Source organism: Caloenas nicobarica, chromosome 1, assembly GCF_036013445.1.
Source record: "Caloenas nicobarica isolate bCalNic1 chromosome 1, bCalNic1.hap1, whole genome shotgun sequence".
Taxonomy (NCBI): Eukaryota; Metazoa; Chordata; class Aves; order Columbiformes; family Columbidae; genus Caloenas; species Caloenas nicobarica.
This window is the reverse complement of record NC_088245.1, coordinates 212,028,608-212,150,503: the sequence shown is the minus strand read 5'-3', so window position 1 is coordinate 212,150,503 and position 121,896 is coordinate 212,028,608. Positions and strand designations below refer to the sequence as shown.

Genomic DNA, 121,896 nt, shown 5'->3' with positions numbered 1-121,896 from the left:
ATGGAGTAAATCGGCATCAGTCTCTTTGCTAGGTTAATCCTTGGGTAACTTTCTAGGACTCAGTTTACAAAATATTAATTGCATAAGCAACGTCCAATCCCGTCACCAGGGTGCAGGCATTAATCTGGAGGTATTAGAGGATTGTCTCTTACTGTCTGGAATTAATATTATGAAAGCGTTGGAAGTTTAAGTGCTCCTAGTCCTCTTCCACACCGAGGGGCTGCATCTGTCCCTTTAGGGTTGGGACAGTCCCTGAGCTGTGGTCTCTGAGGCGGGGTGTCAGTTCATTAATTACTGATTTATTTTGTTTTAGGTCCATTCCTGGTGATTGCTGATGTGTTTATACAGGAACCATGGTCATTCTACGACAGGTAAATGAAGCATTTGTTTCTTCAGCATTTCTAATTTTACTCCATCGCTTCAAGGACTAATAAAAGTCTATTTTGGGGGGGAAGGGTCAAGTCAGGCTATTATTATCCTATTCTTTTTCCCTAAAAGGACTGTTAGACTGTTACAAGATACAGAGATACTCATTAGCCTTAATCCTTGATTAGCTTAGAGGAAATCATTGCTCTGTGTGTGTAGTCCAGATTAACCTCGTGCAATGTTCCACTTCTATTTTCTCATCTGGGATGGCCCAGGAGCTGCACGTGAGCCCTGAATATACAGAAGAATAAAACAGTTTATTGCCTGCCTTGGACAATGATCTAGTCAAGAAATTATTTTCAACTTCCAGGAACAGTGCTGCTTTGGTTGTGTAAAAATGGAGTCCTGTTGCACATTTGAAAATAAATCGAAGAGGATTTAAATTGTATGGCAGGTCTCATGTAGATTATGAAATAATTTAGGGCTTCAAATTGTAGAGTTTTCCCTGGGCCTAGGCATAATGTGTCTCTCACTCTGAGCTTCTGGGTTGTCTCATTGCCGTGTCTCACCTGGGCAGGACTGAACGTACTGCCACATGTCCCAGGTCTGGGCTACAGATTGAGACTTAAACATGTCAACATGGTCAAGCATGGAGGTGATGAACCAAATCTTTGGTTCAAATCTGTGTCTGTCTTGGCAAATAAGGTTTTGGCTGCAACTGAACAGAAAGCTCTTGGCCTTTGAAGTTGCATGCAGGAACTCACATGGTACCTGTTCATACCAGTGATAAGAACAGCTGAGGATAGCTTTAGAGGTGGAAGGAATGGTAAATCATAGAATAGTTTGGGTGGGAAGGGACCTCCAAAGCTCACCCAGTGCCCCCCCTGCCATGAGCAGGGACATCTGCACCAGCTCAGGTTGCTCAGAGCCCCGTCCAGCCTGGCCTGGGATGTCTCCAGGGATGGTTCATCCACCGCCTCTCTGGCCAACCTGGGACAGGCTCTCACCACCCTCAGGGGCAACACTTTCTTCCTCATCTCTGGCCTGAATCTCCCTCCTTTAGTTTAAAACCATCACCCCTTGTCCTGTCGTAACAGGTTCTGCTCAAAAGCCCGTCCCCATCTTTCTTACAGGCCCCTTTTAAGTACGGAAAGGCCACAATAAGGTCTCCCCAGAGCCTTCTCTTCTTCAGGCTGAACAGCCCCACTCAACTGAAATGCTTTTTACAGTGCTGCCCTGACCTTTCAGGAGCTGTGGCCCAACAAAACCAGTCTGCATTTCACTAGGGGAGATAAGGAGGTCGGTCCTCCTTCCAAAAGACTCAGAGGTGTTGGCCCCATATCACAAACTCTGACTGATGCAGTTTGTGATGCCGAGGAAAATGGGTATGGAAATTAAAATTAAGTAAGTTTATGTGCTAATTTGAAAGCTCAGAATAGCAGTTGTGGCTCTAAGAAGTATGCTAACCCTGTCTAGGAAGGCGTTGCTCCAGGCTGCCTGTAACCTCTCTCTGCTGGAGGTTACCCCACTGTGGTTCAGATACTAGCTCATAGTCTTCTGTATTGGCTTGAATTTGCCATTTTCAGTGTGTTAATCAAATAATCCATCATCCTAATTACCTAAAACCAAAGTGTCTTGTCTAGCCAGGGAAGCAGGGTGTTTCTGAAGTCACTTCCTTCCCACCCGTCCTAGGGTAGGATGAATCTCCTTTCTGGAGATGTCTCTCTCCCTTGTCTACCAACTGCAAGACTAGCTTAAGTGCTTGACATTTAGATAGACCCAGCTCTGAATGGAGATCTGAGGTGCAGGGACATAATTCTTTTCTTCTGTCACCTCTGCTTTCTGAGCAACTTACAGCAAAGGGGAGAAGCAGATGGCATTAATAGCTCCAAGAACATAATCAAGGCACTTTACGCCATGCAGTCTTTGTGGCCTCTGCTCTGGGCACTAGTTAGTCAGTCTCAGGATCTTGTCTGGGATTTGGGTCCATAGGAAAATCTCAGGATGTGGTTAGTCTGGTTGGAAAATGGGGCTGAATTCTTGGGCTTTTACCTCTCAAGTCTGTAGTGTTACAACCATAAAGTTGGAGCAGAGCAGGAGTGATGCTGCCCTTACTTAATGGGTGAAGGTTATTTCTAGGATGTTACAGTGGAAGGGAAAACGTAGTGGTATTTCTGTATTGAAAGCTGGATGCTAGAGAATAAACATGGAGTCATTTGTGAATTATGTGTTTGTATCACCCAAGTGTTCAAAGCCCATCACCTCCTGGCAGGTATTACAGGAACTCTTAATAGCGAAGCCAATGTGCATGTTCAGTTTCCTATAGGCTTTTTTAGAGAAGATATTCAGTTTTTTTCTATACAAACATCTTTTAGTTCATAAGGACTGGATGCCAAAAGCGTATGAAGTCCAAGTGGACTCCCAGAAGTTATCAACAATATTTGATACATTACTTTGGGATTAAAGCTTCTTACTATTAAACAAGAAAAACTCTAGCCCCCTAAAACAGCCTGCAGTTTTCAAAAGGCTCTTCCATTTCTTGCTGTTCTCAATAGTTTTGAGACTAACTCTCCCTGTGGGTTCAGATGCTGAGTGGGTACTGACAAATATCAGGGAAATAGTTTTCTGCAGAACTTGTTGCTTACTGCAAATATCTCTCTGCAGCATGGATAAGGTGAGCAAGGACCCCACCGCAAAGAAATAAGGTTGCCCAGTTGTTAGCAGATACAGGCTCTTTCTCAGGTCACTTTATACCAGTCTACCCCATCTAAAGGTCCAATCTGAGTCACACTTGAAACATGCTGTTCTCTGGGGTCCAGAGCTGCTGTTCACAGTGGTGCTTAGTTGCAAGTAGCAGCAAATATATGTATTTTGTCTCCTTCACTTTTGCTGTAAGATTTTTAGAAATACATCTGTGCTCTTCCTGATCAATGTGACTTTCCAGGGAGCTTTCCCTCTGCCTTTTGGGTTCTTTTGTTTGTTTGTTTGTTTGTCCCGCCCCATTTCCCCTGAAAACTTTCTCCAACAAGATCAAACAGAGGACCAAATCGTTGCCTGGGATAGATGAGTGCAGAGCTTTTGGCCCCTAGAACTCGGTTTTCCCATCTTTACCCAACTATAAATCCAGGAATTTTGAAGATGAGCCTGTGACATTGCATCTCTTTCACTTTCCCAGGAAAACAGTTTCCACTAGGATCTCCCTTAGAGGCTGGCTCTGGGATAGCGGAGCATGGAGTACAGTGCATGGCTCCGAGCAAGGGGAAGAAAAAGCACAGAGCTCTGCCCTGTGTCTTCCACCCAGTAATTCAGAAGAAAAGCCAATATTGTTCCCCCGGCAGGGGCCTGCAGGGAGCCAAACTTATCAGCTTTAGTCACTGGCAAATTACTCATGGCAAGTCCATTTCCACTCACAAAGAAAGGGAAGAAGAAAAAGGAGGGCTTCCGAAACTCCTGCCTTGGCAGCATGACAGGTTCATTTGGATCCACAGCACAGCGGTGGTTTATTCCCTCATGTTGGGACTTTTATTTAAAGCAGAGTTGTTTCTAGAGCTGGAGTGGAGACCAGGAGGGTGCGGTGGCCCTGGCCGCAGATGACCACACAGCCTGGCAAGGGGCACATCGCTGTTCTATGGAGAGGGCTTTGCTGACCCCACCGCTGTCCTGGTGGCAAAGAGTGAATGTTTGCTGCTTGCCACATGGCTGGTTTTGGCAGCTCCCATCTTCTCACTCATGTAGGCAACCCTCATACAACCAAATTTTAAAGCCAAGTTTTCCCAGTGCTGCAAATTTCATAGACTCATAGAATCACAGAATAGTTTGGGTTGGAAGGGACATTCAAAGCTCATCCAGTGCCCCCCCTGCCATGAGGAGGGACATCTGCACCAGCTCAGGTTGCTCAGAGCCCCGTCCAGCCTGGCCTGGGATGTCTCCAGGGATGGGGCATCCACCACCTCTCTGGCCAACCTGGGACAGGCTCTCACCACCCTCATTGTAAAGAATTTTTCTCCATGTCTGGCCTAAATTTCCCCTCCTTTAGTTTAAAGCCATCACCCCTTGTCCTATCATAATTTCCTGCTGCTGGGCCAGACTGACAGAAACCAAAACCACTTATCTGCTGGGGAATAAAGCATGCTCGCAAAATTTAAGAATTTCATTTAGGACCAAGTTCAGCATCCCACAAAGTTCATCCGCTAAATTAGACTTGGCAGAAGATTGTACCTGTAATACTCTGGTCTCCTGACCACGTCCAGATCATGTGAGGAGCATTGATGTTGTTATGGGTTTCTCTCAGTCTCAGTGGCCTCCCAACCTGCTCCATGGGTTGTAGGGAGAGAAGTAGATATAAGAGTGAAAAGAAACAGCAGAGACCTAAGCTAAGCAGATAAAGAAGACCAAAGCTCAGCCAGCAATGAAGGTGCTGAGGGATCAAGTACTCTGGGTGCCTCAAGCTGTAAAGCTCTTTTTAGTTTGACATCAGGGCAAGGAAGGTGCCTAGTTTGAAGCTTTGCAGGAGCCAAGGCTCGGTCAGAGACCTCAGCTTTGCTCTCCTGGCTCAGCAGTGCTCCTGGTGGTGTGACTCTTGGGGGCAACGCAAAACTTCACCGTTTCTCTACAACCATCCATTCTGAAAAGTCTGTGCCACCTCTGGCATTCCTCTGAGCACAAAAGCTCCAATACTACTTCAGCTTTAAACCCCACAAAATGAGTCCTACACAAACAAAACCGTCCTTGATACGTTCATGTCTCTGTTTTCTAAGGGTGTTTGTGTCTTGCTGTTATTGTCCTGGGACTCGCTTTTAGCTAAAATTGCCCTTTCCCCTTCTTGCTGTTTCTCAGGTGTTTGTATAGAGAGCAATCACTTTCCTTCCTAGCCTCGGAATTGACCAAAATCCTGCAAAATCCTTTTTTTCCCCTTGCAAAACAAGCTGTGCAACCCTCTTGTGACGGTAGCAGCCCTTTCTGAACCTCCTCCAGCTTAATTTCTTCTTGCTAAGATCAGAATTGCACATTGCACTGCAGGTGAAAGGGGTTTGTGCAGTTAATTAATAAGCAGGAATAGATTTTGTGACCACCGGCATTTACAGAGACTCAGTTTGATGATGCAGAGATGTTTTCCCTTAGTGGGAGAAAGAATAGCAGAGACTGGATTTTTAAATCTTTCAGTCCTTTCACAGATATCTCCCAGCTGAGTTCTGTGAGCACCGGGTTTACCTGGAGCTGACATAAACTATTTCGGTTGTTATTGGATAATATGCATTCAGCTTTGCTAAGTGATTCATTGTGCTATATATTTTGTTAGCAAGAAGAAAGGGGTGGGGGAGAAAATCAGCGTTATTGTAGCTCTTCTCAGGGCTGATTCGTAATCATGTTGTTATAAAAAAGCAAAGCGTAAGTCCAGTGTTTGGATTCTCTTCCTCATAAACACTGAATAATTTAAGTCTTCTCCCATTTATGCCTTGTATCTGTCTGATCTATGAGTCTGAGGCTTCCCTGGATAGCTGTAATGCAGCAATGAAAAGTCCAGCACAAGCCAACCAAAGGGCACATTTGCATATAGATTGAAACGTGAATCGTTGGGAGCCATTCATTAGTTGCAGTGCTCAAGATATTTGGCATTTTAACAGCTCCCTGCATCAAATCCTTTCCATCAAATTTATGGGACAATTAAAGTGCTGGGGTAGCTGTGTGCAGAAAATGAAGCTGCAGGCTAGGGAGATGTTCTTGCAGTGCTATAGCTGCAGAATATAAATTGCATGATGTCAAATAAAGGTAAGGTGAGCAATCTCAGCCCTGCCTCTTAGAAACCCTGTCTGAAACGCACTCATTCCTGCTTTTTGATACCTTAGAGAAGCTCTCAGGATCCATCTTCCCCAAAGTATATGCACTGAAACCTTAATCTATTTGATCTCAAGATAGAGAAGGCTTGGAGTGAGAGTTATTATATGTGTGGGTGAGTTTAGTTCTTCTTTTTTAAGAGGCAGTAGCAAAATACCCAGTCAATGGGACATGCGTTTGAGAGTACAGGAAACTTCAAAGGACTTGATAACGAAATTTACTTTGAATTAACCTTGGAACGTTAGGTTTCCCCAGGGAAAATCTGCATCCTCAGGACAGCTCTTGCACAGCAACTCACATATCATCTTGTCTTCTTGACGGTAAATTCTCTGTGTCTGTCAGAGTCCTTAAAGATGGGATTTAACTTGCTGAGACCTGAAGTGTGGAGGAAGAAGAGAGAAATTCAGCCCCTCAAACTGCCTCTTTCCCTTAAGCCCTCCAACTCATCATGGCCACAAGTTACACCAGGGGACGTTTAGATTGGATATTAGGAAAAATTTCTTCCCGGAAAGGGTTGTCAGGCATTGAAACAGGCTGCCCAAGGAAGTGGTGGCGTCGCCATCCCTGGAGATGTCTAAAAGATGCATAGATGAGGTTCTTAGGGACATGGTTTACAGGTGGACATGGTTTAGAGGTGGATTTGGCAGTGTTGGGTTAATGGTTGGACTTGATGGTCTTAAGGGTCCTTTCCAACCTGAACAATTCTATGATTCTATAACCTGACTCTGAAGAAGCCTCACTGTTTGGGTATGATTTCTGTAAAGAAAAAGCCTGTAACGAATCTTGAACCTTGTATGGCCATTGTGCACCAGTGGGTGGAGCTGGTGGCTGCTGGCCCTCCCAGCAACTCCTTTGTAAGAGTGAGGTTCGGAGTGGGAGGTCAGAAATCCTTCATTCCCACCCACCTCATCCCACCCACATCTTATCTTGCTACTAGGGATCAACACAAGGGTTGATTTCCCTTGGTCCTCACTCTAGTCATTGAGCCTCTGACTACTGTTCATAAGAAGAGGAATCATCTTCATCCCAGCTGTGCAAACAGAATAGAGCAAAGGATCTCCCATCCCATCCCATCCCATCCCATCCCATCCATCTCCATCCCTGCATACCCACCTCCCTCTGTCTGCCCTCCACCTCCTCCCAGATGTGTGATACAGCTATTGGCTGGATCACATTGTCCATAGTTTCACCAAAATCATATGACTTACAAGTACTTCAAAAAACCTTGAGCATAATTTATTATTTCTTACTTATTGCTGTTATTTTTACACAGATCAGTTCTCAGATGGGATATAAGGAGTGACAGTTGGAGGGATTTGGGTAACAGTTAGACATTTAAGCCAACATGGCTGCTGTAAGAAATGTTTGTGACATGACATCCTTAACGGAGTGTGGGACCATGATTTGAACCTGCTTCTTGTACGAATGGCTGTGCAGCAGATAGGCAGCTCTCCCTGTTTGACGTGACCTTCCTTTTTATCAAATTCCTCTTGTGAAATTGGAAAACAACAGCAAGATATTAAAAAGGAAGCCCTCAACATTTCATGGATTTGGGGTCACAGGCACATCTGTGGAATCACCCTGACATACACTAGTGAAAGATTTGGCCTTATGGTGTAAAATTCATTCCTTTTTTCAAGCCACAGCCTCATTTCTAGCACAGTGTAGATTTGATAGCTATTCTACTAAAAAAAAAAAAAAAAACAAAACAACAAAACAACTCAGCTCTGGCTTTCTGCAATCAAGTTCAAGAAGCTGTGTGCAGATCCTGGGGCCCAGGGGAAGGAAAGCAATAACAGACCTTTTCAAAAGCATGAATTGAAAAATGGCATTTCTTTCTCAGGAGAAAGTTCAGCTGGGAGTACAGAGAATATCTGCTGAGATGTCATTGCCTGGTCAAGAAATAAAATAATTTTATTGGAATTAAAAGCTGACCTTGAAGACAGAATTCCAATGAGAATGTCAAAAAGATAGTCTTCTTTACTCAAACTCAAGAGTTTTCATTACAAGTTGTGTTTATATGATTTTCCTGTTGTATTTGAGGTTTTAGTGAAATCCCATTCTCTAGGGAAGATTTCCAGTAAGAATTTTGAAGGAGTAAATCTATTTTTAGTTGTTTCATAAATGTGACCAAAACAGAAGGATTTAGATGTTCGTTAGAATACACATAAGGAGACTGTTCTGAAAAAAAAAAAATCTGATTAAGAACAGAGAAAATTGAATGCTGTGAGTGAAATAGCCCAGGACACGCTGGTAAGCCAGCTGGCACTTTGGATATCTCTACTGGGGCTTTCAGCAGTGGGGAAATGAGATGAATAACTCTGAACTGGGACTTGGGAATTTGTTTGCTGATGCTTTTGCATTTCCATTTTGCCACTCCTGGTATATTTACAGATATTGGTCTAGTGGTCAGCAGTACCGACTGGTGCAGGGGTTGTGCATTAGACTGTTGCGATTTGAGGGAATTGCCTTTTGACCACCTCTATGGGGGTCTGAGTTTTGCAAATAACTCTCCTCTGGCGAGACCCCCCTGCAGTGCTGGGCCAGCTCTGGGTCCTCAGCACAGGACACACATGGACCTGCTGGAGAGGGGCCAGAGGAGCCCCAGCAATGATGCGAGGCTGGAACACCTCTGCTGGGAGGACAGGCTGAGAGAGCTGGGCTGTTCAGCTGGAGAAGAGAAGCTCCGGGGAGACCTTAGTGTGGCCTTTCTGGATTTAAAAGGGGCCGATAAGAAAGATGGGGACAGACTTTTGAGCAGGGCCTGTTGTGATAGGACAAGGGATGGTGGGTTTAAACTAAAGGAGGGAGATTCAGGCCAGACATGAGGAAGAAATTGTTGCCCCTGAGGGTGGCGAGAGCCTGTCCCGGGTTGGCCAGAGAGGTGGTGGATGAACCATCCCTGGAGACATCCCAGGCCAGGCTGGACGGGGCTCTGAGCAACCTGAGCTGGTGCAGATGTCCCTGCTCATGGCAGAGGTGGCGCTGGATGAGCTTCCAACCCAAGGTCCCTTCCAACCCAAACCCTTCTGTGGTTCTATGATTCCCCTTCCCACACCACCCTCCTGCTCTGTGCGCAGGCAGGTGGCATTGGCTGAGGAGTGCAGATGCTTTCTTGCACTGAGGAAAGGTCAATATTAAGTCTACAAAGATTTCATCCTTCATTAGGCACTTCTGTGAAAGAAGAAAACGTCGCCAACTATAAATGATGATGACTTCTGTTCCAGAACAGAAATTATGATAAAATTTTGAACAGAGCTACAGTGTGCTGTAGTTGGGAATTTATATAAAATAATTAACCACATTTGTTCAGACCTAGATCTGTCCTATTTGGTGTTCTGTACCCAAACCGACTGTTGGTGAACACCAAGGGACAAATAAGCATACAGTGTAATTCTCTCACAATATTTTCGTGTTCTTCAGATAATTTCCTGGCTTCCACGTATGAGCTTTCAGCTCCAGGTTTTCCCAAGTCTGATGTTATTTATTTGGTTAGTGGTCCTTAATGCATCTCCCTTCCAAGCACTCATTCATCTTCCTAACTTCTCCAGGTGTCCTTTCTACCTCCATTGCTTTTTGCTGAACCTAGTCCCTACTGACTTTGGTGGGTATCTCCTTATTTTTGGACTGAAACAGCATTTTAAAGAACTATCTCTACAGAACCCAGGAGAAAAAATAAGTTGGATTATTTTGCATGCTGAAGAAGAAAGAGCCAGATTCAGTTTGTTTTTAAGATTGGGGAAAATTGCCTGTCTGGGACACAGCCTTGCCAGTGATTTGCACACTACAACTCGTAAGCCTTTTGTGCAGCTGATGTGAATGCAATGTGAGCAATTTATGTGCATCTCCTACCACCCGGCCAAGCGTTTTATTGCCAGCACCGTTGCTGGCAAATGGCTCTTAAGGTCACACACTGCATTTTCATGATCTGCAAATCACTTTATAAAGTCATTTTGCTGCCCTTTAACCCCATAAAACTGCTAGATTCAGTGCAAGGCAGACAGGCAGCCCTTTCTCATTAAGTAGATGCTTGAAGTTTAACAACATTTGCATCCAGCAAAATGCAATATGGGCATTAACCATATTTCCATGTTGATACTCTGTCAGCCCATTTCTTACAGAAACATTCACATAATTACTGTATCTACGTGATAATACACTTGCAGTTTCAAAATCAAGGCTGTGTGGCAATTACTGAGTTTCTCAAAACAAGTGTAAAATTGACGAGCATTCTTCACAAGAATTAATTTCCGTTTACGTGATTTAGGTTTTCACATGAGCACCAACCAGCTGCCTGTTGCTGGACTGGGATCTCTGCCACACTGGACACCTTGCAAACCCACAACGAAAATAAAAGTTTGGTTCCAGGAGTAACATTTAACAAAACCCATTTGTAATGTAACCCTTTTCATCGTAAAGCAGAGAAAATGTGAGACAAAAACACTTTGGAGGCCACATGCCCCTGCTTACACTGTGCAGCATATGCAGAAGGGACTGTTAATGTAATAAAATACCTATGAGGAAGCTAAGAAGAACCAAGAATACAGGAATTAGTTGCTGCCCCAAAAGCATGCAGAGCTTATTTCTTTTATGTTTTTATTCTTCTAGCTACCACCGTTCAGGATGTCCACATGAAAGTCTAATCCCACTGGCAATCTTACCAGCTGCCATTCCTTGAAAATTTCATGAACGACATAGGTCCAACTTGCTTTTTCAAGCTGTGGCTACTGCTTTGTTTTTAACAGCTGGTGATTATTTGGTGGGACTTAGATTTTGAAGCAGGTTTGTGTGTTTGTGTGTTCATTGAGGGTGATAAAACACTGGCCCAGGTTGGCCAGAGAGGTGGTAGATGCCCCATCCCTGGAGACATCTCAGGCCAGGCTGGACGGGGCTCTGAGCAACCTGAGCTGGTGCAGATGTCCCTGCTCATGGCAGGGGGGGCACTGGATGAACTTGGAAGGTCCCTTGCAACCCAAATTATTCCATGATTATATGATACAGGACTGATGTTCAAGGTCTGGCTTTTGATTTCTCTCTGAAATCCAAGTCTCTTCAATATGTGCCCAATGCGCTGTAAACCATTAACTGTAAAACTGTCCCAAGCTTACGGTTTGAAGGCATCCACAGTGCACATCTGTACCTGCCCTGATCCAACAAGGCAACCATCTTGGATCTGCCACCTACAACTGTGATTTGAATAGTGATGATTGTCCCTATCTCTATCATCTTGTGCCAGGCTAAAAACTCCACTCTGTTAGTTTGCAGCCTCTAGGTTAGGGTTTGTCTAGCTGGACTTGCTGACTTCAGACCCTTAATCAACCCCGTTGTCCTCTGGAGTCGCCACCTTCTTCCAGAGCCTTCTGGAATTTCACGCCTTCAGCAGCCCAGTTGTGATGAAGTGAAATTTGGGATTAAAATGCACATTCTGTCATTCCTCGTTCTGCTTAGGGTACTATTAGCATGAAAATTTAATTAAAACCCGTGGAGAAATAATCAGAAAGAAACCTCCTGATGCACTTGGTAATTCCAGAGAGTTACAGCAGATGGGGCTGGTTTTGTGTTGCTGGGAGTCCATGGCGCAGCTCTGCGACTGGTCCAACTCCTCCCTCAGAGGGACCCATCACCAACAATTTGGGAAGTTTTCCAACCACGATAGGCAAGAGGGGCTTGAAGAATCCAGGCAAGTGGCTGTGATTACCAGCCTGTTCTGCATTTCCATCTCAAGGATGGTCTTGCATGGAGCCAACCCTGGAATCTCCAAACCTATGAAGCAAGCAACGAAATATGGATGATTTTGCCCTATTTCAGTAAATACTAGTAGGACTGGTTTTTTTAATCTGTTTCCTGATGACAAAAAAGTCCAGGTGCTTTGCCTCTTCAAGATTTTCTTGACATCTAGGAGTATCTTTTCTCCTTTTGGAAGGACACAGCTTGTATCTCAGCATCTTTGCATCCTTGTGGCTGGCACCTAAGGAGCAAAAACCACTATCAAGACATTTTAGATTGCATCACCAGCACTTCCAGCACAATTTTTTTTCATTTGTTTGCTATTTTGCTTTCTCCTGCCATTCGTTCTTCTCAGGAACTGGCTTTTCAAACACACCCTTGGAGCAGTCCAGTTCTCCCTTAAGCAGTTGTGTCACAAACTCCCTCAAAATGCCATTGACTGAGCTGCAAACTAACCTTCCTCCAGACCCCCTCACCCTCCTCAGTAACCAAGACAACCCTCACAGGTAATCAAAGGGAGTGTGTAAAAAGGGCAATGCTTTTTGTTTCAACATCTCTTCCATCTACATGGTGTTTTTAGCCAAAATGATTTATCAGTTTGTCTCAACCTTAGGGGGAATGTATCTATTTCAGTAAATCTGCTGTGCGCTGAAGTAACTGTTCTGTTCAACATGCTCTTCAGCTGCCATTTCCAGTTCAAGAGGAGCTGGTGCTCTGGTGTCCCCCAACCAGCAGGCAGGACACAAAGGCACATGCAATAGAAGGTGGAGAGTTAGAAGAAATGGTTTCTCCATTCATTAATTTTTTAAGGAAAAGTAGAGCAGGAGAACTCCCAAAAGAGAAACAAAGCTGAAATCTTCGCACCTCGTTTTATTTTCAAAAGAAGCAACTCACTGTAGATGCACTCCCCTCATTCACCTACTGACACAAAACTACATTAGTCATCGCATAAATGGCTACGGCATTTAAATCATTAGCCAACAACATTATTATATTATTCACCTGTCTATGCTGATCCCATGTATTGCATTAGGAGAAGGGTGGGTGAGTTTTGTTTGTTTGGGGGGGTTGGTTGGTTGGTTTGTTTGGGTTTTTTCTGGGTTTTAGGTTGTGCTTGGTTTTGGTTTGTGTTTTGTTTGTCAGATCCAGCATGGCAGTGAAGGAAAAGCAACATTACTCCCTTTTCGTTCAATATTTCCAAAGATGAGACACGATATTTTAAACAGTAGGGTTTGTCTAGACATGTCAATGCCACTTTGGCTAGTGCAGAGCCTTTGCACAGACATGTTTCTGCTGGGAAAACTGCATTTACATGAGTATAGATTACTCCTATATGGGAAAATAATACATTTTTACTAGGATTAAGCATATCTTTGCACTTTGTCTACATTTCTGTTTATACAGGAATAGCTGTGCAGATTACGATAGTACCACGTCTATTCAGTACACAGGAACGAATTGCAGACTAGATCTCAGTGAGGCTGAGAAAAGGCAGGGAGGAGGGAAGGAGGAGCCTTAAGAACACAGAGCATGAAAGGTGAAACTCTGAAAGAGAATTTGACAGGTTGTATATGAAAAGTAAAAGAGATTTTTGTCTCAGATGGTGGAAAAATCCTGCTTTGTTTCCCCAGGAATAAAATCAGGTAAAACAATTGAATTAATGTCATTTCTTTCTGGCTTCTTTGAACAGGCTTTTTGAGCCAGGATGAAAAACATCCCTTCCAATTTGCATTTCTCTGTGTGATCTTATTTTTTTTTATTTTTCCCCTTTATCAGGGGAATTCAAACTGTGTCCTTTTTGTGAATCATTGTGATCTTGAAAATGCTGTATGCCTCAGAGGCAGAAAAATGTTGGGTGGAAGTGTTAATACCTCATTAGCTCCCTCAGTTGCATAGTTCTGCAGATCTCGTGCTCATCAACTGGGACTCTTCTTTCATGAATCAAATCAAACAGCTCTTTGCCTTCACCTGGGAAATAAAGCTCATCCATGAGCAAGGCAGAGCCTCCAACAATGCTACTTGATGATGCCACAGCAGATAGAATCACAGAATACTTTGGGTTGGAAGGGACCTTCAAAGTTCATCCAGTGCCACCCCTGCCATGAGCAGGGACATCTGCACCAGCTCAGGTTGCTCAGAGCCCCGTCCAGCCTGGCCTGGGATGTCTCCAGGGATGGGGCATCCACCACCTCTCTGGGCAACCTGAGACAGGCTCTCACCACCCTCAGATACTGGCACAGGCAGCATCTCCACTCCCTTGGCCATGCACATTCCTGCTGCTCTCCCTGCTCCTTCACTGGGGCTTTGCTGATTGCCTGATGAGCCAGTTCAGGGACTAAACCAGCAAAACGCTTTGCAAAAATACATGAAAATGTTGCTGCTGTGTTTACTCCCTGAGCCAGTTCACCAAGAGATCAAATCAAAGAAAGGGATGGAAAAGCACAGCTGTATTGTCCAGCCATAGGGACCTGCTGGAACCAGCATCCCTCCCAAACTGTGCTCACTGAAGATGGCATTCCCTTAATCCCTTCTTCCTAAAGCTTGACATACAGAACAATATGCCTTTAAAGGAAAATCTCCAAAATATTTGCTTCTGGGTGGCTAAAGGCAAGTGGTTTCCATTGTGCCTCCTATTGCAAACTAGGGAGCTCTTAGCTGTACCCTCAGTTGTCTGGGGGACAGGGGTGACTGTTGTTGGCAGATTTAGAACAGATCTGAGAGCTCCCAATGTGGAACCAGTGCAACATTTTCTCAGTTTAACAGTACTAACTTATGTGCTCTTACCCCCTATGATTCTGCCTGGTTTTATTTTACCCCTCTCCGGTTTTCCAGATTTGTACATTTTATGATTGCTCTGTTGTCTGCCTTTGGATTTCTTCTATTTGCATTTAGGACAGGACCCAGACATGGGGCTAAAGGGCTCAGTCTTCATTTCCTGTTCCACTTCTGTGTCTTAGCAAATTTTTTTCGATTGCATCCCAAGCAGTGGCCATCAGGCTTTTTTGTGTGAGACCTGATACGTGGGGCTCTGGCACGGTGTTTGGGTGGGTGACGCCCGGGGCCAGCCTAATCTGCTTGCAACGTCAATGGATTGAGGGATTCTCCACTTCTCCTGTGACACTAATGCCGTAGGAATCACGGATTAAATCTTCTATCTCCGTGTTTGTCCGCATGCTTAAAACCTGCTCCTGAGCCAAAAGGTCCCAAACAAGTCAACAACAAGCTCCTTGCCAAAAGCCAAGGACGAGGTCAAACATCGCTTGGAGCTGAGCTTTGTTGCACCACACTGTATTGCGCCCCTGCAAACCTGATTAAATCCATCATTTTTGCTCCAGGCATCTTTAACTATCCCTCAGCACTAAATGGGAAGATGTTGGGATGGGTGCCATGTTTGTGGTGGGTTTTTTTTCCCCCCTGTCAGTATCAAAGTTACAGGATGAGTGAGTGGTGCACTGGTTATTGAATTATTTAACAATTCCTCTTGCATCTCTCCCTCTGCTTCAGAAAGCTTTTGTGTGTAGCACATTACCTTGGCTGACAGCTGGTGCCTGATGTGCTACAAGAAATTGGGAAGACGATCTTATTTATTTATGAAACAGAAAAATTGTTAAGGTTACTGACTACCAGCATGTGTTTTTTCTTGCACTACGGTTTGCTGTTAAATAGAAATTCAAGCTTTTTCTTTCTTTCCCACCTTTTCTTGAGGCTGGTGGCATTTGCACAGCTAAAGATGAGTGCAAAGAATAGAGGTGAGCTGTCCTAATTCTTCTCTGGGTTGGGCAGCGGTGGATCCAGGAGAAGCTCCATTAAACTGAGTAGGGTATACCCGTGTAATCGAGAGCTCGGCTGAATCAGATAGGTGATATCTAGAGGTGATATGTGGTTTTAGTAGAGCGCAGACATCGTACTGCCCAAGGTATTCAGGTGGCTGTTGGAAGTCTGCACTGGCATAACATGCTGTGATGCACCAATGCATTTAGATTTCAGTCTGCTCTCCAAATGACATTGTAATTTGGAGCTGGGGGAAGGCCTGTGTTTGCGCTTGTGCCTGTGTGCACTAAGGATGTTCTGCCTCAGAGACGAGCAGTAAGGAAGTAAAGCACTCAGCTCAGCTCTAGCTCTCTGGAGGCCTGGGTATGTGATTATGCCTGTTTAAAAAACCAACTAACCAACCCACACACACACACAAAAAAAAGCTGCATAAACAGGTTGTTTTATGTCAATTGTCAGAGATATGGCCCATAGAGATCACATTTGGCCCACACGGTGCATTGATGCATCAACAGCCATTCTGGAGGGTATCAATCTTTTTGTTTTAGAAAAGTAAGTTTAATGAGCAGGGACTAATTGTTGGAGCACTGCTGAATTCACGGACAACCACTGATAACCAGTCGTTTTCCGTATCCTTCAGCAATTTACCTGAATACCAGCCCTTAGGTCGCCCCATGCTAGAGGTAGGAGCCAGATTTGTGCACCTGTACTGTAGATTTCCACTCAAAAATTGTCCTCTTCACACATTCCTTTAGGTCAGTATCATCTGAGCTAGTTTAAATAGCTGCTTTGTGCAGAGATGACCATAGAAGTGCCTCTTTCTTTCCCTTGAATGTGGAATGGAATGGAATGGAATGGAATGGAATGGAATGGAATGGAATGGAATGGAATAGAATAGAATAGAATAGAATAGAATAGAATAGAATAGAATAGAATAGAATAGAATAGAATAGAATTAGAATTGAATAGAGTAGAGTAGAGTAGGATAGGATAGGATAGCATAGGGTAGAATAGGATAGGATAGGATAGGATAGCATAGCATAGCATAGCATAGCATGGAATGGAATGGAATGGAATGGAATAGAATAGAATAGAATAGAATAGAATAGAATAGAATAGAATAGAATAGAATAGAATAGAATAGAATAGAATAGAATAGAATAGAATAGAATAGGTATTTCAGTTGGAAGGGACCTACAGTGACCATCTAGCAAAGGTCTGGATGTCTTGCTCAGACACATGCACTGGGTTAGTTGAGCCCCACCTGAGCTGTTGCACTAAATAACTCAACTTTTCAGGGACAGCTGCAAAATAACCAGCCCAAGAACACCTCCTCAGCCCTGGCAGTGTCTGCTGCATCTTCTTTGGGTCTGAAAAATCAGGATGGGAGAAAGAAACTCAGGCTTTCATTAAATTGGGTGTTTCAGCTGCTGTGAGGGTGGTTCCTGCAGGTTGTATTTCCCTTTTTTCTCCAGCAGTGAGGTCCACACCAGCACGGTAGCATTTAACGGGAGCTCAGGTCTCAGCAGCAGCATAAACCGATTGCCTGGGTCACATCAGTTCCTTAGGATAAGCATTTTCCCCTCACTGCTATGCATGTGCACAAAGTGTATCACATCAGAACCTTGATCCCAGCTGTGCTTGCTGCTGCAGAGGTGCAGTAAATCGTCAGATCAGGGTCCAGCATGGCTCTCCGGGCTCCTACTTCTGTCTCTGCAGTGAAGAGTCTAATGTTACCCCGGGGAGCTGTAATCTGAACCGGATGGCATTGCTGACGGGCTGCCAGCCAGCTAAAGGTTTGTTTTCCCCCATCATGTCCCTCCTCTCATTGTCCTAAGTGTGTTTATTTGTTTCCCACATAAGGCATAGCGTGCTCCCTTAGAAAAAGTGTGCTGATAGGTGGCTTAATGCTGTTGCTCTGCCCCTTGATGCATACAGAAGGGAGACTGATTTCCAAGCCAGGTCATCCCTTCGGAGGGATGGGATTTCCCATTTCCAGGAGGCAGCAGACAGCCCTGCTAACACCAAATGCCTCTGGCTGACACACATGACACCCTCTAATGAGTCCTTGCAAAAATCTCCTGCTAGCAAAGGAGCAAGGCAAAAAATATGCAATGGAAATGTGTGAAATGACAGACCTTCAGCAGCCTCAGTGTCAGGGAAAAAGTAAGCAAATTTGTGTAATAGGACTACAGAGACGGGATATAGCCCTCTGGACTTCCATCATTACTTTGCTCCAAGGATAAACCTAGGGCGAATCATTCCGCTCCTCTGCTCCGTAGTTTACTCTTTGGCAGCACATGGAGATACACAGCCTCAGGAATACGGTACAGGGTGTAGCCGAGCAATGATCTTAATGTTTGCTCCAGTGCAAAGTGAGATAAATACATTGGCTGCTCTTTCTCAGATCTGCTGCTCCCACACTGCTCCAGTTACCGTGGTATGGCAGTGAGGAAAGTTGTGCTGATGAGCAAAGAGCATCTGCAGGACCCAGCTCAAATCCATAGAACCCGTCCTATAGGCCCGTTGACATGTATTTATCCAGTCCTTCCTTCTACATGCATCCTCTTGTTGGTTATTAGCTTTAATTGGACATTTATCTTGTACTTTCTAGGGGAGAAAAAAATGCAGCCATTTACAGCATCGTATGTTCAGGTCACGCTGGAGGTAGACATCTCCCATGAGATGGCTACATTTGATCTATGTCCTCTTCTCCCTACCTTACTGTTGCATTTCATGTACATTTTTTCTTGCTCCTTTGGTGGACTGTAGACATCCATCTTATTCATCTCTAACCTGCCTTCTTATCCATGAGACTCCATCTCTTCCTTAAATCATCTGCACAGCTACAAGAAATAGACACTCAGGGCTTTGTAATATGGTTTAAGCCTACAAAATTATTAATCCATTATCTGCCCCCTAGGGAAGGATTGCCTCACTATTCTCACTGCTGTTCACTGATGAGCAGAAGTAGCTTGGTATGTTGGATGTACCCATCATCTATGGTTGTCCGTGGTGACTGTGTCCCATCAAGGGGACCTATAAAGCCTTTATTCCTCTAGATAACTTTCTACCAAGAATATATCCTCTGCATCATGGATGAACAGATTCAAAACCCCATGGAATTAAGGCATCAGTAGAGTTTTGCATTAAAATAGTGATGAGAATGGTGTGGGAAGCTTAGCAGCTGCATCATTATTTAGTCATGCATTGCTCTAGTTTGTATAAATGGCACCAATTTAGATCCAACATTTACATGGAAGAGACTGAAGCCCAGGTAGAGTAGTCTTAAATTCTCTAAATGAGCAGAATAGCCTTTCCTAGATGAAAATGAGAAATCTCAAGTGCATCTAAGGTAGGACAGGAAAAAGCAAATCTGGGGTGACTGTAAAATTTCTCGTGCTCTTCTGTTTGGGCCAGCAGCCCTGATTAGTCCTTATAAGAACAGTTGTCTCTGCATAGAAGGAGAGATTGCAGAAGTGGGTCTGTAGAGCAGCTAGGTGCAAAGTCAGTGCGACCTCATTATCTCCATGGTCCTCACATTCAGCACATCTTCATCCACAGCCCCGGTGCTCCTCTCACCTATAGGCACAGAGGCTGTGCTGCTCTGAACACCCTTCCACTCAATTATTTAAAATTCAGTTGCTATGGATCTACTCAAGGTGATCAGTTTAAAGAAAATGCAGATGGCCTCTGGTTTTGAGTTCCCGCTGCGCTTTGGTTAATTTGGTATGTAAAGGTATTAGGTTAATTAAATGCCATGTGTTGCATGGGGACTGACTGCATTTGTCGATTAATAAGTACTCGAGTGTGTTCTGCGCTGAAAGTCCTCAAGCTGGCAGATGGTTATTTCACTAAGAAAGGAAGGTAACGGAAAGAAGTCACAGGGAAATGAAGAGTTTTCCTGTTAATCCGGCAGTCATTTTTCCAGAACAAGGGGTTGCGGTCTCCTTCAGGTCTCCGACCAAGTACCACCCCTTACTGGAGAGACTAGAAGAATTTAAGTGAAGAGAAGCAAAGTAGTTCAGTTTGTTTTGAGACTCCTGCAGAACCTGTTTTATGGAGCAAGCATGATAGCTGGCCAGTGGAGGACCATGGTTAGCGTGTGGAAATTTTTCTGCTAGGAGAAGACCTTTGCCAAGAGGCACTTTGTGAATCAGGTCAGAGGGGTGTCCTGCAAGCAGCAGGCATGGTCACACTGGAGGTCTAAAGCCAACCAGCCACAGCACTCGGGCATTCATGGTGGAATATATGTAGAAAGCAGAGAGGGGGACAAAGACCACTGCAAGATTTTGGAGATGCTGAAGAGGAAGAAAGTTGTTTTCGTGCAGCCATGCCCTGAGGTGGTGGAAGATCAGGAGAGAGACCAGGGCAAATGGACACTACTCCGCAACGTCAACCAGGCCCTGAAGCCCACGACAATTTTAGCGGTAAGATAGGGGGTCCCAAGCTCTGAGCATGGCTAGAAACTTTCAGACTACTTTGAAATCAGTCTCACTGTTTAGTGGGATCCTCACACTGCTTGTGCCAGCTTCTCTCACCTCCTTCTGAGTCTTCATTCTCCCCCAAGCACCATAGCTCCCCTATGGTGCAACCTTCTTGCTCTTTCCATTGAGAAGCTCCTACTAAAGATCTTCTTCATCAGTTGTGTTGATCTGCGTGTTCACACATCATGGTGTTTCCTCCTCTTGCATGGGTGGTTGATTGTCACTGCCCATAGCTGGTGAGGTCCTGAGGGTCTGACCCAGAAGGACACTTGCACCCAGCAGCAGCATTGAGGAGGAAGAGTTGGACCACGTTGATGCTGTAAAGTGACTGATGGCATTCTCACTTCTCCAGTACTCTGTCTTGTGTGTTGGAAAATGAACTGCATCAGTCCAGGCATGAGGCAGGTTATGCAACTGATAAGCCGGTCTACCCGAGCTGGTAAATGCATGAATCACCCCGATTTGCCCTGAAATCCCCAATATATCTGCTGCTTTTGGGGCTGATCTGAAGGTGATTGCATCAGCGGCAGGAGTGTAACAGACTTCCATGGGGTTTATATCAAATTCATTAAAGTCAGGGAAGGAAATAAGTCGGCAGTCTTAATAAGCGATGTTATTTTTGAACGCCCCAAACCTTTCTGAGCTGACCAGCTTAGCCCATCCCATAAGACTCAGGGTTGGGTTTTTTTTATCAGCATTAAGAAGAGCACTTTAATGTGTTTAGAAAGAGTATTTTGAGGGGACGAGCACTCTGTGCATTAGGCAGGCGAAGTGCAGGGTTTGTCTTAGTGGTAGTAGAGTATCAATTCACCTTGGGGAAAGCAGGCTGCCTTTTAAACTCAGCTGTGTGGTAACAGAACATATGAAGCAGGCTGCTTTTACAGTTATTCAAAATTAGAGATTAAAAAAAAAATACAATTCTTGTTTTCTTGATTGAGACCAATTTTTACGCAGCTGCTGAGGTGTCAGAAGGATTTTCTGCTGAGCAGGGACTGAGGAACCTGGCTCTTCTCTTGCTGACATCTTGATCAAGTTACCCACACTTTGCATGAATTTGCCCAACTATGCAGGGAGGATAACAGTGCTGAACACTCTGAAATGCTTTGAGAGTCTTGGATCAAAGGAGCTAAGAAATAAATATTAATATAAGTGGATTTATAATATATCTGTGTATGACTTGCTGCGTACATTAGCTTTGTGTTTTGTTTTGTTTTGTTTTTTCTTTTTAACTGAGTTATGGGATGTCAGGGTAAGGCAGTTAAGGAGAAAAAGATCTGAATATTATATTTTTATGAAATGTGTAAAGATCCTTATAACAATGCTGTAGCACAACCCTCTGAGGAACAGAAAACCCAAATTAAAGGCTGGATCCTCATCTCCACATAGGCAGGATGACTTTGTTGATATTCTAGATAAAACCTAGCAAGAATTGCCAAGGATGGAGTCTATCACAAATGGGCTGGGGACGCCTTGTGTGTAGTGTTTCTCCATGTGTGGGTCCCCGGGTATTGCTTTGCATCCCTGTGGCACTCACAGGTTAGTATCTCTCAGAAGTCCTGGTGAGCGATGACTTGGATGGTGAACATTTCACCATGTCATGTTTGATATTGCTGGATGTCTCCAGTTCCCACTGCCCAGAGTGGAGCTGAAGTTTGTTCACCATCCCATTGGGTGAAACCCAATCTGTAAATACTCTGTCTACAGAAATGGTCGATAGTGGATGCTCAGGAAAGGGTTCTATCAGAGCATGTGCTAAGTGATTCCCCCTATTTTTCACTTTTCCTTCTCCCAGTATTTTTTCAGGACTTCAGAAGGTAGATTTTGCATTTGCATTGTGCTTACTAGGCACAAGTGGGCCCAGGAATGTGTCATTAGGTGGGGCTACAAGTTCACAATATTAAAATCAGATGCGTGAAAAAGTACATTTGTTTGCTCGATGTAAACATGCCTGACAAAAATTTAACCAGGTGGCTCCAACTTTTATCAGCTCTTCACATTGAGATCAGGGGTGGGAAATAATTCTGCCTTGTTTCAAGGAGTGTGAGTCCCACTTGGGAGTTTAGCTTTGGGTTATTTGGGGATTTGCTTTTTGTATTGAGGAAGACAAATTCTTTAAAAGCCTTTTTGTATTCCAGTAATTTAATATCCATGGAGTTAATGAGCAGATAGTCCCTGCCCAGCAGGCCTGACAAGAGGTCTGTGGGATCACCAGTGACATGGAGTGAGTGGACAGGGGTCAATTGTTTGCTGTGCCTTCCAAAAGGAAAACAAAGAGGTCTCAAACAGAAGAGGTGACACATTTTAAACAAGAACAAGGCCACAGCTTTTAGCTGAACTCTTCATTTGACATTATGGATGCTAAAGCTTAGCACAGCTTCATGAAGCAACCGGACATGCTCACAGTAGATAAAATCCACTGAGAAATGTTAAATGCAAAGAGACCACCTACAAATTGCTGTAGCTGGGAGTCTTCCTGAAGAATCGTACATATATATGTCTCTGGTATGTTCTTAAAGCTTCTTTAGTAGTCCGCTTTCACCAGTCTCCAAGGTAGGGGAATGTATGTTTGACAGTGGTTATCTGCAAGGAAAACATGTGCAAGTCTGTGATGGACAGCCACTCATGAGCTCATGAAATGGAGACGCAATACAGTGGATGTACGGTTTGTGGAGCATGTCCTGCTACTATTACCTTGCAGGGGGTTTCCTGAGCATCTGTGAAACAGGGATGGTTTGTGGTTTACAAAGAAGTAATTTGATTTGTACCAGTGATTTGGGTCCAAAACATCAGCATCTGGTATGCCAGGGGATGCTGAACCTTCTGAGGCTCTGGGTGTAACTGTCTTCTCTTTGGTTCCAGGGGGATTATGTATGGATGGACCTCAAAACTGGACGGGAATTCGATGTCCCCATTGGAGCGGTGGTTAAACTGTGTGACTCTGGACAGATCCAGGTTGTGGATGATGAAGGCAATGTACGTACCAAAGGTTGTGCTGATGCTTCTTCAGCTCTATAGGCCTGGCTAGGGCAGGGGTCATGGGATCATGATGACTTTGTCACAGGCTTTTCATATACTCTTGGGAATCAACTGTGCCTTAGTGTTCTACCTGTAAGGACAAGAAAATGTTGCGTCCCTACTTTTGTGACAGTACTGGGAGTGAGAAGTTGAAAAGCTTCTTGAATACCGTGATAACAGAGGTCACCAAAACTCGTGTAGATAGTGGTTTGAGCAAAACCACCTCGACCTGATGTTCCTCTGCTGTTAAGCAGTCCCTCTTGACCTCCTACCAACACAGGATGTGCCCAAACACTGGTTGTCCTTCAGTCCTACTTCTGTGCAGTGGCGGCTGGTTTGGAGGAATGTCTATAACACAAGCAGAGGGTGACCAAAGGAGGTTCTCTGTCCTTTATAATTTTTTTTTCCAACCTGAGATAGCTGTGAATGTTCTGATTCCCTTCAGAAAGAGATTTGGTTCAGCAGGGTCCTTGTGTCCAATTTGTAGTGGCTTTTGAAGCCCTCCAGAAGTGATCAGTCTAAATGACATTCTGAGAATAAAAGTGTGATTTTACCACCCCTGTGCATCCCTCTCTCCTCTTCTAAATCATCTTTTCTCTGCTCAACAGTATTTTGTGGCAGAGGGTTAAGCAGTGATGTGAAAATGTAGCTTTGTGAAAGGAACAAACCTGCTATTTGTTAAAAACACCCCTCATGTGCTGGATGTCCATGCTGCCCTGGATGATGCTTCTTCCAGGATGGCTCGCATCTCATGTCTCTTACTGCTTCAGTAAACCAAAAGCTATTTTCTTTCTTCTGCTAGGAATATGTCAAATCAGTCACTGACATGTCCAATAATAGAAGCTGTGGCCTGCGTGCTAATGCTCTCTCATGTATGTTCTTCCATCTGGTCCTTCTGTCTGGGTTGGGCTGTTTCTGTCTCTCATCCCAGCGTTATCTAATTTTGTTCATCTTTCTCGGCCCTCGCTCTCTTCCCAGGAGCACTGGATCTCCCCGCAGAATGCCAGCCACATCAAACCCATGCACCCTACCTCCATCCATGGAGTAGAGGACATGATCCGCCTGGGGGACCTGAACGAGGCAGGAATCCTCAGGAACCTGCTGATCCGCTATCGGGAGCACCTCATCTATGTGAGTGTCCTCCTCACCCCTACCTCTTGCTCTGCACCCCCGTTCTCCTTAGCTCTAGGGAACCCACATGTGGGAAATCCTGATTGAACTGGGCATCTGGGTTTCTACCTTCACCTGGACCCAACTGGTGGAGGGATTCTGCATTTTAGAGGACACATTGAAGAGTTTATGGATGCCCCAGTGGATGATCCCATGTCTTAAGTAACGAGCAAAGTCTGTGTCACCTCCTTGCATAGCCCCTGTAGAAGCTTTGGGGACATGCATTAATGTTCTGCACACACAATGAGCAGCTCAACACAGGCCATCTGCATGCTGTAGTAATCCTAAAGCAAAAACCTTTGGCAGCTGTATACTGGATGTGGCCCTTCTGCCTTCTTCCCCTGAACCATCAACTCATTCAGCCCAAGTGGGTGAAGACAAGATTTGCTGGAGGTTCAAGGGGTGGAGGAAGGAGGACAAGGTGCGTGTATGAAATAACTGGGAACAGTGAAGGGAGCAACTCCCAGAACAGCTCTAAAGCATCTCCCCCATCTGTGCCTATGACTTATAAGCTCTGTCTTGCCTGGGATCCTGACAGCTGATGTCTCGAGACAGCGGAGTCCTTCCTTAGGTCAGCTCGGTCGTGTCATGCTCAGTGGACCCAGTGCAGCCTTGTCAAGCCAACCAGACATTCAGATAGTCAGGCTTTTACAGAAAGCCAGCCAGAATGGTAACTCTTTTCTGCAACAGCATCTCGAAGGCCACCTCCCGGCAGGACAAGAGTCAGGACTCAAGTCTCTGTGCTGGTTTTATCAGTGCGCTATCTGCTGTGTAGTCTGGTGCACGTTCTTGGGCCAGAAGTGAAGACTCTGTGTGTGTGTGTTTGCCACTAGCTGGTGTCCTCAAAGAGCCTATGCAAATATGGAAAATTTGGTATTGCTTTTAAATCCTACAGTTTTCAGACACTCAAGTAACCACCTGCTGTGCCTTTGAAGGCCTTTTCAAAGCCACCTGAGAACCTAATTTTCAAAAGGCTCTAGAGACTACTAGATTTTCAGGCCAGAGGGAACTGCAGCACAGTCCAGCTTCGCAGAGAGCATCAGCTAGCAGACCATATCCAGGATTTTATCTATCAAATCTGCTTGTTCTGCTTGGTGTTCAGGGCCTTTAATAAAAGATGGTTTTGGATTAGAGCTGGGCGGCAACAGAGAGCACACCACTCTGTTACCTAGGCTGTTCATATAGTTGACAGCCCCTTGCCCCCAACTCTGGAAGATCATAGAATCATAGAATAATAGAAGAATCACAGAATCATAGAATAATAGAACGTTGGAAGGGACCTTCAAAGGTCATCTAGTCCAACCCTCCTGCAATAAGCAGGGACATCTTCAACTAGATGGTGGAGTCACCGTTCCTGGAGGTGTTTAAAAGACCTGTAGATGAGGTTCTTAGGGACATGGTTTAGTGCCAGTGTTAGGCTGACAGTTGGACTTGATGATCTTGAGGGTCTCTTCCAATCAACTGATTCTATGATTCTACAGAGTGACTCAGTAACCGTGTGGTTTCTCTACACGTTCCTTGGGTCTGATGGTGACAGTGCCGTGTGTCCTACAGAGCTACTGCGTAAGGGATGGCTACATCCCACAAAGGGATTTGCATCACAGAGGTTCTAGGTATCTTAATTGCTCCACACCACTAATGGCTTTGGAGTGTCAGCCCACAATCCTGGGCACAACATAGCAATTAGTGCAATCTCAAAATTAGAATGACACTCTCAAAATTACATAGGGCACATAGCCTGATAGAGTGGCACATAAACCACCTCTGCCTACACACGTTGTTGAAGGCTCAGAAACCCACCTTTAGATCTCATCTTTTAAGAGTGGTGGCACTAGAAGGAGTAGATTCGTGTTGCATGTGGTAAATATTGATTGGTGGTTTTGCAAAGCCAAGGTACTGTACGGATGCCTAGTGGGTAGGGCAGGGGTGTCAAACTCGTTTTCACCAGGGGCCACATCAGCCTTCTGGTTGCCTTCAAAGGGCCGAATGTCATTTTAGGACTGTATAAACGTAATTGATCCTACAACTATACAGTCCTAAAATGACATTTGGCCCTTTGAAGGCAACTGCGAGGCTGATGTGGCCCCTATCAAAAACGAGTTTGTCACCCCTGAGGTATGGGATACCCAGTCCCCTGAGGTGTTTTTTTCTGGGATATAATTTGCTCTCTTTTAAAGACAGTGAAGCTCAGTGTGACTTCACCTTCCCTGCTTAAAAGGATTTCTGAGCCTGCTGAGTCCAATGGGACTCCAGTCTCCCTTGTTTCCTCATCTCCTTAGCTTTGTGGAGAGTGTAATTCTGTTCTAATAAAATATAATTTTCCTTTTTCTTCTCCCTCACATTTTACTCATAAGACAAACTGCGGCGGAAGGGTAAGTATGACTTGGAGCTGTTGTTTGCGGTCGCTGTCATGCCTTCCACCGGATCACTTGTTTCTGTTCACCATTGTGCCGTTCTCATTTATTTTGCACCACCACCATTGCTGTTGCTTCACAGATGCACTGAGAGCATCATTACCCTTGCTGCAGAGCTTGAGTCAAGAGCATGGTCAAGTTGTGACACCTCCACCTCCCTAGAGCTGGAAAGTCCCCTACCTGTGAATGTGGTTAAAGCTGTAAGTGCTTCTCAGCAACCTCAACATGAAGGAAAGAAACTTCTGCAGCAAAATGAGAAAAATTTCAACAAGGGCTTGCTGCCCATGCTTTGCTTTGCATGCACTAAGAGAAACTATGCTGAATAGCAAGAGCATCTGGTGGGGAGTTTGGACTTGTGAGGTTAAATCTCCTTATCTGGAGAAGAAACCAATGATTGGTGCTTCTCTCGAAGTGTTGGCAAAATGCAGTAATGTTTGGTAGAGCTTTAACCCCATAAAATTCCAGATGAAGTCAGCCACAGTGTTCTGGGTAGTAAGGGAAGCAGGCTCAGAAAGGATTTGTTTGGGGCTAATTAAAATGTAGGTCATGCAGGCAGTAATTAATTTGCTCTGAGATGTGGTTCCTGTGGCCAGCTATGGCAGAGCCCCTGCCTACCGGTAAAGTTTTATTTTCCCAAGACAGGAGGGCTTTTTCTTCACCCAGCAATAGGAACCAGAGAGAGAATATTTCCTTGGAGGTGCCCTTTGTCCCCTCATCAGCAAAGGGGACAAAGTTTTGCATTCGTCAACTGTGAGAATTGGGTAAATTGTGAGTATTTATCAACTAGGAATGGCCTACAAGTACAAGCAACAGTACAAGAGTTCATGCTGACAAAGTGTTTTGTGGATCACGAGAGAAGGGTCAGTGAGAGCACCCAGAAAGCATTCCTGCAAGTAATGGTTAACTCCTTTGAAAGTCTCACTGGCTGAATTTGGGGCACATCAGTGTGACTGAAATGCAGGCATTTCAGAGACTTTTGCCAAGAGTCAGGTTTTTTTTGAAAAGAGGGTCAAAGAAGATTAGAAATGTCCCTAAAATTAACCTTGTAGTAAACTATGAAGAAGAAAACAGTCTTCCAAGCATCTCACCCAGGAGTGGAAGGAGTCTTGGGGTTCCTTTGGGATCTTGGTGGCATGATCCCATTCAGAAATTGAGCTCACTCCTTCTCTAAGCACTAAACTTACCTGCTCTGTCCCTGCGGAAGGCTACTCTGGGACTTCTCTGCTGCCTTATTTCAATGCCTTCTTCTTCTAACATCCAGTCTACATGATTTCACAGCCAATTTCTACCCTTTGGCTTTGTGATAACTTTGTTCTTGAGCTTAAAGAGCCTTTTTCCTTTACTGGCACGTAACACCGTATTACAGGGAAGACTATCATATCTTTTCTCAGTTACCACAGTGAATTCAAACCTCACCTGGGACTGACCAGAAAGTTGCTCTCTCGTGTTGGCAATGAGGCTGGAAAATGATGAGTCCCTAAGGGCTTTCAGCATCCCTACTATAGGACACAATTGCCACCTACTGGCTGCCTTGCGGGAAGCCCGAGCTGGTGGGAGTTGTTGTTTAGATGGTGACAAACAAATTGTCATCTCACTGCACTCAAGACCTTTCCATTGTGACTGAGGGATACTGGGCTTGATGGGAGAAACTCAACCCGGGGCTTGTATCTACAAGTCTCTCTGTCCACTCCTCTCCCTCTTGTAACTTTATTTTCCAAAAGTTAACCTAGAGAAGGTGACTTGGCTCCTTTGAAGTCATGGAGTGAAAGTAGCTTTCATCTCATGTCCCTTGGCTAGCCCAAGATGGAGCCCCATTGACTTGCTTGCCCTAGACACTAACTTTTAGAAGTAGGGGAAGGAGATCCTTATTCTCTGCCTTGAACCTGGGATGTGGCCAAGCCTCTGAACCTCAGAGCTGCACCTGAGCAAGATGACAAAGGTCATGAGTCCTTTGGTGAGAGGTTTGAGAGAAACAGCTCCTGGAAGGGCAGAAATGAAAGAGCAAGACACCACAAAAGGGTTTGCAGCCCAAAGTCCAGGACAGCTTTGCTCATTCGAGTGCCACAGAGCGCATGGGATGGACAAAAAGCCATTTTCAAAAATTACTCAGAAATATCTGAGAAGGGGTATGTCAGGACCTTGTGGGCCATATTCATGTGGACAGGACAAGGTTTAAATTGCAGTATGGCGAGGCTTGGTTAGACAGAAATGGTAGAGGAGAACATATTGCATAGGCAGGCTTAGCAGGACTGTTGTGGATTATTAAAAACAGGTTAGACAGGTATCTGTCAGGAATAGTTTGGACCCAGCTGGTCCTGCTTTGAGATAGGGCAATGGCCTCCAGGTCCCTTTCTTCTGTAGTTTCTCATAATTTGTTCAATGCAATAAATATGTATGGGTACATGCTGGCTCTGGTGATATTTTTGCAAATATGAGCTTCACTTGAAACTCTGAAACTTAACTGAGGAGCATCCAAAATATGAATTAAGGCTTGAATCCATGGTGTGCATGAGCAAGGCTGAGTATGAACTGATCTAGACAGTTTGAGACTTATGTTCCAGTTTTGCTCCAGGCTCCACCCTGCAAGCATCTTTTACTTGAACATCATCTTTCATCCAGCTTTTGAAAAGCCTTGATTTTTCTGGCCTCTGCACTCCATCCCAGCTGCCAAAACCTCTCAGCCACATCTCACTGTCCCCATAAACCTTCATGTGTTTCTCCTCCAGACATACACTGGTTCGATTCTGGTGGCAGTAAACCCCTACCAGCTCCTACCCATCTACTCACCTGAGCAGATACGCCTGTACACCAACAAAAAGATTGGTGAGATGCCACCACACATCTTCGCAATTGCTGACAACTGCTACTTCAACATGCAGCGCAACAATAAGGACCAGTGTTGTATCATAAGGTGAGTCGGTGAATTTGTAAATATCCTGAAAACGGATGCTGAGCATGTGCAATGTGACAGGGAACAGCTTATCAAACAGAATCAGAAATCTGGAAGACCTGTTAGGTCTTCCATCCACATATTCCCAGTGTAGAAGTGGTCTCTGTTTGCAGTCACTGTTCCTAGTAAAGACACTTTATTGATCTTTTTGGTACTTACACTACAACTCAATAGATCTCATATTCATCCTTAACCTCCCTTTTTAAATTTAAACTCAGTCCTCCTACAGACATCACAGATGCAGAAATCTATGCATTCTGTACAAGGAAGGGCCATGGACAAGCTTGAGCATGGGACTTGTGGTTGTTCACACTGGTGTCTCCCTGCATGGCTCTGCTCTGCTCTGGTCAGCCTTGGGCACCAAGAAATGTCTGGTCACAGTTATGGTGATAGTTCAGTGTCTGTCCCAAAAGGTGGTATGAACCAAATTTTCTTCCCTCAGTCCTATTTTGAACCCTCAAACAATCTTTGTGCTTTCAGAGAACCACATCCCTCCAAGGCATGTCTACGCTAAGTTTTGTTTCATAAAAACATAATTCTGGAGCACCCTGTGCACAACGTTTGAGACATGTGGGACTGAAAAGGCCATGCAGTAATGACTATTTTGCAGGGCTAAAAAGGCATCATATAGGGCCCAGAGGAGAGTCGAGGCCAGGCATGAGGCAATTCAGGCCAGGGCTGGTTACTAACACCAGGAAGGTCCATTTCAATCACCTATTTTGGCTCTCCCATATAACAGATGGGCCATAGACTGAATCCAAGGAATTTCTATCCAGTCCTTCCTCTTGTACCATCAGAACAGGCTGAGAGAGTTGGGGGTGTTCAGCCTGGAGAACAGAAGGCTCCAGGGAGAGCTTATTGTGGCCTTTCAGTACTTAAAAGGGGCCAATAAGAAAGATGGAGACAGACTTTTGAGCAGAGCCTGTTGTGATAGGACAAGGAGTGATGGTTTTAAAATAAAGGAGGAGAGATTCAGGCCAGACATGGGGAAGAAATGTTTTCCAATGAGGGTGGTGAGAGCCTGTCCCAGGTTGGCCAGAGAGGTGGTGGATGAACCATCCCTGGAGACATCCCAGGCCAGGCTGGACGGGGCTCTGAGCAACCTGAGCTGGTGAAGATGTCCCTGCTCATGGCAGGGGTGGCACTGGATGAGCTTTGAAGGTCCCTTCCAACCCAAACTCTTCTATGATTCTATGATCACAAGATAATGGAAGTTATCCTTCAGTGGAGAGAAAGCTTTGACGACTAGCTCTTGCATCTTGCCCTGCGATCTTCTCCTCTCCTACCTGCCCCTTATCTGTACATGTCTAGGGGGTCTGTGAAAGTGCCTGTCTCTAAAAGTCAGTATTTAACAGTCTGCCTTCTAGTGCATTTTCATCATCAAGACTGATGATGAAGCTGCTCCATGGGACCAGCCATCCCCTGGACCACAGGCTTATGGTCTGGTGGTCATACCTGGAAAAGCATTGTCTGAAAGTGCTTCATGACCTTCTTGAATGATGGTATCTACTGGAGAGACACAAACCCAAGTAAACCACTTGGGCCAAATGGACTGTAAAGCAAATCTGGATCTTGGCTGGAAGCTGTCCAGTACTGTGTCCTACCATTTCTCCTGCAACCAGTCCATGGGATGCTGGAAACCCATCCTTAGTGGCCTCATCCTACTTATGCTAACAGAAGAGGCTGAGAGGCATCAGTTCCTTGAAGAAAGAGAGGGTCATGTTGGCAGGGGTACAGCAAAGCTTTCACCGACCTCAATTCCTGTTGTTTTTGCAGTGGTGAATCTGGAGCAGGGAAGACAGAAAGCACAAAACTGATTCTGCAGTTCCTGGCAGCCATCAGTGGTCAGCACTCCTGGATTGAGCAGCAGGTCCTGGAGGCAAATCCCATCTTGGAAGGTGAGGCCTCAGATGGTGGAGGCATCTTTATTTGCTGGCAAAAAAAATATCAGATTCAAGACACACGAAATATGGCCAAATCTAAGTCACTGTGTTGTATTTTGAGTCTCAAAAAATGAGAGAGTAGTAAACATTTTTTAAACAGCATATTCTGTTTCTTTCCATACGGATTTATTTTTCACAAGACAAATATTCCATGATTTGGACTCTGAATTTTCCATTAATATTTTTGACAACTGTTGTTGAAAATGGCAGATTTCAGCTGACCTGAAAAGTCTTTCAACTCTTTCATTCACTTAAAATTAAAAGATGTTGTTTTCCCACTTAAATCAGTACCTTTTTCCCAAAAAAAATCTCAAAACAGAAGCCTGAATTTTACCTAATTCTCTTTGTAGTCTGAGATTTAAAAAATGCTGATCATCAAATACACAAAGCTCATTTGAATAAAATCTCACTACCTCTTCCAGTGCTGGAATTATAACTGAATGCAGAGCACCAACATCCTGCGAATGCTGCATTCAATTAACTATTTTTTTTATTTTATTTGACCATAGCTGCAAAAATCCTGTTCCTATTATTTGCTGGTTCAGAACATGAGATTAGTTTGTTCAGAGCTTCCCAGACTAAACACCTTGTGCTGGCAATACACAATAGCAAACCCCACCTTCTCCTTCCAAGATCAGCAAATGGCAGCAGAATGCAGAATAAGAAATAAAAGCAGTTCAAGACAGAACCAGATAATGAGAATTTGTGGCCTTAATAGGTACATCGGCAAGCTGTTACTGTGATCAGCCCCATCATTTTAATGTGATGTCTGTAAACTAAATAGGTGATCTGACCCTCTGGCCCCAATGTGATGCCAGATGTAGCTTTTGTACTTATGCAGAAAAGCAGCATTTTCCTTAAAGAATAACATTATTTTTACCCCTCCTACTACTTGTAGAGCGCAGCGGTTTGCTTGGTAAATAACCCCCTAGGAAATAACAGAAATGTGAATTTCCTAACTGCTTTCCATGCATAATGTCAGCAGAGATGACAAGAAAGTCCCTGGCTGAGCTTTCCTTCTCTGTGTTCTGCCAGAGCTTCCTTCAGCCGTGGCACGAAGGTGAAATGAGGGTCTCAGGGCACGGCAGGGCTGCCTGACCACCAGCATTGTAAACCATCATGGTGCATGTTTTTTGAGCAAAAACGTGCACTTCATCACTGCTAGAACTGCGTGGAAGATAGGTTCTGTATTTCAAATGCATCTCCATCACCTGCCAGCAATCCTGGAGCATAAATACCAGAGCATCCTGGCCAAGGTGCTCATGCCAGCCGTCCTCACCCACACAGAGGGTGGATGTGGATACCCTTCTCTGCACACAGTCTGTTTGCAGGCAGAAGTCTCCTGCTGGAATTTGGCTTAATCCTTCTGTATTTCCCCGAAGAACGAGCTCTTTCCTTTCCCTCTCAGTCACCAAATCACTCACCAGCAGTTCTGTCATTTCCCGTTCAGCATCACCGTGCACACTACAGCATCCTCCTGCCAGCACTTCCTCAGCCCTCTTGTATTACATTTCACCGGCTGCTGCCAAAATCCTGCTGTCCTGGCCCTTCTTCCTGGATAAGGTCACCCCATTCCCATGTGTCCTTCTCTGTGCTCCTCTCCATATTTCTAATGACAGTCATTTGTGGTATGTCCTGTTTCCCCATGCTGAGATGAAATTGAGCCAGCCAAACTTAAGGGAAAGGTTTGGGGGCTGCTTTTTACCCTGTCAGCCTCACTCTTTTGGTTACTTTTTTTTGCCCAAGAGATCAGAGCCACGATTGTCCCTGCGTCAGGTCCTCTCTGACCTGCTTGCAATTCTTCCCCACAGCTTTCGGGAACGCAAAGACCATCCGTAATGACAATTCCAGCCGATTTGGGAAGTACATCGACATCCACTTCAACAAAAGGGGAGCCATCGAGGGGGCAAAGATTGAGCAGTACCTGCTGGAGAAGTCCCGGGTCTGCAGGCAGGTAAGGCGATATACCTGCAAGGTGTGGGAGCACTCGGTCAGTCAACCTTATCTCTGGTGACCAGTGATAGGACCCGAGGGAATGGCAGGAAGAGGTGCAAGGGGAGGTTTAGGTCGGACATTAGGAAAAGGTTCTTCCCCCAGAGGGTGCTGGACACTGGAACAGGCTCCCCAGGGAGGTGTCACGGCCCCAGCCTGACAGTGTTCAAGAAGAGACTGGACAACGTCCTCAGACACATGGTGTGAACTGTGGGGTTGTCCTGTGCAGGGACAGGAGTTGGACTCGATGATCCTTGTGGATCCCTTCCAACTCAGGACACTCTATGATTCTATGAAACTTTGCAGTGCTGTTCTCCTCACAGAGCTGACATTTGTTCTTTTACTGCAGGCTCAGGATGAGAGGAATTACCACGTGTTTTATTGCATGCTGAGAGGAATGACGCTGGAGCAGAAGAAGAAGCTGGGTCTTGGGAAAGCCGCAGACTACAACTACCTTGCGATGGTGAGGGCAGTGAGGCAGAGTTTTGGGGAGGTGATGTGGTGAAAGCATATTAGCAAGGGAGAGAAGAGTGAGAGGTGTTTTCTCCGCAGCCCAAGAGTTACTTTGCTGGTTGTGAACTTCTGAGTCTCAGCCATGGGTTTTGTGGGACTTCTTTGTCACATCACTGCGAGCCTCATAGTCTTGGTGAAAACCCTAAACTCCTGTGTGTAGGCCAGGTTATTTCCACTCTTCCTCTGGAGCAGGACATACATTTGAATGGTTTTGATCTTTGGTGCCCACGCCACTTGTCTGGAAATAACCAGGGTGTTAGATACAACGTGATGCTCTTGCAGCAGCGATGGACAGGGAGGAGTGCATGGCTGGATGGTGCATTCTCAGCAGCATACAGTGCTGAGCTGTCTCTGTTCCACAAGTCTGACAGAGCCAGAAATCTACAGCCCCGCTCCCTATATCATAGAATCACATCATAGCTTGGGTGGGAAGGGACCTTCAAAGCTCATCCAGTGCCCCCCCTGCCATGAGCAGGGACATCTGCACCAGCTGAGGTTGCTCAGAGCCCCGTCCAGCCTGGCCTGGGATGTCTCCAGGGATGGGGCATCCACCACCTCTCTGGACAACCTGGGACAGGCTCTCACCACGCTCAGTGTAATAAGTTTCTTCCTCATATCCAGCCTGAATCTCCCCTCCTTTAGTTTAAAACCATCACCCCTCGTCCTATCACAACAGGCTCTGCTAAAAGTCTGTCGCAATCTTTCTTACAGGCCCCTTTTAAGTATGGAAAGGCTGCAATAAGCTCTTCCTGGAGCTTTCAATGTACCGGTGTTGCAATGCAGAGGAGGTGGTAGAAGCATGTGTAATTAAGGTTGGCCCATCGTCAGCAATGGGACCAAGCTTTCTAGCTGGACCAGTGGGAGACTGCAGTATGTTTCTTTTTTGCTCTGTTTCCCCACCTCAGGGAGCTTTTTCTCCTCCTCTGATTTCAGCCAGGCATGGGGTAGCTGGGGACAGTAGGGCAAGTGCAGGTCACAGGCTGAGCACTGAATCAGTGTACACCAAAGGACAGAACCAGATCCACAGGTTCAATGTCATCTTTGGCTTATTCATCCCTTAAAAAAACCAGCTGCTGATTTAGGGGGAAGCCTGGATAGCTTAGGGTTACACACAGATGCTCTTTGCTGAGCAGCGGCTCCATTTGTTCCTGTCTCTGAAGGAGCTGAGATGGAGACGCTGTTTTCTGTTTGTTGCATCATTCATAACATCAGTCGAATCTTTTCCCAGTTATGCTTCAGAAATCATGGTGCAGAGGAGGAGTGGTAAAAGTGCAGAAAACAAATAATCATTAATTGCCAATTAATCTTTTGATGGAGCCCAGGATGTGGCTTGATTTTGGCCTGAGAGTACCTGAGTCTTGGACTCTGAAGTCTTGTGTGTAAAAGCCATGTCAAAAGCCAATGTTTAGAAGTTAGAAAAAATCTAAACAGAAATAGAGCAATACTTGGGTTCAAGTGTGGGGAAATGTAGTTCAAGTCACTTTCTAAGCTATTTCAGTTTCCTTTTATGAAAAATTTGAATCAATATTGGAAGTTCAATAAACACAACTTGATTTCACCACAAATTATTCAGCTGAGTGCAAATTTTACTGGATATGATTGTACAAGAGGTCAGACTAGATGGTCATAATGGTCCCATCTGGCCTTAAACATCTCTGAACCTGTGAATTCTCTGCTACCTCTTTGCCTCCCCAGGGTAACTGCACCACCTGTGATGGCAGAGATGACAGCAAGGAGTACGCCAACATCCGCTCCGCGATGAAGGTCCTTATGTTCACCGACACGGAGAACTGGGAGATCTCCAAGCTGCTGGCTGCCATCCTGCACATGGGGAACCTGCAGTATGAAGGTAAAATGACAAAACATGGGGATATGGTCCAGTGCATCTCTACTCCTTATTCTGCATGGTGAGAGGGAGCCAAGCTTAGGGACGGAGAGCTGTACCCTGACCACCCGCCACGGTGCCATGCCAGCGACTCAGGTGTTTATTGTGCTGTGTAAGGACAAGAACAGAGGAATAAGTCCACCTGCCCACTCTGCAGGGCTGCCAGACTCCAGTATGCTCAGTGACATCCACCTTTCCTGAATTTAGGGACGTTGAATATGGCGACTGACCATTCAATAGGCTCAGGTTTTGCAAGGAGAGATGAATGGAGTGTTTGACAAGTGCTTGTGTGATTAGAAATGCCTTTGTAAAAGCATCAAACTGCCCTGCTGTCAGAAATGACATGGTGATTTTAAAAACCTCTTTGGAAGACAGAAACCTAAAGCACTTGCATGCCAGAAATGTATTTACCCCATCAGTCATTTAGGGTGGCTGGCAGAGCAGAGTACAGGTCCTTTGCAAACATCAGCAGGACTCCAGCAGCCGCGTGAACTTTTCTCTCCCTTCTGATGACCAGATTTTGCCTGGGCATCACACCGAGAGAGAGGAGAAAGACCCTTTCCCTCACCCCATCCAACTTCTGCAGAGCTGTGTCCCTTGCTGATGAGTTTCCCTCTGCCTTTCTTCCCCCAGCTCGGACCTATGACAACCTGGATGCCTGTGAGGTTGTTCAGTCGGCGTCACTAATCACTGCAGCATCATTGCTGGAGGTCAGTGGCTCCGCGGTGCTGCTGTTCCCTTTTTGGCTTGTTCCCATATTCCCAGTGTTGTGGCAAAGCCATGGATGCTCTGGTGGCATGTCATCCTAAAAAGGACATCCAAAATAGCTCAGCCCCTGAAAGAGAGTGTTTCCCTCATTGATATAAAAGGAGTTCATTACAGTAGCCAAGACAGAGATGTCACCTATACTGAAGTGAGGTGAGATGATCCTCACCCAAACCATCCATGCAGTGGCTGGAGCATTCTCCAGTGGCCTCCCCAGCAGGTAACAGGGCTTCCTCAGGGACATTATCTCATCTCCATAGGTGCTGCTGGTCCCAGGGTGTGATCCACAGCTGCCTGTGGGCTGTTTTCATGTACTTTAGGGGGTGGACATTTCCCTGGGTTGATCTCAGAAGTGTAAAAAGGGGCCAAGGGGATGCAGAGCAATATTCATGCTGGTAGGATACAGCTTTGCAGGCTTTGCTTTTTCATCTTCTGTCTCCTCTCCTCATTAACATCTCAAACTAAGTCACAGGAGCACTTTCCATGGCAACACACTGTATAAAAGTATTAATTACTCTCTCTGAGAATGCCTGTGACACCCTTTGAGCTATTTGCCCTGTACAGCTAAGAACAGTCATATCATTCACCTCCAGCCATGGGGGCTACGCAGTTCCTCTTTGGCCATGCACATTCAGGCCAGTAGCCCAGGACATTGCAAGGACTCCTCGTGCTGTAAAGTCAACAGCTGTGTTTGGTGGTATCTTTGCCAGGTCGATCCTCAGGACGTGATGAACTGCCTCACAAGTCGGACTATAATCACCAGGGGTGAAACCGTATCCACCCCTCTCAGCATGGAACAAGCACTGGATGTGAGGGACGCTTTTGTAAAGGTAAATCTTAGGGCATTCCTTTCTGCTCTTGTTGATAAGCTGAAGAAATCTGCCAGCTTTGAGACTGGAGCATCCACTGCACAGGAAAAGTGTCTCACTTGGTGCTCATGTGAGCTCAGATCAGCAGATGGCCTTGAAATTTATGTTCTTAGAGGGATGCACAAAGAGTTGAGATGGAAGGAGTCTAGGTAGCCTGGTCTTCAGGAAGTTTGCAATCTGGATTTGGGACTGTCTATACTCAAAGGTAACATGTTGAAGGGGCCAGCATTCTGAAATTACTTCACCTCAACTTCAGCAAAACATCCCAGCCTGAGCCTCAGGGTTAAATCCTCAGCTGCTATAAATCAGAGCAACTCTATCAACACCTGTAACGCCCACACCCGAATGTCAAGATTTGGGCTTGTCTGCAGCAGTAAATAAAGCTGAACATCCCAGGAATAGGGGTAGAGCAGTTCAGCAGTCACCAGAGTGCTAAGAGAGAGCATCACCCGAGGCTTTGGGTGATGAAGGTTGATGACGTGGGTGTGCATCATTGCTGTGCTGTTTGCAGTCCCATGCATGTTGTAAAACAAGTATTGGTGGCATGCTTTGGCCAACTTGGCTCCTCCGCTTATTGTAGGGAACCGGTAGGTCAAGCTAGCTGGTTCAACACCTAACTAGTCTGCAAATCCAGACAGTGGTGATGGGCCTTTGGATTAGGATCCCCCTCCTGGTGGTAATGCTGTGTCTCACAAGAAAGAAATTAATAACACTGTAAAATATGCAGTTCTAGAACTACTGAAACAGCAATAGCTCCTTCATTCAATCAGCAAACTGTTCAGCCAGTGCTGCAATATTTGAGTCATCTCCTTGTGCAGGTGAGATGTCCTTGGCTTGTCTAACAGTGCAATGTGGCTCTGCCGGTCTGTAAAGACAGATGTTTAGAAAACAAGGAAAGGACTCTCTGGCTTCAGAGCAAGCCCACAGATCCAAAATTTAAAGATTTTGCTTTCAGTTGTCTTTTACATAGGCTTTCAGGTCTGTTTTCCTTCATTTACATAATGGGTCTTGAAGCTTTAAACCATGCTAAGAGTCTGGCATAAATGTTGGTCAGCGTGTCCTCAGGGACTGTCCAACTGCTCATCATGCTTTAGGGGAGCCTGTGCCCTCTGAATGGTGCTGCAGACTAGCAGGGTGAACTGCTAGCTTGTCTCAGTGAACTCCATCTTTGGGATGTTGCAGGGAATTTATGGGCGGCTTTTCGTGTGGATCGTGGAGAAGATCAACGCTGCGATTTATAGACCTCCTTCCCAGGAACTCAAAAGTGTCAGGAGATCCATCGGCCTCCTTGACATCTTTGGCTTTGAGAACTTCACTGTGAACAGGTATGGAGCCTGCAAAAGGAGAACCAGGTCTTAACCCTCCTTCATCACCCCAAGCTCAAGGTCTTGCAGACCTTTCACCTCTTCTGAGATGAACAGGACTGGACTGGTCAAAACCCTTTTCTATGTAAGAGATTATCAGAATTAATCACTTCAATGCTGCAACAGACAACACATTTCCTTTAGTTTTTCAAGTATTTGCCACATAGTAGCCATAGCAGATAACCTCCAACTAATTGGTTTAGGCTGCACACATATGATGTCTATAACACTGTTTTGGGGGAGAAAAACTGATTATCTGAACCTATAAGGAAATCCTCATCCAGCAGCAACCTTACTGAGTGGTTGATGAGGTCTGAGAGTACTGCTTCAAGTATGGAGAGAGATTGAGATATATAGAGCATGATGGATCTAAAGTGGTCTTTCCTTGACCTTTCCTGCGCAGTTTTGAGCAGCTTTGCATCAACTTTGCGAACGAGAACCTGCAGCAGTTCTTCGTGCGTCATGTCTTCAAACTGGAGCAGGAGGAGTACAACCTGGAGAACATCAACTGGCAGCACATAGAGTTCACTGATAACCAGGATGCCTTGGACATGATTGCCATCAAACCCATGAACATCATCTCCCTCATTGATGAGGAGAGCAAGTTCCCCAAGGTGTGTTTTGGGCTCAGCCCTGCTTCCAGTTAATCTCCTGCTTTTACCCCCTTTGCACTTTTCATGCTGGCACCCCTGTGAGAGGGCTGATCAGCCCCAAATATACAGTCACCAGTTTGTTACCTCTTCACAGCTTTATTGCTCTGTCACATTTTCTTCCATGTGTACGACTGTGCCTAAAACAAGTTACCTTTTCTGGTGGAAGAATATACCTTCAAGAGGCTCAAGAATAGTTGTTACAAAGTTTAAGACAAAATAATGTTAAATATATTTCCTTTGGAGCACTATTTTGAATATAGTGCAACATGCCAGGGATATTTAATCCCTTTTTAAAATTTCTGCATTTGCAATATCCCCACTAACACATCTCTTCTCAAAATAAATACACACTGCCACCCAAGACAAAAAAAGAAATGCACTATTGATTGGAAAATTATTTTAATGGGACAAGCCCTGGTTAAACATCAGATCTTTCTCTGTGTGCACAGGGTACAGATGCCACCATGTTACACAAGCTGAACTCGCAGCACAAGCTTAACACCAACTACATTCCCCCGAAAAATAACTATGAAACACAGTTTGGCATTAACCACTTTGCTGGAATCGTTTACTACGAAACAAAAGGTATGGGGCAGTTTTCTGGGGCACTGCAGGTGTGAGGGGATGCTCGGGGGAAGGTGGGCTGCTGCTGCGATGGATCAGAGCAGGATGGTAGCCCATAGTAGTGTCATGTACTCCTTTTCTGGGTGCAATGACTTTGATCCAGTCTCAAGATGTGCCTTTGTCTTCCTTCTCTTGGTCCCCCTTTCTCTGCCCATTCATTACCCCCATGACCTCCCCAAGAACAGCCAGTAGTCCAGCAACCCAGAGGCTGCTTGCAGGGCTCATCCTGGCCATGTTGTACTGTGTCATCTATCTATCTATCTATCTATCTATCTATCTATCTATCTATCTATCTATCTATCTATCTATCTATCTATCTATCTCTCTGTCTATCTACCTATCTATCTACCTACCTACCTACCTACCTACCTACCTTACCTACCTAAGTGTTGTCCCATTATTCCTCTAGGTTTCTTGGAGAAAAATAGGGACACGCTGCATGGAGACATCATTCAGCTGGTGCATTCCTCAAAAAACAAATTCATCAAGCAGATCTTCCAAGCAGATGTGGCAATGGTAATGCAGGCGAGAGAAGATCTTTGTTCACGGGGGTTTTTCCTGGAAGGGGCAGGAGATTTGTGAAGAGTCCTATCGCTCTGATGCTGTTTGGGGTGTTTCCAACCTGTTAGTATGAGCCAACCATTGTGTGGCGTCATGGGTACATCCACGTTCACACCTCCAGGTCACTGCAATCGGTTTGTCAAATACTATTTTGTGCTGTGATTGCTCCTCTCCTAATTGTGTAGGGATGTGAACAATAAGGTTTGTGATTGTAGAAATCTGAGAGAGGAAGATCTAGCCCCTCCAGCTGAGTAGTCCAGATCTGTGTACAATAGAGCGAGAAGTGAAAACCAAATTCTTGTAGGACCAGAGCAGAGCGAAGGGACAATCTGCCTGTCCCTTAAGCACTGCGGCAGGGCTAAGAGGGACCAGCCAACAGTCACATTTTGCTCTTACAGCAGCAGAGAAAAGAGACACCAGGCATGAAACTTGAACTTTAAAGTTCCTCTTTCCAGACACCAGTCCTCCAGGAGGGTTTGTGCTTGCTCCATGCTCAGTGTAGGATAAGACCACGTGCACTGAAGCCTTGGAGAAAGGCACAGTTGCAACCTTGACTCTTCCCACCACATGTGAGCATTTATCACTGGGATACCAGCTTAAATGCTGCAATTAGTGACTATTTCACCATGAATAACACAAATATTTGATGTTTTCTTGACTAAGTTGAACATCTACACCTCCCTACTAAGACATCATCAGCCCCGCTCCCAAAATTAAAGGAGAAACAGTGTTAAAATATCAGCCTTGCAGAACCTGAAGGTCTACACAGATAGATCATTATGGCCAAATCTTCCATGCTTTCCCTAGGTAGAGCCACAGAACTGCAAAGGATTTGAGGATAAAGTTTTCCAAAGCAACCAAGTTTTTCAGAAGTTGGAGTCCTGTTTCCAAATGCCAGCTAGTGCCACTGATGGTCCAAGGGACTTAGGGACTTTCGGCACTGTCAAACAGATTTAAGTGCTGAATTCTTTTCCCTGCTAAGGAAAAGAAATGTTTAAATTCCCAATAAACTACTTTAAATAGGCTACAGACACTTTTGCAAGCCTCTTTCATAACCTTTAGCCATTCAGTTTTGCTCCTGCTGAAATGAGTCATCAACATATTTTTGACTTCATTAGGAACAAAATGTTTATCAGCCCTGATTAAGCTACCAATTGGTGTGACAGTCCTGGTTGGTTCAGAGCTATCCAAAGATGTGAATCCTCCTGCTGAACTAGATGCTAACTCCCTTGGCATCGGTGCTGCCACTTACTTTGCTTTTTATTGCTTGTTCCTCACTGCTTTTTATTTTCAGTGCAAGCTTTGCAGTTCACCTTGGAAATGATTTCTTGCTTCTTTAGGCAGAGCAGAGGTACACTCTGGGGAACTGATGAGTGGGAGCTCTCGGGGTTACACAGTCATATAGACTTCTTCATGGGAACACCTATGAAGCATCTTTGAAAGATGCTGGAAGTATATGACAGCAAAATTGAGATTTTTTCACCTGGGCATTGTCTAGGGCTCAAGAACTGAGAAGTTTTAAAGCATCAGAGCACTTTTTTTGAAATAAAACTTTTATTTTATAGTTCCATTAAACATCTTAAGAATCTGTCCTGAGTTGTGGTTCCTGTGCTTTGATACTTTAATGATCTCTGCTTTCCTTTTTTGAATGAGAGGTTTGTAACTTGACTGGCATGGAACTGAAAGAGGAGCAAACACTGTGTGCCAGCTCCCCTAATCATGCACAATGTTAGTGTGACCTGGGAGAGCACAAGTCTTCTAAACACCACACACAAAATCCTGCTCAGACAAGCGGGATCAAACATGGAGATGAGATTATTTCGCCATTGCTTTCCACCAAAATTCAATAATATTTGCAGTCCCTTTCTTAAAACACATTCCCCAAGAGAAGGAGCAGGTGAGGATGAGTTATGGGAATTGATAGCATAACAAAAAGCTGGGGAAATGCTCATCTTGAAGGTGTGCACACCTTCCCCAAGCATCAGCAAGACAATCCGTGGAGAAACCTTCTAGAGACAGTCAGACCAGGTCAATTAAATCTAACATCTTCCCTTAAAATGAGACAAGTGGCTGCTCTGCTGAGGTCTAAATCAAATAATGAGGCAATTTGCTCAACAGCTTCCAACCTTTGGTCTTCAGGAACTTATTGATGAGTTTGCAGGAATTTGTGAGGCGGTGAAAAGCAAGTCCATCTGCTTTACATTGTCTTTCAAATGACATCCTTATATGCCAGAAACTTGAGGAAGCCGCAGATCAGAGAGGCTTGAAAACTAGTTGAAAGTGTGTGTTTGAATATTGTACTGACTGTTGGGTCCCTGAAAGACCTAATATTTGTAGGCAATGAAACTCGTGTGGTGAACTGGGTATTGCTGGAGCACGTGTGGCTGTGCAGCCCCATTTGTGCATGCCCACCATTGAGGAGGTCTACCTGCATGTGTTTGCGAAATCGGGACATTGCTTTGAGCAGTGCCAGGTGAAATGATGGATTGAGTGGGAATTATACACCATTCCTCTGAGGAATCGGCCGGTACAGTCTGGCAGTGATGGTTGCTCAAGGAACAGGCAGAAGGAGCAGCGAGGGGTAGAAACCAGTGAAGGGGAAAACAAGCTGGGGGCTTTTCCTTTTGCAAAAATTTCAGTTCTGTAGAAACTGATTAAAAGTTGGATTAAAATCAGGGAGGGAGGGATTTATTTAGAAATTTTGTGATTTTTTTTTCCTTGGCATCTTCCCAACCACTACCTATTGAGAGCAACTGGTCACAGGAGAGCAGGAATGTGTGAGGGTCAGAAATGGAGGTGGTTGAAACTGGATGGATAATGAGTGAGATTCAAAGATGTAGAAGAGTTTTCTCTAAGAGGCAAGAGCTGGACGGTGGCAGTTCCCTCACCTTCAAGGATGTGAACATGGAGACAAAGGGGAAAACCAGGAGGGGGACAGACAAAAATCTAGGAACTAATGCATTTTGTTCATGAGATATTTTAACAGCCGGACATCCAAGACTAACAATGTCAGGCTCCCATTTCAGTTATTCCTTCTTTTCACTATTTGCTCTTCTCTGTCTCTGTTTGTTTTTTGTTTTTTTGTTTTTCGCCTGTGCTTCATGTAGTTTCTCTGTGGCTATGCATCCAGCACATTTGGCCAGTCGCCCACACCCACACCAAAGGTAAACGGAATACATGAGTTCCTCTGTTGTATATTCCTTGGCAAGGATTGTGCTTTGCTCTTGTTGGTTTATTCCTCTTCCTGCACTGTCTATAGAGGATGCATTTCAAGTGACCAATGTGATGGAGAGCATTTTTACAGCTTGTTGAATAGACGCAGGTGTATGACTGTGCCATTTATTTCTAGGATTCAACTCAGAAGAGCCATGTAATGTTGGGAGTTTGGTTTTGGGTAAAATCAGAACCAGCCCGAGCCAAAGTTTTGGGATTTTTTTATTATATTTGAATCATTTTAATGAACTTTGGGTGGATCATCTGTGGGACTTGTGTGTCGCTTATCATGGTGCCACCATTGGCTTCAGTGGGACATTATTCTTCCATGCAAATGCAAATGTGGCCCTGTTTTGCCCTTTTTGGAGCAGGAAGATGACAGTTCCTGTGTAAAGAGAGTCTCCTGGATTATATTTCTGGGTTGCTTGGAAATGCCATAATTCTCAGGGGAGGGTATAGGTCTTGTTCAGAGGAGAGCTCAAATCCAAGCCTTCAAAGACACCATTAATATTGGACTTTGCCATGATCATCCAAGCAGGCTCTTGGCACCTTTTTAGGTTTTTTCTGTTGCATCTTATCTCCTGACTGGTTCTGATGGCTTCCCAAACCTTTCTTGCTAGATATTTGGCCACAATGTAGCATATTGTGTGCTAAAGATTTTGTGATGTTAGCTTTGCGGCTCTGCTCACATTTCAATAGCCAGAGGATTATGTTAGAGATGGACCTGACTTTCAAAATTCAGATCTTTGCATGGGGCTGAATTTCAATCTCCCTGCCTCTGCAGTGTCTTGGGGTGTTTGGACTTGGAATTCCAATGAGGGGGGATTTGACCCAAAATGACCCAAAGTCATTCATTACAGAGCTGGAATCCTTGCCCTCCATATCATGACTGCAAATGGTTTGGATTTCAACATCTCATTGGGCACCCTCTAGAGTTGTAGCCAAGCCACATTCCAAAAAAAATAATCCTTCCTGAGTTAGGATATGGTGAGATTAAGCCCAGAAGATACAGGGAAATGGAAGAAATAACACTGATAATTTCTCTGAGTTTTGTTCTTGTCATAGTGGTTCTCATAATATAGCCTCGTGTTTTGTAGGTTTTCTGATTAACAATAATTGATCATATTTGTTAGTCACTGAGGCAAGACTGGAACCGCCAAGCCAAAAAAAAAAAAAAAGATTTTCCAAATATATCAACATCAGTAAGTTTTATAAAATGGGGGTTTAGTTCAAAACAGTGTTGCTCGGCACCATTATGTAGGCTATGCCAACTTTGCATCTGAAGGCACTTTCCAGCCTATAGGACAGAGACTGTCTCCTCACTATATGGCACCACAAAAGATGCCTCAACTTTCAGTGGTCACCTGAGGGCCACCCCAGTGACATTTCATGTAACAAAACAATAAGCAACAAACATCATTTTTCTCAGACTTCAGGAAAAAAAAGTCTGAGAAACAGCATGTCATATTGGCATGGCCCAGTTTAGTGACCTTATAATCCTAAAGAGTTGGGAGGATGGTCCTCTGTCTAGAACCTTTCCTCAAAGTATTGCTGGTGGTACATGCTTCTCCCTCCTTCCCTAACTCACTTTGAGTAATTCAACTTTCTATTCACACATTTCCACTGACGCAGGTTGCCACCTCACTGGCAAACCTAGTGCTGAGCAGGGTGATGGACAAGGTGAGGAGGGACAACAGAAGTAACTCCTACCAGTTCTGGCTCTGTGACATTTCTCCTTGTATTTGCTTTTCTCCTTGCTTCTGTTTCACAGAATCACAGAATCACAGAATGTTAGGGATTGGAAGGGACCTCGAAAAATCATCTAGTCCAATCCTCCTGCCAGGGCAGGAACACCTAGGTGGGGTTACACAGGAAGGCGTCCAGGCGGGTTGGAATGTCTCCAGAGAAGGAGAATCCACAACCCCCCTGGGCAGCCTGTTCCAGTGTTCCGTCACCCTCACTGAGAAGAAGTTTCTTCTCAAATTTAAGTGGAACCTCTTGTGTTCCAGCTTGAACTCATTACCCCTTGTCTTACTGTTGGTTGTCACCGAGAAGAGCCTGGCTCCATCCTCGTGACACCCACCCTTTATATATTTATAAACATTGATGAGGTCACCCCTCAGTCTCCTCTTCTCCAAGCTAAAGAGACCCAGCTCCCTCAGCCTTTCCTCATAAGGGAGATGCTCCACTCCCTTAATCATCTTTGTGGCCCTGCGCTGGACTCTCTCCAGCAGTTCCCTGTCCTTCTTGAACTGAGGGGCCCAGAACTGGACACAATATTCCAGATGAGGTCTCACCAGGGCAGAGTAGAGGGGAAGGAGAACCTCTCTCGACCTACTAACCACCCCCCTTCTAATACACCCCAGGATGCCATTGGCCTTCTTGGCCACAAGGGCACAGTGCTGGCTCATGGTCATCCTGCTGTCCACCAGGACCCCCAGGTCCCTTTCCCCTACACTGCTCTCTAATAGGTCATTCCCCAACCTGTACTGGAACCTGGGGTTGTTCCTGCCCAGATGCAAGACTCTACATTTTCCCTTGTTATATTTCATTAAATTTTTCCCTGCCCAACTCTCTAGCCTGTCCAGATCTCACTGGATGGCAGCACAGCCCTCTGGCGTGTCAGCCACTCCTCCCAGCTTGGTGTCATCAGCAAACTTGCTGATAGTACACTCAATTCCCTCATCCAAGTCATTGATGAATATATTGAATAGTATTGTTCCCAGAACTGACCCTTGAGGCACTCCACTAGATACAGACCTCCAACCAGACTCTGCCCCATTGACCACGACTCTCTGGCTTCTCTCCTTCAGCCAGTTTGCAGTCCACCTCACTACCCGATTGTCCAGCCCACACTTCCTCAGTTTTGCCGTGAGGATGCTGTGGGAGACGGTGTCAAATGCTTTGCTGAAGTCAAGGTAGACCACATCCACTGCTCTGCCATCACCAATCCACCTTGCTACGTCTTCATAAAAGGCTATGAGGTTGGTCAAACACGACTTCCCCTTGGTGAAGCCATGTTGACTGTCCCTGATGACCCTCTTATCCTTGATTACTTTTTTACTTAGTTTGACTGTTAAAAAGAAAAGGAAAACGAACAAACAAACAAACAAAACTGGTGACTGCCCTAGGTGGAACTCTGGGTCTGTATTAAGACCATCCTACCCAACATAACTTTGCATCCACCTTAACTCGCTGAATGCACAGGGTGCAGATAAGCTGAATTGGTTATTGCTTTCTCAGCCCTAGACACATTAGTCCCTAAACATATCCAAAGGAAGGAGTCCGAATAGGTCCCTAGAGATTTACAGCTTTACAGAGATGCTGGAATGTGTGCTGATGCTCCAGCTGTGCCACTTGGGGGGATCTCAGACACCCCTTGTTGGCAGAACATCCCGTTGTGTCCTGATGATGATATTCTGCCTTGACGTGTGTCTTTACAGGCAGGTCTCCGCACCTCTAAAGCTGGACTGGCTTGAGGTGGCAAAAACAGGTGGCATTGAAATATGTTTAAAAATCATACTGGTCTGCAGGTCTTTCTGAACTTCTCCTTGGAGATGGTGCTTCTCTTTAAATTGCGTAATTATCTTCTTTTTGTTATTTATCTCTTCTGCTTTTTTTTTCCCTTTGATGATGGGCACAGGCTCAGTGATTACCCAGTGCCCCAGTCTGGGATACAGCACCTGTGAATCCCGCCCATTCTTCCCCATGACACATAGATCACGTCCTCCTGTGCTAGACTCTGTATGAGCACCAGTGAAGAGACAGTCTGTGTCCCAAAGCTGCTACAGTCTCAGAGTTTGAAAGATAAAACATGTCTGGCTAGGAGAAAAGGAGAATGTATTCAGCTCTTTCTCCTTCAGACTGTGGGGACTGGGTCTGTTTTGAGCTAAAAAATGCAATGAAACCTGTATTTCCAGTGCCTCGCTAGACTGCGTTGGCAGGCCGCTCCACTTATTTTGGGGCCATTTTGTTGGAATAAGGGAAGAGGCGTGATTGTCCCCATGCTGATGCTGAGGTGAGGCAGAAGGGTCTTCAGTGGTGTCACCCTGTCCCTGACAGGAGGAAGATGGTGGAAAATGCTTGCCTGAGGTTTTGTTATGTATCTGAGAGCCCAGGTAGTGCCCATAGGGCTGGTGCCCACCATTGAGAGGGGTCTGTGCACAAGCATCAGGCCCAGGAACAGGGCACTGGACCAGGCTGCCCAGAGAGGTTGTGGAGTCTCCTTCTCTGCAGACATTCAAAACCTGCCTGGATGCATCCCTGTGTGATCTGCTCTGGTGACCCTGCGTTAGCAGGTGGGTTGGACTGGATGATCTCCAGAGGTCCCTTCCAACCCCAACCAGCCTGTGATTCTGTAAATGGATGGGATGGTGCAGTCTTGACAGGAGGAGCTCAGACAGCTCTGACAATTCAGATAGCAAGACAAGCTGCTTTCTGGCTGCCGTCCCTTCCCTCCAGCCCCTTGCAGCAAGAAGATCTCAGGTGTAAGGGTGGAGATGGCTTTGTACCAGAGCTGGATGTATGCAAGCAAGAAATGCAAGGCATCAGCAACCCGGAGAGGCAGTCTTGCTATCGGCAAACAAACTGCTCTTGCATTCCCTTGTAGACCCTTGCACAAAGTCTTGCACCCTTCCTAGCACCACGGCTGAAAAATGACCTCTCCCAGCCAAGCTCAAATTGACAAACCTGGGTAACATGCAGTTGCTTCAGATTTCCAGCCCTTCTCCTGCATCTGTTGCCGCTTCTAACCTCTATGGCATTCCTTTCACACTGCACAGAGGTGACCCCTTGCACATAATTAGCAAAGTGATAAGAAAACATTAATCAAAGCTATCCAAACCAGGTTTCTTGCTGAAACAGCCTATTCCTCATCAAATCTGTGACAGAATGTGAGCACCAGGCTCTACACTGCTCTGCAGGTAGCAGCTGCATCCATTAATTACTCTAGATTTATTCACAGTTTGTCCTTTGGGGGAGAATTTTGCTGGGAGAGATCACTGATAGCCCCTGCCAAGCTCTCCTGGACAAGAAAACCATTTTTTTTCTCATGTGTGCATGAGCTGGGTTTTCTCTTGTTGGAATTCCATGATGACTTTCTGTTTGTGTTCATTCAGTTTGTCTCATCATTTGACCTGAGCTGTTCAAATTCCCTGCCCATGACAGGGGACTTGGACTAGATGATCTTTAAAGTCCCTTCTAACCCAAATCATTCTGTGTTTCTATGAAATTCCCTGGTTTTGGGGGGTGCATCCTGGTACCCAACTCTTCCTCCAACCCACTAGTAGTATTTGCTGCCCCACAAATGCTCCCTGAACAGCAGACCTTATGAGACATATAGCACCACTATGACTGGTGTGTGTTGAGCTCAGGTAATAGTGATTGATGCATAAAATGAGCTGGGGGCTTCATTTAGATTGAAGCTGGTTTAACAAGCTTCTCCCAGGGCAGAGAGAATGGGCTATTAAGGGAAACCTTTCCATTCTGCCTTAGAAATGCCCCAAACTGGAGATTAGATTGTTAATTTAACCAAGGTAGCTAAAGCAAGCAAAATACTCAAAAACTTCCCGTTTCACAATAAATACCCACTTCATTTAGTCTAGTTAATATTCTTTTCCAAACACAACTCAAATCTTCCCTGTAGTACAGGCTGAGGAACATAGACCAGCAGTTTCTGGAGCTGTTGCAGGCTGAAAGTGCCCCTGGCTTGTTTGTCACCCGAAATGGGTCTCTGGTCATATACCCTGGGGAGCAGAGGAGGCTCAGCCTGACATGAGGAACCACGTCAGTAGGGTTGGCATGACCGTGCTGCAATGTATAGGGACAGGGAAGCCCAAGTTGCTCCTGAGGAACATCCCTGGGCAAATGCATCACCCCAAGCTGCAATACAGGGGGTTTTGGTGGCCTGGAAAGGGCTGTTTGTTCTTATGGGCAGATCTTCCTCACAGCTCTGCATATGGCAGTTGGGATCATAGAATAAGAGAGTAGTTTGGGTTGGAAGGGACATTCAAAGCTCCTTCAGTGCCACCCCTGCCATGAGCAGGGACATCTGCACCAGCTCAGGTTGCTCAGAGCCCCGTCCAGCCTGGCCTGGGATGTCTCCAGGGATGGGGCATCCACCACCTCTCTGGGATTGCCAGTCACACAGGGAGGCTCGAGCAGGAGAAATTAAATTACGGCACTTTTCCTCACTGGGTAGAGACGTAGGGAGCAGGTTGCCAGAGCCCGGACATTGCTCACCGGCTCTGCCCTGCCCCTCTCCTGCCTCAATGCTCAACCACCTCTGTCCCTGCTCCCTCCTCCAGCCCTGGTTGTCATGGGAGGTTCCCGGGGACGTGGCCGGAGGGAAAAAGCTCTGTTATCCTTTCATTTCCTGACCTCGCTCTGCTGTGGTTTTGCAGGGAGCGGAGACGAGGAAGCGCTCGCCAACACTCAGCAGCCAGTTCAAGCGGTCCCTGGAGCTGTTGATGAGGACTCTCAGTGTCTGCCAGCCCTTTTTTGTCCGCTGCATCAAGCCCAATGAGTACAAGAAGCCCATGGTAAGTCCTGCTTTTCCCTCCTTGTTGTCTTTTTGTACGGGAATGCCTGTTGGGTGACTCTGCCCTGGATCTAACAGCAAAACCAACCCACACCTGTTCTGCAAGTGACGGAGTCACCAAAGCATTGGCAAAATCAGTCACTTGCCTTGGGATCCAACAGCACCCCAAAAATTTTTGCAGAGGTGAACTCCCACACCCTGCCCTTCTTCCCAAGGACAACCTCAAGAAATTCACCCTGACGACCTTCCTGCTATAGGAAATGTCTCTGAATTTCCATAGGGGGTAGGGACCACCCTGCCAGACACATAGGCTGAACTATATGGCCCTGGTTTCAATCCTATGGCATGGTCCAATGTTTCCTAAAAGGGATCCCCTTTCTGTGGGGTTTTCTACAAAAGTCTTTGCTTCTGAGGGATCTCATTCAGTTTCACCCCCATTAGATCCTTTCAACTGTTTGTTGTTTGTTTTTTTTTCCTCACCAATTGTGAAAGCACTTTTTTTTTAAAAAAAAAATAAAAGAGACAAAATAGCACAGAGGAAAGGTGAAAATCTCTGATTCCCAGATAATTGCTTCAAAAACAACAAACGCTCTGGGGACAAACTTTAAGGAGCAAATGAAAGGGAAGGAGATGGCTGTAAATCCCCCTGACCACAAGCTTCTCATGGAGGGGACTCGGAGTTTTGCAGAGAAAGATGTGTGGTGACCACCCCGATGCCACTGTCAGCACCCTGCAGGACTGGACCCCGGTGCTGTTCGCATTCACTGTCAGCTGCTCACTACTTTTAACAGTGATACTGCATGGAGAGGAATAGCTTTATTTAATAATTTCAGCCATTTGTTTCTGTGAGTCAACTTGCCATTGCCTTTGTGCCTCAGTAGCAGTTAATCCAGCCAGAGCTGGAGTTTTATCTAAAGTCAGTGTCTGTTAGCAAAGCTCAACTGAGTGCAAAGAAGACATAAAATACTGAATTTCAGAGCTTTTACATACAAGCAGTGTTTGTTTGAAACTTATTTTTGCTGTTCAGTGAACCTAATATGATGCGGGGTGAAAGGCTTTGTGGGTCTCTCAGAGTGGTTTACTGTGCACTTATCCCGGTTTTGGTGAGCGTAAAAAAGCACTTAATATCATGTTAGTGGAATACTTTGAATTAATATTTAACAATATGTCTGATCCGATATTATCATCTGAGCTGAGATCAAACCAAGACCTTCCTTAAGAACATGGTTGATGTTGCAAAATAGGTGTACATCCTGAACTGATGTTAACAAGTTATTTTTAATGCCCTGACTTTGAGCTGCTTTTACACCTGGATGTCTGGGAATAGGTCTGGCATTTTGTCCCCTGTGTAAAGAATTAACGTTTCATCAGCCTTTGCAAGCTCTAATCCAGAAGTCTTTGTCCACCCCGTTTATCTACAAAACTTATGGTGGGACATAAAAACAGCTATAAGTTCGAAAGAATCAGAAAAAGATAATTAATCTCCCTGTTAAAGTAATGAGTGGATGAGCTAACACTGAATCAGGGACTGCAGTGCCATAAGATATTAAACGTGATTTCTTGCTAAACTTATTTTTGGCCTTGGTTTAATAATACAAAAGAGGGGGAAAAAATCCCAGATAATGTTACACAGAGCTGTGCAGAGCAACTGCAAAAGAGAACATTTTCTGGGAGTTCATTTTCTGTCCCTGGCTTTGAAGGAAAGTGTTCTGATAGTGATAGGAAATGGGATAGTGGGAAGTGAAAGGTCAGTGGAAAGTCGTGACTGTTTGTTACTTTATGTTATTTTAAAACTTTTGCTTCCTTCTAAACTGTGCTTTGGGGGGAAAAAAAAGTTGTTTGCATCAGGATGCTGGCTGGAGTTCTCTGGGTCTGTACATGGTCCCATGCTGTTGTTTCTGAGCATTGCTCTGTTGTTCTGGTTAGTACAACAGAAATATTAGTATGTGGCATTAATTAGGTAACAAACCATGCAAAGAAAGTCAAAACAGTTTCCAACAGCCTGTGCCTCCTCAGGTACTGATGCAAGGAGAACATAGTTGCCCATATGTGCAATGAAGTAGCCCTACCAGCTCTGGAGGGTTATTTGCAAACCCACAACCGCTCACAGACCCTCCTACTTCATGGCAGCGGGAGACAGAGGAACACACAACTCTTTCCTCTACACCCTTCTTGTCCCCGATACCCACTTTAGATAGATACAGCTTGAGACCAAATCTGGGTGATGCTGCTTTCTGCCTTTTCCTCGCCGATCCGTTGTCCTCTCCTGGGAGAAGGTTCTGTCTCAATTCACTCCAGCCCTTTTGTGGTTACGAGCTAGTCAAAAAGCTCCCTTCAGGGATGGGGAGATGGGTGTATCCGTAGGGCAGATCCTCCTGTCCCAGGAGATGCATCTGAGACACAGGGATGTCTGAGATACTGGTACATGTCCATCTCTCCTCCCTCGCTTTAGGGAGAGCCTGTGTGACTCACATTTTAGGTGCTCACATCTGTACATGCACAGATGCTCACACTTTGGACAGCTGAAGGGGGGCAGATGAATAACACTGTGGCAGTAACTCTTTGGCCCAGGCTGGGATTTACTGTCCTGACTTTCTCTGGTATGTCAGCACCAAGCGACATCTGCCTTTATTTTACACTTGGGTTTGAACACTTTTTGGATGATCCTGGCAGACAATGTCAGGCAGCAAGAGGGTGATATCAGGGTCTCCAGGATCCTCCTCAATCCACTAAAGCACGAAGTTGATGGCAGGGATTTTCCTGAACCTTCTTTCATTTAAGCAGAGGCACCTAAAGCAAGGGAGTGCAGTTGGGTTTATTAACAAACTGCAAGTCTTACGAGGAGCAGATGAAGGATCTGGGGGTATTTAGTCTGGAGAAAAGGAGGCTGAGGGGAGACCTTCTCACTCTCTACAACTACCTGAAAGGAGGTTGAAGCCAGGGGAGTCAGTCTCTTCTCCCAAGTAATAAGTGCAAGGACAAGAGGAAATGGCCTCAGGTTCTGCCAGGGGAGGTTTAGATTGGATATTGGGAAAAATTTCTTCCTGGAAAGGGTTGTTGGGAATTGGAATGGGCTGCCCAGGGCAGTGGTGGAGTCACCATCCTTGGAGGGGTTTAAAAGACACATAGATGAGGTTCTTAGGGACATGATTTAGCACCAGTGTTGGTTTAACTGTTGGACACAATGATCTCAAGGGTCTTTTCCAACCAAAATGATTCTATGATTTTATGACTGGGTTGCCTTCATCTGCTGTCTGGCCTTGAAACTGTCCGTTGCTTGTCCGGAGCAGCCACAAATGCTGGTCTGATATTCGTCCTTTCCCTAAAAGCCTGAGCTGATCTCAGTTCTGGCCCGTTCATTTTAAGCTCCTCAGATGTCCTCCTGGGTACAGGGTGGTTTGATGATAACAGGCTTATTTCAGGACCTTGGCATCTCCAAGGCTGCACTCTTCCTTTGTGTGACTTCAAGGTGTCATCTACCCTAAAAACAACTGGTGCAGGCACCCTAAGACCTTTAAGTATCTGAGCCTTCACTGATATGGTCCTCTGCTTCCTCTGCCTGCAAAACGGTATTGCCCTGCCCGTACAGGAGTGCTCTGATCATGCTGGTAAAGCCCAGAGTGGTGGTCAGAACTTAATGACCATGAATGGTCATTTCAAGGGTCATTGTATGGTTTGACTCTTGTAGATGCAGCATCACTGCCAGTTTTCCCAAGGTGATGTTCACCGTTGCATCATGCTCTCCAGTTCTCCTCAGTCCTTTGTATAATGTGTAGGACACATCCAGTCTTGCAAGCAGGAATTAAAGAAATTGAGCGAGTCAAACACACTCAGCAGTTCACAGGATCAGGCTCATGACAACCAACAGTCCTATGTCCTTGGGTCCACCAAGTGAAGGGTTTGAGTGGATGCCTGACTCGGTAAGCCCACACATCCTCAGAGTCACCACTCTCTTATGGCCAATCCAGGCCAAGATGTGCAGTTAAACCACCATGTCCTGTAACCTCCCTAGCTGTTTGACCGGGAGCTGTGCGTCCGTCAGCTGAGGTACTCAGGGATGATGGAGACCATCCGGATCCGCCGAGCCGGCTACCCAATCCGCTACACATTTGTGGAGTTTGTGGACCGGTACAGGGTGCTCATGCCCGGGGTGAAACCAGCATACAAGCAGGTGAGCATCTTCTTCCACGGATAGCAATTGATCTCTGGTGGGCTCTCCAGAGATATTTGTGGGGTGTGCATCCTCTCCAAAAACAATTATGTAAGATTTGATGCCCAGATGTTACAGTGGTTCTCTGGACTTTCCAAGTGAATGGCTACAGTGCTGACAGAGGCAGGTAGCCATACTCAGCCTGTCCCTCTCACCTTAAATTTAGTGAAAAAAAAAAAAGCCCTGGGAATCCCATTAGCAGAAAACTGCTGGAACTGGGACCAGAAGAGGTCTCCACTGGGCTTGGGAGGTGCAATGGGTGAGGCTGGTCCTGATGAATCTCACCCCCTGTCCTACCAGGGTGACCTGCGTGGGACATGCCAGCGCATTTCTGAAGCGGTGCTCGGGAAGGATGACGACTGGCAGATTGGAAAGACAAAGATATTCCTGAAGGTAGGTGGTTCTCCACATCCCCCCTGCCATGAGACCCTTGCCTGTGAAGTGATCTCCTACCATTCCCTTTCCATCACAAGACGTGATCCTTTCCTGTGGTCTCTGGGCTGGCATGGCAGTGGGTAGAACCTGAGCCAAGGCAGGATATTTGGGGCCAGTTTAGGAAGCAGTGGGCAGGAGGAAGTCCTGAAACTCTACCAGCATGCACACAACCATACGGACACAGAAATGGTCACACACAGCTCACAGCCTTTTCCCTCCTGGGCTGAGCCGCTCAACTACTTCTCCTGCCTTCACCCAAAAAGCACAGCAGCAGGGGGATGTCCATGCAGAGCCCTGCTGAGAGAGGAGAACAACAGGCTTGTTTTGCTTCCAGCACATGCTCATGCAACCGAAGACGTGTCTACAACATCCCTTTCTACATCGCTTCAGCTGACACAGGGCAGCCTAACACTGCAGGTCCCCTGCAGCTCCGTTCACACTCAACTCTCCTTGCAAACCCATTACTGTGTTGCTCTGGGAAGACGAGGCTGAGCTGACCAGAAACCAGTCTGGAAGCAAAGGCTTCTCTCTAGCAAAAATCTCAACAGTAAACCCTGACTGCTTATATCTAAATTCACCCCCAAACTTGTAATCAGCGCGATCACCCCCATCTCTTCCCCAGAAGCTGTTCCTGCTAGTCGCTCTTTCCAGAGCCTGTTATCAAGATCTCACAGCTGTCAGGGCAGGAAACGGAGAAATCTGCCGGCCCCGAGGGGCCACGCGAGGTCAAGCAAAGCAGGAAACGTGTGGAGCTGCCTCTGCTGCACCCAGCGCCGCAGGACTCGACGTGCTGCAACCGGGAGAGAAAACCAAGTTACAAACAGCATGGGAGGAATCAACAGAAAGTTTGGGCTGGTGCATCTAAGAGCTTCAGGGCAACAAAACTCAGTGTTTCAAGGAGCTGTTCTGCCCTTAGGGTATGGAGGTTTTGCAGCCTTGGCTAGAGGGAGCGATGAGACCCAGGCAGCCTGGAGTTTGTTCCCAAACCTCTCCAGTGCTCCCAGGAACTGCTCCCATGGCTGATGGCACTAGCAGGGAGCTCTGCATGGAAGGACAATGCAATCTGGTTGTTTTCAGACTATAAAGTATTTCATATGCCACTTCAGGATGCTCTGGTTCATTTTGGAATAAAGGCAGTAGATAACTAGGGTTTATGTAGTGAGTGGGTGGGGTGATACTTGGGACATAAAATGTCCCAAGAGGTTATTTTGGAGATTTCCTCTCGGAAAGAGCCTCATACCACCTGTCCTGCCACATGTCAGGCAGATGGAGAACTTAAGACATGGGTGCTGTGATGCTTCCTCCCACAGGACCATCATGACATGCTGCTGGAGATTGAGAGAGACAAGGCCATCACGGACAAAGTCATCCTCATCCAGAAGGTGGTCCGTGGGTTTAAAGACAGGTAGGTGAGCTATGTGGCAACTGGTGCTTGGGAGATGCGTCTCTTTCTTGGTGCCCATCTGACCTGGCCTGCAACCAGGGAGAAGGGAGCCCCAATGTGTTGGCACTCAGGTGCAGCAAGTATTGGAGGAAGACAACAGAGGGAACAAGGGGAAAACAGTGTTATCTGCCTCCAGGATGGACCTTCTGTCCCTGTTCAGTGCTCTCTTCAGGGAAACCAATCACAGAACGGTTGGGGTTGGAAGGGACCTCTGGAGATCATCCAGTCCAATCCACCTGCTAAGGCAGGTTCACCAGAGCAGATCACACAGGAATGTGTCCAGGAGGGTTTGAATGTCTCCAGAGAAGGAGATTCCACAACCTCTCTGGGCAGCCTGGTCCAGGCTCTGGCACCTCAAAGGAAAGAAGTTTTACCTCATGTTTAGAAAGAACCTCCTGTGTTTCAGTCTGTGCCTGTTGCCAGTGTTTTCTATGACAATGCAGCCATGGGACTCTGAGTCTGCTGAAGGCAACGCTAAGCCTCCAGCCTATGGGGATCCCCGCAAGACTGTGGTGGGACCACTGGGTCACCCACTGTGACTAACATTGTTTTCCCCAAAGCCCAAGGGGTTCGGGAACCTCCCCTTTGCAGGATAGTTGCTCAATTGGGGAGGAGGGCAGGTAGCCCATGGGGAGCTCATGGCACGGTTGTGGAAGAAGAGGGGAAGCCACAGCCAAGGACAATCTGCACCCACCCACAGAGGAGGGACAGTTCTTGAGGCTTTCTGCTCCTTGACTGTCCAAGCCATGGCTGTGACTTGCATTGTGCCTTGAGTTTTGCAGAAAGGACACACACCAGATAACTCAGTAATCCTTCCCACAGTAATCCTAGCAAGACCTCCAAGCAAGTCCTTCTGACGCAATAGTCCCCAAGGTGTCTACAAGTAGAATCAGAACAGGATAAGAGGGATGGGAGAAGCAGATAGGGATAACGGGGTGGTGTTGCTGAAGTTTGCTGTTGATTATTTGGGTGAGACTGAATCTATTCTCAGGTGCTGGGATGGCAGCAGGGAAGAAATTCCAGATGCAAGAAGAGGGTGCGGGGTGGAGGGAAGGAGGGAAGGAGGGGACTGTTCTCATCACCTTCTACTCTGCATGTTCCCATAACCTGGCAGAACTCTGCCTGCAGAGAGCCCCTACAGATCTTTTTATGAAAACAAGGAGAACTGTGAGAGGAGACTTTTTCAGGCCAAAAATGCAATGTTTACTCTACCTGGGTACTCAGTTTCGAATCTCCAAAGAATGAGGCCCAGGAGATGACGATAACCTGCAGCCAAACCCCAGGGGCAAGTGACTGAAATGCCTTTGCAGGTCCAATTTCCTGAAAGTGAGAAATTCAGTCCTGATGATTCAAAGATACTGGCGTGGACATAACTGCAGGAAGAACTATGGTGCTGTAAGTACAGGGGTGCTTCCTCTCACCTATGCCTTCCTACTTCTTTAATCTGAGACACATATAAGGGTTTCCTGGCTTAAAATATCTCATAGAGTACAGGAAGGGGTGGGGTTGGCTTTTATCAGTTGAAGCAATGAATGGAGATTTGCTCTTTCTGTTTTGGCCTCTCATTTTAGAAGGCACCTGACCACCTTCTAGCTGTCCTTTTGCCTATGAGTTAGATGTTCAGTGCATCAGCTGGTCACCTGGGGTTTTATAAGTCTTCCCCTAGTTTCCAGGTGACTGAAAACTCAAGAGTAGTTCCCTTTGAAATACAGACTCCATCTCCAAGTGGGATTGTATCTGGGTTTCTCCATGGCCCTCTCCCCTCCCTGTCCCACCTGGCTCTGACCTAACAGTGGGTCATTTGGGAAGTGTGTTCTGCCTAAAGTGTCTCAGTATCATCCTTCAAGCCTACAACTTGAAAGAAATAGCCACTTCCAAGCTGGTCATGATGCTGCCTCCTGCCATGAAACAGTCACTTGGCCCTCAGGTAGGAGGTCTGCAGGTGCTGGACCTCGATGGGAACAACCCTCATGCCTTGTGGCTACCTTGAGATGGCCAGCCGTACCTCCTGGGGCTTCTCAAGGTCAGAAAACTCTGTAGGACTCAGTGAGAGAGAAACTGCCTTTATCGTCCCTGTGCTTTGAATCAGTGCCGCAGCCGGAGGGCTTCATTTCTCCACCCTCTTGGAGAACCTCCCTCCTGAAGGTTTGTCCTGGTGGGGGCTGATTTCAGTGGCTCTTATTTACAGCCATGCAAGAAGATTAGCGATGGAAATCTGCTTAGGGTGGGCGAGCCCCTGGGCAGTGGGGTGGTTTTTTCATCCTGGTCCCTCTTGCAGATGCGGATCGGCTTCCTGAGGCTGCAGGCCCTCTACCGATCCCGCAAGCTCCACAAGCAGTACCACATGGCTCGCCGGCGCATCATCGAGTTTCAGGCACGGTGCCGGGGATACCTGGTCCGTCGGGCTTTCCGTCACCGCCTCTGGGCTGTCCTCACCATCCAGGCGTACGCCCGGGGCATGATCGCCCGAAGGCTGTATAAGCGTCTTCGGGGAGAAGTAAGTACCATGGAGGAGGTCATGGGAAACGGAGGTGGGGAGAGGGAAAATAAACAAGTTTCTGCATCACGTGCTCATGGGTTTATTCTTCAAAGAGAAAAAAAAAAAAAAAAAAATCTAGAAAATAAGTCGATGCCTATTAAAAAGGACTCTTGTTGTTATTCCCCCAGTATCATCGACGCCTGGAAGCAGAAAAACTTCGTCTGGCAGAAGAGGAACGACTCCGAAAGGAGATGAGCGCCAAGAAAGCCAAAGAGGAAGCAGAAAAGAAGCACCAAGTATGTGGGGACAGATGTCTTTCTGGGGTCTGCCTTTGTTTTCCAGGGACTGTTTTTACTCCTCTGAGGGGGAATGCCAAAAATATCTAAAGGATTTCTGCCCTGCTTGAGCGGTTTGTATTTAATTCACTGAAGTACTCTGTGCTCTAACTAGCTTGAAGCTGCTCCAGAATTTCTGATCTGCTGCACAGGAATGCCAGAGATTACAGTTATTATTCACTTGCTTTTGCTATTGTGTAAAGGCTGAAGGGTGAACTGGGACACCGTGGGTCTGTGCACATGCGTGGTTACTGTAGAAAACAAAAAAATGAGATTAGCGAGAGTCTCTGTTCATGAATAAGACCCCCTAAACAGGCACTAAGGAAAGAGAAAATGCTATTGCTTTGTCTTTCTGCAATTAGGAAACTGAGGCATGGGCAAGTTACTGATTTGCTCCAAGTCACATTGCTGGATACCCCAAGCACTGGGCAGTCTGCCTCTCAAAAACCAAGCTCTGCAGAATTTAGTGCCAGCTCTTTGAAAGGAGCAGTTCGGTCATTGTACTTGTCCTCTTCCAGGTACGCCTGGCCCAGCTGGCACGGGAAGATGCGGAGAGAGAAGTAAAGGAGAAGGAGGAAGCACGTCGGAAGAAAGAGCTCTTAGAGAAAATGGAGAGAGCTCGCAACGAGCCAGTGAATGACTCAGAAATGGTGGACAAAATGTTTGGATTCCTGGGGACGACCTCCTCCCTGCCTGGCCAGGAAGGACAGGCACCCAATGGCTTCGAGGTACTGGAGGCATACACAAGTCTGGCTATAGCAGGAAAGGCTTTAGCAACACACTAATGAATCATGGGAGAGTGGGACAATCCAAAAGGGGGTCTCTGAAGGCTTCATTCAAGACCGTGCTCTTCTACGTGGCCCAGAGAGTTGGCATGCTGTGGCTGGGGACAGACAGTCTCCAGGCTTTCTCTGGGGATGCTGCATGGAGGGGAGAAGTATCACTATAAGACCACTGGGGACACATGATATTTGAGATCTTCTCCCTTGTGGTTCATCACAGCTCACAGCATTTGGTTCTTGGACACCCTTTCCCCATTCTAGGAGTGAGGCCATGCTTGATGTTTCTCCTATTGCTCTGGGGACATTCCTGGGCACAGCATATCCTTCAACATTCAGGCTTTGCATGGGCTCCAGAGTTATATCTCATGGTTTTCTCTCCAGCCAGCTTTTCCTTTGAGTATGGAAATCAGACAGACAGAAAAGTCAGGCCCAAGGGGAAAGTGTATTTCAGTATCCAAAGTCACTCTGAGCACCTAACATGTCGTTCCTCACCAGGATCTTGAGCGAGCCCAGAAGGAGCTGGAGGAAGAGGACCTAGATGCAGCTTTGCCTCTCCCTGAGGAAGAGGAGGAAGATCTCTCAGAGTACAAATTTGCCAAGTTTGCCGCCACGTATTTCCAGGGCACGACGACACACACCTACATCCGCCGGCCTCTCAAGCAGCCTCTTTTGTACCATGAAGATGAAGGAGACCAGTTGGTGAGGCAGGGGATGAAAACCCTTGAGCAGGGCAGGGTGGGTTGGAGCAAACCTGGGGAACCCTCCAGCTAAAGGACATCAGCAGTTTCCCTTTGGGATATACTGGTGTGCTCGTGGTTTGGTGGACCTCACAGCCCTCATCTGCTGCACGCATGTCAGTAGGCACTGTCCTACCATGCTTTGACCACTGACAAGACAATGTGTGTTTGAGGGATGCGGTGGTGAGTTCCCTTCTGTACCTTGATATTTCATAGAATCATAGTATCATAGAATAGTTTGGGTTGTAAAAGACCATCAAAGCTCATCCAGTGCCACCCCTGCCATGAGCAGGGACATCTGCACCAGCTCAGGTTGCTCAGAGCCCCGTCCAGCCTGGCCTGGGATGTCTCCAGGGATGGGGCATCCACCACCTCTCTGGCCAACCTGGGCCAGGGTCTCACCACCCTCAGTGTAAAAAATTTCTTCTTCATGTCTGGCCTGTATATCCCCTCTTTTAGTTTAAAACCATCACCCTTTGTCTTTCGCAACAGGCCCTGCTAAAAAGTCTGTCCCCATCTTTCTTATAGGCCCATTTTAAGTACTGAAAGGTCCCAATAAGGTCTCCCCAGAGACCTTTGTGTTAGGACAGTTAATTAAGTGCGCTGCACTCAGGGTATGGACAATGCAAATTATTGAGTGAGCACCACTTGTAAAGTTACTACTCAGCAGCTGGAAAAGTTGCTTCTTACCTTAGCAGTGCAGAGCTAGAAGAGGAGAAACACTTGTTCTATAACCAGCTGTACAAGAGTGGAATCATAGTGAACCTGCATGGCTGTAATGAACATTACGTTGGCCATGAACTTGCCTTCAGTGTAGTTGTTCTTCCCTCCGCAGTGGGTTAGGAGCTGCCAGTCACTGCCCCTCTGTAAGGCTGGCATCTCCTAGCCTAGAATCATAGGATGTCCTGAGTTTGAAGGGACCCACAAGGATCGTCAAAGAAGAAAACCTCTTGTAGGGTGCACAAACACATTCATGATGGCATGAACACAGAGCCTGAATTCGTGGTCCCAGCCAGCAGCCTGCCCAGGTTGCTCAGATGGGACGTATGCTGCAGGCAAAACTGTTTCGTATGACACAGGAAAGTGTTTTATTTCCTGCAGATGTACAGAGAGACCACAGTGGTGATCCTGATGGATTCACCATGGCTTCACTATCCCCTCCACTGCCCGGGCATGAGCTAATGAAGTTAAACTTTCCTTTCAAACAGGCAGCACTTGCTGTATGGATCACTATCCTCCGCTTCATGGGAGACCTCCCTGAGCCAAAATATCATACAGCCATGAGTGACGGTGGAGAGAAAATACCAGTGATGACAAAAATCTATGAGACTCTCGGAAAAAAGACCTATAAGAAAGAACTGCAGGCTCTGCAGGGAGAAGGAGAGGTAACTGCTGTGGCTGTGAAAGAAACAGTATTATTAGGTGTTGGATATTGAAATGTGTTGGAAAGAAACAACTTGTGGGGTTTGCTGCAGGCATTCAATTTGTTGATTTTTTTTTTTTGCAATTAAGCTACAAAGGGAGGTTTACCTGTGTGTCAGGTGTTGATCCTGTCCCTTCTTCTTCACAGGGATAACTGTAGGGCAGAAATACATGGGGGGAGTGCAATGTCCTGTGTCATCGGTCTCTCACTTGGGGATTTCTTTTTGATCTGCTCTGGATCAGAGGAGAGTAAATTAAAAATGCGCCCTTAATCTTGGAGCAGGAAGTAAAGTTACCAGGGGATTAAGCTGTGGAAATCGCCCCCAAAAAATCCCTACTGCATCCTCAGTGCTTTCTGGGATGTCAGTGGAGGACTTTGTCTTAGGACCCCTCCCAGATAAGACATTGTTCTGGATAAATTGCTAAGATGCTTTCATCTTTGGCAATTGCTTTATTCAACAGGACAAGATATTACATGGTATTGGGATTTTCTAGATGGTATGGTTGCATTTTCAACAAGTTTTCTGTAGTATCGTTCAGATAAGGCATCAGTTGCAGATGTAAATTTAGAATCTTCCTAGTTTTTAGAGACAATTATATCATTCATCACTTTCAGTGAATTACCTGAGAAAGAGAGTAGCTTCATCTGGATTGTAATTCTGTGAAAAAATGCACCAAGAATAACTTTTCATTCCCTCTACATACCGTTTCTTTCTTGTTTATTACAAAAAGGCATATTTTAGCCAATTGAGACAACAGGTAGTACAGAAGAGAAGGAAAATTTAAGCAGTCGTTAAGCAGAGTGTACAACAGTGCAGAGAGATGTCCAAGCTGACCCTGAGCATGATGATATGGAAATCCTGGTTTACAGCAATAGCTTGGCTTTATAACAGCTATAAACCGTCATAGCTGCAAGACTCAAATTTTTGATCTGGTGTAAAATCTCAATCTTTTCAAGGCTGTTAAATGGGGAGAGATTAACTGGGTCAAAAAGTGAAGTGATTATCCATGCCATTTTAATCTGACAACTAGCATAAAGTTGGTATAAAAGTAGAAAGCCAACAGTAACTTGACAGTACGTAGTCAGTGCCTGGGTCTATCCCACATCAAATTTATTTTTCTGGAAAAATCTGATAGAGCACAGGGCTGGTTAACAGTGATGAAACCGCAATGGGTAACTACTTGTCCATGAATCCCTGCCTAGATGACTTCCAGCTCACAAACCTGCTGTGCAAATGGCTCATCTCAGAGAATGGTCTTGCTCATAGAATCATAGAATTGTTTGGGCTGGAAGGGACCTTCACAGCTCATCCAGTCTCACCCCTGCCATGAGCAGGGACATCTTCACCCAGCTCAGGTTGCTCAGAGCCCCGTCCAGCCTGGCCTGGGATGTCTCCAGGGATTGGGCATCTACCACCTTTCCGTGCAACCTGTTCCAGTATTTGCAATGTAGGAACAAGCCTGAATGTCACACAGCAGAACTGGCTGGACCTAGGTTGACTAGGAGTCAACCATGCATTTAATATAACTTTTTTCTGACATCCCCAATATGTAATTTTGATCTGGGAGAGGCTCATTTATTCGAGAGTATCTACGCAATTCAGAGCCAGACCTGGGTTATGAGGGGGCGTGGGAATATGGATCCAAACTTACGGAAATATCTCACTCTCTGCCAGGATTAATGAGCACAGGGGACAGAGGGAGAGCACGTACTCAGCAGTGCTCTGTGTCTCACCCCATTGCATCCACGCCTCTTGCTTTGCAGAGTACTCACATTGATGGGCACAAGAAGAACAGTGTGCGGCACAAACTGGTCTCCTTAACACTCAAGAAGAAATCCAAACTGACAGAGGAGGTGAGAGGAGACGCTTGGCCGCCTGGCAGCACAAGTGCCGTTGGATTGTCTGCAGCCCTCTCTGACTCTCTTCTGCTTTTCCCTAGACAACATAGAACCAGCCCTCCTCTGGGTTTGGCGCTACCTGTCTCTCTGCCTGAAAGATTTAAGGAGTGTTTAAGGGGAAAGGTTGGCTTCCCGTGTCTCCTTGAGTCATTCTGCACCTCGCGCCGGCCTCCCCACGGCTCCCGTTCTCCATCCATCCAGCATCTTCCCTCCCCTCTTTCACAGCCTTCCATCCAGCTGCTGCTACCTCCCACCACCCTGTGATGGTCTGAATGTTAATCCCTGCTTTTAGTTTCCTGCCCTCTACCATGGTGTAGGTAGCAGAGGTGGGATATCCAAAAGCCCTCACCCATCCTCTGCTCCTCTCTAAGTGCCAGGGTCAAAATTCCCTATGGGAGCAGTTAGCTTAAGCTGAGAGCTTTTGAAAATCCCACTTCAAAAGACTGAGGAACAAGAAATCTTTCTTTTTTATTTTTGGTGGGGAACGAAAGCAGGGCAAAGATGTGGATTCAGTTTTCTTTTACGCACGGCCATGTCCACTTCCAGAGCAGGAACCATCTCTCCTGGCTGTAGATGCTTGAGAGCATGAGGATTGCTCTCTTAGGCAGTCACCCTCCTTCCCTTTAGGGTCAGTGGGGAGAAAGAGGACCCAATCCGGCTTACCCTAAGTTGTCACTCCATAAATGCCTATTTCCAGTGGCTCTAAATGGAGACTGGTTTGACTAGCTAAGACATAGAGCTGGTAGGCGGATGAACATCATCCCTGTTTTTACAAACAGCATCATACTTATATACTTTTGCCTGTATCATTAGCACAGGGAGCAGGTCCATTATGTGAGTGTTTTAATATATTTTTTAATATAACTGAGTTGAAGGAACAGGCACTAAGTTTGGGTTATTCCAAAGATCCTTGGGGGCCCTTACCTGGCTGCAGGACCAGTTCAGAGCTGGGATGTAAGGATGTCGTCATAGAAACCTTGGACAAAGACCAAGCAGGTGGGAGTGTGACTAGACAAGACCATTTTCATCTTCACCCACACGTGATTAAAGCCAACAAAGTCACACCCTCTCATTGCTGATAAAGTGCTAGATTAAAGAACTTCTGAGCCCCCTCCTGGCTGGTGGAGGATTCCTCCTGGGGGAGCACCACACATTTGGGATGGGGGTGGGGGGGGGACATAGTAAATGGTTGTACTGAAAGAGAACAATGTGTCTGGTTGGCAGGTAACAAAGAGACTTCATGATGGCGAGTCCACACTTCAGGGTAATAGCATGCTCGAAGACCGACCCACCTCCAACCTGGAGAAGCTCCATTTCATTATTGGTAATGGAATCCTCAGGCCAGCCTTAAGGTTAGAAATCAAGACAAAGGCATAAACATGCCATTCTTTTCATTTCTTCTTCCTTGAGCTATGCTTGTCCAAATTATTTTGCTACTGTGTGCAGCTTTACAAAGCTCTTGTTATATAATTTTTCTGGTTGTGTTTTATAATATGAGCTGGATCATGTTCTTCAATGTCCATATCTGGCCTGACTGAAAGACCACGCAGAGGGACTCAAATGCTTCTGACAGTGCTAGTGGATACTGGACTGTTTTTTTAAATGCTCACTCTTGTTCACTGTGCTTTGTTTTCTATTTGACCATTTAGATCTCTGTTGCTTGTGGGAATATTTTTAATGGTGTACTAATGAAAAATTCAAACTCACCTCAGTTGCCAAATTAAGCACTCAAAAAATAGAAAGTGCCAAATTAAGGCCAACTGTACATCTTTGGTTTAGCCCATTTATGCGTGTTTGTTATAACACAGTCCTTGTTTATGTATTCTCACACTCTTTTCACTCACAACTATCTGCTTACTGCAGGAACAGGTGGGGCATCCTCATCTGATGACTAGTTTCTCTAATTTTCATTTCATCCTTCCAGATCACCATGAAACCCTTAGTCTTACTTTTCGGCACAAGGTCTGTTCTGAAGGCAGACCTGGTAGTGTCCCATGGGTTTTCCCGTGGGGCTTGTCAGTGTAAGAGATTGGCTAACGAGTCTTTGGTGCCACCATGTAGATGGAGTAATGTTTTCCCTCATTTTGCATGTAGAGAACTAAGGTTAAAGTCAAAAGTAGACATGAATTCCCAAATTGAGATACCTGACAATGTACATACCAGTTTGTATGTAAGAGATGGACAAAGCTTGACCTCCGCTGGAGTCCCCAGCACTTCCAGAAAGTAAGTTCAGATGTCTCAAGAGGAACAGCCAGCACATACAGACTCTAGCTGATGGTCTTTTATGGAAGTTAGTTTAGAAGGGTCCCTTGGTATCACTGGGAAATCTTTGTGATAAACAAGGGTAGACTCCACCATCTAGAGCTGACATTCAGCTGCCTGAACCTTCAGACTCCCCTTTATTTCCCTAGTTTTCTCTAAGCAGCATGATTCAGCTGTGGGAAATCTCTGCTGTAGCACAGAGAAGACTCAGTGGACAATATGGGACTGGCGATGGATTTCAGAGACAATGCAATGATCAGGGTGACCATCATTAGGGCAGTTAAATTAATATCCTTGCAATTCTGAAATGAACTTTTCGCTATCAGTGACATGCAGATGGGATCTGGCTTTGTTTCTGTTCATGTTAACCATCTTGTTAACTCTATTTTTTTTTTTTAATTCCTGTTGCAGGGATGAAATCTATTGTCAAATCTGCAAGCAGCTGACCCAGAATCCATCCAAAAGCAGCCACGCCAGGGGTTGGATCCTGATGTCCCTCTGCGTGGGATGTTTTGCTCCTTCTGAGAAGTTTGTGAAGGTAAATTGTACATGATATTTCTCTCATTAATTATCCGTCAATACATTTTCTTTTCCATGCACAGAACCAGCTTTTATCTTGGGTTTCACAGTAGAGGGAATCCTGGTTTTTATCTTTGCCAGGAATTACAATGACATAAATTTCCTAATCAGAAAGAAAAGTGTGCATGATCCCAGGCTCAATGTGTAAAGTGGATCAGATGGTTTGCTCCTCAGAAGCGTCTCTTTTTCCCGTGACTTTAAAGGGAGTATAGACATCCAGTTCAGATGATGCCTCCTGCACTGTAGATGTGTGAAGATGTGATTAAGTGACCTCTGACAGGAAAATCGATTGTGGAAGGCTGCAAGTGGAATTTGGACACCAGGAATGGTCCACGTTTCTCCCCTATTTCTCACATGCAAAGGTCTGTGCATTCATTCCAGCATCTACTGGCTTTGACAATATGACCTCAGGCATATATCTCTAACAAATTTGGCAAGGAATAGTACTACATAGCTAATTATAAATATAAATTAATACAAATAATTATACATAGAAAGGGAGAGGTTTAACTTACCTGGAAGTATATTTGCATAGTTGCTTTCTGCATGTTACAACTTGCCCCACCACGTGTTATACTGAAAATGTCCAACTCTAAACAGCCACATGAGAGATGACATGTAATGTATCTTCAGAAGTGCTGTGGATCAGCAGGACTGAAGTTAGTGGGAGATGCGAAGTGGCTGACACTCTTGAAAATCAGGTTGTTCTTAAGGATTTTATTTTTTTCCTGGGCAAAGCCTATGTTTTTTTGCCCAGATATGCACAGCCTGCCTTCCAAAGGAGCTACATACCTACAGTTTGACTAACACCGCTGGGCTGCTCATGTTAATCCCATACCTGAGAGTTTGGCTGGCACAGGGCAGAGGACTGAGCATTGTGTCTTTGCTTTGCCATGACATGACAAAACCTCCTTTGTCCCTCTCAGATCTTTGAATGTTGGAGCCTGGACCTGCTCCGAAGCCTGTTGGAGATAAAACCGTTCCATTAAATTCCACAGATATCAGATCAGGTACTTGGTCCTCAGCACTGAAAGAGCTGAAGCCAAGAATAGAAATCCTTCCTTCATCCTCAGGTCTTGCCAGTATGAAATCTAATAAAGCAGATAAATCACTGGCAAAGTGGTGGAAAATTAAATTATGTCTGGAAATGAGATCTGAGAAAGTATGCCACAGGAGGTTGTGTGGGCTTAAATCTTTAATAGCGGAAGATTATTTTAGCTGAGTGAAGCACTTCTCAGAAATAATTTAAGGGTAGCTCTGAAGACTCAGACATAGAATCATAGAATAGTTTGGATAGGAAGAGACCTTTAAAAGCCATCTAGTCTAACCCCTTTGCAAGGAGCAGGGATATCTTCACCCAGCTCAGGTTGCTCAGAGCCCCATCCAGCCTGGCCTGGGATGTCTCCAGGGATGGGGCACCCACCACCCCTCTGGTCAACCCGGGCCAGTGTTTCAACATAGCTCTGCCCAAAGTTATGGTCCATGCTGAAATATGTGGCAAGGATCCTTAGAGAGATCTAGGCTCTACAGAGGCATCTGGGCTGGCTGGATCAATGGGCCAAAGTTCAACAAATTGTCTGAGGTTCAACAGGGCCAAGTGCTGGGTCTTGCACTTGGGTCACACCAACTCCAGCAGCACTACAGGCTCAGGGAAGAGCAGCTGGAAAGTGTCCAGTGGAAAAGGAGCTGGGGGTGTTGGTGACAGGGGCTGAACATGAGCCAGCGTCTGCCCAGGTGGTCAAGAGGCCACCAGCGTCCTGGCTGGTACCAACACTGGTGTGGCCAGCAGGACCAGAGTGTTGACTGTCCTGTGCTGGGCACTGGGGAGGCCAAACCTTGAATTCTGCGGTCAGTTTTGGGCCCCTCATGACAAGAAAGACCTTGAGGTGCTGGAGCGAGTTGAGAGAAGGGAACGGAGCTGGGGAAGGGGCTGGAGCACAAGTGTGATGGGAGCGGCTGAGGGAGCTGGGGGTTCAGCTGGAGAACAGGAGCTGAGGGGAGACCTTCTGATCTCTGACCTGCCTGAAAGGAGCTTGGAGCCAGGGGGGGTCGGGCTCTGCTCCCCAGGAACAAGCGCCAGGACCAGAGGAAACGGCCTCAAGTTGCACCAGGGGAGGTTGAGGTTGGATGTTGGGAACAATTTGTTCACAGGAAGGGTTGCCAGGCATTGGAACAGGCTGCCCAGGGCAGTGATGGAGTCACCATCCCTGGAGCGGTTTAAGAGATGCATAAATGAGGTTCTTAGAGACACGGTTTATTGGTGGACTTGGTAGTGTTGGGTTAACAGTTGGACTCGATGATCTTAAGGGTCTTTTCCAACCTAGACATTTCTGTGATTCTATGAATATTCCAAACAGCACTGGGGAGGGTTTATACTAATTCTGCCCTTATTGATCACCCTTTTGCACCTTGTGATGTTGGAGACAATAGGCAGCTGTGGTGAATGAAGAGCCTCGAGTATGAGTGCAAACACCACTTGCAGCAGCCCATGCGGTTGTTACCTTTCAAGGCTCCAGCCTTGTAAAGAGCAGCACATGGGCAGTGATTTGGGAAATGTCCCAGAGCTCCTCTGAAGCCACTGTAGTTATCCATGGGGACATCGTTGACACCTTTCAGCTTAAAATGTTATGCTTTGAGATAAAGCATTCTCATGACGAAATGTTAACTCTGCCCCCAAACCACATACGTTCCCATTCTTTTGTGAAAAGCAGAAGAATATTCGAAGTTTGTTGAAGTTCACTGAACTCTTCTGTTTTGAAGCTACATTAGCCCAGGTCACCTAGTCCAGTCTGTTCTGGGTTAGGAGACAAACTCCATGTCAGTGCCAGACCTTACTCTCAGACTCTTAATCTATCAGTACCATGTTTTCTAGAGTTAGTAGTCAGCCAAAATCTGATTTACTATGAGTTTACTGACTACTGCTTTAACCACGCAATGTATGAGAGCCACCTGTTGGCTATCAGCCAGTTAGCTAGATGACATTTGTTAACCTCGCGTCTTTTTCAATTGATGCCCTCTTTGCTCATTTAACAGCAATTATTCACCATTTAAATAGAAGGAAGAGTGTATAAGGGCAAATAACTCTTAGCGTATCTTTCCTATACTCTTCCATGCAGCAAATGTTGTGTCAGACCCCCGGTTACTTTTCTCCTGAAACCTCTAGGCTCAATCTTTAGTAGCACCAATATTACGGGGGAAAAAAAAATAAAAGTGAGAAATTTCAGGAAACTGTTGTGCCTGGAAGTTATTCTACAACCTTCAAAAGTGTCAATTAGGACTGAACATTTTGAGATGCATTTATCTGATAATTAGGCAGTGTTTCCTAAGTTTTCCTGCTCCCAAATGTGAAGGTCATGCTTTGGATCCCATTAGACACCTCTATTACATCATATGCTAAGCATGGGTCAAGACACATTAGCGCTTCTGTTCTTTGTACCTTTCAACTAACCGGCTTTGGTGGGAGGGTTCAGTCACAAGGAAGGAGAAATACAAAAAATATGTAATTACATAGTCCATTATTAACAGCATAATTAAAACTACACTTTTACACAGCATCAGCTGCTTGCAATCATTTGCAACAGCTCACATCCGTATATCCTTACCTAGTTTTTTCAGAGTATGTCTGTAAGTTACGATTGACAGAGATATCTGTCTCTCTACCCATGTTATTTTTGGACTGACAGTGTTATAGAGCAGTCTGTGTTACTGAAAGAACAGCTATGTGTTATCATTCAGAGAACTCTTTATCTATTCATGAAGCGTCTCTGAAAAATATGATTTACAGAACTATTAGTCTTAGCCACCTTTCTGGCCAAGATATTTATGTAACATTTTTAAATGTATTATCTTTCACATTGTGGAAGTCACTGGATTTAATTTTCTCTACAATAATGTGGTTGTATTTTTCACATACAGTGAAGTGCTTCAAATTCAATTTGAAATCTGACTAAAGAAACATCTGTTTAATGTAATTGTGGAAGATCTTTTGTACTGACAGCAAAGCGTTCTGAGTGGCATTTGCTTACAATTCCCCTGGATTGTTACTCACATGTCTTTTTCATTCACTCCCATCCTTTTGGCCAACACTCAATAACATTTTATAATGCATCTTTAAAATACAGAGATTGAAATCAGTGGCAGCAATAGCAGGAAAATCTGCTGCACTGTCTTTGATCAAAGGTCTGTCTGGGCTGGTATCTTATCTCCACCGAGGCCAGAACTGCACAGTACAAGGACAAAGCGACAGTACAGACTGTCCTGCTTCCAGCAATGTGATGTAGGAACATCCTGAGCCTGAGCTGTTAGTCCCACAGGGCTTTTCTCCAATTAAAAAAATGCTTTTGTAACTCTTGCAAATGCTCGACCTCTAGAGCAGATGGTCTAACCTATGTATTCCTTGATGCCAACAGTATTTAAGGAACTTTATCAACGGAGGCCCCCCGGGTTATGCTCCCTATTGCGAAGAGAGGCTGAGGAGGACGTTTGCCAATGGGACAAGGACGCAGCCACCCAGCTGGTTGGAGCTGCAGGTATGAGACCCTCCCTCTCCTCCCCAGGCAGCTGGGGCTCAGGGTTTAAACCTTTCACTATCACGAGAACCGCACCTCTGGAAAGACAGAAAGTAGGGCAACAAGATGCCTATTTTTCTCAAGAATATTCAGGTATTTCCAAGATATTGCATTCCTTGTGCAGCCTGGCTTTGCTCCAGAAGATGCTGAAGATAAGTCCCTTTGGCTACATCAATATTTGTAAATTAAATGTGCTTGAGAGTGCACTCAGGCGTTGAGGCCAACTGGCACGGAGCAAGCTCCCGTGTATGCTAGGAAATTGTCTTCCAGATGAAGGTGGCTGCAGGAAAACCATCTGCTGAGGATGGTCCCTGGGACTTGTTCAGGGATAACTGGAACAGGCACAATTTATGCAATAATTTCACATTTTCTATGCTGGTTTACTAGCATAGACAGCTGTACTCTGGTGCCCAGGAGCATTTCTAGGCATGCTTGGATGTACTGGATTACGCACTTTGGTGACTGAATGTATTAAATAAAAAATCTGGGACTTCCAAGTGCTTCCAGTGGCTGACTGGACATTATCCTGTTGAGAAAGATGTTATGGTAGTATTGAAAACCAGCCAGTCGGTGGGATCAGGAATTAGAAAATGGTTAACATGTTTGAGTGGAAGAGTATGTAGGTAAATAGTCTCGATGGGATTGAAATGCACATGCCTTTATAAAGTTTGACTTTAATCCATCAGGCAACCAAGTCCAAGAAACCGATCATGCTGCCTGTCACATTCATGGATGGGACAACAAAAACGCTGTTGACCGACTCTGCAACAACCGCTAAAGAGCTCTGTAATTCTTTGGCCGACAAAATCAGCCTGAAGGACCGATTTGGCTTTTCACTTTACATTGCACTTTTTGACAAGGTATATCTTAAGTTGTGTTCTTGACTAGCTCTATGAAAGAAGAGGGAGGTTCTCCTCACCATCACATGTCTTCCAGAGGGCAGAAGGATCCTATGCTCTGCAGAAATGGTCAGCTTGGAGGAATTAACTTTTCTACAGCGCAAGTTCCAGCATGATTTTCACAATTAGTCAAATGCTGGAGCAAGGTTGTAGAGACACTATGAAATCTCCCTCCTTGGAGATATTCAGAACTTAACAGAAGGCACAGAGCAACCTGATCAAAGACGGACCTGCTCTGACTAGTGGGCTGGACCAGAAACCTCCAGAAATGCCTTTCACATACCTTATTCTGTGATGTTATGCTCTTACTCTCAGTCAAACTACTTTGAGGTGAATTTCCAGTAAAACAAACAGCCTGGATTTTTATGCAAGGGAGCAACCATATTAAATTAGAAAGCTAATGGTTGAAATTAAGCTTCCAAAATGAGCTAAAATCTGAACTGCCATAACTTCATTGGCATTTAACCTGATTTATTTAATATAAAAATATACATGTTTTCAGAAATTCCATAAAAAACAAAGGTGAGTGTAAATGAAAAGGGGAAGTGGACCTAGGGTAATACTTCATCAGATGAGACAACAATTGCAAGCCAATGAAACAGAATTATTCCTATAGCTGCTGTGTAAGAGGATGAAGCATATTCTCACCTCTACATGGCGCCATGTCTGCCTGTGGGTGAGGAAGGAAATGGTTCATACTCTGTCTTCTTGGTCTTTTTTGAGGAGACATTCACTCCAGGATGTTCACTCCGAGGAGATATAATAAGGGTCTACGGCCTCGTGCCAGACCACAGCGAGAAGACAGAGGTGATACACAGAATGACAGACTAGTTTGGGTCGAAGGGACCTTCAAAGCTCATCCAGTCCAACCCCTTTGCAAGGAGCAGGGACATCTTCACCCAGATCAGGTTGCTCAGAGCCCCGTCCAGCCTGTCCTGGGATGTCTCCAGGGATGGGGTATCCACCACCTCTCTGGCCAACCTGGGACAGGGTCTCACCACCCTCAGTGTCAAAAATTTCTTTAACAGGACAAGCTGTTTATTCCAGGTTTGTCTGATGCTTGGCATGGTTGGATCTAAGCCCATGACTTTGAAATAGGATGTTTCAAAGCACCATGTGAATAAACAATACTCTATAATGGCATTGTTGGCTTTGCTAATTCACACTGGTGCTCTCTTTTCATTCTGGATGGGAAAGCAGGGCTCAAAGCAAAATGGCTCACCCATCTATGCTGTAGACCTGTTCAATCTTGGCTGACTGCTAGAGATAGATACTTTGATTTATTTTGATTATAAAGGAAGCCTGGATGACTGTCTCAGAGATAGATACCTCTAACTAGAAAGGCCGGCATTTAATCGAGTTAATGCCACCTTTCCCTCTGCCATGACTAGGTCTCCTCGCTGGGGAGCGGCAACGACCACGTGATGGACGCCGTGTCTCAATGCGAGCAGTACGCCAAAGAGCAGGGAGCGCAGGAGCGCAATGCGCCATGGCGGCTCTTCTTCAGGAAGGAGATCTTCACCCCTTGGCACAACCCGAGTGAAGACAACGTGGCCACCAATCTCATCTACCAACAGATCGTCCGAGGCGTGAAGTTTGGGGAGTACCGGTGTGACAAGGTATGTGACCTCAGCAACTACTGGTCAGATCCAACATGTATCCTTAACATGGCAAAGTAGGTTCCACCAAAGGGGATGAGAAATCTTCCTCCCTGAACACTTGCTAGTTTGAAGATTACGGTGTTCAGCTGGGAAACAGTAGCTATAGGCATCACACCCTCTTGGCTGGGGACAGATTGGATGCTCCCATGTGCTGCATGAGTACCCTATCCTGGTGAATTTTGGATAGGAGAGTGAACAGCCACTTCATCCATCGTCCTTAGTTTGGAGGGCCACAGGTAGTCTGTAGCCAGATCACCAGATCAGGAGTACACAGCAGGATCCTGTTTGATGAATCCTGATAAGCCTCAGACATGAGAGATGCTTTCAAGGATACCCAGATCTCTGCCATGCAATACAAACCCAATAATGCTGTTGTATGCTGAAGGGACATCAGCAGCAGAAACCTCTAGAGTCTCCGGGAGCTTACAAAATTATTCCGTTGTCACTGAAATGAGCATTTCAAGAAAAGTAAAAATCTCTGACAATGTCCATCAATTTTTTTTCCCCCTTGTGTTTAAAATCATCCAGGTGACAAATTCAAGGTATCTCTCTTCCCCAACACTCATTCTTCTGTGATCCAGTTGAGTCCAGTCACCTTGGGAACTATATAATCTTTTCCCATTTATATTGCATTAACTGCAGCTCTTTTATCCTATCAGAAGTCCTGGCGTTTCTTCCTCTCCTTCTCTTGCTCCTGATCTCCTTGAGCTTTTATCATGTCAGTAGCTCTATTATTTCACTCCAAAACTCTGGTAATATAGCTGCACCAAGGGACATTTTACAGTTCTGCATAATGCACCAGAGCTTCAGTTGCTGGGCTTCTCAAGTATGAGAAATTACGGATACATGCAATTTTCAATCATTAAACTCTGTCTAGCGTAGCAAAATCACCCACTGCTGGCTGCAGGCATCAGAAGCAGACTGAACTGCAAGGAAAGACCAGTACAAACATAGAAACATAGAATCATAGAGTAGTTTGGGTTGGAAAGGACCTTCAAAGGTCATCCAGTGCCACCCCTGCCATGAGCAGGGACATCTGCACCAGCTCAGGTTGCTCAGAGCCCCGTCCAGCCTGGCCTGGGATGTCTCCAGGGATGGGGCATCCACCACCTCTCTGGGCAACCTGGGACAGGCTCTCACCACCCTCAGTGTAAACAATTTCTTGTGTTCACACACAGAACACGGTTGCATGGTGCAGGTCACTGAGCATATTAAGGCTTAATCATAGCTTTTAGTGGTCAATCTCTCAAACTTTGGATGTGCAAAAAGCACTAGTGAAGTTCTCCTGAAAGGAAGCATCTCTACAACATTCTGAAGCAGCAGTACATACAACCTCCACAAAGAGCTCCTTGAGTGATGTTGAGGTGACGGCCTGGTAACAGCATTAAGCTGGCTTATTTGGCTCCCACAGGAAGAAGATCTGGCAGAAATGGCTTCCCAGCAGTACTACGTGGACTACGGGTCGGAGATGGTTCTGGAAAGGCTGCTAAATCTAATTCCATCCTACATCCCAGACAGAGAGATCACAGCTTCGAAAACAGTGGAAAAATGGGCTCAGCTCATTATAGCTGCACATAAAAAGGTGGGGACAACAGGTGACCTGGCAAGGACCAAGGCATGCTTCAGTAGCTTCATGTGTCTTTCAAACACATATCAGACATCATAGTTTAGCTCTTAGCCTGGCCTGAAGCTAAATCAAAAAAAGGGCAGGTTTTGTACTAGACATATTCACCTTTACCACTGGTTTTGAGGCAAGATCTGACAGAAGAAGACAATCTGCAGAGATTCACTGTGAGAAGCAAAATGCCCCCTCTGGGGTTTCATTCCTGCTACACAGGATTGTGGTGGTGTTGGTTGTATTACAGTGGTCGTTCATGTCCCCAGGCAGCGTCAGGACCTTATCATGCCAGGGTTTGTATAAAATATCCCTGACTTCCATAACAACATTTGTGACACCCTCCCACAGCAACACCTTCCATAACTCATTACCCATAACTCATGACCAACCATAAGGGTTGGTCATCCAGGCAAGAGAATTCGCATTCATTTAACAGCAGAACCCAGCTTTAGATTAAGACCCCTAAAACATAAGCGCCTCCACATGTGTTAGGAGTCCCACCTCCTACTACTGTCAATGGAGACCCAAGGATGCAATTCAACTGGATCTTGCAGGACTTCCATCAGCCTGTCAGATACATACAGAAGTTTCAGGTATCTGAGGATGTCTTAAATGAAGCTAGATGTCTGTGCTTAAGGGGTATTGAATGTCTGTTTCCAGCTAAAGAACTGTCAAGCTGAAAGGTAGACTCTTACCTTAGGGCAACCCAAAGTTAGCCAAGATGAATCACACTCAGACTGGTCACTGTAGATGCTTGCCCAGGCTTCTCAGACTTAAACTATTCCCTGAAGTGGAAACCAAAATTTTGCCAGGGCGTTGTACAACCTATCACATATTCCTGTTAGATTTTGGCCCTTAGTGTCATTGAGGCCTAAATTAAAATCAGTTCCAAGATCTTCAGGTGGCATGAATTGGTTTTGTTTGCTCTCTTCCTGGCTATAACTTGTTTTGTGCTTCATGTTGGTTGTAATTTGCTTTGTCTGTAGGGAATTTATACTCAGAAGAGGGCAGACCCCAAAAAAGTGAAGGAAGAGGTGGTGGATTTTGCACGTTTCAAGTGGCCTTTGCTGTTTTCTCGGTTTTACGAAGCCTTCAAATTCTCAGGTGAGTCAGTAGAGCACAGGATACTCCAAAGCAAAAGGAATGAGAGATAGGGACTCCACAGGCAAGAAGACTTAATGGACCATCTAGCTGGTCTTTTTTAGATACATTATTTTGGTGCATCCTGATTCACAGTTGCTCAAGATACAAGGCTGCCACTATTTCTCTTACTAAAAATAACACTGAGGTTTTCGATCATTGCATCTCCCTTTGAAATGCACAAATTTTTTATGTACTAAAGCCTTTCATGAACTGATTATACGTCTTGCCTTCAATCCAGGGCCAAGCCTGCCTAAAAATGATGTGATCGTAGCTGTCAACTGGACAGGGGTGTACTTTGTGGATGAACAGGAGCAGGTTCTCTTAGAGCTCTCTTTCCCTGAGATCACAGCTGTGTCAAGCAGCAGGTAAGGAGGAATAGACTTAGCTGGTCATCTCAACTTAAACCACTCTTTTTTCAGGCTTTGCCTTTTGGTGCCATTATCTTTCCTGTTTATGTCTCCTATAACAACGTATCCCAGAGGGGGAAAGCTGCAAGGGCAGAGTTTCACCTTGGCCACCATTAAAGGTGATGAATACACTTTCACCTCCAACAATGCAGAGGATATCCGTGACCTGGTGGTGACCTTCCTTGAAGGACTAAGGAAAAGATCCAAGTATGTAGTCACTCTCCAAGATAACCCAAACCCTGGTAAGTAAATGGCCCAACCTAGTGATAAATGTATGGATAGATTAATTACTCCCAAGGGATTTTGAAAAATATTGAACTAACGGTTGATTTTCTTGCAGTGGGAGAAGACTCTGGGTTCCTCAGCTTCCTCAAAGGAGACCTCATAGTTCTGGACCAGGACACGGGAGAACATGTGATGAACTCGGGGTGGGCTAACGGGTACAATGAACGGACCAAGCAGAAAGGGGATTTCCCAACTGATTCTGTCTACGTGTTGCCTACAGTCACTATGCCTCCACTGGAGATTGTGGTAAGCTATCTTGATACAAAGCCCGAGGAGATCAAAGCCTTTCTGAAGAGCTTAGATCTGGCCAGAATCAGCTTGACAATAAGGTGGATACCAGAGTGGCTGAGAGGTGTCAGGCTGTTTGAGACAGAATTGATCTCAGCCTTTTCTCTGGTCTTTGAACACCCCAGGCTTGTGACTTGGAATATCCATGAATCCTGCTACATCCCTACAGCTGGTCTGATTACTTATAGCTGTATTTGGGGTTGGTGGGTACATTCACATATGGACCTTAGGACTGAAAGCACATTATCTTCATTAGGAAATGGTCCACACTATATAAACATTTGTTATTTCTTGCATTACTGATGAGAATAGCATACATAAATGACAATTGCACAGTTCTTACTGGCTCTTAACTGGAATTAATGGTTTATTCTTATTCATTCACTGTTCATCTTTTCATTTTATATCTGCTTCCTCTTTCTGGATGCATCAAATATATATTATATAAAATATACCAGGTAACCGAGACTTTCTCATCCCACAGGCACTGGTCACGATGACCCCTGACCAACGACAAGATGTTATCAGAACCTCTCAGCTGGCAATTTCAGACAGTGAAGAGAGAGTCAAGCCATACACCTTGGAGGAATTTTCCTATGATTATTTTAGGTGATTTTTTAAATAATCTTCAAAAATTTTAATAGGAGTAGAAATCCAGCTCCAGGTAGTTTGGGAATCAGGGAGTTTTTTTGCTACTGGAAAAGCCTCTGAATATCCCCTTGTGTGACTTTGTACAGCCTCCAGTTTAGGTTGTGGTATTTGAGCTGTAGGTTTTCCATAGACAAGGTTTTATGAAGAATTTCTTCAGGCTGGCTCAACACTGGTGTGACAGAGTGAAATTTGGTATTATGTGCGAGGCTGTGGATATTCCTTTCCGATGATCCCATACACAGCCTCAGACCATATAAGTAGCAGCTGAATTGTGTGGACATTTTCACCTCAGCTCCAAAGATCTAAGTGTGCACCACTGCTGACCAGACTGATCCCAAAACTCCCACTCGGGTTCAGATAGGTCGGCAATCCAAACAGGCACACCAGATCCTCTGAGATGTCTTCACCCTGGTAGACTTGTTCTGCTAAGCAATATGCTTTCATTACTGCTGCCCTGACCATCTATCGCCATAATCCTTCCTCTCGTGGTTAGAAGGTTTTTGAGGTAGGGAAGGTTGTTCCATACTTGGGCAGGGTCCTTAAGTGACTTTTCTGAGCCCTATGAAAGTACAAATGGTTATCTTAGGGTAGAACTGGAGCTGGATACTTGCTAAACTGTGAATTTACATTTGGTGTAAGAGTTCAATAGCCAAGTGCTGTGAGCAACCTTCCCAGGTGAAGCATTGGCCGCAAGCGGTCTCTTCCCACCCTGGAACCTCTCCACCTTTCCTCTTGCTTTGCCTTTGCCACCAGGCCACCTCCCAAGCACACCCTGAGCCGGGTGATGATCACCAAGAGCCGCGGGAAGGACAAGCTATGGTGTTACACCCGTGAGCCCATCAAACAACCGCTGCTGAAGAAGATCCTGGGCAGCGAGGAGCTGTCACAAGAAGCCTGCATGGCCTTCATTGATATCCTTCCATTGCCTGGGGTGAGCCCTTGGGGAACAGATCGGACAGGCAAAGAGCTGAGCAGGATCTTCAGGGCCCCAAGCAAAGCCCAATGCACAGGTTTGTGGTCCCTATTAAGGACTTCAGGACCATGACACAGGCTTGGGTCTGATCCTGAAATCTATACTCAAGCATTCTTTAGATCTGAGAGTTATTAGTACTGCTTAATAAATGAGGGCCAGGGAGCTAGTTATTGAGTCCTGCTGGTCCACGCTGCTCAGTGGTTAACTCACCACCTCCATTCTGGTTTGCTTCAGCTGTGTCTCTCCAAAATGCATAGAATCATAGAATCATTTTGGTTGGAAGAGATGCTCAAGATCATTGGGTCCAAATATTAACTCAACACTGGCACTAAACCGTGTCCCTAAGAACCTCATCTATGCGTCTTTTAAACCCCTTCAGGGATGGCGACTCCACCACTGCCCTGGGCAGCCTGTTCCAATGCCCGACAGCCCTTTCCAGGAAGAAATTTTTCCTAATATCCAATCTAAACCTCCATTGGAAGGAGTATACACAGCATGAGAGAGATGAGCTGAGTACAGGCATAGATAAAATCTGTCGAAGTGGCCTTTATTTTTTTGTAGGGCTTTGCTCTAGGATCCAAACTTCATGTTTGAACAGTTCTGTTGATATAAGCCTGTTACTGATTAATATTACCCTATTGCTGCTACTACTGGTTTCCTCTTACTAGGAAATAACAGAAGGAGGAATTAAAAGATCTGGGGAAAAAAAAAAAAAAGAAGACATTCGCAATTCTATCCTTTTCCTTTTTCTGTATCATACAGGTTAATTTAGAAAATTGTGGCCTGTTCTCACACAGAATAGTTACTGCAGCTCCACTGGTGTCTGACACTAGCTGAAAATCTGGTCTTTTACAGCAGTACCTATATGTGTGGTCAGGTAACACATGATCATGTGCAGCTTTCTTAGGTTGACATACCCTGACCCAAAATCATTCTTTCAACCTGAGATGATGCATGATAAAGGGAGGGAGTTTATTGAACATCTCCTAAAGAGATTGAAAGCCTTTACCATACACTGTGCCTCCTCCAACAACTTGAAGCCACTTCTGTAGTCATGTGTAGGATGTTTTTAATCACATCAGCAGCAGCTGGTCTTCCCAAAACATCCTGGTTACCTGATCCTTGACTCCTACCTCCCACCAGTGCTGAAGTACATGGGTGACTACCCATCCAAAAGGACCCGCTCAGTCAATGAACTGACAGACCAAATATTTGAAGGTGCCTTGAAAGCTGAACCCCTGAAGGATGAAATCTACTGCCAGACTCTCAAGCAGCTTACGGACAACCACATCAAGTGAGAGTCATTCCTTCTCCTTGGCCCAAATGCACTAGCCTGTGTTGGGCAAAGCAAACCTGAAGTGTCCATGCCATGAGTCATTTTTTTCCTCCTGGGTCTCTCCTCATCTAGGTACAGCGAAGAGAAAGGCTGGGAGCTGTTGTGGTTGTGTACAGGCCTTTTCCCTCCAAGTAACATCCTCCTGCCCCATGTCCAGAGGTTTCTGCAGTCCCGGAAACATCACCCCTTGGCAGCAGACTGCATCCAAAGACTCCAGAAAGCCCTGAGGTACGGCACCAAAAGACCTCCTAGTCCCCACTGTGCCACAGCATCCAAATATGCATGAGAAAATACAAGTAGGAGATATTTTGGTGGTTGAGGGGACAGTGAAAGCTCACAGACTCTATCTGTGTTCGACTGAGCTGAACAAAAGGGACACTGGGTGGAAGAGGTCACTGGTAAACTGCCTGGGGAAAAACAGATATTAATTAAGTCAACTCTTCCATGCCAGCTTCATTTGAGTCACCTACAACCTAAGCAAATACACATTCCCCATTCCAATTTTTCTTCTTTTTAGGGGGAAAAAAAGCTAATACTACGAAATTAACCAAAATTACTCAAAAAATAATATGTATTAAAATGCAGCATTTAGACAAAGGATTCCTGCTTTGATGCTGTGGCACCTGCCACTTCTCGTTTTGCAGGAATGGATCCAGGAAGTACCCTCCCCATCTGGTAGAGGTGGAAGCCATTCAACACAAAACCACCCAAATTTTCCACAAGGTTTACTTCCCTGATGACACTGATGAGGTAAATGGGGGAGGGAAGGAAATTATTTTCTATCAGCATGGCTGTCAACATTCTTCTTAAAATCTCAGAAGAGGCTAATGTTGGTTCTGATTCAGAAAAACTCAGCCTTCCCAGAAGACTCTGGACCAGAGCCAGAGCAATGTAAGGAAAACCCATTCTTATCTACTCTAACCAGCTCAGGGGTTTGATTTACTGCAACTCACCTTTTTTCAAGACGCGGCTGATTTGCTGGCATTTACTGGAGGCTTTATAATATGATTCCAGCAAGAGGGAGTTTCAGTGGGTTCATCATCATCCACTCTCTTAGTGGTTCACAAGCCTTGGCCATCAGTTATTTGCATCCTAGACCGACAGACATTGTCCACCCAACTGTACCCAGCAGGGTACCATGATGGGTCTCCCTGGAGACTGGGCAGGGAACAATGGCAAGCAGGCGACTTAAATTATTCTTTCTGACCTGAGATGACACAGAAATCAAGATACCTGCACTCAGGAACCTCCCATTAAGCATCCTACATGCTAATAAAGCAGCTAATTACAATATATTGATGCCAGAGCAGATATGCATGTCCTTGCAGATACTGCCACTGATTAGTCTTCCTGTGAGGCTTGCACCTCTCTCTCCCCTTGTGCCCTTGGGCACAACTAAATTCTTGTGTTTCCAAGTGGGCTTATGTATGATTGCGCACCCATGGGAGGAAAAGGATGATTCCTCCCCAGCAGATGTGTGCCATGGTTTATCCATAATAGAGAGTTGAGAGAACTGCTGGGAGTTCTCGTCACATCGAGTATTTTTTTCCACATGATCAGCAAAAAGCTTTATACACAAGCATCTGTGTGAGAACCAACAGAAGGAGGCAGCGGGGACTTCTGCACTTGGATGGGTTTGCTGTGATCCTTTTGGCCATGGCAACCACACAGGTGGACTGGCAGAGGAGCATCACCCCAGTACAACATGCATCTGCACCAAAGGGCTGCAAAACACCAGCAGCACTGAGCTCCAGGGCAGTCTCTTGTGGGATGTAGAACACGGGTACTGGTGGTTTGGTGGTTCAAGGCTATCACAGTCATGCATGTGGTGGTCAGAAGCTTAAATTCCTTAAATGGCTATGAAGTGAATCTCTTTAAGCAGGCAGAGCAAAACTGAGGTGATGTAAATCCTGAGCACAACTCAAAAGACGTAACAGGAGCTAGGACCTGCATGCAGGTGGGACAGTCCTTTAGATATCCCACCAATAGGTAAAGCAGGAGTCATCTCCCCTCTCTTCAGCCGTCCAGAAGTCAGGCATTTGTTCTAAGCCAGGCATCTGACCTCCTCATCATCAGCAGAGAGATAGCTGGGGAAAATCAGCCTGGAGGTGTCTCTCTTTCTCTTTGTATCTCTCCGGTCTAGACAAATAGCTCTGAGACCTGTTAGATCAGAAAAATCTCTTGCTTTGCCTGGGAATCCCTGGAGAAGCCAGCACAGAATATAGATAGAGCATCACGAAGCACAGCAGTACAGCCGTAGCATGGCTGAACTTCTGCAAATGTCCCTTCCCATGCCCAGTGCCATGATCCACAATGTCAATGATGTCATTGGTGGTGGGCACCGAAATCCCTTTGTGCATCTGAGCTTAAAGTTCTCCAAAGAGAGAATAAAGTGGAAATTCACCTTGAGGTAGCAGTAGTCACGATCTTCCTTTCTTTGTAGGCATTTGAGGTGGAGTCCAGCACAAAAGCCAAGGACTTCTGCCAGAACATCTCCAACAGGCTGCTCCTAAAGTCTTCTGAGGGCTTCAGCCTCTTCGTCAAAATCTCTGACAAGGTGAGTGACCCACCCAGAGGCTGGGGTAGCCCTGAGGCACTCGAGGTGACCCATCTGCCATTCGGTATGCATTGGTGGAGCCAGAGCTATCTGCACCCTCACAGGTGATATGCATTTCTCTGCAAGAATTGTGGTGTTTCTAAGTCAGATCCAAGCTGGTACAGGTCAGATTTGCAGTCCCTCAGCCCTGACTTACAGCAGTCATCCCAAAGGGCTTAAAATACAGACAGGCAAAGCTATCCTAGGCTGTTGCTGAGTCAGGTTTATGAGAAAGGACTAAGTAAGAAAAACATGCATCTTAGAGCTGCCTCAGGCAGCTGTGAGAAACCTATGAAGATAGTCGTCATGAAGGGAAATTAATTTCTTCAGTGAAACAGGAAGCTGCAATAAGGACTAATGGGTGAAATACCCTGTTTCTCCAAAAATAAGACCTTCCCTGAAAATAAGACCTACCCCAAAAATAAGCCATAGCATGATTTTTCAGGATGTTTGAGGATGCTTAAAATACAATCCCTACTCCAAAAATAACTCCTTGTTACAGTTAATTTAAAAAGTCAATTTAAATAGCGTCCAGGCAGCTATACATGTAAAAAAGTAACCATCTTTTGGAGTAAAAATTAATATAAGACCCTGTCTTATTTTCGGGGAAACAGGATAAGAGGGAGCCTGCAGCAAGGTGCTGGCTGTGGCTTTCTCACACCAGCAGTTTATAACGCATCATTGTAATCAAGACAAAACAATGAGTGACAACTACAGGAGATGGGGCAATGGCCAATCTGCCTGTGGCCTCTTGCCACTTGCTCAGCCTTTATAACCATGTGCTGTGTCCTCCAGGTCATCAGTGTTCCTGAGGGAGATTTCTTCTTTGACTTTGTGAGACACCTGACAGACTGGATAAAGAAAGCAAGACCAGCAAAAGACGGTAACAGTGACTTTTCTCCATTGTGGGTTACACAGACACCTCCTAGATCCCTCCAGAACTTTCAAACAAGATTGACCAGACAGTCTGCCACATCTCTTGGGCCACGCTACTGTGGTTGTGCTGTTGACACCTGCTCTGGGGACATCACCTGCAAGATGATCTGCCCAGGAGAAGCAGTAGGGGTAGACCTGGCCACTATGAGGACCACCTGCTCACGGGCAGCTCTCCAGGGCTGGCCCAGGGAAGAGTTTCAGTGGTGGGATTCATCTCACTTTGCTGCCCACATCTGCAGCAGAGTATCAGTAGCTGCAAGACACAGGTGACTCCAGGGTGCAACTTGTCTGTCCTGCATGAGACATGAGCACTATGGAGAGGAGATTCAGGCCAGACATAAGGAAGAAATGTTTTACACTGAGGGTGGTGAGAGCCTGTCCCAGGTTGGCCAGAGAGGTGGTGGATGAACCATCCCTGGAGACATCCCAGGCCAGGCTGGACGGGGCTCTGAGCAACATGAGCTGGTGCAGATGTCCCTGCTCATGGCAGGGGTGGCACTGGGTGAGCTTTGAAGGTCCCTTCCAACTCCAACTATTCTATGATTCTACGATTGTATGGCTATAATCAAAGTTCAGCCATGCAAATGAATCCAGATGCTCGTTCCATTTTATTAAAGCTTTGCAAGAGAAAGATGTGGTTTTCTCTACAACCTATCTGCCTTTGCTAGTGCCCCTGTCCCTGCATGTTGTGATAGCACATGGGCACCACTGGGTTGTGGGGACACTGACTGCCAGCTGGTGCTCAAAGCACAGCTTTTACATATCGACTCCCTCCTTCCTTCGCACAGGTATAGTGCCTTCCCTCACCTACCAAGTGTTCTTCATGAAAAAGCTGTGGACCAACACAATGCCTGGAAAGGACTCAATGGCAGATTCAATCTTCCACTATTACCAGGTACTCCAGGAGCCTGCAATAGCAGTGGAGACTTGGGAGGAATTAGGAATGGGTTACAAAGACTTGGTCCATCTGCAGAAATGAAATTTTTATTGCATGAAATAGGAAGACCTCTTGCCTTAAATAGAGCATTACAAAGAGCACTACTGAGTTGCATGGCAAGGAGCAGCCTTCATGCACCTTAGGGTAACCAGCTCAGTGTGATTTTGGACCACCTGCTCTTGGATGGGCAGCAAGAAACAGGAGAGAGCGTGTCCTGCTGACAGCCTCAGCAGGGCGGCTGAATTCAGAAGCATCCTGAGGGTTTTCAGCCACTTCCATTCATGATGAGCTGTGGTGGTCCCAGCAGTCAGGTAAAAAGTTATAGTTCTTCTCCACTTTTTCCTTCTGGGAGAAGGAAGAGACAAGAAGAGGCACCTTCATGTCCCAAAGCTCACTCACTCTCACACTCCCTGTGTTCTTGCCTGAATAAAGTGGCTACCCCAATATGACTGTATCCCTTAATTTAGTCACCTGACACATTTTTAGACACTTTTGGTAACGAGGGAGTAGATTTTTAAAACTGAAATAAAGAGCAGGAAACCCATTCAATTACAAGTGGTCGTTACTAGGGCTGGATTTCATGGGATGAGAGAGGGTGGACAAGACTGTAGGTTCACACACTTGATAGCTAACACATAAACCTTCCTGTTCCACATATCAAGAGACTGGTTCAGACCAGAGAGGATCATTAAACATGTAGTGTGGTCTCAGATGAGTATAGCTCAGCTCAGATGAGCTGCCTCTCCACCACACTCAGCACAAAGGCCACAAGTGTTACCAGGGCAGAACATCTTAGCCAGAGGTTGGAGACCTCCACAAACTCCATTTAGCACCTGAGGACGAAAGCCTGTTGCCATCCTCTCTACCTCTGAACTGTTCTTTCCCCCATCCAGGAGTTACCAAAGTACCTGCGTGGCTATCACAAGTGCACACGGGAAGAGGTCCTGCAGCTGGCGGCTCTCATCTACCGGGTGAAGTTTGAGGATGACAAGTCCTATTTTCCCAGCATCCCCAAGCTCCTGAAGGAGCTGGTGCCTCAGGACCTTGTCCGGCAGCTCTCTCCAGATGACTGGAAAAGGGTAAAAGCAGCAGCCTGAGTCACTTGCCAGGCCTGGCTGGGGATAGCCCAGCCTCTTGGGTGACTTGTTTGACATTCAACATCAAAGTGAGGCTGCCAGAATGAGTGACCCATGGTCCCTCCAGAGCCTTAGCAGAGCTGCAGCCTCTCCAGCATCACCAAGACGAGGAATGGTACATGCGTGTTCATACACTCATACCTTGAAGTGGGTTTTGTTTGTGCTTCTTGTGGCTGTAGTGGTGGATGCAGCACCATACGGACACACGGTGGGAGATGATCCCATGTAAAGGTCTAATGTTTGAAGCAGACTTCTGTGTAGAGCAACCTGATCTAGTTGAAGATGTCCTTGCTCATTGCAGGGGAGTTGGACTAAATGACCTTTGAAGGTCCATTCCAAGCCAAACTATGATTCTGTGATAATTTCCCTGCCTCACACAGGGAGAGCTGTGGCACAGGTGTAGACAGGTCTAGAGCCATAAAATAACATAGGTGTCTCACTGCCAAGAAATACTCTTATACCTTCTGTTTTCTGGAACTTGAACTTGGCGATATGCCTAACCAGGGAGCTATCAGCTTCTCAGGGCTCAAGGTCTGTCGGTCTCCTCTGCTGCATAAATTGGAGGATCAAAACTTATAATCCCTTTAATGGAGACACCAGCACAGCTCATCTGAAGAAAAAGGGACTTGCCTTTTTTCCAGGCCCTGCTCCAGAGACCAGCCAGCACTTCTGTGAAATGTTCATAGAATCATAGAATGTCCCGAGTTGGAAGGGACCCACAAGGACCATGAAGTCCAACTCCTGTACCTGTATAGAACAACACCAAAATTCACACCATGTGTCTGAGGACATTGTCCAAATGCCTCTTGAATACTGTCAGGCTTGGGGCCATGACACCTCCCTGAGGAGCCCGTTCCAGTGCTCCAGCACCCTCTGGGTGAAGAGCCTTTCCCTAATGTCCAACCTAAACCTCCCCTGGCACATCTTCCTGCCATTCCCTTGGGTCCTTTCACTGGCGCAGAGACTAGAACTGACCATCTTTGTAGGACTGGTGCTCCTTCCCTGCAAACATCCCTGGTGCTAGGTAGTGCAAACCCTCCAGCTCTGTTGTCTTCTCTGTCGCAGTCCATCGTGGCATACTACAATAAGCACGCGGGCAAAACAAGAGAAGAAGCCAAGCTTGCCTTCCTAAAGATTATCTTCAAGTGGCCTACGTTTGGATCAGCATTCTTTGAAGTGAAGGTACCTGCCTTGCTTGGGGGTTCTCTGGTATCCTTGAGCCAAGGTCAAGAGTCTCCTATCACAGAGGGGTTCCAGGTATGCAGGGTTGTCCCAATGTCTGGACCACACTGGCACAACTCTGATGAAGCAGGGACACTCTCCATCAGTAAAGGGCTGATGCACTCATTTATTGTTGCCTTGCCTCTTTGCACAGACGGAGGCATTGTAGATCTTCAGCTTATCTCAGACATTGGGTCTATACTTGTACCTGTGCTGCTGAAGAGCCAAGAGCAATTCTTGGTTTTGCCAAGGCAAAGGAGAATGTGCACCTTTCCAAGGGATGTGTCTGCACACACCACGAACCAAATTCAGACAATCCACCACAGTACCAGACTCCCATCAAAGACAGGAGACAGTAGTCATTGTGTGTCAAAGTACTCTGGACACATTATTATTGTCTTCTCAATGACCACATAGCCCAGGCTGGAAACAAGTTGCCAAAATTATTCATCAGTTCCTTGATCTTGGGCACCCAATTTTCTGTTACGATGTCCATCTTAGATGGCTTAAGGGATCTGAGTATACCCTGTGATTTTCCCACCAAAAGTGACTCAGCAGCCAAGAAATCTGTGGCAGGGCCAGGAGCTGAGCTCCCATCCCCTGTGCCCTACCTCATCAATGGAACAAAACAAAGGTCCTCATGGCACAGGGCTGGGAGAAGGATTTACCAGCAGGAACAAAATTGAATGTAAAAATCAGAAGGGGACAGAGCAGTATAGTCTTGGCCTGGAGATTCACAGCAGCAGGTGTGAGGAGGAGCAGAGGCACTGGAAGAGAAAGGAGATGTCTGGGGGTTTCCAGCCTGTCACAGCTCTTACTTGCCAATGGCAAGAAACTTGATGCTGTCAGCAACTCACTCACTTGTCACCATGCAATTAGGAGATCTGTACTTAACTAGACAGCCCTGATTATTGCTGATATCTTAATGAGATCTGTGTTTATCTTTAAAGGATAAACTGGAGAGCAGTTAATGAGCCACTAAATCCTGGCAGGAGAAGACAGGGAGAGAGGAAATAGGAAGGGATCAAATTTTTCATTACACATCCCCTAACCAGTTCATCTCATTTCCAACAGCAAACTACAGAGCCAAATTATCCAGAAATCCTTCTAATTGCCATCAATAAGCATGGAGTCAGCCTCATCGATCCCAAAACCAAGGTAAGCAAAACTGAGGTCTTTACTAGATGCTCCTGATCCCACTCCCCAACCCCTCATAGAAGTCAACCCAAAGAGTATGTTGTTCAGAACTTCGGAATTCTCATTAAGCCTCGTTAGAAAGGCTGAATAGCAAGAAAAGTTTCTGGAGGCAGAAATTCACTGTTGCACAGAGCCAGCCCAGCCTTTTTCAACAGGAGATGGATTGGGAGCATCAACACTTAGGGCCCTGTAACTGGAGGATACTCACACTCCTTCCTTAATCCTTTCACAGACATTAGGGCAGGAGATGGAGTAAATGACCTCCTACTAATTACTTTGACCAGCCACATGGTCTTTCTAGTATGACAGTACTCCAAAAACACTGGAGGATCCAGAGTCATGCATCTCACTGCCATTTCATGAGGCCATGGTACAGTCTCATCTCAGTAGACATCCTCGGTCTGCTTTGATGGAAAGTGAAAGGGGATATGAGAGGTCCTCACAGCCCTTTGTGCAAGTTGAGGCTTTCACGTACTGAGTGTCAATCTTGTGTTCCCACCAGGATATTCTTATCACTCACCCCTTCACCAAGATCTCCAACTGGAGCAGTGGCAATACGTACTTCCATATAACCATCGGCAATCTGGTCAGAGGAAGCAAGCTGCTCTGCGAGACCTCCCTGGTAAGGAGCGTTAAAATTATTGAGCACAGTCAGACCAAATCCCATCTTTGGCAGGCAAAATTAAATGCTTCCAGCAAAATGTGTCTCGGGGATTCTCTGGGCTGAAAATGGTTGCTTAGAAGAGCCCCCAGTATGTTTTTTTTTTTCTTCTGGATTTCCCATGGCTCTGCTCAACAGATCAGGGGCTCTCACTTGGTCCATCATTCAACTTATGACCAAGCCTCGTGTGCTTGGGATGTTGCCATCTCAGGAACATGGGGCATTGTTCCCTGGCACTAGACTGAAAAGCGTATTAAAGCAGATGTGGGCTCAGGAAATACTCTTGAGCCCTTTTACCAAGATCCTTTGCCCAGTTCGTCCCTAGTAACATTCACAGCAATAAGCCTCGTACTAGACTTTCTTAAACCCAAAACACAAGCGATAAAAATTCCTGGTGAATAAGTTGTTATTTAATTTGAGGCATTTGAGTTTTTGTTGGTCATTTGAAAATCCAGGTCTCATCCAAAGCTCCCTATGTTCTTACCCTCAACAGCATCCTGGGACAGTGAGTTCCTCTATCCCAACACTGCAATTTATATTTGGACTGTGTTCCTTGTGGTGCTGTCATTTCACTCAAGGAAGATGGTGAAATAGGTCAAAATGTACCTGAAAACTTGAAAGTCAACAACTGGTAGCCAGTGTGTTCAGGCGGCATGAACGAAAAAACTGTAAAATGTTCTCTAAAGGTGGGTAATATCTTCTCTTTCCTTCTCAGGGGTACAAGATGGATGATCTTTTGACCTCATACATCAGCCAGATGTTAACAGCCATGAGCAAACAGAGGAGCGCAAAGGGTAGCAAGTGAACTGCAAGAAGCCACTGGCAGGTGGCCATGGGGCTAATTCACCAGCTGAGGCCTGTGGGGTACCCGTGCAGCTGGGGGACAACCTTTGCCTCCCAGATGTGGAAGATGAGCCGAACGCCATCAGGGAGTTCGCTGGACTCTGACCTTGAAGGCTCCAATCCCACCTCCCCTTCCAGCGAAGATGACTATCTGTGACCTCCCGTTCTCCTTGCCCACCCTGCACCCCGACTCCGTCTCACACCTCGAAGATTTCCAGGGGACACCACCACTCTCAGACAGTGACCGAGCAAAGACGCTCTGGCAAGAGGTTTGCCTGAACCCAATGGTTGGCATCACAAAAGCTCTTCGAAGAGGATTTGTGTGCATGTGTGTGTGTGTAGCTTGTTTTGTTTTGTTTTGTTTTTTATTAAGTAAGAGAGAGCTATCAAGATGCTAACGTCTTTTTGGTGAGGTTATGAGCATTTCAGGTTTGAAGAGGAATAACAGAGCCCCAACCTATGCTGGAATACTATCCAATGAAAGCTGAAGGGCTTGGTTTTTTGACATTACAAAATAATATGTTGTGTTCTTAAGAAGGACAGAAACAAAAAGCAGGCTGGGAGGAGCACGTTTTAACTAGGAATCAGAATAAACAAACTACTGATCAAACAGGCTAGAGTACTAAAGTGCTGTCCGTGCAATGCTGGAAATATTTAAAGAACAGATTTTAAAGTTTTGTTTCTTCTTCTATTTATTTTTTAAAATATTAAAAAGGAAAAAAAAAAAATCCTGCATTTCATGCCGGTATCTGGACACTGACTCAGGGCTGAGGGCGACCTGCAGGACAATCCCTCGCCCAGGGATTCCGCCAGAGCCACGATCACCAGAGACTAAGGCACGTCTTTCCCAACTTACAGGCTCAACTTGAAGTGAGGCTTGGAAGATGAATTATCTCCTTTTGCCCCCTGTGTCCAGACAAATTAACCCTGGGAGGATCTTTACTGCAAGTTTCAATACGTATGTAGGGGTTTTGAAGTCCCTGTGCTTGGAAGACTGAGGCCAAGCCTGTGTTGAGCTGTAATTCAAACATGGACTTGGTCATCAGAGTTGGAAACAGATAATGATTTTGTTGTGCTTTTGTGTGTGTTACTGTATAAAATGGCTCTTTATGAGTCCCAGCTTGACCTGAACCACTCACAGCAAGGGCAGGCCCTTGATTTCGGTGTGCTTCTCTCCACCTTTGGTTGGCTGTACTAATCTGTTTGGCTGGTAGTCCTGTCTTCCACCCCATAGCACACAGTGTGGACCAGCCTGCTCTGGAGCAGAGATGGGACCTGCCAGTGGAGAGGATGCTGAAGCCATGTTGTGTCTGGTAGGATGCAGGGGAAGGAGCCAGGGAGTGCCTTTCCAAAAATCCAGGCTTCAAAGGAGCACGTGCCTGGATGTGTGGCAACAGGAGGGGTGAGAATTGTCCACCAAGACCTGGCACTGGCATCATTAACACTGCATGGATCTCAGCAGATGTAGGAGACCTCTCTTGGTCCCGTGCATTGGGCTGGGTTTGGCTGCTTTTATAAAAGCCCATATTGTAGGCCGTCGTGTGTCGCTCTGTTAAGCTCAGCTGGGCTCAGTCCCCCAACACCATGGTGTTACAAGCAGAGTCAGCAGTGCTGTATACCAGACCTCAAGGACTGTGACATCTGACTGGGATGCAGCAGTGACTTTGGACCTTGGTTGCTCCACCAAAGCAAATGCGATGCTGCATGGAGACATCCACCAGCCAGACAGGGCTTCTAGAAGATCCTCTTCCTCCACCATCACCCTACCCGAGGCACTCTGGTGCCGGGAGCATGGTTACACCAGCCAAGGCTACGTTGGGAGCCCAGCTGCCTTCTCACCATCCATCTCTGATGCTTCTCTCCCTTTCCTAGCAGCCATGATTCAGCTGTCCCAGGGATCCCATCTGTCCTTAGACACGTGCTCATCATCCCCACCACCACCACTGCTTCCTGTGAGTCTCCAGCCATCCCTGCCTCCCACAGCATGCTCAGTAGATGGTGCAGCACAGAAATGTTCTCCAGCTTCGTCCTGGGCTGGCTTTCCCCCACCGCCACCCTCATCCCTCACAGCTCTGTCAGCCTCCCATCCACCCCACCGTTTTGGGGGGGTGCTGGGACTCGGTGTGCGTGTGCCTGTGTGTCATATGTATTAGCGTCTGCTGGCCTCTTTGTATACACACCAAGCGATGTAACATGGAAAAAAAAAAAAAATGTCCAAGTGAAATACTCTCATTAAAAAGCATCAAGTGGTTTGTGGGAGGCTGTTCTGCACCGTGCGGTTGTGGTGGTGTCTCCACAGGAAAGGGTGGGCTCAGGGCTCCCAGGTCCTTGGGATCAGGACTTCTTGCAGAGTGGGACTCCTGGTGAGAGTATCCAGAAACGAGGAGCAAATCATCAGCGTGACCAGACAGAAAATAAAGTGAAATCTTCTCTTCATCTTTCTTTTTTTTTAAAAAAAAGCAGTGGTTGTGGGAACATAGCCAAGTCCACCACCTGGAGACCAGGGGACAGGCCTAGGACCTCATGGTTCACACCATCAGTCAATCCACATCCTCTCCACCTTCCATTTTTGCTGCTTATATACCTCTACATGAGTGGTACCCACAAAAAATTATGAACCTGCTATTGATACGAGGCATGGAGAGGGGGTTTAACACCATCAGTAGCATATTCTCCCCATGCTTCATAGATCTGGAGCTGCTCTACACCAATCCACCCACCCTCGAGCCCTTTTCAAAGGAGGATGCTGCTTTTTTGCATGTCTAGCCTCCAAAATACTCCCAAATTGTAAGTTAGAAATGTTTGAGCGCTTCTCAGCACAGTTAACTCGAAACCTAATGCTTCCCTATCATATTTCACTTGTGATAGCTTTATTTAGCAAAACCACCAAGTTACATGAGGCTTATGTATGAGAAAATGTCTATAGCCTGATTCAGGCAAAGACTACTGTTTTCTTCCCCTTTTCCAGTCTGACGGAATAAGAACAAAACAGGATAGGAGAACTAAAATGTATTTAAAACAGCACTTGCAATTTACCAAAAACATGTGTTCTTATTATCTGTTCAAGTAGAAATTTATGGCTTAAACCTGAGAGATGCTCACATCTCCCTTGCAGAACAGGGCATGGAACCCCCTTCCTTCTATGTGCCAGTAGCCACTGGGAGAAATGAAAATCAGAATAAATCCCCAGGTGCAGAGTGTGTATAGAGACCTTCCCAAGGGAAGAGCGAACAGGACACTTGGTGGGACCAATCCATATGCAGCTCAATTCTTCTGAAGAAAAGGGTTGTGTTCCTGGTCATAGTCCCAGTAGTTAGATGGCCAAGGCACCAAAGAGTCCTTCAGCATCCCTGGGAGGAGATGCCCTTGCCCACAGCCAAGGGGAACGGACTGTTCTGTCAGGGTTTACGGCAGGGCAGGGATGCGGAAAGGGAAAACCTAAGCTGCCCCTGGCTGCGTTCTGGAGAAGCACAGACCATGGTGAGCCAGCCAGCAGCACTTGACCATCATGGTGGGGTTGGTGTGGTCTTGGGGCTGGAGGAGACATGTGAGGAGGGAGGGAGTGTGTGGAGAAGAGGCTGGTCTGAAGAAGAAACATGGGCAGCCATGAAGAAGGAGGACCAGGGGATGCTCAGGTGTTTGCAGTGTGTGCTAAACACAGCTGTGGAAACATAAGGCTTACGGATGCTGGGAGGATCACAGGATCATTGCCCTGTGGGATGCCAGTGGTCTCAGAGGGAGATGGTGGCTCCCACGTGGTTGCTGCATCTCATCATGGTGCACAGCTTCTTCATGGCTGCAAATCCATCTGTGCTCCCCAACAACCCAGGGATCCCTGCTAGCCATGCGACTATGAGAAAAGCTGTAGGAGAGGAAGCTCAGTGCTCATCTCCAAGAGGGTCATGCAGGTAAATGGCTCCTCCTCACCAAGAGGATCTGAGCCCCCCAGATGGACCCCTTGGTAGGCTGATGTTTGCATTGCAGGAAAGAGCAGCATGGAAGGATGTGCCCTCCAGTCCTCATCGAGATGGCGGGTCCAGATCCCCTCCCCGTCCATGTCAGGCCATGGTGGCAGGCATGTCGCTGAGCTCTGGAAAAGGAGACATGCAGTGAAGCCACCCAAACATCTGCAGCTGTTTTATCAGCCATCACGAGCAAACAGAACCTGGCTTAAAATGCGTGCAGCCCAGGTTGGGTCATTTTGTCTGGATGACAGCTCCATGGGGGCAGACACCTGACGCATGGGAGGGTCCCCGGCCAATCCCACCCCACCTTGCAGACTCAAGAGTGCTCAGCACCACTGGGCTCTCTTTTCACAGCATTGCAGAGTAATGCATTTGGGTAGGACATCTGGAGGTCTCTGCCCCAACCTCTGCTTGAAGCACAGCCAATTAGATCAGACTGCTCAGGGCTTTGAACTTCTCTGAAGGTGGATATTCCCCACTGTCTGGGACTTTGTTCCACTATCTGACCACCCTCATGGGGAAGATTTTACTCTTGATGTTTAGTCAAAATTTCCAAGGTTGAAGTTTTTGCTGTTGTCACTGCACATCCAAGAATCATTTGGTTCCATCTTGTCTACACCCTCCCATTAGATGGTTGCAGACAGTGATAAGATGCCTCTTGACCTTCTCTCCTGCTGTGCAAACCCAGATCTCAAATGTTTCATCCTCCAGCTTAGTGGCCCCACTGAGCTCGCTCCCATTTGTCACAGTCTGTTTGGAAAGCCTGAATTGGACCCAGTGCCTTGATGTGGCCTCACCAGTGCTGAACAGAGAGGAGAAAACACTGCCACCTGCACCCGAGACAACCCAGGATGCAGCCATCCTTCACCACAGCATGGGCACCCATCACCAACCCATCTACCAGGACGCTGGTGCCCCCGTGGAGATGGCCCTGAGCAGGATGGTCTCCTTGCCCTGCTCACCTGTCCTGAACTTGTTGTAAGTGCCACTCTCCAGCATCGGGTCATCATCATGGGCACAGCAGGAGAAACTTCTCTCTCGCCACCTGCATGAGGCAAAGCATGTGAGTCAGACCACCACTTGTTGTGGTTACCCTTGCAGTCCCTTATGCCCTGGGCACCTTTTTTCTACTTTGTCATGGCAGGAACTGCCTTGATATTTTGGGGTTTGCTCAGGTCCTTACCAAGAAGGGACTCCAGTGCATGACTGATGACTAAACATCCACACTTCACATGTGCAACAGTATTTTGAAGGCAACTTTGTGACTAAGCCCTCTTTGCTAAGAAATATTTAAGAGCTCAAAAGCCCCAGACAGGGAAATTTAAAAGCTGTGATTCTGGTGCATTCATAAACCTGACAAAGAAGACCACACAGGACCCTCAGGCACTGCTGATGGTCTTTCACCCCCAGCAAGGCTGGGAATGCCCTTGCTGCAATGCCAGCCCAGAAGAGGTTGTAATTTGGCTGGATCAGAAGCATCTGCAGGGCCCTGGGAAATGCACAGACAACACGAACAGAAGCCTGGAGGAGATGGGCATGGGAAGGTCTGATGGTGGTACGGATGGATTGCAGGGGTGATTGCAAACCACCCTGCAACTTGCAGCCCTGAATCATAGAATCATAGAATGGTTTGGGTTGGAAGGGACCTTCAAAGCTCATCCAGTGCCCCCCCTGCCATGAGCAGGGACATCTGCACCAGCTCAGGTTGCTCAGAGCCCCGTCCAGCCTGGCCTGGGATGTCTCCAGGGATGGTTCATCCACCACCTCTCTGGGCAACCTGGGACAGGCTCTCACCACCCTCAGTAGAAAAAATTTCTTCCTCATGTCTGGCCTTGAAAGCAAGGTGAAATCTTCTAAAGCAGGACCTGGGGAAGGACCAGGTCAGGGTGAGAGGGGAAGGAAGGGAAGGAGCCACTTTGTGCCTGTTTTATGAACCCCAGTTTCCCCAATTATTAGAGATAATGTCTTTGATGGCATGGGAGGAAGCCAAATGCAGTGTCTGTGACACACTCAGACATTTTCATCTGGGAGAATGGATTTCCTCAGGGGTTCTGGCATATGCAGACACCACACAGGGTGTTCAGATATTAACAATGACAGCTTTCCTCCTGACTCAGTCCAATGCAATGGTGTTTATATAAATAGTAAGAATAGAAAAATTAGTTTCTTTCTTAGCCCATCAGCTTTGATAACTGGTTTATGTTGCTACTGCAAATCCACCAAGTCTCCACTGAATCCTCAGGGTAGATGATGCCTGAGTTGCCCAGGTGTAAAGGAAAAATGAGAGCAAGCAGGAGGAGCAGAGAGGTATTTGGAGACTTTCAGGGCTTTCTTCTAGTTCCTGAAGGGAAACAAATTGTTTTAAAGAGTAGTTTTAACACTTCAGATCCCCTGGAAGCATCTTTCCTTCCCTCCACCTGGTACAAAAGATCAGGTTAGCATAGCCATTAGCAACTCAGGTAGTTACCAGTGCAGAGCAAAGATGAGTGAGATGAGGAGCACAGAGGTCAGATCTGTCAGGATCCACATGATGTTGTACTGCTGCGGAGTCTGGAAGAGAACAACAGAGGATGCATCCACCACCAAGGACCCCAACATATTGAAAAAGAGTTGCTCAGGCTCCTTCTCACTGCTCAAATATGGCCCTTCAGCTGCTTGGTTTGCACGTGCAGCAACATCCCTCAGGTGTTTAAAGCATTTGGTGGCATTTCAAAGTGGCCAGTCACCAGCGGGTGTTGGTGACAAATCATCATCCTTCATCAACACAGGTCTGTTCTGTGGCCAAGACGATTGTACTATGTCACAGTGAACATAACGAGGAACTCTTGTTTGTATGGGCAGGCAGTTCACTTCCCTCCGACATTAATGTCAACTGGTGGCATGTCATTTTCCCTGGCAAAACTGTCCTTTAGGGAACACCACAGAGGGTCTGGCTCCTGCTTCAAGTCTAAGATCATCTGAAGATTCATCCTTAGACTGGACCTCCACTCACCCTCACAACGGACTGAAACACTGCAGTTGTCTGGATGGGAGCATCGCGAAATCTACTTCAAGAGTGCGAAGCCATTTATTCAAAGTAGTAGCCTTCAGGCTGCAGGGACTCCAGAGGGACCAGTGCCCCAGGTGTTCCTTAGCCCTACGGGTTGTCCAAGGCAGAATAGGGAATAGACAAATTATGTGAAAAAAAATTCCACCCAACGAGGAAGGCTTATTTCTATGTTTGTTTCCCTCAGGCTTGTGGAACAAGACCAAGTTTGAGAAAGGGAAGCCCTGGGAAGTGAGGAATTTCTGACACCAATAAGGTGCTTCAAAAGCTTAGAAACAGAAATTCTTATGCATCAGCTTGTGCCCTCAGAGGCCCTTTCTTCCCACACAAGTCTCAATATGACTTTTTCTTCCTTATCTCAAGGCCTAAGGTGCAAATTCTAACAAGCAGGGTGCTTCTACCTGAGCCAAGAGAAAAGAGGAGAAGGGTATGGTGATACCTGGAGCAGCTCAGAGGTTCCAGGTAAGCCACTTTTCAACTCAGGTCCTTTTCATGCAAAGGATCCTTTACTCATGCACAAACTGGCCCATGGTGTCCAAAGGTAACCATGGACATCCCAGCCCTACTTCCTACCCATGGGAGGGGGAGGATTTTCGCTTACCATGAGGAAGAGTGGCTGGCTGAGATTCTTCAGTGTGTGGACAGCATTGGTGGTCACAGAGTGTGCCCCAGAGCACCACGCCAGGGAGAAAAGCCATGGCTCACTGATCACATAGAAGTTGGTGGTGATGTTTTTCTCCGCATATTTCCTTTAAAAGACCAAAAGGCAATAACCTTCGTTAAGGTTAGTACTTCCTTTGGGCTGAATCAAGGATGGACAGCAATTTTCTGTGGAAAAGACTTGCTTTAGGACCTACATAAGGAATAGAAAGGAAAACCAACCAGCCAATAATTAATCATTCATAATTGGTCATAACTGAATAGCTGATCTGCTGGAAGAAAATGCAGTTAAAATGTCCAAAAGGTCAAAACTTTGCTTACCCTTCTGCCATATGAATCAACGTAATTATCTGTTTGTAATCTCCCAATAGTGCGTTCAAAACCACCTCAAAACCGGCTACGCATGTTTGTTAATTTCTGCATCAACTCATCTTTCAAGCTCTTAAAAGCTATCAAAACTTAATATGAAGTAAGATCCTACTCTGTGTAATACGAAAGGAATGTATCATCAATATCAACACTTGTAAATCTAACAGGATCTAACCCAAATGGATGTACCTAGGATTTTACATGCTGTGAAAATTATAATTGAGAAAACATGAACGTTATTCTCATCCAAAGAATTAAACTTTTTCTCTTCTTCTTTTTTAAAAATTAGATTACAATGTTTTTGTGCACTTAAAAGAAAAAAAAATCATATTTACAAATGGAGAGATGAACAGGTAATACTGGTTTTTGGTTTGGTTTTGTTTTGATTTTTCATACAAGAGAAACATTTTGGAATTTCCTGCAATGAATGTGGAACCTTCCACTGGGGATATGATGTTTTTAGCATGTCGTGAGCAACAGAGTACTGGTAGTAAGAGAGACAAGAAATGAAATCTCCAAAACACCAGCCACAAGAGGGTGATGGTCTCTCACCACAGCTTTATGCACTCACACTGATGTTTGTGGAAGAGTCACGAGAGGTTAAATAGTTGTTCGTTCTCCATGATTCAGTGTTGATGGGACTGGGAATGGCACGAATAGAAAGACAAGAAATCAAGAGACACCTGTGTTATGCTACCCAGAAGATCCTCAGATACTGGTCAAGTAAATATGGACTTGGGGGCAAGGGAGTACAATTATATGTGCCACCTCTTGGCCACACACAGGGTCAACGGTAGGAGTGGACTAGAGTCCTTCACTCCCAGGATGCAACAGGGATGGCCACCTGATCTAAAGGAGCTCTTCCCAAAATGCTACAGATCCTGGAGCTGGTCACTGGAGGGAGACATTGCCACATGCATGAGGCAAACATAGTCCAGATGCAGCCCAAGTGTCCTTGGGGCTGAAACTCCAACCTACCGGATATCTTCACTGGACATTTCAGTGTAGGCCAGATTGAGTTTGACAATGTTGTCCATCAACAGGTCTTCAACTGGGGCTTTACGACCTATTGTCTGCTGAAACCCAGGAGCAACAGACTGAACAAATGACCTCATGTCGTCCTCCAGCCATAGGACCTGCAACCAACAAGAGGGACCAGTGAATTCACAGCAGACTTAATGATGTGCCCTGCCCTTCACACAAACCCAGTAAAGGTAAGGTCTTGAGGAGCTTGCCCCTGCCTGTCAAATGATGTATTTTTTATGATGATCAAAGAACATTAGGATGCAGGGTTAAAACTTGCAAGTCACATTCATCAAGAAATAAGTACTCACTGTTCCTTGCTTATCAACTTGAAATCAGTGAGCACATTTCACACAGCCCAACAAAAGATGCGGTCTTTGAAATGGGTGAAAAGACAGCTTTGGTTTCTGGGAAAGGCAACAGAAAATATTCTGTTCTCCCACTCTCCCAGCATGGGAGAACTTCAGCAGATACAAATCAGCATAACCCCCCAGACATCAATGGATGCATAACATGATCTGTATGGATTTAGCATTCAACCCAAGCAGGGAATTGCCTGGAGAAGGAGGAAGGCAATGAAGGCTCACAGCTTCATGTGCTTTAATGTAACCCAGGAGTTTCTTTGCAATATATAAAATAAACATGTGTGGCAGGGAGTAGGCTGTCAATTATTATGAAAGGATGCTGTCTGGGGGCTAAGGCATCAGCTGGTATATACAATGGCTTATTTCTTTGTTCTCTGTAAGGTTACACCATTTTGTACCTGCTGAAGCACCAATAGTAGGAATGTATCCCAAATGATGCCTCTTAAAACAGGCGAAATGAAAGGGCCTGGACTTTATACAGGTAAAATCACACAGGGCATGACCCCAAAGTCCCAATTCAGAGAGCAAGAAAAAAGGATACAGAGGAGTGAGGCCACCCTACCAGATGGGGTCTAATCCCCGACTCATTGAGGATGACTTCCAGGGTTCTGTTGATCCATGAGTTCCTATAAGGATGTTTCTCTGGAGGGCGGTAGAGATCAAATATCACAACTTTATTCTGACTGTCTGCGAGGCGCAAGAAATTACTTAGCTTGTAAATTGACTGATTCATTGCCTGGGTTTTATCTGCCCTTGACAGTGAGCCCATGCATGAAAATGGTTTGTCCTAGAAATAAACAGATATTAAAAAAGGAAATCAATCAGGTAGTCGCCTATGGGAGTCAGCTGCATGTAAAAAATCTCATCTCAAAGAGGGAAAAACTTTGACATGAGCCCTCAGTAGGTGAGGATATTTTGTTTTGCTTAGCTCTTCTACCTGAGAAATGAGGAAAATTAAGCCAGGCTGTGACAACACTGCTTCTGGGACAGCTGGCTCTGCTGTGCTGTTTTGTCCCATCGCTGTTATACACAACACCTTGCCAAGTATAATACCTGTTGTCTTCTTCCTCTAGACCATGTGCTCTGCCGCTGCCATGATAAGGAGCCACAAGAACACCCACCAGGCAGTTGTCATAGGTCTCCTAAGCCTAAAGGCCAACTGGACAAAGCAACTGGACAATCCAACTGAAGGATTTCTACTGACTTTGAGTTTTGCCTCAACCAGTTGTCAGGGAACAGACTGCCTTAGCTCATTGAAGTATTGGGTACACTGCTCCTTACAGAACTTGTTTAGAAACTTCTTTATAGAGTTTGCTTGGCATAACTTCTGCAACCTGTGAACTTTCGAACTTTCTGCCTCTTTAAGGAAAAAAGGCCTCAGAGTGGCTCAAGCTACTGGATAAGGGGATCTGCATCCCTGAAGATAAGCGAAGGAATAGAACTGTGTTTAACAGAAGAAGACAAAACAGAAAAATGTTTTAGTTTGGCAAGAACTTATTTTTCTCCAGCTGCAGGTACGAAATAGCAACTGAACGTCAGGACTTTGATTGATGGCCTGCCTGATGGAAATTAAGAAATCCAGTGAAGAATGGGGAGACCCCAGACTCTAATTTTGCAATTGGCCCGGAGTGACGCAGGAAGGGTGGAAATTTGGGTTATGGGCATATAATTATCCAAGTTTTTTTCTGCTAATGGTCCCTCTTCAGGAGGTCCCCAACTCAAGCTGCTCTATGCTGTATCTTGCAAATAAATTGTTTATATAAGAAGAACTTCTGGATTTCCCGACTGACTTTCTGCTGTGGAAAACCTAGGGAAAAGGAACCTTCTTAACACAGTAGTTCCTCTCCTAACATTCATGCTATTAAGTAGTCGCCAGCTGGTGTATCTTGTACATCCAGTTGATGATAGTCCTTTATGGCACTTACCTTAAAGAACCATGTTCCAGCATTCAACTCCTGCAGAGTATCCCAAGAGAATAACGCAGCATTTTGAGCAGTGTCATTGGGGTAGACCTCCTTGATGTTGGTTGTCCTCCTCAAGGTGCTGTCATGCATGAGGAAAGGAACCCCATCGTAGCTGTTGGAGACCAAGAGTTCGGGTCACCTGGAGTGCGGGTTCGTTCATGGTATGAGCAGACTCATGCCAGGTCAGAAGAATACACGGGCCACCAGGAACACAGTAGTACGGCCTCCCTCAATGCAGAGGGTGGGGTAGGAAGGAAGGCTGAGTCTCCAGACACCAGGTTATTTCCAGCTTAAATACTGCTGGGTGACCTTGGAGAAGCCATGCTTCTCTATGCCTCAGTTTCCTCAGGGGCAAAATAGACATGACGGTATTTATGCCTGCCAGCCCCCCCCAAAATGTATAGTAGCTTATGGTTGAAATCTCTTTTTGCTGACACCAAAGTGTTTCTGTGGGTTTCAGAGGACTGAAGCCTAAATGGACAGTGATGAAAAGGCAAAATATTCTCTTATAGAAAGGTGTACATTACTAGAACATCTAAGGATGAGTATTTTTCTCATTTGGTGTCTGAAAACTGCTCGTCCTGCACAGCGTGTTAGCCATTTATGGCTAACATTATGCCCAAAGAGAGGCAATTAAAGATCTAATAATCAGGACAATGCTGTCACAAGTCTGAATATAATTTTCTGCTGGTTTGTAGGCCTGACACAACCCTCGCTGTGCCCTGGAAGTCAGACTAGGGTAGGGACTTGTCTTTATAACATGCAAAGCCTTTAAAATACACTGTAGAAATAATGGTTGTTAAATCAATAGCTACAGCTTATTGACTTGCCTGAGAACAGCCATGCCCTACAGCCCCTATCATCACATGTCAATTGAGGTACCCTGTCCCAGCCATCAGTAAACCCTAATTGCATGGACTTGCACGTCTCCAAAGGCAACTCTTAGGAGAAGCAGCATGTATTCTGTGAGATGTGATGTTTTCCCCTTACCTAATGGTGACATCCGTTTCAAGACCATCCGCGCCATGTTCAATTGTCTTCTGAAATGACATCTCAGTGTTTTCTGGTGCCAGCTGGAAAAAAAAAAAAGTGAACAAACAGATCATTTTCAAACACACTCTGAAGGACTCAATAAGTACTTTCTGCCTCTTTGTAACACCTCTGCTTTTTGTTAAAGGACCATCATTATCTTGTTAAAGTCTACTGTTTGTTTTCTTCCACTTCAGCCACCAAATCCATCTTGTCCCTCAGGAACAGCGTTATCCTTGTTAGTAAACCCATGCAGTGATGCCTTTGGTATGCAGTTCCTAACAGAAATGTCTTGCCTCCCACTCTCCACAAATTTAATGGAAAAAAAAACCTCAGAAGATGATGATGAAAGTAGAAAGAAGCAAGACATAGGGTGAAAAAAATGATGTAAAATAACTTCTCCAGACCTACCATTGGTGCTCCACGGTGTCCAATGAGAGCTGGCTTTGGTCCAAGTGTCCCCATCTCTCTGATGCAAGGAGAGTACATCCCCAGAGGTATCAAGAAAAGAAAGAGAAGGATAGCCAGGTATGGACCAACAATTATCACCTGAACAACTGAAAGAATTTGAAGGAGGAAGGCTAGAGTTAATCCATGTGGTAATGCATGAGTTTGCCTTGCAGTTTGACTTTTAATACAGCCCTCCAGCTAAGTAGCTGTTGGGCTTTGTCCCATCCCTTTTTCCACCCCTTCTTCCATTCCTTCTTCCCCTAATTTTCTCTTTTTCTCCAAGCAATGCAACCCAGGAAAACAAACTGGTCAAAGCAAGGATGTTAGTTGTCCACGTCTGGACTGCGGGTTTTGTGCTTGTATTGCCTTAAAGCAAGACATGGCCTTAATTTCTTTTTCTTTAGAGGTAGTACAATGAAATATCCCCCATCTGTAGAAAAACAATCCTCAACAGAATGATGCTAATATTTTTCTTACTCAGATAAGAACAAAAAACATTTTGAAGTTTCATTCACAGTGAACAAGAGGAGGAACCTTTCTCCTTCAACTATGTTACATCCCCTTAAGATGAATACTTCCCTGGTTCATTCAGATCGCTGTCAGTGCCCTCCTGTGCGTGACCTACAGAACCCTGCAGACTCTGACTGCACGGGTATTGCACCTCAAAAACTTCCCAACTCATTACCTACAGTCTTCTCTGGAGTTTGTTGACACATTGAGCCTTCACCTCAGGGAACAAAACATTTCCTTTGAGAAATGAGCATCTGTGCACCAACATCTCTTTTTTCGAATGGGTACCACCACCCTTCTGCATGTTGTGCCAGTGGCTCTGAAGGAACTTGGGCTCACACCAAGCTGATGTATTGAGCTGACAATCCATTAGATGTGATGGACTGTAATGTTTAGGGTCCCAGCATATTCCCCCCAACCTTCCCAGCTGCAGTTCAATAAGAAAAATCCTGAGCACAAAAAAAACTACTTTCACCAGCCCACTCTGTCGGTGATTTTTATTACAAATTAATATCTGCAAATGGGTGTCATGTAGATTACTTTGACTATATGGAGATACTAAGTCAGAGAAAACCAGCCAGTCCCAGAACCAGGCTCTTCTGCAGTTGTTCCTGGCATCTGGCCTTGTTTTTACACTACTTGGTTGCACTTCTCAGAGGTAGACGGAACTTGCCATGGGACAATACTAGGAACTAGTCAAAAAGATCTTTCCCCATTTCAGCTGGCTTCTCCTGAGATGCACTAGTCTGAAGCAGACTGATGGGACTTGAGACCCCTCCTGAGATGCCAAAGTTGAGTATAGCAAGCAAAGGTCAGCCAGGAGAGCTGCCACTGTCTGTTTTCTCCTGCAGGCGAAATTTCCATGTATGACTCGGAATGTGGGTACTTCTGCTAATATCATCCGTCTCAAAATAGGTTTACTGCCTTGGTGTAAGCCAAAACTGTGCAAGGGAGCATGCAAACAGGGAACAGACCTGGACAGTCAGAGGAGAGGGCACAGCCCAAGTCCCAGACCCCTAATTTCCCTGGGATACACATTGGCTAAAAGTCACCTTCATCTGCAGTGCAGGTGTTGGAAGAAAAGGCTCCTGCATGCCTGTTTTCCCACGCTGATATACATCTTTTTTCATACAAGGAGCAGGAAGCAGAGTTACTGTACCTTTCTTATCTGCTCTGATGGCATGAAGAGCCACAGGCCAGGACAGGAGGACCATGATGGCTATTGCTCCTATGTGGAGATAGGGAGCTGTGATCTGGCAAGGAGAGAAAGGGATTTTAGTTCAAAAAAATGGCCCCCTGGCTCCAAGCTCCTTTCAGGCAGGTCAGAGATCAGAAGGTCTCCCCTCAGCTCCTGTTCTCCAGCTGAACCCCCAGCTCCCTCAGCCGCTCCCATCACACTTGTGCTCCAGCCCCTTCACCAGCTCCGTTCCCTTCTCTCAACTCGCTCCAGCACCTCAAGGCCTTTCTTGGCGTGAGGGGCCCAAAACTGAACACAGTATCCCACAAGTTATCCCACTTGACAACAGCGTTCCCCACCTGCTGCCCAAAATCTCAGTGCTGTCATGCCCTCAGGAGATGAAGCTCTTCTGAGTCGCAGAGCACTGAAATTGTGCTCATGCTAAAGCTGCTGAACTGGCAGGAGCTGATCAGAGGGAAAGTTCTTGCTCCAGCAACCCTGCCAGCCAAAGGGGTCTGATTTACCTGTCCTGGGCACCTGGAAATTAAAACTACACCTACAATATTTTGGAGGAAAAAAAAGGATGTAACTTCTCAAACTGAGACATGTTACATCAGGTAGCTTGAAACTCAACCTCAGGTCTTGGCTTCCTTTCTCCCAATAGGAAATTTTAAGCCGTAATAAAAGGTTTCTCTAAACCATGTACCCTGCCAAGAAAGTCCTGTGAAAAACACTATATGGAATATTTTTTACCATTTACCACAAAACACTTCTATAAACAAGTTGTTCTTTCAAACAGACCTCCAAGCCCCTCTTACCTGAAATGACAGGCGGACAGTTTTCCATTGATCTCCCCAGAGCACCGATAATATGAAAAGGGCTGTGATAGAGAAGCCCAGGACAAGAAAAGTCCCAATCTGGGAAGTTTAAGAAGACAAAAATCAGCTTCAGCATTTCTGCACAGGGTGTGCCATCCATTTGACTCACAGGCTTATTGAAGCAGCTTGGACTTGATAAGTTTAGGATGCATGAGCTTGACTATGTGAGTTCAAAGATAGAGAGATCTAACAGGACTAAAGCCAGACCAACAGCGCTTTTCTGTATGGCAAGACTGATCTTAAGTGCTGGGTACCCAACCAAGTCAGCCCTCAAGGCTCCCTCTATAATCACTGGAGGAAGAGAGGAATTTCCATAGGTGATCTATTCCCGCTTCCTTTATGATGGGAGATGTCCATCTCTCTCTCTGTTGATGTAGATGGAGCCTGGATGATCAGCTTACATTAAATCCCTAACCTGCAGATGGCTGCATTCAGAAGTGATTAACTTCACCCAAAAGGGACAGCAACACAGCTTCCTTGTGCTATGAGCTGCTTCACAACAGGACTTCAGCAACACTTTTGTAATTAAGAGATGAGAGCTTACTTTTTAACCAAAAAAGCAAGGAAGTAGCTCAGTCTTTTCTTGGCTTCTTGCACAGTTTGGTACCAGCACAGTTGTGGTGGCAGGTTCTTCTTGGTACATCATCTATCTGCTGAGGACTACGTGCAAGTAGAAACTGGACCAAAGCCCTAACCATTGTTCAGGGTGATCCTACAGACCAACACCTTAATAATCCACCCCAATCTCCTCCACCAAAGTCACAATTGGTTTTTTTTTACAAATTGTTCTACATCTTTCTGGTTCTTCCGGAAACCAATTTTCAACAGTGAAGATGACTGTGTTTCCATTATTTAAATGACATAACACAAGATCAAGTATCTGCACATTCAGCTATTCCCTTCCACTGCAAGAATTACAATCCCCTAAACTGCATGGCTAGAAGCTAATTTTTTAAATGCCTTACATGACCTCAAGGATTTCTTAAGGAGGGTGAGTCTAATGCACCAATTAGCAGCAACAGCTCTCTCAATTGCTTTCGGCACCTTCCAAATCTCCAGGTGGCATTTCTCAAACCACCCAACGACCAAAGACATAAAGCACTAAGACGCCTTGGAAATGCCAGATTTCTCTTCTGTAGAGATAGAAGCCACATTTTTTTTTTTTTTCACTGCTGCTGGAGCCTACTACAGAAAATTACACTGTGCTTCTCATGGAAACTTTGCTTTTGTCTTCATGTCACTACATGTGGACATGTCAAATATAGACACCATCACCTGAATGAGTCACCACAAGCTCCTTTTGGTGTCAGTGGGGGAAAAGGGTTCTTTAGGTGTGATTCATCTCATCTTAATTTAGATGTCTACCACCAGCTGAATGAGTTGCATCTTGAGAGGATTCGTTTCCCACAACTGACTGAAAAAGAGTTTAGGTGATCACTTCAGGTGGAGATATCATTCTTATGAGTGTCTAAAGATTAACCTCTTCACTTTCTTCCTTCTTGCCCATAATCTAAGATGTTTTTCAAGCTGAGAAACACCACAGACTCAATTGGTTTAAAGCATGGATTAGAGTTACCAGAAACCCCTGACTTATCCCACCTTGTGGCTCCAGTGTAGGTACAGCTGCTGACCTTCTGCAAGCAAACACATCGCTAGGACCTGGGAAATCAAGAAGAGATTGTTTGTATCCTGGTAGAAAACTGTGAAGTATCTTCAGTGAGGCATTTCTGGAATTATTTTTGCATTGGGAAGTCACTTTATACCAGGTCTTCCTGCACAATGTCATGGCTGTTTGCAGGACAGGTGTATGGAGAGAAACGTTTATTGCTACAGCAAAAATGCTTCTGAAATGGCCAAGCACACATCAAAGCTGCCTTGTAGGATCAAAGCCCTTTCCTGGGTAACAAATAATTGGGCACTTTAGGTTACACACTTTTGATGACTTTTTTTTGTGAGTACAAATTCTGAAAAATAAATGATGGCCAGGATCAACTGCTATCGTATATACAGCACTAACCTTGCCTATTTTCTGTGCACTTTTCATGATTAGAGGTGTACCAACCATGGGAGAGAGGTCAGGGACTAGAAAAATGCCCCCAAAGCACCACAAAGACACAGAGTAGACAGCGAAGGAGGCAACACCTCTACAGTAATGGCAGGAAACACAAGAGATGGGCACATCTCAGAACACTGAAAACTGCCTTGGAGGTTAAAAGACTCTGGTTTTTGGTGGCTGGCACGTTCCTTCTTTCTGATGTCAAGTTGGACCCCTTGGGGAGGGTTCCTGTGAGATGTGTAAACCCCCATCAGGGCAGGGAACAGCCCAAGAAGCCTTGAACACCAAGGAAAAAATGACGAGGAAAGCCAGTCGATGGCTCTGATGGAGAGTTTCTTCAAGTTATCCCAGACCTAAGCAACTGATGAACATGATGATGGATTTCACCAGGAGAAGTACCTTCCTGCCGTGAAAATGGACAGGTCTAGGCTCAGGAATCTGAGTGCCTGGGGCAAGATTCCCAGCCACTATATGGGACAATTTAGGGACCAGTATCACCAGATATCAAAGTTTAGAGAAAAAGTATATGTTAGTAGACATCAGTGCTCCACTCAGAAGGATCATTTATGGTGCAGGTCCCTCCAGACTGTAACACAGTGAGATTGTGTGAATACAGATTTAGGGGAAGGTGTTCCGTTTCCCCAAAATGCAACTACAAAGGAATGTAAGTTGTTTTCTATCCATCTACAAACACACTCTCTTTCTAGGATCATGCTGATTTGAAGCAAGATATAAGTTCAGCAGTGAATAAAGATCAGCTTTTAAGTGCTTCTTGACATGTTAGCCTCCTTTAATCGAATTCTACACCCAGGACATGATGAGTAACCATGGAAGCATTTCAGAGAGAATTTAATTACTGCTGAAGATCTTAAGGCAGTCCCATTTAAATAAGGTATTTCAGAAAAAGGAAGAAAAAAGACTCTTTGTCCCTTTTCTGCAAGCAATCTTACACAGATCTGGTCCTTGCCCAAGGTACAGCCAAACACTTAATTCACAGGTCATGCTCAAACGGACTGTCCCCTGTTACTGCAGTACAACTTTTGAATGAATGATGCATCACACCTGGGAACGCCATCAGAGGGCAAGCTCATTTCTATGGATGGAAACAACATCTCATTATCAGCTTACAAGGAGAATGATCACCAGGTTTCTTCCTCAGAGGTGAAGAAGGAACTCTTGCAGTTGCACCGCTGGCCACTGTAGGAGAACATGTCTTGATGGATCAGTGAGTTGATGGGATGTGGACAAGGTCTATCCTGCGCATGCTCTGGCACAGTGAGCTTGAGTTTTCTGTGCTTTCTGTGCACCTCTGAAGTTTAACATCTCAAGCCACAGTCACCTAACTTCATCCTGCTCCTCAAAAGCTGCCACAGGACCTGTCCAACATGATCTTCCATGGAGAGCCGTTGCCTTTAGCAAGGCCCCACATGCTTGCACCTAGAACAGAACTTCTTCAGGCAAAGGGACAACCAGCACCAACCTCCAAACTGCTTCCACACATATCCTGTGATTGCCTAAAACGAGTACACAGACATGCGGGCTTAGGTGACCAATATGTGTCTGACTGGTACTGCTGAGGCTCACACCAAGGTCCCTCTTGTCAGTCCCATCATCTCCCTTAACTTTAGAGACTCCAACACTTGCATTCTTTTCTTCAGTATGAGGTGTGGAAGTGTCTACTCTCCACCACCTACCTGCAAAGCAGTAATTAAGGGATGCTTTCCAGTAGTAAGATAGATAGATTCGCTATAAGGGGGACTGCATCTTTGTCTCCCTCTTTTTGAGCGGGTGCACTGACCACAAGGTTATGCTGCAAAAGGATGGACAACAGACTCTTCACCCCTCTCTACTTCAGCACGGGAATGACCTTGTGCTTACTTCAATACTGCTGGTGAGGCTTAGGCAGGCTCTGAACCTACCGCCACAAGGACGTGGAGGCAGGCACTTAGCTCACCTAAAACATCTGCTCACTTAGGTGTTCACAACAGCAGAATTCAGGTCCCTACACTCACTTTCTAGCAAAAATGCAGCAACTCAGAACTTCTCTGGTACCCCAGTCTCTTAGGGATGGAGGTTTGAGGTCACTTTTTGGAATTCAGTGCAAACGTACTCTTTTGAGTTCTTTCTCAGCCTGCAAATGCAGAGGCCACAACAGACCTGAACCTCTTTATATTGTACAGTTCTGAGTCACCTCCCCAAAACCATTGGAACAAACACAGTTGAACTGCAGAGAGGAAAATAGTAGGATGGTGCTTGAAAAGGTTTTTCCTCTCCACTGAGCATGAAGTGTTCTGCAATTAGACCCCTCAGCTTAACCTTTTAGCTCTAATGGGAATGATAAAATTGGCTTGTAGAGTGATAACAATTGAATTAATTGAAACTGATTGTTTGAAAAAAAATTACAATGATGCATGTGAACAGAGAACATCTTTGCACAGACAGCAAGTGCTTTGTTGTGCAGCATTTTGTTCAGCTGCTGGTGGCCAGTGGGCAGAAGCATGTTTGCTTCAGTGGTTCACAATAAGGTCATGGAAGCAGGCTTGCAGACTCCAGTTGGGTGCCATCATTAAGGAAGAGGGTATGGTGCTCACAAACAAAACCAGACCTACCACTGGTTGCTATAAAATCTCTCTGCTCCAACAAGGACATCAGTGCGCTCTGTTTTCTGATGTGATGGGTCACTGATGCAAAACATCATAAAGAAACGTTGCCTGGGTGAAGGTCTCCGGTCCTTCCTGCAACACATGCAGGAACAGGCTCCATCCAACACTGTTCAACCAGAACATGGGATGTAATTTACCATGTGAGCCTGCGTACTTAGAGATACTGGGAGCATGAATGGTGGTGGTGATTACTTTCCTCGGTCCCCTTTTCTTCAAGACCTAATCCTGTTTGGGTAACAGATCTGATGGCGTGGGACCTCATGCTTCCCAACATCCACTTCTCAACATAGACGCCTACAGAAATCTTGCCAAGTGAGACATGATGACATAGAGATGCAATCAAGCAGGTCAAGTGCCCTTAGAAATACCCAACGGCTTTGGGTGGGTTGCTGAACAGCTTCATGAAAGCAAGTAGCAAATGGACCCTCACTGCAGGGGCTGTGCCCAGAGCAGAGGTACCTCTGTGGTGTTCCTCTTGTAGAACTCCTCTGATAGCATCCAGACTACTTGTATGCTTCCATGTTTATCCACGCTCACCCTCCTGAGGAGGGCAAGTGCTGTCATTAGACAGAACTGAGCTGCTGAGGGGAGGAGGAGGATGTGTCTACGCAATGAAGAGTGGGACCAAGATTAAACTGAACCATGTAGATCACCAGTTTTGCCTCATATTTCCCATTTTCCTTTCTGGCTTGGCTTTGCCCCATCACCTGCCCTGAGTGCTTGTGGCCATCATATTCATGCTGCCAAAGACATTAAACTCCTCTAAGGATGTCCACTGCTTGGACACTTGTTGTTGTTTGGATCCAGACAGAGCATGACCGAGCTGATACACCAGCCCAGGGGTCTTCAGGCTCCCCAAGCCCAGGAAATCCTGTAAAGCCCATTTCTAGCATGTGCTGTGATGGTTATTCTGATCCTAAGGTTGCCTCCAGATCCACAGCCTGCTGAGGTTTGATCTCAGAGCTATCCATGTCACACAGGCGTCTCTGGCAAAGCTTTGGGTTGCCTGAAGTAGCGTTTTACCCACCAAACCACCCACACAGCTCCATGGCCACTGGGAAAGCCGGGTAGTCTTTGCTGAATAATAGACATTGAGCCCTAGAGTCACCAACGTGTCACAAAATCCTTGTAATTAAATATTGTTGTTTGTCCTACTCAGAGCTCAGTTAGTCCACTGCTTTTATGATGCTATTGATTGCCGTGGGCATGGACAAGCAGCTGTCCTCTTTATCACTTTGGTTTCTTATTGCTCGCGCTAGAATAATATCACTATTTATTTGAGAAAAAGGACCCCAGAAACCTATTGTGCTGGGCATTGCATGAACAAAGCAAAAAGAGATTCCCTGCCATGAGCAATTTACAGATTGACTATATCACGACACATCAGGGTATGGGTAAGAACAGCAGGAATTGAAGATAAAAGCTAGTTGTCTTGGTCACACAGGTGAGTCAAAGCTATAACCTCATCCCCAGCACCTGCTATTTCAAAATGAAAGTCTGAGCAGGCGTGAGATTGAACGAGGACTCCAGTCCTGGAGTTAAAGTCATTTTTTAGCCTATAGCTCTGGATGCAGAGGGTGGAAACACAGATGCAGATCTGTCTTTATTTGGGGGGCCCTATGAGAGAAAAGACAGGGAAAAAAGATGACTAGGTAGAAACATTAGGAAATGCCTTATTTTGGCATGTTTCCAGTAACAAGAGCAGACAGTAGATCAGAAGTCTAGAGAAGAATTCACAGGATTTGGAAAAGTGAAGATTTTAGGAATGGTGCCTCTTTGGGTATAAACTTCAGGAGCATTTCGTGACCACGTCTGGAGAGAAACTCTCCAGCAAAGTAGAGAGAGTGAAGGCAGCTTCAGTGATAATGTTGCCCTTCTTCTAATGAGCATTTTTATTCAGGATTAGAGGAATAACTCAGCTTTGATGACATATCACCGCTGCTACACAATTCAGAGCCCCATTCTTCCCTGCTGTCAGAACAACAATTTTTACCTTCCCCTAAATCTAGACCCAGCCACTGCTGGCACATCTTCACTTGAGTTCAAGGAGATATTGAACAAATTAATCGAAGGGAAATCATTGAGGGAAATCACAGAAACTACATCTGTCTCAGAGACCCCCAAGCTGAAATTGGTCATCCTTAGGTGGACCTGGGGAGAAAGTGCCAGAAATACTCATTGTGTTTCAAATCTTCACCAGATATCCACTGTCTAGGGATCATCTGTAGGGACAGGCTGAGATTTGGTATGACACATTAAAGCCATCCCTACGTTTATTTTTTAGGACTATAAATCATGGTCAGCTTACAAGGAGCATTACTTACCAATAACAGCGTGATGTACGTGAACAAGATCGCAGCCACAATCAGCAGAACAAGAGACCAGAGAAACCAGAAGCCCAGGTTCCCATAGTTATACCTAAAAATTAATAAAATATTATGATAGTGTTTATGTTCAGCACATGGACTGGAGGGAAACAACAGCCCTGTTCCTTGAAATTTTGTAATCTTCAAATTAATAAAACAAAGAAGGAGGGAGGGGTAACCTACCTTGCAACAGGCAAAAGTGTTTAAGAGCCTCCTTCCCCAAATCTGTTATTGCATTAGCCACCCGACTAATAACCCAGTGTGCTGCGGGGAGTAAAATACAGGACCAAAATGACGGTCTTGCTCCAAAGAGCTCCTAGTCCGACTGTAAGACACAGCACCTTGCTGCAGACAAGGCAGCTTGGGGAAAGAGTAAAATGACATGACTCAGGCCAACAGCCCGCCTTGTCTGCCTGCGGTTGTTTAGTGCACAGCAGCAAAAAGGTAATTGGAGTCAGGTCTTGAAGGAGAGAACACCGGAAAGCTGGAGGAGCTGTAGAGGGATTGCCCTGGGAGACAGAGAGGGAAGCTTTGCTTTTTATCCAAAGGCTCAATAAAGATGAATAGTATCGTTACAGCTTTCCTCCCCATAATATTTGAGCTGGTTTAATTTAATTTTAGGGGCCAGGTTTGCATAACTGTAACCTACGCACCGCAGAAGGAAAGGATTTGCATAAATTCCTGCCAGTTATTTCTTACTTTCAAGCTTGGGAACATGCAATTCTCTTTGCAGTGAGATAGCTGGTGCAATGGCTCTGATGCCAGCCATTGCATTTCTTCAGAAGGAACAGGGAGGATAAAAAAAGACTTGGAGGAGGAAAGGGAAGAGCTATTTAGTCCCTTTCACTCACAATTTTTGTGACGATGATTCTCCCTTTTCTACGAAATTCACACTTGCACCTAAAAACTGTAGCCAAACGAAGGGCAGAGCCTCAGCACCTCTGAAGTCACTGGACATTCAATTTGGATGCTGTAACCAAGAGCTTAAGAAGCCAAATCTTTGGCTCATGGCTAAAGTGCCCTGCGGCAGACGAGCTGCTGGGGAGGGTGCTCATCTCTTCCCACCACCCTGGGGACCTCCTGAGGAGCAGAAGAGGAGAAAAAGATGGTACTCACCAGTCAAAGTTATTGTAGTCATTTTTTGCTTCACTCCACATGTACAGAAAGATCAGAGAAAAGCAGAAAGCTCCAACAAGCAGAGGGAAAAAGACACATTCCCGCTGAACAGGGAGAAGAGAGACAAGTGGTCAAAGCATGCGGAGCAAATAACAGATACTTTTAGTCTTTTAGTCTAAACAGATACTTTAGTCTAAAGCCACATAAAACACGTGGCTTGGTGCTGGACCTCCAGAAGCAGAGGTGCGGATGACTTCCCCCCATGCCCTCTGTGACCAGGGAGATGGCCTCAAAACCATACTCTACTGTATTTATTTTTCAGGGAAAACAGATCTCATGACTCAAATGAACAGGATTTTAGCCACCTTGTTTGAGAGAGAATTGCACTATGCAGCAGCCCTCTTCACAATTTTTACTGCACACCCAGGCCAAATTTTCTTTCTTTAATTTGAACCTATGGCTTTGAGATGTTGCACTGGCCTGGAGGCTTTGGTGCAAGGTCCTTTCCTGCCACCACACATTTGGTGGCTGCCTGGTGGCACAGAAAAACTGAGCCTGCCACGGAAGCACAGCAATACATCCATCGCTTAGAGCCAAAATCTAAGAATCTAATTGGATATTAGGAAAAATTTCTTCCCAGAAAGGGCTGTCGGGCATTGGAATGGGCTGCCCAAGGAAGTGATGGAGTCACCATCACCAGAGGGGTTTAAAAGATGCATAGATTAGGTTTTTAGGGACATGATTTAGTGGTGGCCTTGGCAGAGTTGGGTTAACAGTTGACCTCGATGATCTTAAAGGTCTTTTCCAACCAAAATGATTCCATGATTCTAACCCAGTGGGCTCCAAATGATGTCGGGCAGGGATGCCTTTGGCCCACAACATCAACCACTTGTCAGCTTGGACTGACCCATCCCTACACAGAAATCAACATCTGTGCTGATTTTGAGTTAATTTACCGTCTTGCAGCAGCATTTCCCAGGCTCGGTCCTTCTGCGCTGGTACCGCTTCCACCGGCAGCTGTAGAACCCAGCCAGGCAGGAGATGAAGGGCTGATGCTCGTACCTCTGTAGCAAGCGCCGACGTACCACCTTCAGCTTCCCAAACTTGAGCCTCTTGAGGCTGGTGGAGCTGGCCTCCATTGGAGTGGCTTTATCTCATCTTCCTCCTGAAATAAGACCACAAGTTTTATGGGGAGACTGTAAGCCACGTTCCTTTTGGATAAGTTTTTCACATCAGAAGAAAAGAGAGGAAGATTTCCCCAGAGGATGCTGCAACCATCAGGTACTCCTGGTTGTAACTCATGTGCTCTGAACCACCTCTGAGGGAAATCACACAGTCTGTGCAGATTCCCAAATTATGTCATACGAACCTGAGCCTAGGCTTAGCCATGGGAATTAATTCAACATCTCTGTGACCCATATGCAACCGCCTACCAACTTTACTAGCTCATGTAGGAAAGGGACTAAAACTCTCCAGGTGCACAAGTCTCTTGTCCTGGCAAAACTGCAGCACTGTGGAGAATGATCCCTTAATTAAAAATTATTTCCTGACTGAAAAAAACTTCATTTGGCACAGTTTTTCAAGGGTAGAAAGAATAGCTGTAAAGATGCACACAAGGAGATCTGTTCATAATCAAGATTTTAAACCAAGAACTTGGTGGTAAATCACCACCAAAGTGAAGCAAATAGCACAGGGCTTTGTGCCAGCAAAGAGAGCTTCACTGAGCAAGGCGCTGTCAAGATGGCAAGGAAAGGTTTAGAAAAAGAAGTCTTGCTTCAACATGCAAAGAAGCACCATTATCCAGCACTCTTTAGAGTAAAAATAGCCAGAGATGCCTTTCTGTTGCATTAAAAACTGCCATAGTATCCTTGAGCCCATACTAACCATGTTCACAAGCTTGCATATCTGCTGCAAAGTCCCAGCTTTGGGGTCCAATTTCCCTGATTTATCTGGAGTAATAACAGTCATTTAAGAACACAATGAACCATTTGCTGCATTATACCCATGGATGAAATGTACATATGAATTGTTTGCAATTAACTCAGAGTCTGATGTGTCTTTGCAGAAATCAGTGGATAAATCATTGCAAATTGACACTTCCAAAAAACCGATCAGTTTGCAGAAGGCACAAATAAAACAGAGACATAAGACGCAAGTTAAAACTGAAATGACGCATCGCTGGTACCCTTCCCAAATGTGCCAGTCTATTGGCAGCTGGGGTGCAAGGCATCATAGAATCATACAGTCATTTTGGTTGGAAGAGACCCTTAAGATCATTGAGTCCAACTGCTAACCCAACACTGGCTCTACCCCATGTCCCTGAGAACCTCGCCTCTCTCTGTTCAACCCCTCCAGGGATGGTGACTCCATCACTGCCCTGGGCAGCCTGTTCCAATGCCCGACAGCCCTTTCTGGGAAGAAATTGCTCTCAATATACAATCTAAACCTCCCTGGTGCAGCTTGAGGCCATTTCACACAGAATCACAGAGTCACAGAATGTCAGGGATTGGAAGGGACCTCAAAAGCTCGTCCAGTCCAACCCTCCCGCCGCAGCAGGAACACCCAGATGAGGTTACACAGGAAGGTGTCCAGGCGGGTTGGAATGTCTGCAAAGTAGGAGACTCCACAACCTCCCTGGGCAGCCTGGTCCAGGGCTCTGGCACCCTCACTGAGAAGAAGTTTCTTCTCAAATTTAAGTGGAACCTCTTGTGTTCCAGTTTGAACCCATTACCCCTTGTCTTACTGTTGGTTGTCACCGAGAAGAGCCCGGGTCCATCCTCGTGACACTCACCCTTTACATATTTATAAACATTAATGAGGTCTCCCCTCAGTCTCCTCTTCTCCAGCTCCAGAGCCCCAGCTCCTCAGCCTTTCCTCACACGGGAGATGCTCCACTCCCTTCAGCATCTTCGTGGCTGCGCTGGACTCTCTCCAGCAGTTCCCTGTCCTTCTGGAACTGAGGGGCCCAGAACTGGACACAATATTCCAGATGAGGTCTCACCAGGGCAGAGCAGAGGGGCAGGAGAACCTCTCTGACCTACTGACCACCCCCCTTCTAATCCCCTCCAGGTCCCATTGTCCTTCCTGGCCACAAGGGCACAGTGGTGACTCATGGTCCTCTTGTTCTATTGCTTGTTACTTGGGAGAACAGACCAACACCCTCCTCTCTACAACCTCCTTCCCTGGAAGTTCAGCAGTATTGGATCTGGGCACCAGTACGTCACCCCATCGTAAAAAATTGATACCAATCTCACATGGCAAGATAGCAATCGATCCTGCTCTTGAATTACCTAGAGCACAGAGGGGGCGTGAGGGTTATGCCACCAGCGAGTGGTGCAGGTGACAGATGATCCTGTTGTCACCATCAGCCGTCCTCAAGCACACCTGGCATAAACCCAGCAATTACCAAGTCACCCCCGCCACATCTTTGGAATATATTTGAGGGTCAGAACTCTTACCAGAAGGGTGTCATATACCATGAGGTTGTAGTATTTTTACCTCCTACGAGGATCCTTAAACCATGAGTTCCTCTGTAACTGAAACATCCCTGGAGGGGTTGAAAAGATGCTGAGATGAGGATCTTAGGGACATGGGGTAGTGCCAGGGTTGGGTTAAAAGTTGGACTCAGTGATCTTGAGGGTCTCTTCCAACTAAAATGATTCTATGGTTCTATGACACAGAAAAAGGCCTTACAGTGCTCACATCTAGATTTGAAGCAGAGTGCTCCTAAAACTCAGAGGTCATCTGCAATCCCTGCCCATCTCTGGCAGGCAAAGGTAAATGGATAGAGGAGGGAAAGAGCAAACCTGAATCCACTCACTGGGAAAGCCAAGGGAACAAAGAGCAAGTAGGAAAACATGCATCAGTAGGAGAGCAAAGTTTAGGACTCCTTAGTAAGTGAGCCATGAAAGCGGTAACATATGTTTTTCAGCTCCATAAACCCAAGAGGTGTCAGGTCTTTCCCTTGCAAACAAGACACTTTGTTTGCTCGCAGATAAGACTCCCCGTAATCACAGGCAGTTGAACGGGGCTGCTCATTTCCCACTCCTTGACAGAGAGTGAGGAAAAGCATGAAAAATAGCCCTGGGGGGATGATGGAGGAAGGAGCAGGGGAGAAATAGCAGGAAACATTCATCCACATGGCCTGAAAGCAGAAGGTACTGCAAGCTGAGCTTGCTTGAGAGGCCAGTGCACAAGCAAAGAGGGAGAATCTTCGTCTTCTTTAGTGATGTAGAGCTAGGACATCTATCTTTCGAGGGGTAAAAAGGTGCAGCAGCCAAATTGCCATTGCCCTATAGCTTTATCCTTGGGTGTTTTGAGTCTTTTTCTTTTTCTTTTCTCCTGTATCTAACTAGTTTTCTCCAACACAATATCTTACAGCACATGGTCAAGGTGGGTGCAGGGCTCTTTTCAGATATTACAAACACACTTTCCAGTCAGCTTCAAGAAGAGAATTGGAAAAATAAATTTGGTACCAGCAACCATGTGAGGGATGTGGATATGGTTGTTCCTCAACACCTGAGCACGGCCAGCTTGCCCTGAGCATCTTGATGGCGAAGGAAGGCAGGAGATAGGAGTGATGTCCACTTTGTTCATACCACCTTTTCTAAGGGATTTGGAGAGAAAGTGAACCCCATGCTAGGGGAGGGAGGTGCTCTGAGCCTGAGCTGAGCTTCTCCAGCACCTGCAGCTCCTTTGCATGGGGACTTCTGGTGTCATCCCACCACTCTCTGGGGCATCGCTTCCTGCCCTTCCGCCCAGGAGCTGCCACAGCATCACACCAACAGATGCAAAGGACTAAAATCAACCTCCTGGCAAGCTGCTGGTTGATCACCCTCACCAGGAGCTGCGAACATCTTACCAACAGCCAGAAAAGCTTAGCAAAGAGCACCCCTTAAACCTGCATTTCTGCCCAAGGCTCTGGATCACAGCCTAGGATCCCTTCTGTTTCACCATCATCTGCTTTCAATTCCTTTTCAGGGAATTAGTGAGGTTTAATGCAGGAGGGGAAAAAGAATCAAATAAAACAAAGCTAGTCATAATCTCTCTATGACAGGGTATAGACTCTATATCCTTTCCTTTCCCTGGCAGTTTATAATTATAATTTATCACTAAGACTTTCAACAGTTTCTTTATAAGCCCTAATTATACTTTACTTGTGTGTGGGATCCCAGGGAGTATGTGCAGCCTGGGAATAACACATCTCATTAATTGATTAGCTGTTGGCTTTGGGGTGCCATTAGCACAAAGCAAGAATAGGGCTCAACACAGGGAACAATAAATAAATGTGGAAGTAGAAGGGGTAAACAAGGAATAACTGCTCCTGTGACTGCAGGGACAATATTTCTCTATTTAATTTGCTGTAGTTCACCTCCAACATGGCTGTGGTTTTCAAAGTGATGGGGAGGTTTCCGCCAAGGTTAACGCCTTGTGTTTTATAATATGCCACCACACTTTGAACAGACACGAATAATCAAACCCATTTCAACCAAATACAGCTAAAATGCTGCATCAATTAGGATTGCACAGGGACTTATCCCCATCACAGAGGACTCTTTGTGCTGCAGTCTAAAGGTCAGACCCCCAGCAGGAGCTGTGCTGGACATGGGTGGTGTGGTCTGCTCAAACAGCCCCTCATCTCTGGTTGCATCCAAACGCTTTAAGGCAAGATCTTCTGAGGCAACTGATCAAATTTTTGGGCTCAATTTGACAAGCCCTTGAGGAACCCTCCATAGCTGGGGATGAGTGAGATGGGGTTTGGAACCACTGCTGCCCGTCCCAAACTTCTACACGTACGGAAGCAAGCCTCGCTCCAACGTGGGATCCCGTCACCGTAAAACAAAACCAGGCACCGACCACGAGAATTGAGGGGAGAAAAGGCACCTTAATCCCTGGCTTTATTCCAGGGTGACCATTACAGGAAATAAAGCTCCAAAGTTGAACCACGTTTTTGAACAGATCAAGTTTTCCTCTCCTCCAACCTGCTCCCCAAAATTGTCCAATGTCTCTCTGCTCCTTCAAGGTACCTCTCTCAGTAGTCCCTCATGTTTGGAGCATGTTTGTCCCCTGTGCCAGGCCCCTGGGGATGACTCATTATCCACAACCACTTGCAGAAACCTCGTTTAATCATAATCATCATGAGCAGAAATCACAGATGTTTTTCTTTATCTTCAAAGCACTTCGGTGGCTACGTTAACAAATGTGTGCCTAGGAAATTATTGGCCAAGCCTCGGAGAATTTACAGTGGATATTATACAAATACTTTCAGCTTTGCATGGAAACAGGCAAGGAGAAATCATCGTGTTTGTAAAAGGTTCTCACAGCACTAAAATAGATTTTCCTTCTCGCCTACTAGGAACAAAATGAGTGTTTTGAACAAAACTGATGAATAGTAGCTTAAAAAAAAATAAAATTAAATTAAAAAAAAAAAGAAGGGGTGGAGAAAGATTTTCACAAACACCACATCTTTGGCTGGACTCAAACATATTCATGTCCGTTATTATTATTCAGAAACGTCCCGAAAGGGCCAGATGGTTTTATTTCTGCAGAGGTTTGCGCAACACTGGCATCTCCCCATTGCAAGGAGCGAAACCATGGGCCTGGCACAGATGGGGACAATTTCGGCTCGGGAAACTGTCATTTGAGGGGGAACGGGAGGTTGAACCCAGCACAGCTGGGGTCTGGGTTTAACCTATTTTTGACTGAGAGCTGCTTTGTACAGAGGTCCACCCTACTTACCTTCTAGAGAGGTCCTCCCAGCCCACTCCGCTTTTCTTCTGGAAAGCCTGGCTCACCCCAGCCCTCCTTGTAGATGGCTGCACCTTCGCCTCTTCCTTCTAGAAAGTTCCAACGGCCCCAACTGTCCTTCTAGGAAGTTCTGCTGCACCACTGGAGCGAAGGGGGTCACCCACAGCCACCAGCCCAACACGCTTGGTGGCCATCAGGCCATGCCAGACCTTGGTCTCCTTGGTCCTGAGGACTAAAGCTGCAGCTTCTCCATCATGGTTGGTCCAAAATGGGGGAGCATGAGGCTCACGAGCTCTCGTTGCTCTGGGGAGGGGACACTCCAGTCCCAAGGGGAGGAAAGGGTGACCCGTGTCCTACCCAAGGTGCTCTCCTAGCCCCAGGTGGCAGCAATTGCCGATGGCTTTATTGGTGGTAATGAGGGAGAGGAGATTCTGGCTGAGGGCAGCAAAGAAACCTCAAAATCCAGCATCAAATGCTGATCAAAACACAGCAGAATTTTGTACTTTCATGTCTGTTTTCCATATTTTCCTCCACACTAAAATGTGGATAGGGCCCTGTTTGGCCATGGAAGGATCTGAAAAAGGATCTGGTACAGAAAACAACTCTTTTAAAAAGGTAGATATTCACATATGTGAAATAGCTCAGATGATGTCTTTTTCAGGAATTGCTTTCCCAGGGTGTATTCGCATGGCTCCTGGTGTAAGAAAATTCTGATCCAAGAAAACACTCTGCGTGCACTTTCCCAGCATCACAGAAATGGGCACAATGCACAAGTAGCTTTGGCCCTGTTGATCACAGAATCATAGAATCATTTTGGTTGGAAGCGAGCTTCAAGATCATGGAGTCCAACCATTAACGCAACACTGTCACTAACCCATGTCCCTAAGAATCTCATCTACGTGTCTTTTAAACCCCC

The 121,896-nt window shown here is 45.8% G+C and overlaps 2 protein-coding genes across 8 annotated transcripts; one reads left to right on the top strand and one right to left on the bottom strand.

The window, feature by feature from the left end:
- The first annotated feature begins 23,039 nt into the window (after positions 1–23,039).
- Positions 23,040–90,558, top strand: MYO7A (myosin VIIA). Of its 7 annotated transcripts, none has more exons than XM_065648663.1 (49): positions 23,046–23,159; positions 24,180–24,332; positions 26,726–26,743; positions 29,512–29,696; positions 31,512–31,633; positions 33,490–33,632; positions 34,020–34,133; positions 35,879–36,032; positions 36,702–36,793; positions 37,544–37,663; positions 38,885–39,027; positions 39,470–39,680; positions 40,169–40,304; positions 40,753–40,859; positions 44,012–44,068; positions 50,519–50,656; positions 54,668–54,826; positions 55,166–55,258; positions 56,611–56,705; positions 58,055–58,139; positions 59,023–59,241; positions 59,412–59,519; positions 60,077–60,286; positions 60,836–61,039; positions 62,286–62,462; positions 64,265–64,354; positions 65,624–65,751; positions 67,073–67,199; positions 71,650–71,769; positions 72,495–72,668; positions 74,099–74,326; positions 75,780–75,950; positions 76,973–77,090; positions 77,368–77,494; positions 77,609–77,778; positions 77,877–78,067; positions 78,594–78,718; positions 79,514–79,671; positions 80,874–81,027; positions 81,142–81,297; positions 81,714–81,819; positions 83,513–83,626; positions 84,461–84,548; positions 85,390–85,496; positions 86,432–86,617; positions 87,740–87,856; positions 88,970–89,053; positions 89,595–89,714; positions 90,469–90,558. In XM_065648663.1, the coding sequence occupies exons 1-49, from the start codon at positions 23,061–23,063 to the stop codon at positions 90,556–90,558; spliced, it is 6,591 nt and encodes a 2,196-aa protein (XP_065504735.1). In that variant the 5' UTR covers positions 23,046–23,060. The 7 variants fall into 7 exon arrangements, with proteins under 7 accessions (XP_065504976.1, XP_065505226.1, XP_065505144.1 ...); XM_065648991.1 differs by having other exon boundaries at positions 23,049–23,159; positions 36,702–36,778; XM_065648748.1 differs by having other exon boundaries at positions 23,049–23,159; positions 36,702–36,778; positions 64,265–64,522.
- A 4,085-nt stretch (positions 90,559–94,643) lies between these two features.
- Positions 94,644–115,372, bottom strand: GDPD4 (glycerophosphodiester phosphodiesterase domain containing 4). The gene is made up of 15 exons (XM_065654823.1): positions 115,190–115,372; positions 114,234–114,337; positions 113,076–113,169; positions 107,632–107,691; positions 105,973–106,071; positions 105,137–105,230; positions 103,429–103,574; positions 102,979–103,061; positions 101,950–102,100; positions 100,587–100,811; positions 99,615–99,772; positions 98,209–98,356; positions 97,029–97,111; positions 95,524–95,606; positions 94,644–94,686 (listed from the first exon to the last, which is right to left on the bottom strand). The coding sequence occupies exons 1-15, from the start codon at positions 115,370–115,372 to the stop codon at positions 94,655–94,657; spliced, it is 1,743 nt and encodes a 580-aa protein (XP_065510895.1). The 3' UTR covers positions 94,644–94,654.
- Between the last annotated feature and the right edge of the window lie 6,524 nt (positions 115,373–121,896).

What these genes read in the sequence shown, in the direction of transcription:
- MYO7A (XM_065648748.1), top strand. Translation starts at nt 23,061, where the DNA reads ATGGACCTCAAAACTGGACGGGAATTCGATGTCCCCATTGGAGCGGTG. An exon ending in CTGCAGCATCATTGCTGGAG is followed by an intron (nt 36,779 to 37,543) that starts GTCAGTGGCTCC and finishes TATCTTTGCCAG; the next exon opens with GTCGATCCTCAGGACGTGAT. An exon ending in TCATCGATCCCAAAACCAAG is followed by an intron (nt 89,054 to 89,594) that starts GTAAGCAAAACT and finishes TGTTCCCACCAG; the next exon opens with GATATTCTTATCACTCACCC.
- GDPD4 (XM_065654823.1), bottom strand. Translation starts at nt 115,372, where the DNA reads ATGGAGGCCAGCTCCACCAGCCTCAAGAGGCTCAAGTTTGGGAAGCTG. An exon ending in CGGGGATTAGACCCCATCTG is followed by an intron (nt 99,773 to 100,586) that starts GTAGGGTGGCCT and finishes TGTTGGTTGCAG; the next exon opens with GTCCTATGGCTGGAGGACGA. An exon ending in CTCATCTTTGCTCTGCACTG is followed by an intron (nt 95,607 to 97,028) that starts GTAACTACCTGA and finishes TGCCTCATGCAG; the next exon opens with GTGGCGAGAGAGAAGTTTCT.